The sequence below is a fragment of the Myxocyprinus asiaticus genome, chromosome 32 (assembly GCF_019703515.2).
Source record: "Myxocyprinus asiaticus isolate MX2 ecotype Aquarium Trade chromosome 32, UBuf_Myxa_2, whole genome shotgun sequence".
In the NCBI taxonomy this organism is placed as follows: Eukaryota; Metazoa; Chordata; class Actinopteri; order Cypriniformes; family Catostomidae; genus Myxocyprinus; species Myxocyprinus asiaticus.
In genome coordinates, this window is record NC_059375.1 from 16,817,635 (window position 1) to 16,961,813 (window position 144,179).

Sequence of the window (144,179 nt, forward strand, 5' to 3'; positions counted from 1 at the left end):
TTATATTTTGGTCTGTTCCACACACAAAGCTTTCCTATGTATTCAGAGGACTTGGAATATAGTGCACAAGTCATTTAGACCACTAGTTACTGAAAATTTTGTCCTTTTACCCCAGTACAGTTTGTTTTTGTAATTGCATGGAAAAAAAGACCAATACATTCTTGAAAATATTTCCTAAAAAGAAAGTCATACAGGTTTTGAAGAACATGAGGGTGAGTAAATTTACTAATTAATTGTCTGACATTTGGAATTTAGGGTCATCTGGCTTCTCAAAGGTAGAACTCTGGAGAAAATCTGCCCATTGACCAGGGTTTAAGCCATTTCATTAAATAAAACAAAATCTGGCTTATTACTTAACTTATTTTAGAATGTGAAAAGAATAAGTTGTGGTGACATGATCTGTAAGATCTTTTCAAATTCAAACAGTTTGTTTCACCACGTCCTTTACATTGTGTCTGTTAGAAAAGATCTGTTTCTCAAGGTGTTTGTGATGATTATTGCTGAGTGCTCAGAGGAGCACGGACAGCAGCTGTGTCCAGTATGATAGGAATGACACCCTTTGACCTGCTTTATGTTGTACTGTATGTATTGCAGCAGATTTTCATACGTTCACATACCACACTTCCTTTCAGGATTTACAGATATTAAAGTTTCACATTAGATGTGTACTATTTTTGAAACCCATAAGTTTATGAAAAGAATTGATTCATATTTTAGCTTTGGACATTTGATGTAGAAAAAAGAAGGGCAGTATATGCCACATACTGCTGTACAGGTCACTTTTGTACGTCTTCTAGTGGTGAATAGTAACGGCCAACTCTGTATCTACAGACAATGCAACACAAATAGGGTGAATTCAGGTAAATTGGGCCAATTTTGTCAAAAAAAGGCCCAATTTACCAAAATTTACCCTATAACTTAATTACAGATGACAAGTTCTAGTAAATTCTAAGTAAACAATCATTTTGATCTTGTTTTATAAATTGGTATAAAATGTTAATCAATACACTGAATTAGATTTTTCATTTGAACTTTACCAGCGGTTTTGGGTCAGTTCCTCTTTTAACTTTGATTTTACTGTATCATTATGAAAAAAAAAAACATATTACTGTATGATTATCAATGTAATATCTTACGTTATATGCCACTGCCTTACACTTACAATAGATATGAATTTGTCTTCATCAATCTCACATTTCCTCATCATGGTTTCCATTATAAAAAGTTCTCATTTTAATGGTCATCTAACAAATACTACATGTATGAAGCCATTTGGGCCAATTAGTGAAGGAAGCACTATATATTTTTAACTTGAGGCGCAAACATTTCACACAAACTCAAAGTGCACATTATGAAGAGGCACCCTGAAATGAGATAAATGTTCAGCTGCCTTAAATCAAGTGCCTTTCATCAATGAAATGGCAGTTTATGGGAGTTAATTTGGTCAAAAACTGTAAAAGACCCAAAACAGCATTTGGAAACTTCCCATAAAAACAGAACATTTACAAAATACACACAGAAACAGAAACAACATTACCTTTAATAAATGAAACGATACTCCAATTCAGGTAACATAATTCAAGTTTTTACAGATTTGGTGTACAAAAATGAATCACACATTGAGCAGTAATTTTCCCTATTGAACAACTTTAAAAAAGTGACTTAAATAACAGTACAAAAATAGACTGCTTCATCATGAAACTTAGTCATTGAACAGTGGCACTGTAGTTTATAGAAAAAACAATGTAAAAATAAAAACAGATCCTGAAAAAATTTACATTCACTGGCTTTCTGTGATACTGTGTGAAGGCACTCTTGGCTATTTTAAAGCATAGCAGGTTCACACCAACCCCGCGTCCTTTGCCATTCCAAAAAATATTCCTTTCTGTGCAATAAGGTTTGTCGGTGTATCAAATTCAGCTACCTGTCCCTTGTCCAAAACAAGCACTCTATGACAAGAAAAAAGTCAGATAAAATTTGTGCATATGAATTGACTTAATAAAGAACTGTATTTGAAGTATCCTCTCTCTTCATTCCATTGAATCAGTGTTCATTCATAGACAGTTACTTCAAAAAATTATCAAGTATCAAAGCATTTCAATTGACATTTTTCATCACTATCATGCTCTAATAAATAATAATATTTTCGCTACTAATTTATTTAAATTAAATCATTATTCAAATTTGATTTGCACTGACAAAAATCAATCAAAATTTAAAGTACCTGGTATAGTCCATGATGGTGTTGAGTCTGTGAGCTATAGTGAAAACTGTGCAGTCTTCAAACTGTGTGCGGATTGTAGACTGGATTAGATCATCTGTCTCCAGGTCAACAGCGGCTGTGGCTTCATCAAGGACGAGGATTCGGGTCTTCCTCAGCAAAGCTCGTGCCAGACACACCAGCTGTCTCTGACCCACACTAAACAGATACCAGCAGATGTTATATAACAGTATCAAAAAATGGCCCTAGTAATGTTACATAGGAAATTTGAATGCAACTACATTTGAGTTCTATTCTAAACTCTATGCAATACTCTTTGTACCTTAGGTTTTCCCCTCCTTCTGAGCATTCCAGACTGAGTTTGGAAGTCTGGTTGCAAACAAACTTCTTTAAATGAGACAGCTCCAGAGCTTTCCACACTTCATCATCGGTGTATTTCTCAAAAGGATCGAGGTTCATCCGTAAAGTTCCAGAGAACAGAACAGGCTCCTACAAATGCATATCAAGAACTTTAACAAGTTAAAGTGTGGCATCCATAAAAGCTCAAGATAGCACTGCAATACTCTATGGAAGCCCATTTCTGCCACATAAAAAAAAAACAACAAAAAAAAAACAACAAAAAAAGTCAGAATTATGGTATAAAAAGTCAGAATTATGAGATAAAAAATCAGAATTGAGACAGTCAATTATGAAATAAAGTAAAAATTTACATAAAAACTCAACATTTTGAGATAAAAAGTCATCATTATGATATAAAAAAATCGAAATTATGAGACAAAAGTCCATTATGAAATAGTAAAATTTGAGACAAACACTCAAAATTATGAGATAAAAAGTCATCATTATGAGATAAAAAATGCACAATTTTAGATAAAAAGTCAATTTTGAGATAGTCAGCATTAAAAAGTCAGAATTATGAGATAAAAAATCAATTATGAGATGCTAAATCATAATGAGATTTAAAAATTCAAAGATTTTAGATAAAAAGTCAATTTTGAGATAAAAAGTAAAAATTATGAGATATTAAGTCAAAATTATGATATAATGTCAAAATATTGAGATAAAAACTCAAAATTATGAGATATAAAGTCAAAATTATGAGATAAAAACTCAAAATTATGAGATATAAAGTCAAAATTATGAGATAAAACTCAAAATTATGAGATATAAAGTCACAATTTTTAGGTAAAAAGGTAAAAATTGTTAGATTAAAAGTCATCTCATAATTATGATTGATACAAAGTCAACATTTAGATTTACCAAAGCACAATTTTTTTTTCTGTGGCAGAAATAGGCTTCCATAACTACCAGATAAAGCAAGTATAAAGTTAGGGTACATTTACACGACAACGATGTACTAAAAACGGAAAAGTTTTTCCTTTGCATTTTTGAAAAGTTTCGCGTACAGACGACAACGTTGTCAAAACGATCCCCGTTCATACGGATCCGCGAAAACGCTGTATTATGCATGCCAGGCCAGTAGTTGGCGATGTCACTTTGTAAAGAAACACTACGCGTCTGCGCACATAAGCAATCTTCCACAGAGCGGTGAATACAAACAGTGAAGATGGCGATCGTTGGTCATAGCAGTGATGCAGTAAATCTACACTTTGATGGAGAAGCGTCAATAAACTCAAAATCTTGAGCAGCACAAACACAGTCCTGTAGTCCGCCATTGTAGTTTTGAATGTCTCGCGCGTTGTTTTGAAGTACTCGCGCGCATGCCCATAGACTGAACACGTAATACGCGTGCGCATGACGTCATCGTTTTCACAAATTCGCATTTTTGTATGTTTACACGGAGACGATAACGGCATCGTTTTCAAAAACTTGCACTTTGAAACACGTTTTCAAAAGTTAGCATTTTCAGGCCCCAAAACGCCGTTGTCGTGTAAACGAACAGCCAAAATGCATAAAAAAATTTCAGTTTTAGTTGAAAACGTTGTCGTGTAAACGGCCCCTAAGTGAGGTGTGCCTGCCTTCCTGAAAAACAAACAAACAAACATCCATCTTTAACCAAACTAAGACTGTTTGCTGGTCTTAGTTGGTCAGCCTGGTCTGGTTTGCTGGTGTTAGAGGGGTTTCATGCACTGTCAGCTGGTCAGGCTGGGACCATCTAAGACCAGGAAATCAGGCTGGAAAAAGGCTGGTTTAAACTGTTTTTTACAGTAAGGTGGGGACAGTTCTACATTAAACGCATTTAAAAACAATCTTTCACAATATTCATTTCATAAACATAAAATATTCAAGGTAAATCGTGAATGGTACTATTCAGAGCAAAGCACATTCAATCACACTGCAGCATACTAGTATTTATTAAAAGGTGAAATTAGGTTAAGAACAAGTTTTACTGGCAAAAACAATCAACAGGAAAAAACAAAAATGTTATGAATCTGGACACAAGCTAACAAACCATTAGCCACAATTGTGTTTTCAGTTGAACAAGCTAATTAGCCACTGTTTTGCAAGCCTAAGTTGCTTTGGCCCTCTTCTACTGCCAAGATGAAAATCACAATGAACTGCTTTATGGCACTGAATGGACAAATTAGCTTTTTCTGCTGACATAGTAAAGGCAACATTAGTGAAATGCTAATATGACAATAAACACCATTTTCAAGCTGTGTTTAAATTAAAACAGATGCCATACCACCAACAAAGCTGAGGAAATTACAAAAGACCAACCTGAGGGATAATGGTGAGTTTGGATCTGAGGTCATGAAGGCCAATCTCAGAGATCTTCACCTTGTCGATTATGATTTCTCCCTCTGTCGCCTCTAGCAGACGGAACAGGCACAGTGTCATAGAGGACTTGCCGGCCCCTGTCCTTCCCACGATACCAATCTGAAGAGAAAACAGGGTTTTCAAATCTCTGTGATGTGTGATTTGTATGACACACTGCAATAGTTTTGTTAAGCACAAACCAATGCAAGCCAGTAAAGCTAGTATGATGGTGAATATTTTGGTTGCGATGTTCCTCACCTTCTCTCCTCCTTTGACCTTTATCGAGAGGTTCCTCAGTACCATGTCGAGTCCCTCTCGATACCTCACACTGTAGTTCATAAACTCTACATTTCCCTCTGGAGGCCAGTCTGGGGGTGGCTGCTTGTCCTTCACTATCCATGGAGCCTTTGGGTATTAAAGGAATAGTTCACTCAAAAATGAAAATTTGTCATTATTTACTCTCCCTATTGTCATTCCAAACATATATGCTATTATTTAAGAGAATTCTGAAGCAGGGGAAGTACTAGGATGTGATCTTTGGGGGAGGCATTTTGATCTTTATGGTGGGTAACTGTTTATCTCTTTGGCAGACCAGGGGGGCTCCTCCTTGAAAATTCTGTTGGAGCTGGGGTCCCCCTTGACCGTGTTTTGGCGTTGGTCTGAGTGGCATCAGATGTTTCAAGGGGGGCACAAGGTAAATCTATAAAATAAAATAAAAAACTGCTTAAACCAGCCTAAGGTGGTTTGCTGGTCTCAGATTTACATTTTATATTTACATTTAGTCATTTAGCAGACGCTTTTATCTAAAGTGACTTACAAATTAGGAACACAGCAAGCAATTTGTCATACAAAAGTCAACAATATATGCAGAATGGCACTGCCAAGTTCTCAAAGTGGCTGGAGTAGTAAAGAAGCTAGCTTAGAAGAAAGAGACAAAGAAGGATTATTTTCATTGTTAAATAGTAAGTGCAGTTAGTGTGGATAGGTTAAGTGCTCACTGAACAGATGTGTTTTCAGCTGGTTCTTGAATGCTGAGATGGTATCAGCAGCAGTGGTCAAGGTTGTCCAAGGTGTTAAAATGAGAAATCTTTTTAAAATTTAGTTTAAAACACTTTTGTGTTCTCAGAAATGTAATTTTGTGTCCAATTTGGTTTCATGCATTTTTGGAAAAGCGTGTTTTACAAAAATATTTAAAACTTTCAAATTGTCATGTGGTGTAACCATCAAGTAAAAAGTATAATAATAATTTCTTTGCACCTTGAATACATTGAGAGTATAAACTTCATCATTAATTTCCAAAAAGTTTTCAAATACATTTTTCAAGGTAATTTATATATATATATATATATATATATATATATATATATATATATATATATATATTTTAATATGAATTTTTGAGTAAAAAATATCAAGTTTTCTCAGCGTTACACCACCACTTGAACAAAATGTGCCTTTTCATAAAAATGTCAAAATAAATCGGACATATTTTTAACAACTTCACGCTCAGTCGTGAGGGTGTTCACTCTGTTTTATGGTTTTTATGGTCAAGATATACAACAAAATGGTTACCCTACATGTTGGTTACACCGCGACTTTGATTTGGTGGACAAAAGCGTTTTTAAATATGAATCATATTTTAAAACACAACTGTTTCACTGCTTATTTTTTTTAGGAAATAACAATAAAAGATTATTCTGCTCTAGTCATGCCAACATTTATTTTTTTCAGGAATTTCAGGTTTTAACGAGATGTAGATTTTTTTTCGGTCTCTGGACACCACATGATATTTTTTACTTTAAGCCCCAGAAAAAAATATCAGTATGACTTTAAACTCAGAAATGTAAAATATGCTCATAATAGAAGAGGTGTATTCAAGTAAATGTTTTGTGTGAATTGCATGTTTTAAAAATTATTATTATTTAATAGATCTGGACAAAAATGAGCGTCACTTCATTGACCCTTAGGACACATGGCCATAATATACACCAGTTACCCACTGTTATTGTATTTTATGATGAATTGTGTGAAAAGAATCCACGTTAATATCATGAAAAAGTAGTTTTTTTCTGGATCGCTCGCCCAATGTCACAGACACACATTTTTTCTACTCCAATAACTGAACTAGTAAAGGAAGTTTGGGCTGTTTCTATGAAGGATGCTTAAAAAAGTTGTTCTATACACAAAAGTGTTTTATAGGCGAAACAATGAACACTTTTTGAGTTAAAAACATTTAAAAAAGTTGTAACTGTACACTTGTCATAGCAATATCTTTCATTCTGTTCTCTTTTTTAAAAGAAAGTTAAAAGATTTCGTTGTACTGTTCTCTTGGCCATTTTTGAAAGTGTGTGAAACTTTTGAAAACTTGCATTATCTTCAGTGGGGTAAGTTTCATGTGAACACTAGGAAGGACAAATCACTAAACTCCATCATACCTGCCAGTGTTTTCTGAAAACCGGCATCTTTTCACAGTGGAGAGAGAACTTGCATGCTCAAGGTTGTCAGACTGCGTGACTAAAACGTCACCCTGGCAGAATATTTCCAAACTGTGCAAGTGTCAGTGTTTGATTGGTTGTTTCATTCAACACAGAGAGCAAGTTGGTACATAGACCTGGAGATGTGAATTGAATTTAGAGGGTGCAGTTCCATTGGCTGTCCTGAAGGTCAGAATCAAAGCCTTGAATATGATGCGGGCAGCAACAGGTGACATGAGCCCTCTTAGGCTGATTAATGATCAGATGTGCTGCTGCGTTCTAGACCATCTGCAGTGGCTTAATCGTGCTAGCTGGGAAGCCGGCCAACAAAGCATTGCAGTAGTCCTGTCTTCATATGACAAGAGGTTGGACCAGGAGCTGTGCAGCATATTCAGACAGGAAAGTTTGATTTTCTTGACGTTGTAAAGTGCGAACCTGTAAGACCAGGTGGTTTATGAGATGTGTGCAGTGAAATTAAGCTGGTCATCAACCACCACTCCCAGGTTCCGGCTGTCCTGGTTGGCGTTATTGTAGTTGAACTAAGATGAATAGCGAGGTTGTGGTCAACAGACAGGTTGGCTGGGAATATGAGGAGTTCTGTCTGGTTGTTGAGCACAAGGTGACATTCCTTCTTCCGGGCCGAGATCTTCGAGAGGCAGGCAGAGATACGAGCTGAGACGGTGAAGTCATCAGGCTGGAACTACAGGTAAAGCTGAGTATCATCTGCGTAGCAGTGGTAAGAAAATGTAATGTGCCTTAATGATCGGTCCAAGTGATGTAGTGTAGATTGCGATGAGGAGGGGTCCAAGCACTGACCCTTGAGGAACCCCAGTGGTTAGCTGGTGTGACTTGGACATCTCTCCTCTCCAGGTGACCTTGAAGGATCTGCCTGTGAGGTACAACTCAAACATCCAAGTGCAGTTTCTGTGATGCCCAGGTCAGAGAGAGTGGACAGGTGAATCTGGTTGTTCACTGTGTCGAAAGACTACAAGTCTTCCAGATGACCAAATCCACTATAGTGGGCAACTGAATATTCTGTGTGGGGAGGAATGTCCTGAATGTTTTCTTTAGATTTTGGGGTCAAATATTACCCGGGCAGTTTTTGACAGTTCATATATTGCATACCTGTGTGTTTGTTCTACTGTACCTCAGTTGGTGTCTCTGAGTACTCCTTCACTCTCTCCACTGCTACTATGTTGCTCTCAAGGTCAGAGGTCATCCTTACCATCCAGTTTAGGGACATCGTGACCTATTCAGTAAAGTAAAAGAAGGAACAAGTGCCGTTACAGAAAACCTGCAGAATACAGGTAAAAAATAATTACATACAGGTCATGACCCAGACTTACAACAATATTTACATAGCGTGTATGTAAATAAAGACTTACATTTCAGTCTGTTCATCGTACAAAGTGATCGTATGCCTTCAGAAGACTCGCAATATGATGCATGAGTCAAATGGAGTACTTTTATCACACTTTTGGGAGCTTTTTTAAGCTTTAAAGAGAGTCACTATCCACTTCTATTGTATGGAAATAAGCAATTGCGACATTGTTTAAAATATCTCCTTTTTCTGCAGAAGTCATTCAGGTTTGCAACGATATGAGGGTGAGTAAATAATGACAGAATTTTCATTTGTGGGTGAACAATTTCTTTAACATTACTCACCTGTAATTTTATAATACACTTCCAGTGTTGAAAAAGCTGCTTTATTTACCTGCAGAGCATATGACACCGACAGCCCAACCAATCCAGGGTTGAGCTTCTCTTTCCCAATGACAGCAAACAGAGCAGCAAACAGCACAATGCAATTCCCAATGAACTCAATGCGAACCCCCAACCACCTGTATTCATTCAAACACAATACTGTTACAACTCACGTGACAGAATAGCCAACTCTTACAAGGGTAATTTGTTCAAAACCTAATTTTCTCAATAAACAGCCAAACAGAAAGGACAGAAATGTCCATTTACCATTTACAAGTAATTGTTTGTATTTTCTGTGTTAAAGGGATAGCTCACCCAAAAAAAAAAGATGTTAGGCAGTATGTTAGCCACAGTCGCCATTTAATTTTATTATATCTTTTTCCATAAAATGTAAGTGAATGGTGACTGAGGCTAACATTCGGCCTAATATCTTCTTTTGTGTTCCAAGAAAGAAAACAAGTAATAAGGGTTTGGAACAACAGGAGGGTGAGAAAATTATGAAGAATTTTCAATTTTGGGAGAACTATCCCTTTAATTGTTCTGCAGATATGCATGCATCCAAATGTGAGTGAGACCAAACCTACCTGTTAGAAACAATACCAGGGTAGTAACTCTTTTGGTTCTCATCCACTTTCATATCACTCATGAGTACAAAGGCACTGTTTCGCCCGTAGGCGCGGATCACACTAGTGCCTGTGATGGTCTCAGAAAAATGAGAATATATTGGAGACCTACTGACAGATTCCAGTCTCTTAAGCTGACGAGACGTGGCAACATAAAATCTCTACAGCGAAAATCAGGGGGAGAGAAACAAACATTCTGTTTAACTGCTATTACAACAATACAGAATACAACAGCAGCAGCAGCAACAACAACAACAACAACAACAACAGCAACAGCAACAGCAACAGCAACAACAACAACATTGTATAAATAACATAACAAAACAGGTATAATGAACATCTACAGTATGCATATAAAAAAGAGGATTCAAATGAATATTCAGGATTTAACACAAGTAAAGCTCAATATACAGCATTTGTGGCATAATATTGATTACCAAAATAAATAAATAAATAAATAGAAAATCCCTCCTTTTCTTTAAAAAAAGCAAAAATCGAGGTTACAGTGAGGCTCATGCAATGGAAGTGAACGGGGCCATTTTTGGAGGGTTTAAAGGAAGAAATTTGATGTGTATTATTTGAGTCATTTTAGGGTTTTATGGTTCATGGCATATGATACTTGATTTTATCACACTTTTACATCTTGTGGCTACACTTTTGAAACTGTACTTTAACTTTTTAAGCTCTGAAGGTGTTTTTACAGATTTCCTGTTTCAGTGATATGCCTAAAATTAAAGGCTTATAACCCTACAAAAGGGTCAAGGGTCAAATAATATTTAAGAAAACTTTTCAACTTTTTTAATGATATAGATTATGATAAATTATGAGAATATCAGCCTAAGAAACTGCTGAAAAATCAGAAAAAACAAAACAAAAACAAAAACTTGAGACAAAAACTAACTTTCTTATTTTTCTAATTTGACATTATATATCTCAGGGTGTAAATAAGGTACGTTTAAAAATCTGTTCACAATAATGTCAACTGTAACTGAGTAAAATTTTGTGTTGATACGACAAAGCAATCAAAACTTATATCATTACAAAAAAAAATTTATCCTAGTGTCCAAAAACATCTCCAAGCGTCCAAAAGCCTCTCCAAACAAATAAAACATAATAATTGTACATAAGAAATAATTACACATACAAACACAATGACTAAAGGTATGCTCTCTCTAAAGCACGCAGGCATGAGTAACGAGATCTCATTCAGTTCCATTCTGTGTCATTTGAGCCATCATTGAGTCAGTGTCATGTACTTGGCACCATCTCCTGGTGGCAATATGTAATTAGAGTGAACAATCCTCTCTGCCCATATTTGGATGACTTCCACCTCTGGTTTCAGTGATCTGAATCCTAATATGATTGGTTTTTCGTTCCATGACGCTGAACAACGTACTATATCATTTCTGATAAAGTAATCTGATCCAGGAAAACTAACGTGTTTTTAGCAAGATAGCACATTATGTGCTGTGTGCACATTGTGGTTCATATGGATTATCTAATGATCTCTGCATCCGATTATGTTGTGTGTGGGCTCGTTTTAACGGTAATGGTAACTAAGTAATGGTATGTGACATTTTATGTTCTGTTTATTTTTCATGAAGTTATAAGAGAAAACGTGGCTTACAAGTAACACCTGTTTACATGTAACATGTACAGTATGTCAAAATGAATGTACTTAACTATTACTCGCTATATTTTGTCTGTAAGTAAAATAGGCTACTTGTATTCTACTCTTTGAAAGTTTTCCAATGACATATGACACAAGGCTATTTGATCAGTTTAATGTTTTTACTATATGTACAATACAACATTTTTAATAAATTATAAAAACTGAACACTTCTGATTTGTCTGCAAATTTCAAAGCACTTGTTTATTTTTGGTCATAATGCTTACATGCATTGTAAAGTACAGCTTCTAAGCTTTAAAACGATACCTATTTTGTGTTGGTCAAGACTGTAGTTATTAATATTTTGATCAGAGAATAAAGGGTTAATGTTTATGAATTGGCCCCTTTCACCTCCATTGTAAGTGCCTCACTGTAACCTGGATTTTTGCTTTTTTTAAAGAAAAGGAGGGAAAAGTCTAAATAATTTTTTGTGGTAATCAACATTATGCCACAAATGCTGTTGATTGAGCTTAACTTGTTTTGAACCCAGAATATTCCTTTAAACTGGCAACATGCAAAATGTTTTGCTCTGCCATTTTTGCTTTGTGTGAGCAAGTCTTTTCAATTAAAGCAAAGTTTTGTCTTTTGTTGTGTCTTTAAAATGAACCACATTTCAATCAAGCACAAAAATCTAATAGTGTATGTTTGTCTCAACTTTGGGAATGTTCAGTCAGTTTACTAATAAATAAGAAGACTAAATAATCTTAAAATTAACAAAAGCTTCTATATAACCAAAGTAAAATCTTTGTAGATCTAAAAAAATTAATTGTTGAAGTTACTGGCTGTTTTATCCTATACATTTTACTGCAAAGTAAAAAATCTTGTTTTTATAAAAGTACTCCATTAATAAGCTGATAAAAAAAAACATTAAAAAAAAAAACATCTCAAAATTCTTCTATTAAATATAGAAAACTGTAATAAATCCTATCGTATGTGTTCCAAATATACAATAGAAATATTCTTACATTGAGACAAACCATACAAAATGATCAATCTTTAATTTGCAATCATTTCTGTTGGTGTAGTTTCTAGAGCCACTCATTTTAATCAAACAATATTAAACAATACATTATGTGAACTATACTCAACGTTCAACATATTTAACATATTTGATTTACAAATCTGATTCATATTAAGGGATCAAATATCAATGGAATCAAACACTAACATAATGTTGTAGTGTTTGGTTTGACTTTGAGCATTGACTCAGTGACTCAATGACTCAAGAGTTTGGCCTTTTTCAGCAAGAATGTGTATAAAATAACATCAATGAAAGTAAAAAAAAAAAAAAATAGCTTGGATATTTTGGGTACATGCAGTAAGCAGTTGCATCACATCATTCAGTCATTGCACAGTGCATTAAAGTGCATTTAAGAGAGAGAGAGAGAGAGAGAGAGAGAGAGAGAGAGAGAGAGAGAAAAGAGAGTCTGTACCATGCAAAGCCTAAGCCATTTCCAATATGTGCAATTGTAAGACAATCAGGAAGGATGCAATGAGAGATTTGAAGGTTTAGCACCTAGGTGTTTTACGAGAGGCACATGTGAGAAATCACAGAAGAATGATTCGAGACCAAAACAGGTCTTTAAAACACCCTCTTTAAAGCCTATTTTAACAGTATGAGATGTTACAAGCTAGTTTTGTTAGCACCATTATGTCTTTGTCTTTGGCCTACTGTATTAACGTAATTAGGATGAACTGGTTAAGCGGAATTTAACACTACATTGTTAATTGCCTAACAATTAGTAGCAAATTAGCGGAGCCTCAATTAAAGGTGCTGTAAGTGATTTTTTCATAGAAAAGTATGAAAAAAATTGTCCTACTCCCTGAAAGATATTACTGAAATAAGTGTCGTGAGATATCTGACCGGTCTCTGTGACAGCTCTTGACTCTGTAAACAGCAAACAAAAATGTGACCGTGGGCCACAGTCTCTGATGCTATCGATCTGTCAATCATTTTGCACATTCTCATTATATTGTAGTTTCAGCACATTATTGAGGCTTCCTTGCATTTTTATGCCATGTTGTTCATAACAGTAGTCAGTTGAGGGCGATATTTTGCTGCTGATTTTTTTAACAACTGTTTCTGCATGATGTTGGCCTCAATAAAGCTCATTTGTTATCTTTGGAGTGCAGGGTTTTGGAAAGAGGGGGCGTGGCTAATTCAACGACTCAGTCTCATGGAAGTAGAACAGCTAAAATCGCTTTCAGCACCTTTAACAGTGGAAACACAATCAAATCCACAGCATAACTAGATTTACTTATTTGAATAGTCGGACAGATATATTGGCCAGGCCGATATTTGACAACTGACACTGCCAATTTGGAAGTGTTAGCTCTCCCTTGTGTCAGTTCCAACATCTCCAACATCCTTGTTTATGGATAATGCATTTTAGTGAATTTTAACAAAGTACTGTGTTTTTGTTGAATTACAGCGTATATGTGTTCATATCAACTGATATAATAAAATTGTATTAGCCTATTTTACAAATTGACATTATATTGGCCACTCTGCCCTATAGTTATTAATACTGGCATTGGCCATTAAAAAACTATATCGGTCAACCACTACTTAATGGTCTTATATTTTGCCCTCACATCCCCAGTTCTTCCATTTAAAAAAAACTACATGCCAGATACAAGGGAAAAGTCCACTTTTCCCTTAACCAGTGTCTGTTAAATGTGCGCTAGCATTAGTATTGACAGCTAAATGCTATTCTGTTAGTGTTAAAGGAGCCTAGGAATGCGGATGTAATGTGCTTGGAGGTTAAACTGATGAAATGATCAGATACATCACAGCCGACCACTTCAAAACCATATTTACCATATTTTAAGGAACAAATTTACCCTCAACTACTGCAAAACTAACTCTACAGTGAAAAGCTGATCTTTACAGACCTTCTCTACTTGTCAAGGGTTTCACAACTCATTGCATGAAAAGCATGCTATATGTAGAAAAACTTACTGTACAACAAACATTTACGCTCAAATGAAAGAACTTTAATGTTTATATACAGTGGGTCCAAAAGAAAATCTAATTTAAATTTGAAAATAAACAGAAGATTTTAGTGTTTTGAAAATGTTAAACAAAAGGTGCGTCCCAAACCGCACATTTCTGCACTATTCTACATAATTTTGTAGTGCAAGTAGTGTGAGTAGTTTCTTAACACTGAAAATGCAACAAAAAGAAGTCAACTATGAGTACCCGGATGATGCAATTCTTCAACCGTCAAAACAGAGTGTGGAATGTCAGACACCATGCACTCAGTCAGAGACTATTTAGCAGAGACGGGCCCCTATTATTAAAATAAATCGGAGAAATTGGAACGCCCAACGGTCAATGGATGTTGGATAAAGGAAATCCCGCCTTACAGTTAAAAGAGCCAATCACCTTTTAGATACAGACATCACCTGTCAATCAACTCGAGAACGCGCATGCGCATTTGCTATGCAAGCCAGGAATTTTTTTTTTTTTTTGCATTATCTGAGGTAAAGAAGCACAGTTTATGATTCCAGTGTTGTCAGATTTGACTGCTGATTTGAAATATTCTTGACCAAACGTTTGGAGATTTCGGTCTTTCCCCATTCAAGTAGATAGGAGCTGCACTTGCCACTTGTTTACATAAAAAATAGCTGCCCAAGAGCGTTCCAAAGATGGCCGCCAGTGGACTGACTTGCTAGAAAGACTTAGGTGTTGAAATGAGCTTGGCTAACATGCTAAAGCTAGTGGCAACACATCGCATGCGTTTGAAACGTCACTTCCGTCAGCTCTTAAACAGCGAATGCTTCCAGGTAGTAAAAAAACGTTAAGTGTTCCATTTGGACAATACTACACTTTAAAAATTCATACACTACATGGCTGAGAACATAGTATATATAGTAAGTGCACAGTGTATAGTGCGTCATTTGGGACACAGCTTCTTTTAACTTTTCACTTAAATTGTTATGCTGCTAATATAATTTGTAATAAACAAGAATGCAAAACAGAAGCATTTTCACTAGTGGTTTTTTTGGACCCTACAATATTTACCAATTATTAATGTTATAAAGGGTGCTTTAAGTACGGTACTGTACTGTGACAGTACAGTCTTGGAAATTTCTTAAAACTCAAGAAGGTGCCTTAGTAAATAACAGCTAGCCTATTAGCTAACAGTCCTGAGAGTCAAGCCTCAATGTTTACCACAGTCTCGACTCCCTGACTGAACTAAAACCAAATGACCAAACCACATGGTGTAAACTACAAAACTAAGATAGTGAAAATGCAGCTAGAACATAAAAAAACAACCCATGATGCATGCTGTATTAATGAGTTAGCAGACTTGTTCTTATTTATCTGGACCCACCAACAGAACAGCATTAACGGCACTACGACTATGAGGAACATAGGGGTGAGGGCAGAGCATACGATCAGCACATTTACTGTGTACCAGAAAGTGCGCATCCAGATATTAATATTGTCTGGAATGAGAGAGTCTATTGTATCCACGTCTTTGCTGAAGCGGTTCAAGACCTGACCCGAGGGTGTAGCCTCGAAAAAGGCCTGAGGAGCCCTCAAAATGGAGCATGTTGAAGTGGGTAGTGTAGGCTGCCTTGAGCATGCTGTAAGCCCGGCACAGTAAACAGTTGGCCAGAATCAGCGCACCTGTTGAGGGGGGCAGCACAATGAGAGACAATGAGGTGGAGGAGGGTTAGTCGGTTGGGCCCTCGCTCGCTCATGTCTCATATATCATTTAATTTTTGTATTTGGCAGATGCTTTTCTCCAAAGCAACTTTCAGTCGAGGTACATTTTATATGTTTGTGTGTTCCCTGGAATTCGAACCCATGACCTTGCCGTTGCTAGCGCCATTCTCTACCAGGTGATACACAGTTGCTATGTGACCACTTGAATTGGATAAATACTGAAAGAATTTGGCCTACAAGATGGCTGTTCTTATGCAACCACTCTGCACACATCTAAAAGAGAAAAATACTTCTTGGAAAGTCAGTAGAGAACAGGTTTCCTGCTTGTCTCGTGTTGATTGGCCTCACACAGTTTTGAAAGAGAGGTAAAGAGGGGGAATCTCTTTATTTAATCTCATTGCTGTCTATTAACAACTGAAATATTAAAAAGATCTCATTTGTGAATTTTCTTTACTGCAGGCTGTACACATGAACCATAGATGTTTGTGAAAGACAATATAACTAGGTAATACTAAGGTCACTAAACAACTATGGAGAGCATGCATGTACAATTCACAAAGAAATATTGGAAAAACTGCCATATGGCTCACTCTCTGCTACAACATCACTAGAGGGCGCCAATATACTATTGCTGGCCATTCCTATCAGTGAGGTTCGTAGCTCTTGGGAGGAGGGCTCTAAAACGCAAACAAAGAGGCAGTGACCATATGTAAATAGAAACAAATCCCAGGGGATGTGATAGAGCTCCATGTAAGTGTAGGTGTGTGTGTGTGTGTGTGTGTGTGTGTGTGTGTGTGTGTGTGTGTGTGTGTGTGTGTGTGTGTGTGTGTGTGTGTGTGTGTGTGTGTGTGTGTCTGTGTGATGGCCTGTGCTAATGAAAGAGTGTGAAAGCAAACCAGCAGCAAAGCCAGAACAGGAAGTGGGCAGGCAGGCTGCTGCTTGGAGAAACAGGAAGTCAGCACTCGGTTAGGGTGGGAAACACAGGATACAGAGACTGTGGGCAAATTCACTAAACAGTTGTGCCACATTAGCATGTGGTATTTACAGTTTAACCAGGGACTAAATGTGCTGAAATAGCGCTGAAATAGTATTTACATTAAGTCAATGTCATTCTTTTTAATGCAAACGTGCCTCTTTAATATGCAAATTAGGAACATTATAGATTGCGCCTTATTCACAAAACTCACCGCTATTTGCCTGCCGCAATTAATACCCACGCAAAGCAGGTAGGAAATTGAATTTCATTTAAAAGAGGTGTTTGTGTAAATTTTTTATTGATCAAATAATAATCAAATGATGGAGAATTTTAAAGAGACAGTTCAGGTGCCTGGATCACAGTGGTGGAACTGTAGAGTCGCAGAAAAGTATGTCAGATTACCGACCCCCAAGTTTCGGAATTCCAGTGTGCAAATGAATTTTTTTATGGAGTGTTAACACTCATACCTGACTTTCGTGAATCAGGGGCTAAAACAACGGCAGAAAGCGCATGCAAATAAACAGCGCTATCAGTTGCCGCAAGTCTTTCTTAGTGAATTCCCCCCAACAGACAGACCAATGAAAGAGAAGGAAGAAATCAAAAAGGGTGAGACAGAATCGCTTCGATATCTTTGTACCAGATCCGGGAAAGCACATGCTCTGACAATACTTAAAAAGGTTCTGAAATATTACGATTATCCAGGTTACATCCAGCTGCAAAAAAACGAAGAAATACCTGCACAAAGATGTAAATCAAAGCCAGGGGGCCAATGACCACGGCGAAAATGGGTGTACTGCAAATTATAACAATCATGGTGGACAAAGAGGCAAAGAAGGTGCCCAGGAACATGAGGATTGTGGATGAAAGAACCTCATCTATCACATAAATATCCTTGGAGAAGCGATTGATGATCCGTCCTATAGGAGTGGTATCAAAGAAAGACTGGGGTGTGTGAAATTTGTTGTCCAGCAGGGTCTCATGCAGCTTGCGTGCTGCCTGGATTTTCCCCAAGGCCAGAGTAAAGCAAGAGAACATAACCAGGATGCCTGTGTTAAAGAGACCAAAGGAGGGGGAGAGGGTCACTAAATACTAAATCCTACACAGACCTGCAGGGGAAAGAGGTTTGGGGTAGGGACGAAGTGTGGTGTTGTTTGAGGGAGTGTTAAAATCCAAAGATTGGAGGAGTACATTCCTCACAACAAATACACACATCTGCAACATGGTACTAAACATGATGAAATGTAATTTGACAAAGTTCTAATTTGATGCACACACATGTCAGTCGATGTTTCATGTAAAAATAAAAAAATAAAAACGTATTAAGCTTAATCATTTCTTTTGTCTTGCTTTCCAGTAAAAACATTATATATTTTTTTTAAACAAGATAAATATTCTTGAGAAGCAAGATAAAGATCCTTTTAAAATAAAAGATAAAATTAGAGAATATATCTTGAATTAAGTTTACTATTCTTACCCCATTGCCAAATAGTAACCCCCCCCCGCCCGCCCCACACACACATTTTAAGCATAAACCTCTAGATGTTAGAGTTTGGTTTTCAATTAAATTTATATTGTTTAAAGGGATAGTTCACCCAAAATTGAAAATTCTCTCATTATTTACTCACCCTCATGCCATCCCAGATGTGTATGACTTTCTTCTTCTGCAGAACATAAATGAAGATTTTTACAAGAATACTTCAGCTCTGTAGGTCCATACAATGCAAGTGAATGGTGACCAGAACTTTGAAGGTCCAAAAAGCATATAAAGGTAGCATGAAAGTAACCCAGTGGTTTAATCATTTTAGGTGGCAATATGCACAAATAATCTGAATTGCAAAAAAAAAAAAAAAAAAAAGAAGAAGAAGAAGAATGTGAAAGTGAAGTGTGGAGATTGATAGTAAAAAAGGTAAATATTGATCTGTTTCTCACCCACACCTATCATATCTCTTCTGAAGTTATGGATTTAACCACTGGAGTCAAATGGATTATTTTTATGCTGCTTTTATGTGCTTTTGGAGGACCTACAGAGCTGAGATACTCTTCTAAAAATCTTCGTTTGTGTTCAGCAGAAGAAAGTCATACGCATCTAGGATAGCATGAGGGTGAGAAAATGGGTCATTTTTGGGTGAACTGTCCCTTTAAAACGTGCAAATGGAGTAAGAAAAACATTTAAAGCACAAACCTAAGGAATTATATGGATTAATATATTAACACAAACTTAATTCAAGAAATATTCTCTGAAAACTTTATGTAAATGTATGTTGTTTTTGGAATGTTTAGAAATGATTCTTACCACACTGGCAAACTGTTTTTTTCTTGTAAAGGGTAAAGCATAGAACTTCAGGAAATTTTGTTGGATTTGTTTTCATTTTTGCCAGTTTTATCTTGCTTTAAGAAATTTCATTATTAAAACAACAAAAAAGTATTTGCCAATCTACTTAACAAAGAAAATAAACTGTTTAAATTATTCAAGATAAATCCTTTGCAAAACAAGTCTTAATATCTTAGACAATTTTGCATCTCAAGTAAACTTACAGTATCTTTTTTTAAGGATGTAGGAGGGAAAAAAAAATACAGATTAACACAATGATTTTTTGCAGAGTTGTCCTTGGACTCAGGCTATCACTATGTAATCTTATTAGACGAGACTCCATTAGATTTAACAGGCCAGCATTCACTCTATCTAACTCAGATAATATCCGCATTACATTTTGCAAATGGAAGAGAGCATGGCTGTGCCGTACCTTGCGAAATGCCCAGTGCTGCGTACACCCCCACCCTCATTTGAACATTTTCTTGTGTCCTGTTGTGCTGTGCATCATTAGTCCATTCGCTGAGCCAGAAATTGGCTCCGATGGCGGCTGCGCTCTGACAGCCGTACAGGAAGCAGATGAAAAGGGACAAAAAGGGCCCCACCGCTTTTGCATACTCCCAGTAAACCTTAAACTTCACCTAAAAGAGGAAGAAAGCAGAGCCATAATGGAAAAATGCAGTTTACTATGAAGCTGAAAGTGTTCTTGTCAGATACCATAGAGGGTCTGGAGTGAGCTACATTTGACATGTAGGTAGTTGACATGAAATACTTTCGAGAAGTTGACATGTCCTGCCGTGTGACATGCATTCTGTACTCCATCTAAAACTTATTTAAACAGCATTTTGCTAATTCTTTTATAATTAATATGCATGCCATTTTATGGCCTTTTATTAACTGAGACTACTTGAAATATTTATACTACTAAAAATTCATTTGTCACACCACAGTACCATTTAAATTAACTAGGCAAAAAGGTGACTTTGTCTTATACATTCATATAAATCTTAAGCTAAAATCTTTATGTGAATAAAAATAAAGTTTATGGATCTGTTATCTGTCAAATACCCAAGTACTGGATCCTTAGGTACTTTAGGTTGAGATACAAAGGTAATTTACTATTGGTACTTTACTGCACATTTATACTAAACCAACCTGGACCAGCATGAAAATGTATGCTGATTTATGTTATGTGATTTAAGCAGGGATGTGTTTCTTCATTATTTCATTGTCAGGCATTAATTTGGCTTTTTGATGAGTTTTTTGCAGTATGGCATGGTTCCTGTCCTCCAGATGAGGGCAGTCATGAGTCGCTCACCTGCCCGGTCTCAGCTGTTTCTGCTTGGATGAGCTTCTCCACCTTTTTATCCTTCTCTGTCAGAGGCTCTGCAAGTTTCTTAGTGCTGCAGCGGCGGTGACGGATGGACTTGCTCTTTGGATTCTCCAGGTCATTTGACATTATGCTGATCTGTCTAAAGGGGCAGAAGACAAGAGGGTCTGAGAAAGAGGCTTGATGGGATGTCTTGGGTATTTTTGAACCCATGCAGATTGAGATCAACATCTTAAAGCATAGCCTACTTGTTGGTTTGATGTTAACTATGATGAATATTTTGGTTTGTCTAGTAAGACAACTCTATGGGTAGCATAGATATACTGATACGTCTTTTGTTTTAAATAAAATAGCATGTGACTGAGTTGTTTGGGAATGTATTTCTAGTTAGCTTGTCTAACATATTGTGTCCTAGATATATGCTTAATCTTGCCTTTTGAAATAAGCTATTACTGTTAGCTACACAGTAAAAAGTGGTAAGCAATTGTTACCTGGAGAAGCTATTTGTACTTGATTTCACCTTTTAAATTAGTTTTGTTGGTGTAACCTAAAATGTATTCAGGTTGATTTTACCATGTTACCACATAAAGAACATTGTTTACGTTAAGTCTTGTGTGTGTGTGTGTGTGTGTGTAAGCATCTGGCTCTCTCTGCTCTCTCACACCTGGTGATATGGAACTAGGGTGACCAGATGTCCTAGTTTAAAGCTGATTACCATACATGGAGTCCAAGACAAATGTAATAGAAGGCAAGATGACCAACTTTTTTCCAATATGTAGCAGCAGTGAATGGATGGTATATCCATTGCTGTATATCTGTGCAGTAATTTGCAATATACTACAAAGTATATTACTTTAACATGCATGTACACACCTCTTTAGACTGCTTAATGTTACAACTTTCGTATATACAGCAGTCCACTAACAGCCACTTTTTCTACTTAACTTTCTATGCTCCCTTTATTTGATTTTTGGACATTCAAAGTTCTGGCCACCATTCCCTTGCATTGTATTGACCTACAGAGCTGAGATATTCTTTTAAAAATCGTTGTTTGTGTTCAGCAGAAGAAAGTCGCATCTGGGATGGCATGAAGGTGAGTTAATAATGAATTTTCATTTTTTAGTAAACTATTCCTTTAAAGGTGCAGTATCTAAGATTCAGAAACCCTTCTTATTAATAACACCTGTGGCCGTTAAGTGAACTGCAGCCAGCTACCTGATGCTCCTACTCGCGTTCGTGCACACACTCCATAGGGACGTGAGCGAGCGAGCATCTGCCAAAACAATGATGTAACATACAAAGAGACTGAACATGATTCACCGACATCATGCTGACAGATGAGGTAGCATAATTAAAATTACACAGTTATGATTGTTTTACTACAAACTTTGAGACTGTATATTATATTTGACTCTCCAGTGCTGGAACAGGACTAAAACAAAGTGTGGATATAGGTCTGACTATGCAAGACTGTAGTTTGAAGTAATCACTTTTCTTTGCATGATAAATTGACTGCATTTATACGATAGCCTATGTCGGTGTTAGCTAGCCAGCTTTATCAGTAGCTGTTAGCTAAATTTGGTGGATGATGACAGTAGCTGTTTATAAAATAGACTGTTCATTATAAATATGTTGACAGAATTCAGTATTGATGTGATTCCATCACAACTGTCATTTTGATATATCGATGCGCTATTGTTTTATAATAATAGATTGAATATATTTTCTGTATAACCAAGTTACGTTACACTAATGAATGGAGCTTTTTGCATTATCTTGAACATTGTCTAGCATTCATTTCATGTGTTATTGTAGTTTACCTTGCTGAATAATAACAGATTAACATTGATTATGACAGTTACTGTGCAGGCAAGATCAAGTTAGCTAAAATTACACAGATCAATCCTTATGGCACTATATTTCACAAGCTTTGCAGTTACGTAAGCTTTCCTCTCCAATTAGAAGAACGCCAATTCAGGGTCGGTTTTGATCCCCAAAACCGAATGAAGGTCCCTCCAGGAATCAAATGCCCTGCCGACGTTCACTCTAATTTTCGCTTTCCCACGATCACGTTCCCGCTTAGCCAGATGGGATTCAGTAGATAAATGTTTTTTTGTTTGTTTTTTTGGCTTACTCTGAGTTTGTGTAGGAGTCGGTGTTGTGCTGGGAGCCGGATGTTTGCAGGATTTAATCTCTAAGATAACGTTACCTAGTGTTGCAGACTGTCTGTTGATGCGGAAGAGAAGCTATTACTGAGGCAAAGCTCTCTGGAGCACGCATAAACATCACATCCTTTGGATTTTCCCGGTAAAAGCGACCCGCTCCCTTCGCATGAAAATTAGTCTACAGACTTTAATAGGCAACCTAGGAAGTCCGGGAAGGGCTAATTTTTTAAGTTGCGTTACAAGCCATTCACACATTGGCAATTACATATAGCACCTTTAAGTGGTTTAGATTACATAGATAAAATGTAAAGTGTATTGTATAACAGTAAGTCATACAAATATAAAAGCAGACAAAGTGGTTGCCAAGAGCCATGTTTCTGTCATTGACAAAGGTGCTCGTAAAGGCAAAAGTCACAAAGCCAATGCAACTGGCACAGCAAAAGGCATTAATAATGCATGTGTACCTCATGAATTTTCTGCGGGCCTCATTGACAACAGGTTCATTATCCACCATATCAGTGTGGTTACTAAGTGCATCGTCAGGAAAATCCTCTTCTTCGTCGTCAACCAGGGCAACTGTGAAAATGGGGGGGGAATCAGGAGTCAAGATGATAAGAATATATGTAAGAGCAACAGGAAAACAAGCAAAAAAAATACAAATTAACAAATAAAAAGCCAATCTTATAGAAATAATTATAAAATGCATAGGATGCTGATTTGTCAGTAACACAGTAACAATTCAGTGTTAAAAGACTACGAGCATTTTCTTTCTCAGTGCCTATTCTCTTTTCCAATTTATGAGTAACACTGTTATTCACCTGTGACTTCATCTTCTTCGATGATATCCTCAAGAGAGTAGTTCCTGAGGAACTCCGCAAAAGCCCCATTTTGTTTGAGCAGGTCCTGGTAGGAGCCCATCTCCGACACCCTACCATCCACCAGCACAAGAATGTTATCCACCTGAGGCAGGAAGCTGATACCGTGGGTCACCAATATCCGTGTCTGTAGTGGGAACAGCACACTGATTTACCCATGGCCTGCTAATTCAGATGACTATAACAGATTGTGAGGGCATGCTATATCAGGGTCATTGTGAAGGGTTTGTGAACTGATAACATCTCTAATGTATATAGAAGACTGGTACCATTTATGCTTATTCTAGGCTTTTTTAAAACATTTTGATTTAAAGAGGTTACTGTTGAACTTTCAAGAGACCATATTTTCCCACCTCAGACCTAATAACAATATTAGGCAAGTGGTTTTAATGTTGTGGCTGATCGGTGTATTTTCTATTCTGTATAACGTATGAAAATGTAAACTAGTGATGAATGAGGACATGCAAATTGGCTGATGTTCCGATTAGACTTCTGTATTATATAATAAACAGAGTCAAATTTCTTAAATATTGTGAGAAATGAAGTTCAGTATCCTATTAATTATATCAGTTACATAGTACATAAATGGCACCATTTCCTGAGAAGGACCATCTATCAATTCTCAGAAAGGTTTGGTATCCAAACATAATGTGTCACAACACAATCAAATGTAATTAGCTGATTTCCTGATACATGTCTACTTGTGAACAATATGAAAGCACTGTGGTTTTATTTGTTGCTGTGCATTACCCACCCAAATTATTCTCAGACAATAGGCTATAGAGGTGTGAATGACTCATGCAAATACCTTGCCCTTGAGGACTCCCTCAGGCCCAACAACCTTGTCAAAAATATGTTTGGCAACGTGAGCATCCACAGCAGACAGAGGGTCATCCAGGAGGTAGACGTCTGTTTCACTGTAAATTGCTCTGGCTAAACTCACTCTTTGTCTCTGGCCACCAGACAGATTAATTCCCTGCAAAAAGTCACAGATAGACATAATCCAACAACTACACTAAAATAGCACTATTTTATAAAAGCAATGTAAAAAGTGTTCAAAAATCATATAGGGGAGACCAGGGCTAATTGTCACACTTTTTACTTCTGTGAATATTTCTCAAGGTTGGCTGATTTTTGAACACATAACTTAAGGTCTTGGCTACAAAAACGCTATTAAACATTTCCATCATTATTGCCCAGGAAAAAAGATACAGTTCACCGAATGCACATTGTCACACTGTATGTGGTGAGTTGTCACAATGGAACCTGCCTTTAAACAGCCTGGGGTTTTCAGCTAAATTTAAACAGTAAAATAAATATGAAACACAACAATTAATGAAACATTAAAAATGTAAAATGTCATGTACAAAAATATCAAACCATTGTTTTAGCCTACACATATTAACTTGAGACCTGAGTGTGACTAGTGTGTACTGTTTCCATTTCCCTTTTTAATTTGTAATTAGTGGCACCTAATAAACATGCGGAAAAAATAAATTCTAGAGCAAATAGATTTTCTAAAAATTGATGTCCACATATGTGCCTTGTGCTATTGTGCACATTAGTGTACATTGTGTTTAACAGGCGTTTTGCGATAAATCGTTCAAATTTTAAAATTGGCATATCGGATGAAAATAGACTCTAAACTTTTGACTCAAACAGGTTTCAGTGTAAAAACTTTATTAGGTTTCTTACCAGATGTAGTTTTGTTAGTGTTTCTCCCAAAGACAAACTCCACTGTGATTGGTGCCATGTTGTTTTGTCACATGACTCTGTGCGTCAAAAGTCTAACCCTTTGCTGACAGTGCAGAGTGTCCTGAGCTGAGATCAGTTGGTTTAAATGAAATTAAATTATGCGTTGCTTATAGCAAAGCCAAAATACAATGTCCACGCATGTGGACACGGGGTCAAACAAGGGTAAAATTAGACCTTTCGAAATTTTATAGTTACTAAGATCTAGTTACTGGTGACAACTAGTCTTGGGCTCCCCTATTTTAAATTAATGGTACCTTCTCCCCTATCTCTGTTTGGTCACCACCAGGAAGCATTTCCAGGTCAGGGGTGAGGGCACAGGCCTCCAGCACACAGCGGTACTTATGCTCCACGTAGGGTTTGCCAAAAAGGATGTTATCTCTTAAAGTGGCATTCTGGATCCAAGCTTGCTGTGGTACATAAGCCACAGAGCCCTAAAGCAAGAGAGAAACAATGTGCTATGAGTGTACTCTTGATGAATCATTAAAAATAAACAAAAGTCATCTGGGTGATGCTACACACCCGTATGGAGATCTGCCCCTCAAGCTTCTCCATTTCTCCAAGCAGTGCTGACACAAGAGAGGTCTTCCCACAGCCCACATGACCCACCACTGCCAGCAAAGTTCCCTGGGGCACCATCACATTAATGCTGCCAACAGATGCCAAGTTATTATCACTGCATAATCTCTGTCCATAATTTACAGTATTTATTGACAGCTGATCAATAGTAGTCCTGAGGAGTAACTAAATAAAAGTAGTAATGCACAGTGGTGTAATTTTATTTGTTTATTTATTTTGCTAAACTTTTAAACAGAAATAATTAGTAATAGTAGAATAGCTCAGCTGTTTAACAGTAACAAGTTACTTTTTCCAACGAGTAGTGGTGTAGCATGACAAACTGCAACATTGCCATTTTTACGTCATCTTGTTTGCATACGCAGATTTAAATCTGAATCAACCGAAGTAAAAATTAAACACACTGTCCTATAATGTCCCCTCCTTCCTATGAAGCATTGGGAAGTCTAATTCATTTTTATTCCATTCAATTTTATTTGTATAGCACATTTTCATTCTTAGCAATAGCAATGGCAATAGTAATAACAATAGCTATAATAAATCAGTTTGTTCGTTCGATCGACAATTCATGTAGATGAACTGGTTCTGATTCATCGATTAATTCGATTCCACAGAAATCCCTGCACAACATGTCACATCTTCTTTTTTATGGCTGAATATTTAGGTAGATGTTGCTGTTCATCACTCTGTTTTCACTATATATTTAAAAAAGTATCGCCCCCATAAATAGCTTCAATGTGGTTACAGTAGCTACTTTTTGTAAGTAACTTGTAGGGTAGTAAACCAATTTTTTAAAAGCTTGACCATAGTTTAACTTTAAATTATGACTATCTTGTAGCTTGACAAACTACAGTTTCAAAAGTAGCTTCCCCAGCACTGATCAAGAGAACATTTTTGTTATAAGGGCATCTATGTTTGTGATATTTTCTTTATTTAATACACATGACAGTGTTGTGTGAATGTTCTTACTTCTCAAGAGTGGCTTGGTCTTGCTTGGCCCATGCGAATTTCCCATTCACTACTGTCACCGCATATTCTGAAGAGAGAGAAACAATGAGTCAGTTAAAGCAGGAGTAAAGTCATGACTCATTGTGAAACAAAAGAAACTTGCAGACAGCAGTCGCTGCAAACAGATGCACAATGATTCAGCACAAAAATCACTCCTACAAGAACAGGAAGTTAAACCAGTCAGGCAGCTTGCTTTAGCATGTTAGTGTAGAAAGATGAATGAGCCCTCTGTCAAACCTGAAGCATTGTTTCTTCTGTCGACACTCTCTGGATCCAGTTCATCGTGACCCAGGAAATCCTGGATGCGCTTCACAGACACGCTGGTCTGTGCATTGAGCAGATGAATGATTAGGGAAAAAACAATGCAACATTAAGTGGGAGGACACGTAACACATTGTATTCTAGGAAATTAATGTGGTAAATATTACATAATCATTTAAACCTAACCTGTATGAATCCCCCACATAGACAAACTTTCTCAAAGTATATTGTTTCTTAATATTAGAGACGAATGATGATCTTGCATTTGAACAAAAGGTTTTGTGTAAGAAGCATTTTCTTGAGCTCTGAAGGTGTTTTTAAAGATTACCAGTTTAAGTGGCATAACCCAGATTAAATGCTCATAACTCGATAAAAAAAGTGTGGGGGTTGCGGTCAAGTGTTTGGTATCATTGTAAAGAAAACTTTTAAAAAAATGTAATGATATAGATTATGATCAATTCTGAGACTCTCAGCCTAAGAAACTGCTGAAACATCACAGAAAAACTTGAGCCAAAAAAAGTACTTTTTTTCTTATTTCCTGATTTGACATTATATATCTGGGAGTAAATAAGGTAGCTCCGAAAAACTGCTTTTTGTTTTAGTTGAATTTTGAGTTTATACGAAAAAGCAATCAAAAGTTATAGCATTACAAATATAATTTATCCTAGTGTCCAAAAGCCTCTCCAAACAAATAAAACATAACAATTGTACATGAGTACAGGGCTATCAAAGGGTTAAATAAATAAATGTGAAGCTCAAATGTTTGTTAAATCACAAGAATTATTCATTCAAAGTGTTATTATTTTATGTGTAAAATTGTCTAAATCATAATTTTTTAGGTGGGATTACTGTTCTGGGTTGTGCAAGATACTGAATTGCATTTCTATTACAGTCATTCAATTGTACTGAGGGGCGTAGTATGAGCCAGAGACTAAAAACAGATGAATGGACAAGATTTGAAGCAACAGTGCCTAATATACACTTAATCCTTTCACGCCAACAGGTGTCAGTACATTGTTCAAGAACACTTGGATGAATAAGAGCCAGCGAGCTGAAAATATAATATAATAATCCTCTCAGCAGTCCGAACTGTCTTTTGTAGTCTTCTGATGTCTGATTTCGTAGCTGAACCAAACCAGACAGTTATTGAAGTGCAGAGGACAGACTCAATGACTGCTGAGTAGAACTGTATCAGCAGAGCCTATGGCAGGTTGAATTTCCTCAGCTGGCGAAGGAAGTACAACCTCTGCTGGGCCTTTTTCACAGTGGAGTCAATGTGGGTCTCCCACTTCAGGTCCTGTGAGATGGTAGTGCCCAGGAACCTGAATGACTCCACTGCTGCCACAGTGCTGTTTAGAATGGTGAGGGGGGACAGTGTTGGGGTGTTTCTCCTAAAGTCCACAATGATCTCCACCGTTTTGAGCGTGTTCAGCTCAAGGTAGTTTTGACTGCACCAGACAGACAGCTGTTAAACCTCCCTTCTGTATGCAGACTCGTCGTCATCTCGGATGAGGCCGATGACAGTGGTGTCATCTGCAAACTTCAGGAGCTTGACAGAGGGGTCCTTGGTGATGCTGTCATTGGTGTAGAGGGAGAAGAGTAGTGGGGAGAGCACACATCCCTGGGGGGCACCAGTACTGATTGTACAGGTGCTGGAAGTGAGTTTCCCCTGTCTCACAAGCTGCTGCCTGTCCGTCAGAAAGCTGGTAATCCACTGACAGATAGACAAGGGAACAGAGAGTTGGTGTAATTTATTCTGGAGTATAGCTGGGATGATGGTGTTGAAAGCCGAACTGAAGTCCACAAAAAGGATCCTTGCATATGTCCCTGGTCTGTTCAGGTGTTGCAGGATATGATGCAATCCCATGTTGACTGCATCATCCACAGACCTGTTCGCTCAATAAGCAAATCGAAGGGGATCTAGAAAGGGTCCAGTGATGTTCTTCAGGTGGGCCAACACCAGTCTCTGACGTCAGGGCGACAGGTCTGTAGTCATTAAGTCCTGTGATTTATGGTTTCTTTGGGATGGGGATGATAGTGGAACATTTGAAGCAGCATGGGACTTCACACTCCTCCAGTGATCTACTGAAGATCTGTGTGAAGATGGGGGCCAGCTGGTTAGCACAGGATCTAAGACATGCAGGTGAAACGCCATCTGAGCCCTGTGCTTTCCTTATCCTTTGTTGTCGAAAGACGCGGCTCACATCATCTTCACAGATCTTAAGTGCAGGTTGAGTAGCAGTGGGGGGGGGGGGGTTGCAGAAGGTGTTGGTGTTTGTGTGAAGTGAAGGTCAGAGTGGGTGTGGGGTGTGAGATTGGGCCTTTCAAATCTACAGTAGAACACATTCAGGTCATCAGCCAGTTGTTAGTCCACCACAGGGTTGGGGGCAGGAGTCCTGTAATTCGTAAGTTGTTTCATGCCACTCCACACTGATGCAGTCATTAGCTGAAAACTTTTCAGCTTCTCAGAATGTCTTCTTTTAGCCACTCTGATTCCCTTATTCAGTGTGTTCCTGGCCTGATTGTACAAGACTTTATCCCCAACTCTGTAAGCATCCTCTTTGGCCTGACGAAGCTGCCTGTGTTCCGCTGTAAACCATGGTTTGTCGTTGTTAAATGTTAAATAAGTCCTAGTAGGAATGCACATATCCTCACAGAAACTGATATATGATGTAACGGTATCTGTGAACTCGTCCAGATTGGTGTCTGCAGCCTCAAAAACACTCCAATCAGTGCAGTCAAAGCAGGCTTGTAGTTCCTGCTCTGCTTCGTTGGTCCATCTCTTTGCAGTCCTAAAAACAGGTTTAGCAGATTTTAATTTCTGCCTGTAGGTTGGAAGAAGATGAACCAGACAGTGATCCCAAAGAGAGTCCCAAAGCTGTTCTAGGGACAGAGCGATATGCATCCTTTATTGTTGTGTAGCAACGATCCAGTATGTTCCTGTCTCTGGTGGGGCATGTAATGTGCTGTTTGTATTTGGGCAGTTCACGTGTGAGGTTTGCTTTGTTAAAATCCCCAAGAATAATAATAACTGAGTCCAGGTATTGTTGTTCTGTGTCTGTGATTTGATCAGCCAGCTGTTGCAGCGCTGTGTTCAAACACGCGTTTGGCGCAATATACACACTCACCAGAATAAACGAGGAAAACTCCCACGGCGAGTAGAAAGGCTTACAGTTAATAAAGAACACTTCCAAATTAGGACAGCACATCCTCTTTAACATTGTTACATCTGTACACCAACTTTCATTGATGTAAAAGCATGTTCCACCGCCTCTTGTTTTCCCATTAACTCCGCTCGGAAGCCTGGCAGATGTAACGCGCTGTCTGTAATGGCTTCACTCAGCCAGGTTTCTGTGAAGCACAAGGCAGCAGAGTTTGAAAAGTCCTTGTTTGTGCGGGTGAGGAGATGTAGTTCATCAGTTTTGTTAGGGAGAGAGCGGAGATTTGCTAGATGATTGCTCAGCAGTGTTGTTCGAAAGCCGCACCGACGGAGCCTGACCAGCGCGCCTGCTCGTCTCCCTCGCCTGCGTTTCCTAGCGCGTTTAAACAACACAGCCGCGCCTCCGACTAGAATGTCAAACAAAACGTCCGAATACTCAAAATCCGGGAAAATATTGACTGGTGTATGCTGTCGAATGTTCAGCAGTTCGTCTCTGGTAAAACTGACTGAAAAAAGATTACTAAACACAGGACAAACAAACAAAAATAACAAAACAATAGAAGCACTTCACACCAAGGCGGCCATCCGTGGTGCCATCATGATGTTATATGGAATATTCTTTTTGAGTTACTCAGAATGTTAATAAAGAAAAAGAGGACACGAATGCTCACTTGTACAATGCTGCTTATGACTTGTGGGAGCATATTCAGGGGGAATCTTAAGATGTTGAACAAAGACAAAGACACGAAGGCCTTCTCTGCATCCAAGATGTTCTCTTTATCCACATTCACATATACAGCAAACGTTGTCATGGCTACCTGCAGACACATCAAAGAGAAAGAACCCTTAAGAATCCTTTTTCCGTGTAATACAAAAGAAGAATTTTGAAAAATCTGACACAATTATTTTCCATTCAACAACAACGTCTGTAAAGTTGCAAAAAGTACCATAAAAGTAGGTAATCCATATGGCTTGTGTGCTACATTCAAAGTCTTCTGAAGCCAAACGACAGTTTTGTGTGAAAATCTTCCCCTCCGCCAAAGCTCTTAAATCAAATATGGCCACTATGGTGCAGGTTGGACATCAGTGGCATCAAACGTCATTGGTTGTCTTGTCTTGTCATTAATGTAAATGTAAGATCCCATGCAACACATCTTACGGCACCATATTTGATTGGAGAGCTTCAGTGAATAACGACTAAAATTTTGGTTTCTAAAAATATCTATCGAATGGCTTCAGAAGACAAGGAATATAGTATTTTATATTTTTTACATTTTTGGAGCTAGACAGACGTGGTTAATATACTACTGTCGTTGTATGAAAAAGCCGCAAAATGTTTTTTTTTTGGTGTGTGTGTGTGTGTGTGTGTGTGTGTGTGTGTGTGTCTGTGTGTTTAAGGAAAAAACAAAAACAAGATACAAGCTTGGAGCAACATGATGGTGAGTAAATATTTTTGAGTGAACTATTCATTTAATAAAAACTAACATAACTCCCACTTAAAAACAAGAAGTCTTTCGGCGAAAACAGTTTTAACTTCCTGTTACTCATCTGTCGGATATACGTGACTAATTCATTTTAAAACATGAGCTGCCAACATGAGGCCAATTAGATAAGGATCTACCACAACATTTGGCATATCAAAGATAACCATTTAGCATTTTATTCAAACACATAAACTCACACAGTAAGAGATAAGAGAATGGAAAGATGCATTACCAGGAATGGAGCACTGGTCCAGGCCATGGTGGAGAGCGCGCTGAGGTAAGCAGTCTTGCGCAGCACGTTGAGTTCTTTCTGGCGGATCTGAAGGATCTTCTCTTTGAAAGAGATCTCCCAGGCATAGAGCTTCAACACTTTTATGCCATTGAGAATCTCATTCATCAGCTTGATACGGTCATCTTTATGTTTCATTTGCTCCTCCTGTGCAGAGTACAGACAGATTATGACATCAGATGATGACCTTTAGTGAATGTCAAGTCCAAAACCTGCAAAATGTTGCCTTTGCAGGCAGTATATGGAGGTTTGAGGGCATCAAGGTGGCTCTGTATCCAATGTTTACATCACATCCTGTCTACTTTTCTTCCAATAAACAAGCATTGTCGTCATTAGTTATATTCCTGGATATCTCTAAAGCTTACTTGAATTTGTGCTAGAACATTAGACATGATGTTATTGTGCCTGGGAAGCCAGCCTTAATCCAGGAAGAACCTACGCCTGTTGAGCTGCATGTTAAGTCATTGACTGGCTAGGCAGCAAGGCCTTTGGTTTCGGACACAGCCCATGTCTATTTTTTCTACCACTGCTACTTGATGGTCCACATAACTGCTAAACAGAGTTTGGGTAGTTTAGCATTGCTCACAATTTATATGAATTTTATATTCTTCTTTATTCTTTAGGCAAATTAAGCAGAAAATTGTGGTTTGCTAGAAGCTACACAAAAATATGCTAGACTGTTTAGTTCCTTAAACTGCTTCTGAAACAGAGTTGTGAAAACCACAGACCAGAAGGAAATATTGAGAAGATTGACAGCATAACACATCTGTGTGTTGGCCTAAGAGACAGACACAGGTGAAAATATGCGTAAGAGAGGAGAGTTGACCTGGTAAGTTCTGGTCTTCATGGCAATAAAAGCATTGAATGGAATCAGCAGAACCATCACAGCTACACCAGCCAGCACTGATGGACCCAGATTCTGAAGACAAGAGATAAAACAAGCAACAGAATAAGAAACAAGCTTTCACAGCTACTTGTCTCTTAAACAGATATAGCTGCGACACGGGCTGAATATTAAAATTCTCAATTTTGATTTCAGAACGTCAGAATTTTGATGTTTCCTGCTCTCTTGGCGACCAATAGTACAAAACAGATATTGTAGTTGGCACAAACTATGTTTATCCTTGCCTCATTTAATGTAATATTGGTTTGTTTTTTATCTTGCGTAGTTTGTTCATGGATTTTTGATGAAGAGGGCATGTCACACAATCTGTCCTTGTTGGCATTTGCCTGATTTGGCTAGCTTCCACCAAGTGAGTGAGGAATTTGAGTTTGATTGGACGCAAATCCTTTGTCAACAATAAAAGATATGGAAAGTATTTTCTCCTAACTATGCACAATTGCATGAGTAGTTCCATTCAGCCTTGTTTTTCCCATTTTTGTTTCGTGATCCACCAGTTGAGAACCACTGCTTTAAAAGAAAGTGATTGTGAAAATTATGAGTGAATGAATATCTTTACAACAAAAATATATTTTGTCAAATATATGACAGTTTACCTGCCAGAGGAAGAAGAGAGCTAGAATGATCTGTAGTGGAGCAGACCACAGCATGTTCAGGAAGGTGGTGAGATCCATAAAGCACTGAGCATCCACAGACATCAGATTGACCACTTCTCCCACCGTAGAGGAGCGTTTGGCCTCATTTGTGATCACTAGTGACTGCAGACATTGATTAAAAGCATCAAGCATGTTGTTTTCCATGATCCAACATAGTATTCAGCATACGATTTAGCATTTTATATAGCAATGCAAATCCCCACATGCCCCTTTATAAGTTACAGTAAATAAACTGTAAAAAATAAAACAATTGCAGTATTACTGCATTTCTGCCACTTGCACCAATTAAAACTGTGCTACCATGTTTTGCTGGACATGTAACGTTTTTTTTTTCAAGTACCACACACTGTAATACTAATAGTTATCTCATATAAACTATCATTATTATAATGTGAGTCAACTATTATTATTATAAAAAAATAATAATAGTTGACTCAACTTAAGCTTAATTTTTTACTATTCTTACTAGTTTAAGTTACCGTTACTCTCTAAACCCTAACGTTTTCATTAATAAAAACATTTAAGTGGTACTAATTAGACAGTACTTGAAATGTCACATTTTGGAATCATAACTCAAATACTGTATATTCATTCTTTAAAATTTGCTTCGAGTACTACTAACTCAAAATTATCAAGTACAAAATTGCAGTTGTGTACCAACAAGCACTTGCGCTTTAATAAATTATGTACTGTATGTTTGGTCAAAACAAGGGAACTAAAAAAATAAGAAGTGTTATTTAAAAATGTATATAGTTTGAATTCTTATGACTATTGTTGTTGTTTTGTTGTGACTGGCTGATAGTTGTGATTTGTGTGAAGTCACCATGTGATTAGTGTTACCTCTGGTGAACTTGGAGCCTGTTAAATTTAAGTAATTTGTCTTTACTCAACTGTACTTTTAAAAAAATGCAGATTTACATGGACTAAAAAGCATTGAGGAGAATCCAATCTGTCATATGGCTAACCGAGATTCCAGTAATTTCCCTTATACTGTAACTAGTTAAATTTACATTCAAAAGTTTAGTTCAGTTTACCTGAGCCAAATAAGTACAGTATATTTACTTAGAAAAAGCATGCAAACTGATTGCCATAAAAAGTAAACTCAACGAATTAGATTTTACAGTGTGGAAAGCCCATCTAAAGACCATGTTACACAAGTCTAGTGATCATTCAGGATGGTACATAATGTATCAAAATTCCATGGTAGTACCATCATGGTACAATACCGTGGTTCCACCATTTTTGTACCGGTCATATGGAGTTAAATAGGGTGACAACTCATTTGATATTGATATATTATAATGTTTGGTAACAATTTACATTTAGGTTCCATTTGTTAACATTAGTTAATGTATTAGGTATCATGAACTATCATTTTTTTTTTTACAGTATTTATTCATCTTTGTTAATGTTGGTTAATAAATTGTTCATTGTTAATTCATAGTTAGTTCACTAATGCTAGCATATTCAACTTTTTTTAATTTTTTTATATTACTATATGATGAAATTAACATTAACTAAGAATAATAAACACTGTAAAAGTATTGTTCATTGTTAGTTAATGTTAACTAATGTTGTTAACTAATGTAAACAAATTGAACCTTATTGTAAAGTGCTTCCCAATGTTTTTTTGCAATGTAATATCCTGTGACACAACAGATTGAATTGTGTGCATATACTTAAATGAGTATACACCAATGAGTGAACACTGAAGCAGAATTCAAGTATTGCACAGTTCTGGGTAAAAGTGCACGGCGTGTGTGAACAGGCCGACACACCTACAGTACCACACCTAAAACAACACAAATCTCTACTACCTTTACCTTTCTGAATTCATTTAGAATAAAGGCCACACGGCACCCGATGGCTGAAGTTATTTATTAAATCAATGGCCACCTGTACCTGTGACTCATGCAGTTTAACTTCTATAAAACAAAAAGTCATGCTGACGACTGTTAATAGCTATAGCTCATGGGTTCATGTGGCTGTTTTCTTACCTTAGACTATATAGTCATTAAAAGAGACAAACACAGAATGAGCATCTTTTTAAGCATTGTAGGTCCAAAATAGGGCCTGAAACTTTTATTATTATTTTTTTATTCTCTTTCAACAAATGGTCAGTGAAATGATGTCAAATGTAATTAATAATTAAATATTTGTATTTACTACAATTAATTATGAAATAATCAATTCAACAGATTATGTCAGAACTATGGCGTTATCTGTATTTAATTGTTGGATACAGTCGAGAGGGTCAAGACCTCTGAAGTGGGCAGGCCAAAATTAATAATTTATAGAGGGGTATATTTAATGTGTTTAAAACTAGCTACTCCCCTTTTATGTTTATCTAACAAATCTTATATGTAGTTCTTACATCAAAAATGTTTATTTTTACCTCTAATAGTTTAATAAAAAGTAATGGGATACTAAAGTGTACCATATTCATGAAAAGTGGCACACTGCAAAAAAAAACAAAAAAACATTATAGTTCAGTATTTTTGTCTTGTTTTCTATCAAACATATCTAAACATTCATAAAATAATACATTTGAGCACAATTGTGTAAGATAAAAAGATAACCATGAATTACCAGTAAGTTTGTTTTTCTTATCCCATTGGCAAATAGATTTAAGCATAAACCTCACCTCTTCAAGTTCTTTTTGTTAGATTTCTCTGAAAACAAGACTTAATATATTGTCATTTTGCTTCTCAAGTAAACGTATCTTACTTTTTACTTTATTTTTACTTTAAAAACAAAAACTGCTTCCAAGAACCATCTTTGCAGTGTATTTAATTTGAAGTAGTACTGCCTTAATATATTATTGAGGAATATTTTTTCCTTCTTACAACATTCAGCAAAAGGTTTAATGTTTATATTGTAAACGTAACTCTTGTTTCTTACAGCCACAACAATATAGCCATAACAGTAATAACAAAATCAAGTGTAAGGTAACGTGATGTATGCTCAAGTATCAGTATTTAGCTTCTCTTTTTTTTTATGTTGAAATAACCAGCATAGCTGATCACCAGCATATATAGTATTTTGGTATCACTTTATATTAGGTTTATTTAACTACTATGTACTTAAGCATTTGATGCAATGTACTTATTATGTACATATGTGTTGTTGCATTGTACATACATTTAAACCTGCATTTAATACATCTGTAGTTACACTGTTAACCTTAACCCTAAACCTAACCCAACCCCAACCCAGACCCTTACCCTAACCTAACCTAACCTAACCTAACCCCTAACCCTAATCTAAACCCTAACTGGTCTCACTTTATATGAGGTGTCTTTAACTACTATGCACTAACATTAAAATACATACAACACAATGAACTTATTGCATAACTACATGTTGTACTGTAAAATTATTACAAGATTCACATTTGCTGCTACTGAGGTTGAGGTGCGGGTAGGTATAACACCTACCCGCGGGTAGATATTTTCCACCAATGTAAAAGATGTTTCAGGAGGCACGAGTCACGGCAGATGTTCCCTTTAACTGACAGTTTGATTTTAATTGTGCACATCACTTTATTTAGCAAGGGTCAGATTATTTTTTAACTAGCTTAAAAAGAAAAACTTTTGGTCAACCAGTTCACCAAAAAGACTATGCTGATATGAACTAGATGAATTTGCTTTTCCTCAAGCAAGATCACCACTAACCAGCATAAACCAGCCAGGAAACTGGTCAAGTCCACAGGTCTTCTCAACAATGTATAGAGTTTATTACGTCTATTTGAGTATGTACCTTCCTGTAGATGGCCCCTACAATTCCAGTGCGCAGTCTCATGCCTGTGACAAAGCAGTACTGAAAGTGCTGATGCAAAATGAGGGTCTGCAGGAGGGAACTGCCAAACATCAGGAAGGCCAGTGCGTAACCCCACCACGATGGAACGTCCGGCTGTTTGGTGAAGCCAATCAACATCCTGCAAAAGAGATTTCAATTTTTTGACAGAACTGTTACGTGCATTTTGATGATACTCTATTAGTGCATTCAAAATATTGTTTTTTAATGCAATGTGGTTTATATTTACATGTAGCATCTTTATAAGACATTCAAAATGCATCTACATTTGAAATGGTGACAAAGCACTACCGAGCAACATATTTGCATAAATCAATTTGCCTTGTAAAACTTGGGTAAGGATAAATGGAGTCCGAAGGGTGACTATAGCAAAACTCATGCAAACGATTTAGCAGCTTTCTATGGAAAACATAATTCTACATAATTCCGATAATGGAATGAGAGGACATTTTCCTCCAACATCCAGTTATGTTTGCTCTGCCTGCTATAATTGAACAAAATAAACCCATGTGGGTAATAAAAACAAGTAAATTATCAGAACAGGATGAACAACACTAATATTAGAAGCTACTGTGCCTTTCATTATCAGACTGTGTCCACTCTGAGCTACATATAGCACACAATTACATCTGTTGTCTTAACACAATCCATAATGAATTACAATATCAAGCCTTTCCAAAGGACATTTCAGTTGGTTACATACTGAAGATATTAACATTTTTTAAATGTAATGACACCAGCCTATTAACAGTACTGTAGTCTTTAATAGTCATTAATAGTCATGCATTTAATAGTCAAGAGTCATTCACATTAATCAAAGAACAATACTGAAAAGAAAAAGAGAAAATCATTCGCTGCTCTATATTTTATTTTGTTCTTTATATTTACCTGAATAATTACTTGAAAATGTTTAATGAATTGAGAAATGTTTGAAGGCAACAAGCCATTGTTTTCGCTAAATTTGTTAACATTTAATTAATATTTAACTTTAATAATTCAGTAAATGCTACATTCTACCAAAAAAAAGTCAGCTCAACGTAGCCCTCATACTGTTATAAATCCCTGAACCAGTAGATAAGAGTAATTAAATGTCACCCGTTATTTCCTGGCTGCTTTCCTGGCAATTACGACACATTGCCATTCCACATACATTATTGCAAACTTCCCTATCATAAAATTATAACTGAGCTATAATGTTCCTCCCTGTCAGTGAGTAATAAAGCTTTAGGCCTCACCTAAGCAGCTGAGGATTAACAAAGGTAATGAGATCCTGCAGCAGTTTGAAAGCGGAGCCGATGAGGAAGTAGGGTCCAAAGGCTCTAAGCAGGGCCCACAGAAAGGAGGGCTTCTGGGACTCTTTTCGTTTGGACAGGAGAACTTCCACCTCCTCAGGACTGCCGCCCACATGGTTGGTCTCAGCACCTGCGCCTGCTTTTGTATACGTAGCCTGCACCTTCATGCTCTGTTCGCTGTACAGAGATAAATTCAGGAAGAAATTATGGTCACATTTTATATTAGGTCTTTAACTAGTATTTGCTAACATTAAAATACATACAATACAATGTACTTATTGTGTAACTACATGTTGTTCTACAAAATTCTCAAAAGATTCACATTTGATGCTACTGAAGTTGAGATACAGACAGGTTTAGGGTTAGGGGTTAGGGTAGGGTTAGGTTTAGGGTTCGGGGTAAGGTTAACAGTATAACTACAGATATTTTTAAATGCAGGTACTTAAAATGTAAGTACAAATCAACAACACGTATGTACATAATAATTACATTGTAACAAATGCTTAAGTACATAGTAGTTAAAGACACCTGATATAAAGTGGGTCCGAAATAATTATATTCTGAGGTTACAAATGACATTTCCCTGTTGGAAATAACAGCTTAAACCTGGTGGTTAGCTGAAAAACACGAGTGCCACTGTGTCAAAGAACTAGCCAAACAACTAACTCGGCTGAGAAAGGTTTCACAAAGAGTTCATTTTTCACCTGTGCATCTTGTGGCAACACTTGCAGTGTTGGATAACCTTAAAAATGAATGTGATAAAGATCAAAGTGAGTGAGATATGAAGGGAGAGCATGTTCTTCAGTGCTTTTACTTTCTTGATGCTCAGCACTCTACCTCATTGAGAATTCAAGAGCAGAATAAGTGGTGAAATTTGGCTAAATCGAGACTTGACTTAAAACCCTTCCACTTTTTGAATGACCAGAGACTGCATATTACTTGAAACTCTATCTCTTTTTTAAACCTTACCCAAACTGATATTTTGAAAAAAGAAAGAAAAAAGAAAAATAAACAAAGTTACCTACATTAAAATCATTTTAGTCAAAAATACCCTCAAGAGCAACCCGACATATTCCAATGGTACCGCTTTTTCAAATCATTTGTTATTTGCTATTATTGCTGTAACCTTTCCTACATTAACTGGCATTAAAATGTGTGTGTTAAATATGGCAACATTACCTACAACTGTATCAAATACAATTCATAAATAGCTTTATGACTATTGGTTAACATTAATTTCCCCACCCATGCAGTCTAGATGCCATCAGTCAAAAAGGAAAGTTGTTTCAAAGGCGTTGTTTTAAGTTATTACATTTGGTCCAGCTAAAGTCCAGTTCAATAAATCCAGAAACATGTATTAAAAGGTAAATATGAGTAAAATTGGATTTCATGTTAACTGTAACAATTACCTCAGCAAAAAAAACAACAAAAAAAACATTTTTATTGTAAATGTAAATGAAACAAAGGCCTGGTTTACTCACATGCAGGGCCTGGAGCTTGAGAACTTGAGAACTAATATGAGAACTTAATATGCAGCATATACTGTACATTAATATGCAGTTTGTATTAGCGCATACCTCTGTGCTTTGGATTTTTCCACATCCCATTCATTGAGCAGACTGGGGACCACCATCTCTGAACTGTCATGCTTGTTAAGGGACCACAGGTCTTTATTCTCTAGTGGGGATTTGTAGCCTTTGATAGCCAAGCTGTAGAACACAAACAAAATATCTGTCTCAGATATTAGCAACGATATTAATGAGGCATCTTATAGTCCAGTGCTTTACAAAAATGGAGATGTTAGTCAGAATGACAGCCTCAGTCACCATTCACTTTCATTGCAGCTTTGTTCCATACAATGAAAGTGAGTGGTGACTGAGGCTGTCATTCTGCCTAACATCTCCTTTTGTGTTCCATGCCTCCTTCTGTGATCTACAGAAGAAAGAAAGTCACATGAGTTGGGAACAACATGAGCATGAGTAAATAATAACAGAATTTCCATTATTGGGAATACTATTCCTTTAAATGTCTTGTTTAGGTGTCGAATGGACAATTTAAAATCCCCAAATTTAACGTGCTATTTTTTTTTTTGATATTTTCTAACTGAAGAAAAACATTGTTTTTGACTGCCCAAAAGCAATATAAAGCATCCAGTAGAGTTGTGGTACTCGAGTTCGGACTCAGACTCGAGTCCAAGTCACGAGTCCAATTTTAATGGACTTGGACTAGTCACGGACTCGGATACATTTTTACTCGGACTTGACTCGGACTCGAGCCTTTGGGACTCCATGGCATTTGATTTGTGATGCAATGAACAAAATAAATAAATAAAAATAACGAAACAGAAATAAATGGACACTGTCTGCAAGCTGTTGTAGCACCCCCTGATGACGTAGACGTAGCCAGAGTTTGTTTCACCGTGTTGAGCAAACACACCTGCAGAGCGGCACTCTCAGTCAACCAATACACTTGAATGTAACTACGACTGCTGTATAACATCGATTACCGAGGTGGCTGGCACCATGAACACATAAAGACGGGTATGTAGCCAATGTACTAGAAACTACAAGGCAGTTTCGCACGGCACGGGACTTGACAACTGGTAAAATCGCACGCGCCGTTTGTGCAGCCAGGACGGTGCTCGCATCGCAGTTTCGTTGTGGTTAAGAACTTCATTAAGTCAAGTTACCCAAATCATGTCTCTCACAGTTTACTAAAAACTTCATATCAAAATAAAAATTCAAAAGAATATTATTAATATTGGGCTATTAAGTCTTTTTAGGCATAACGTCTCCACACATGTAGTCTCTTGTGGTCCACAGAGTGTTGTCAACTTAAACTGGTCCTTGATGAATTAACTGCGTAACTTGTTAAATACTCGGGGAGAAAAATGGTTATTGCTAAAGCAGACAGCAACTCTAAACAGATAAACAGCACCTATTTATTGTTTTTCTATTTTAAAAGCATTGACGAGCTGCTTAAAATAAGTTATTTGACAGTTTTTTCCACAATAAAATGCACAATGAAATATTAAGTTATTTTGGGCTGCGAAATGTTTTGTTTATACTTTAATTATAGACTGGGTGACCAGACTTCCCGGTTTATTACACAGGACAGTCCTGGTTTTTAGGGTCACTGATTTTTTTCTTCTTAAATTATATCTCCTCATTGTCCTTCTCTGGTATAGTTTGCAGAGAAGAAAATCAATTTTGTTGTGTCGCACGTTGATTTGACGATACATTCATTCTAGTCTTCAGCAAATCAGCTGAAATGTATCTGGTTACCATGGCAATGACGTCATGCGCTTAGCGCTCGCGCTCTATGTCGTCCTGTCAGTCGTGCAACTTCTCAGTGAGTGCCAATTCCTACTGTGTTGACTCATTATTTCCCCAAACCAGTCGGCAGATAGAGACAAAAAAGAAATCTCAGTATATATTATTTCTTTAGATAGGGATCATTATAGATAAAAGTAAACTAAATTGAAAGGACAAATTGAAAATTAAGTAGAAATAAGAAACTAAATTAAAATTTGAAACAATAATAACTCTGGTTGTAATAACTAACGCAGCTTTCACTTTCTTTAGTCTATGTTTGAGTGGAGGGGAAAAAGCAACAAATAATTGAAATGTCAACAGAACGCAATAAAAATTGTGTTGAAGGACAGTTTTGTCTTCATACACCTAAAGCATATGCTTTCATTCTGAAACCACTTTGAAGTCTGTTCAGCAGGATGCTAATCATAAAATGTATATACGAAATGCAACAGAGGTGTTTTTGTAACATTTTTATTGACTATTGTGTTTTCTTAGTTGTGAAAGTTAAAATATTGATGTTGAGTTTACGGTTACAATTTTAGTTCAGATTCATGACAGATTAATTCAGACTCAACTCGGACTCGGCCTGTTATGGATTCGGTCTTGAGTCCGACTTGGCCCCTTTTGGACTTGGACTCGATTTTTTAAAGACTCGGACTTGACTCAGACTCGATTGTTTAAAGACTCGGACTTGACTCAGACTCGACTAAGGTGGAATCGAACCCAACACTAACACCCAGTGTGACACCCACCTTGTAAACCACCAAAAGGTCATTTTTGAGAGGAATCCAGCAGTTGCTTCTGGACATGCATTCTGAAAAACCAATAAAAATACCAGTAAAAACACCACAGGCACTTCAGTTTGCTGTTATGACCTTTCAATAACCTTTGAAGTGTTCTAGGAAATCAATGATCAAATAAAGTTTATGGCTATTAAATCTTTGATAACTTGCTGGCCTGTCTTGTAATTTTGTTGGCCTTTGAGTCTTTGTACATAGGGCACTGCACAAACATGCACACTTACAGGATCTGTAATCACACTGGAGAAAAGAGGTGGCTTTTCATTGAAGCTTGACAGGATGAGTTCGAGCAGGGTGAGTCCGAAATAAATGTAGAACGTTGTAAACCTCAGCTTGTCTTTGACCCCATTCTGAAAAACAGAGAATGCTGCTTTATCAACTAATAATAACATCTCTACACAGCACATGAAAAAACCTTTGAGCCCTGAAAAAGTCATTATTCAGCTGAATCCTGTTATGTAAAAGATCCTAGATATCAGTGGCGTTTTCTCCGAGGAGGCAAGAGAGGCAGTGCCTCCTCAAAAATTCGGGTAAGAAAAATAAACGACTGTGTATAAATTAAACAAATAAAATATTACGAGATGTGACCACAAATATTGTGTATAACGTCATATTTCTAAAGTAATTCTGTCAAACAGCAACACCAGCGGATACAATTTCAGAGGGAGACAGTGTCTCTCACGCCTCCCTTGTGTTCATTACGGTCTCATTAAACTCCGGCGTGGCGGGAATGTGAGGGCGGATAACCGCATAATACCAGCAAAAAGTCACGTGAGCGGAGACAATGCCTCACTGTAAACCTTAATGCTCAAAGTCACTCATTGTATTGAGTAGGGGAAAGATTAGTTCAAATAAATGAACCTTTATGAGTATTTAGAACCTTCTCTTGACACCTTTTAAGTAACATTAATTGTTTTATTGTTTTGAGTTTAATGAACTTGTCTCTTTAAATGTACAGAAACTTAAATCCAAATGAACTTAAAGAAATTAGCAATGGGAGTGTAGATGCAGAGACTTCTCCAAAAAGCTTTAGTTTGCTATAAAAGTGATGTAAGCTATTGGACATTCCTTGTTCCTCTTTTTTTCAAGCTTTACTTAATCTATTTGTTTTGGATCAACATGAATATTTTTTGTTTGATTAACTGAAACTAGGCAGGGGATTTCTAGTTCCCAGCATGGTTTGTATGGCACTCGAAAGAGAGACTAAATGTTAAAATTAAGTGTTATATAATGAGTCTTTGTGCAAGATGAATGTAAAGGGGGAAGACTTGTTAGTTTTTAATGTTTTGTTGTGTTATTTAGAAGAGTTTCTGTTATGTCTGAGGTTTGGGGGTTACCATTATGGTGAATAGTGGAGTTTGAGGTTAGGTTGAGGACAGGTACAAGATAACAATGTTCTATATTGCCTTATTCATTGAGCAATTGCTTTGCTAAACAAAGCATACTGTTTCCAATTAGCATGCATTCAGCAAGCTAGCATTCAGTGTCCTAGCTTATTTAAAAAAGAAAGAGATTAATTTAAGGTAAAACTGATGTAACCTTAAGTAAGCCATTCATAGGTTAATTTCCCCGAAAACTGTAAACACTGTCTCTGTGGTGCTTGAAAAATTCCAGATTTTTTTAGAGACCCGTTTAGACCCGCCCCAACAATGTTACTCAACCAGTTGCGTGAGGACTATCTGATTGCAGGCGAGGGGCGTATTCAGAAAGGTGTTTTGAAAACATTGTTTTTTTTTGCAATACCGTTCGGTGGCGCTAGTGTCGTAGAAATTACATACTTCAGCTTTAACGTGTAATTTAGTTGAAGTATTTAAAGGGGTCATGACATGCCTTTTTTATTATTTGAATATGTTCCTTGAGGTACACTTATGATTTTAGTCAGTTTTTTTTTGCGCGAAAAACATATATTTGCAAAACATGATCATTTTCCACCCTCATTCTGACCCTCGGTCAGAAACACTCAGTTTTGGTGCTGCTTCTCCTTTAAGACTTGACCGTAAATGCCCACTGTTCTGATTGGCTATCAGCTCTTGACTGATCTGCTCTCTTCTCGCCATCTCACTGCGCACCACTACTGGGTGGGCTATGGAAGTGATTAAAGGTAAAGTAGTTGTTGATGTATTGTTCTGGAGACAGTCAAATTCAGTCAAAAAGTAAATTCCTCCACACTGTGACATCACAATGTGGAGGAAGTAGAGAACGAGTCGTTTTGGCAGTTTGGTTTCAACAAATGCTCTTTTTGCAGTGAGGAGAAAGTTTTGAGTTCTGAAACTTACAGTATGTTTTTATAGTACAATGACCTTTTACTGTATATGTCAAAAGGTCAAGTAAAATTTGATTCCTCATGTCAAGACCTTTAAGTTGAGAAAACATGGTAATTTTTAGTTCAGCCAAAGAATTAAATTTAAAGTGCCATCTAAATGTAAGATTTAGCTGTATGAGTGTAAATAACATGCATATATAGTATAAAATCAAAATCTGAAAGTTCTACTAACTAAAACTTGAAGTTTATTAACTTATAAAATTCGATGTAACTGATTACCTAAAATCTTTTGAGTTCTGCTAACTTATTAGGGTTTACAGTACTCTTGATTGGCTCTTGCACTCGCAGCGGGTCTCCGCAGATTGCTATGAATGAGACGAGCTAATGTAATGGGAGAGATTATTTACTGTACAAAGTAAACAACTAGCTAACACAGACACCATTTTGTCACATCCAAATCAAAATGAACTTAAAATGACTTGGAATGTCAGCAATGTTTGCAATGTTAAATGAGGAGTAGATGGCTAATGATCCGAAAATAAGGTGACTATAAAAATAGGTGAACAGTTGCAATGTACATGAAACATGCTTGTTGCAGTATTATTGTTGGTATTATTTTGGAGGCAATGTAAAATATAATTATAATTTTAAACGTTTAGAGTCTTTGATTTGATTTCATAAATAGTCTGTTAATACGAACATAGCTGTATGCTTATTAACAGTGTAAGATAAAAGGTATGTGCCTTTCCATAAGAAATCTGATATATGGCAATGAACAAACTGTATATATGAAAGTATGTAGTTCATATATGTGGGCTACATACTGTAGCTTATTTACATTCCACTATGATTCAGGAAAATATATGTTACATATATGAAAATATATGTTGTTGCATATATGTGCAAGTGACTTTTTTATATCATATATTTTTATATAGGCCTACTTTTTTATATAATTTGTTGTGATGTATCAGATTTCAGATTTGTATAGATTTAACCTGAAAGCTATGTAAATGTCAAATGAAACTATTTGCACTGAAAAAAAAACAAAAAAAAAAACATGAAATGGCACTCATTTCAAAAGTCCACCACATGCTGCTAGATGTCTCGTTTTTATTTGATCTCAAAATTTCAGAAGCTCGTAAGCATCGTCTAAACTCCTAAAGGAATACCTGACCCAAAAATGGAAATTCTGTCATTGTTTAGTCACCCTTACTTTGTTTCCAACCTGTATGACTTCCTTTCTTCTGCAGAATACAAAAGATTTTAGATTGTATTTTCAATGTCATACAGTTCTGAACAACGTGAGGGCGAGTAATTTTGGGTGAACTATCACTTTAAATTCCAAATGTTACATCAATAGTACTTTTCTAAATTTGTGTACATAATTTAGTTTTTTTTCCTTCAGACTGAAAATCAGATGTTGAAGGAATTTCTGAGACCAGTAGTTACAATCTGACACAGTTATTTCAGTGTTCAGTCCTTGAGTTGTGTTTGTGGCTCTGTGAGTTAGATAAGCTCTCTTGAAGCTTGTTTAAGAAACAACAGAATCACTATTCTCTCCAAACAGTCCTGCCCTAAACTAAACTCCTCCTGTAGTCTCTGCCCTGAAAGCTGAACAAGTAGGTCAAAAGATGCACATGAAAAATCAAAGATTCCAAACTAGGACTGTCAATCTATAAAAAATACTGAATCAACATGATATGCTGATTAATTTATCAAATAAATCGCAACTAATCACATAGAAATGTTCACTGAGAAAAGTCCCTAAATGAAGATAATTAAAATATATTACATTATTGTGGCAGACAAGTAATAGACAAAAGTATTTGAAAAAGAGCCTATCACTGGCCTATCAATCCAAAGCAATCTGTTTTACAATTGAGTTTGTCAGTCTGTTGGAGTTAGACTTGGGGGCTGTTCAAAAAGAACACTTTCTCTGCGTCTTGCTGTTTTTTCAGTGTCTCCCACCATGAATGTCACGTTGTAAGATAGTGTGTGAAGTTACAAAATGTCTAGAGATTCTTTTCCATTCAGTTGCACTCCATCTAGTAGTTTTTGAATACAAGAGCTCTTCCTGTGTGAACGGCTCCTTACTTATTTTGTTCTAACAAAAAAATCATAGGAATATTCCTTACTATCAAATTTACATCCAAGTAATTTTAAGATTAATTATACTACATCAACACATTAAATTGACAGCCCTACTACGATCATTATTTCCTTAACTTTAGTTTACTTTCCTTTAATCATTGACTGAGTTAGTGAAAGAATGTGCTAATGGGGTTGGCGTGGGTGGCTTGGCACAGACCTCTTGATTGGCGTGCATGATTTTGGAGCGAAATGGCACAATGGCACACAGCACTGAGATTGTCCAAAATATGAAGAGCACACCAGATGACTGCACTCCTCTCAGCCTCTCAAACTGGATCAGGAAGGTGGCTAACAACTGGAAAAAATAAGAGACAGAGAGACAGAGAGAGAGAGAGAGAGAGAGAGAGAGAGAGAAAGCACTGTTTAAAAAATGAAAAAAGCATAGACATCTACAATCCTTCTGGGCACAGATAGCGCACAATGAATGTCAAAAAAAAAAAAAAAAGGGACTGCAATTGCATTACTAGGAGCACTTACAGTGACAACGAAGTTATTCGATACTATGATAAAGTATTTATCAAGAATTATGGTCCATCTGTATTCTTGTCAAACACTATAAAAGGGGTCATATCATACATATGTATGATTATTTTTTCCCTGAGGTCTACTAAAGTTGCTTTGCAATGCATGCATAACACTGTGACAGATTCATGAAACAATCCGCCCAGAAATCACAAAGTTGCGGAAGTACAAAATGAGTCGTTTTTTTGCAGCTTGGTTTCAATAAATGCTCTTTTTGGACAATTTGATTTCTCATAATAAAAACCTTAGAGACAGAGACATTCAAACACACACACACACACACACACACACACACACACACACACAAAAACACATGCTGATGCAAATCTCACTTACCATTGTCATGCCAACTATTAAAGGAGTTACAAAATATACTGGGGGTTTAGGGTGACCCTGGTTCATCTCATGAAACGCAGAAAAAAGATCTGTCCAGCAAACTATCCACAATATCAAGCCCAGAACCTGCACACAGACATAAACAAACATTAAAAGAGATGACAAGGGAGTTTAACCATGAAGACACCCCTGCAAAGGAGACTTTCACTACTTAAAATCTCTTACCGTTTTGATTCTGTTTAATACAGACATCATGATGTAGCCTCTGCTGTTCTTCTTGAGGTAGAGGATATAGAAAGGGGAAGTCACCCACAGGTAGATACAGGGAACCCATGGCAATATTGACAGCTGAAAGCATTCTGGGAGGTCAGGCAGGTCTGTGTACAGGGTGAGATTGGGCTCCTGGGGAAGAGAAGTAAACAGAACAAAATTTCATTTTTGAGTAAACTATCCCTTTCATCGCAGCTGAATGCTAGATTTGTCAGTATTTACTATATGACAGTACACATTATATACACTCACTGAGCACTTTATTAGGAACACTTGTACACCTACTTATTCATGTGATTCTCTAATCAGCCAATCGTGTGGCTGCTGTGCAATGCATAAAATCAAGCAGATACAGCTCAGCAGCTTCAGATAATGTTTACATCAACCATCTGAATGGGGAAAATTGTGATCTCAGCGATTTGGACCGTGGCATGATTGTTGGTGCCAGATGGGCTGGTTTGAGTATTTCTGTAACTGCTGATCTCCTGGGATTTTCACGCACAACAGTCTCTAGAGTTTACTCAGAATAATGCCAAAAACAAAAAACATCCAGTGAGCGGCAGTTCTGCGGACGGAAACACCTTGTTGATGTGAGAGGTCAGTGGAGATTGGTCAGACTGGCTGGAGCTAACAGAAAGGCTGCGGTAACTCGGATAACCACTCTGTACAATTGTAGTGAGTAGAATAGCATCTCAGAATGCACAACACGTCAAACCTTGAGACGGATGGGCTACATCAGCAGAAGACCATGTCGGGCCCTTTATTAAATTGCATATATCAATATTTGATGAAAAAGGCCCCCATATAAAGGTCATTCAATATATAATAATTCCTGCTGTCAGTCAATTAAAAATGTTTTTATTGGGATTAATCACATTGGGGTTTTTGTAGTCAAGCACGATTAATCAGATTTTGAAAGTGCTGAAATTTGACACTATATAAACTCCTTTTTCTGTAAAAATGCATTTATTTCCTTCTTAGGAACAACACAAAATGTAACCATTTTCCAAACAAAGCCTTCCACGGTATAAAGATAGAAATGCACTAAAATATCGCCAATTCAAATAACATACTAAATGTTTCACAAAGTCTAATTGGGAGGTTGACTAATTAAAAGAACTAGTCTCCCCATAGGTTGAGTATTCATTGCAATGGGCATTAAATCTCTTAAACTCTCATCCTCCACAACATTAATCTGTCAATAGACTGTGGCTATCTGCTTTGCTACAGCAATCGTAACGCCGTGTTCATGTTTCGCATCAGGGCGTCAACGCAAGCATCAAGCGCTACTTTGAACTCCAAATGAAAAGCGCTTGCAGACAAAAACGTTTCATTCTGCGTTTTGGTGATAGTTAAGACTTGTCGTGCTTCTGTGGTAATTAAAAAGCACCTTACTTAGGCTGAAAAATACTTGATTTCTAATTTTTATTTCTTACCATTTTTGACAAAACGGAAGGAGATGTTGCACCCAAACATAGGTGAATAAATATAATGTATTATATGATGCCTTACATAATAAGACTTCATCAAACAACAGTTCTTTGATGTATAACTTTTGTCATGACAGAGGCTCCAGAGTGAACCATCACTATAAAAGTGCAGTAAATGACATCTCTAGAGAGGTGCCTTATTCTCTTATCAACCACAAACAAAGGAAAGGGGAACGCAGAGGTGCATTTGTGTACCCTTCTCTCGTTTCTAATTGCTGTGATTCTTTAGAGTCTCTCTGTGTGCGAGATTTGGCCAGATCACCTAAACAACTCATCCTGTTTGAGCTTATGGAAACCATTATCCATTATCCAAAAATGCATTTAGTTCAATACAGAACTTGCTACATATTTTACCACTGGTTTTACCAGTGGTAAAATATGCTGGCTACCACCCCTGGAGTTCGCTAGCTCGCTAGTTCGAATCCCAGGGTGTGCTGAGTGACTCTAGCCAGGTCTCCTAAGCAACCAAATTGGCCCGGTTGCTAGGGAGGGTAGAGTCACATGGGGTAACCTCCTCGTGGTCACTATAATGCAGTTCGTTCTCGGTGGGGCACGTGGTGAGTTGAGCGTGGTTGCCACTGGGTGGATGGTGTGAAGCCTCCACACGCGCTATGTCTCTGTGGCAGCGCGCTCAACAAGCCACATGATAAGATGCGCAGATTGACAGTCTCAGACACAGAGGCAGCTGGGATTCGTCCTCCACCACCCGGACTGAGGCGAATCACTATGCGACCACGAGGACTTGGGCGTTCTAAATTGGGAGAAAAAGGGGAAAAAACTAAAAAATAAAATACAGAGCTTTAGAGCTCTTTACTTTAATAAGATAATGGAGACGATGATACATGTTGTGTGTAACATCACATTGTGGCCACTTCTCAATTCTAATTTCTATACTGTTTGTAGGCTGTTTTACATATCCTTTAAAGGGATAGTACACCCAAAAATCATAATTTACTCACTGTCATGAGGTTCCAAACCCATATACACTTGCATTTTATGGAAATATGCAATGAAAGTAAATTGTGACTGAGGACAATCTGTCTAACATCTCCTTGTGTGTTCCACAGCAGAAAGAAAGTAATGGGTTTAAAACAACATGAGGGTGAGTAAATGATGAGAGAATGTTTATTTTTGGGTGAACTATCCTTTTAAATCTGAAGATAACACTGTCTGTTGTATAGGTTTTTTTCCATCTGTTTAATGTGTTGTCAAGCCAAATACCCATGAGACAGCACAGTCGAGTGGTCTTACAGGATGTGGTCTGTGGTTAAAAGGGAAGACACCCTTCTCTGTGCCAACTTAGTCATGGTTATGAGGTCAGTCTGATGATCACATGCACAAATCCGCGAGACAAAAGGTAATTACTGAGCGTTGCTCCATTTCGGTCAGTACTACCAAGATGAGCGTTAAAAAAACAGTTATATAACAATGCCATCTCACTGATGAGCTTCGGATATAATTATGCCAGCTCTACTGAAACATGTCTAGCTTCAGTGGTTTAATACAGTTGTGTTAATTGGTATAAGATCCTTTAAAATAATTCTTCTCCCTCAAGCATTCTCTTGTTAAAACCCCTCTTATACCCACAGAAGGGTAAGGGTAATTTTCGGTCTCTCTAGGACTATAGCAACCCAGTTCTTTATAGCAGCCTAAGTCTATTGGATGAGGTATATTTAGCTGCTGAATAATGTAGTACAGAGTTAACCGTGGACTGCTGATTGTGATTGTTAGTTTAAACATGAAAAGTTTTATTGGGTCACATAGCCAAGAAAAGCATGAGAATTAAACAAAATGTTTTCTCATTTTTCCTGGTGTCTCTCTTTCAAGTATGTTCTGGGTTTAATATAAGATAAGCTCTATCAACAGCATTTGAGACAAAATGTCGATGACCACAGAAAATCTTCCCGTAGTAAACTGAAATCGAAGTAAACTGGGAATCACAGAACTGTGAAGCTTGTATTTTTGTTAAAGTAAATTAAACAGTGAGTAAAATCCTGTTTATTATTTGAGCTGAAAGTTGTCTGAATCTTGGGACTACTTTTTGTATCAACTATGTTGATGAAATTCTGGTTATGCACTGCCAATATAATTTCTGTGGGAAGTGAATGGGGGCCAATGTTAAAATATATAGCCACAAGACATAAACAATATGTTACAAGTTCAAAGTTAAGCTCAATCGACAGCATTTGTGGCATAATGCTGATTACCATAAAAAATTATTTAGACTCATCCGTCTTTTTCTTTCAAAAAAAATAAAAGTCGAAGTTACAGTGAGGCACTTACAATGGAAGTGAATGTGGCCAATTTATGGAGGGTTTAAGGGCAGTTATGTGAAGCTTATAATTTTATAAAAGCACTTACATTAATTTGAGCTGTAAAGTTGTTTACATTGTCATTTTTACAGTCATTTTAGGGTTTGTTGACATTATATTGTCATGGCAACAACGTTGTAAAATTTGTCAGTAAGCGATGTTATCACACTAAAATCATGTTAAAACACATATTGTTTATTTCTCATGGCTATACTTTTGAAAGTGAGTATTTTAATGTTTTTGGATTGGCCCCCATTCACTTACACTGTAAGACTCCGTTTTCACCTGGTATTAAGATGCATTTCGGGTGATCCGATCACATGTGGTCAGCCCTAAATACAGGTCTAAACGGGGTCTAAAACGTTTTGTGATCGGATCACGGAAACCACATACGAATGTGGTCAAAACTGCATGACCACATCACATTTGTAACGATGCTGCTGGCGCTGGCAATGACAAAGATGATGACGATGGAGTGAAGAACCCAAGTGCAATTTTATTAACAAAAGTGATATCCACAAAACCCTAACTACAAACATGAAAAATAAACATAAACATGAACTTGACTAGACTTAAACTTGACTAGACATAAACTTGACCAGACATAAACTTGACCAGACATAAACTTGACTTGACATGAACAACGTTACCAAACACAATACCTGACCAAGCACAATGGGAAAACATGAGGGCTTAAATACATGGACATGGGAGAACATAAACCAATGAACAAACAGAACTCTAAACAAGATAATCAAACAATGAAAACAAGACATATGAACATGGAGGGAAAACAGGACATCACATGACTTGGGAACACATGACATGAAACAGGAACTAAACTTTTCAAAATCAAAGACATGAAACACATGAATCAACAAAATACACATGACAACATTTGAGGTGTAAACGCTAATCCATCCTGTGTGCGTCCCGGCAGCAGTGAAGCTCCACCCCTCACCTATCAATCAACTGCTGCGCTAAAACAAGAGTTACATTTTTGCCGTTTAATAGTGGCTTTTTAAAAGAAATAACCGTCCAATCGGAAAATTGAAAAAAAGTGGATACATACACAATCACGAGAGCTTCATGGATTTTCTTTAGTGTGTCTGAAATTAACACAGATGACAAGCTCCTTTAATACAGGTAATCCACTAAAATGACAGATGATTCTGCTTGAAATGTTGCGTTTGTGCTTAGATTAAATTTCAGCCACATCTGTGAGAAACAACGCACCATTTTTTTCTCTCGCACTTTCTTTGTCTTTTCTGACTTTGTTGCGCTTTAATATCATGCAGTAACACACTGACATAGTGATTGATGTCATCATGAAACAGAGACCCTCCCCCCCAAATATGAACACAAGTGGTCACAGAAGACACATTAAGCAACCAGGTGTAGACAGCAATGTGTCTCATCTGAACACGTGATCGGATCACCCGAAACGCATCTTCATACCAGGTGGAAATGGAGCCTAAGTGCCTCACAGTAACCCAGATTTTTGCTTTCTTTAAACAAAAGGAGGGACATGTCGAAATAATTTTTTTTGGTAGTCAATATTATACCACAAATTCTGTCAATTGAGCTTAATTTGTATTAAACCCACAATATTCCTTTAACTAATGTTGAACGTTTATTTCCAAAATCAGCACATACTGTTGATCGCATGTTATTAAGCAGAACTTAAAAAGTGGAGTGGGGCTTTCGTTAATTTACAAAAGTTTTTATGTGCTACTTAAATAACTATGATTTGGGAAATGCGGGGAAGAGATTAAGTACTTACTTATTGGGAAACCCAGCCAAGGTCAGAAAACGATTCTATCACACTAACAAATATAGAATGTTTAGGTATTTTAGCTATACTTTTGATACAGTGTGTATTTTTATATTTATTGTCTAACCCCAAGTACATCCATTGTAAACGCCTTTCTAAAACCATGATTTTTGCTTAAAAAAACAAACAAACTGAGGGACGATTCGAAATTATTTTGTGTGGATACTGACATCATTTCACAAATGCTATAGACAGAGCTTAACTTGTATTGAATTGTATGGAACTGTATGGAACATTCCCTAAACTCTATCTCTCTCACTCTCTATCTTTCTATGTTTACACTCTTGTTTAATGGGGCACATCCTCATTTAACTTGGAAGAAGTCCTTGTGTGCCGGGCTCTTGGCCAGCTCTAGTTGTCCTGCCCCTCTTATCTAAACCATGTCAAGGCCACACTGTCTTTCTATCTCTATCTACACCTTATTCAAGTCATTCAAGTTAATTTCATGCATATTAGTTTATAATAGCTTTAATATTTTATTCATGGTTTCCAGGCAAAAATGACGCCCATCTGTCCATGTCTAAACATTCCTCTGTCCTCATCCCTCAGTGTTGAAACAGATGGTGTGAGCACAGCAGACCCACTTTTTTCAGTTCCACACGACACACCTTTTAGTGATTCATTTTCACCTCAATTAAACTGTCAAAGAAAAACTAACCTTCAACTCTGATCCTTTTCTACAAACACATTTTTCACTAAACAACACTGCTGAATTAATGTGCTTTTTAAATGTAACCAATGATCTTAACTTGTCTCTGCCACATTGTCACAAAGTCACAATGTCTCATGTGAAATGAAATGAATACTCATGAAAAAACTGTTTTATTCTATTATTTTAAAATTCAATATCATAACTGATAACATCATAAGCCTAATAACAATTTATGCCCAAATTATGTTGTGACTGAATGTTTTAAATTGCAGAAATATTGCGAAATGTTTAAAGTTGCGGTTCTTTACAGTAGGCAGGCTGATAAACACCTGTATGCCGAACAGGTTTCATTTTGATCCCATGAAACGAACAGGGAGCGCAAGTTCTGTACCATGCAGCTTCTCACGCACAGCTAACTTTTTCCATTATTTTCCTGTGTTTCTGTGCAATTGCTCACATAGACTGTCATTATACAAATATTTCTTTCCCCATGTCAGTCTTTTATTATGGTATGATACATCTCCGATAACCCCACCCCTAAACGGCACGTAATGAAAACAACGACTGTGATTGATCGATTCGATCGATACATGTCAGATAGAGGGCTTTTTGCTGTCTACGTGGTTGGTTCTTCCCAACTGAAGCTGTTATAGATCCCAGACCTATGCCACAGTCATAGAGTATTTGTGACATTGACCATATTAACTCTTTTGTGCAAAAGGTCAGTATTCCTTGCTTTTATTGAAGCACATCCATTTGGAACATTCTCAAATCGATGATGAGAAACATTTGATTGGTAGTGTGTTTCTAATAAAATTAATTCACACAAATGCACATATACACCCTTATCATAAAATCTTGAAATCGTTTAACCATCCACTGAAAGCCGTGTTGACAGGAAAAGGTGTGTCAGAGAATGACAAATGCTTTTCTGAAATAAAAGCCACAAAGCGCTATAGAACCGAGCATAAAACCTTGTCTTAACCATCTGATTGTATATAATACATTAATTCTGTACTCTCACAAGAAGCACATTAATGTAAACTAATACACCACTGACTGGTGAGCTTAAGTATGTACAATTAAATGACAAAACCTTTTTAATTTGCTGAGAGTCAGTACTCGTCCCAGTCCTTAAATGTGTAGTGTAACCAAAACATAAATTAAAATGTAAGGAAGAAATGTGTAAGGTTGGTTATATTGGTGCAATATGGTTACATTTTGTCTTGCAGACAAGTATTTAAAGGAAAAGAAAAAGTGCCAATGAACACAGATGCTCCATATCTTTGTGTTTGGAGTAATTAAGTGAAACATTTTAGCAGTCCTTAAAAATCCTTGTGAATATTAAAGGTGGAAGATATGTTCTGAACTGTATTGATGCACTGCAGAGAGATAAAAAGCACTTTTTAAACACTAGAGGTGCTACTAAAATTGCTTTTATTAAAAAACAGCAGATTGGGGGCCTGGGTAGCTCAGCAAGTAAAGACGCTGACTGCCACACCTGGAGTCATAAGGGCATGCTGAGTGACTAAGCAAACAATTGGCCCGGTTGCTAGGGAGGGTAGAGTCACGTTGGGTTAACCTCCTCGTGGTCGCTATAATGTGGCTCTCGCTCTCGGTGGGGCGCGTGGAGAGTTGTGCGTGGATGCCGCAGAAAATAGCGTGAGCCTCCACACGCGCTACGTCTCCACGGTAATGTGCTTAACAAGCCATGTGATAAGATACGTGGATTGACTGTCTCAGACGCGGAGGCAACTGAGATTCGTCCTCCGCCACCCGGATTGAGGCGAGTCACTATGCCACCACGAGGACTCAGAGCGCATTGGAAATTGGGCATGCGAAATTGGGGAGAAAAGGGGAGAAAATCCCCCCCCCCAAAAAATTAACAGTCTTACACAGTGCTATCTTATGACATATTTTACTAACTATAACGCATGATTTAAAAACAAAATATTTTAACGCTTGCATTACATAACCAACTACATTTACAAGCTTTTTGAGGCATGATAAAGTATTGCGGTACTTCATCTGATAGAGCGTTGAACTTTGAAGACACGGCAGACAGGGGTACGAGTCCAGCAAATCATGCAAGTTAACACGTGAGCCGAAAGTGTCCTAGAAGCTGTCCAAATGTCTGAGACAACATTGAAAATGTGGGATTTTTACAATTTAAAACCTTGCAATAAACGTTTTTTGGAACATTTTAAATATGTAAAGACAGAAACATTCAAGTTAAGTGAACAAAGATGTTGATGCATTCTAAAATGTGTCATACCGAAATTCATCACACGTCTCAAGAACGCATTGCATACTCAACATTGCCACATGGGTGCTATAGTGGATATTAGCGTGAATTATAAGCTTTCATGATGAGTTTTCGCTTTCAAGCCAACTACTGTCTTGGCAGAGCAATTTTGAAGAGAAATTTAAAGAAAATATTGTTGAGAAAGTATTGTATACTTCAATATAGTTCATTTTCGAGGTCAACGGATAGTGGATTTGCCGATCCAAATAACCAAGGTGGTGGAAAATAGACTAGTTTTTTTTTATCGATTTATAGAGTGATAAAACATATCTTAGGATGTTTTCACAATTGGTTTGTTTGCGTGGACCGAACCCGAGTTCGTTTCCTCACCCTCCTGCTGCCCCCGCTGGTCTGTGTTCACGTCATATTATTTGGGTTCGAACCGCGGTTCAATTACGTCATCAACATGAGTACAAGCAGCTGCTGTTTAGCACTGTAACACAGTAACAACCTGAGAAGACATCACTGTATTAAGTGAAGTATTAAAGATTTTCTCTGGATTTACCACGAAAACTTGTCATTCACAAAACAACACTTCTGTTTGTCTTCCGCAAATGCATTGAAATGATGTGATGAATGTTAGTATTTTTCTGCCGTGAGCCAACGGATGCATTGCAAGAGATGTGAAGAATGTGAGCTGCTCTTTGAAGGGGATTTATTTGGACACAAGCAGGTATGAGGAATGCATTATACCACAATAATTGCGATCGCAAGCCTGCAAAGACACGAATTACTACGTCATCACAAACGGTTCACTTCTGTGATTTGGTACAATTGCATTCATATCAGCAGTGAACCGTACCAGAGTTCACATGAACTGTACCCCAGACCACCTTTTCAAGCGGACCCAGGTGCAGTTCACGGTTGCACAACTGAGTTTGGAAAACAGCATTCACATTATCCAAACGAACTGAACTTTGTGGTCATTCGACCCAGGGTGCACACCAAAAGTGCTAGTGTGAAAGCAAGTCTTTCCTTACTACGACAGGCACAGACATTGAGGCTACAAGAATCCAAAATAAATAAAATCTCAAAAGCAGTTTATTGTGCTACCAAAATCCCAACAATAACCAGTACAATTACAATTTGTTGCATAACGCAGGACCTGAAATATACGGGTGACTTGGCTCCTGTTCCAATGCTCTATAAACAAGTATTTGTCAAATGAAGATTTTTAAAGCCAACTTATTCACCAGATGAGGTTCATTGATGAGGAATTTCTTGCCGATAACCGATAGTCTCAAAAAGCAACTATCCACACAGATTAATCTGTAAAACCAATATGCGGTCAAGTCAAAATCAAATAAATTATTAATGAACTGGCCAAAGAATTTAAGGGGGCTGCATTAAATTAAAAAACGTATATTTTAACATTAGACGTTAAATTTAGATTTTAAATTCACTATTGTTTTATATAGAATTGTTCTATAGTCTATACAGTATTTAACACAATTACATCAGAAGTAACTGTAATTAAATTACTTAAAAATTAAGAGTAATCCCTTACTTTTTCAATGAAAAGTAATTTAATTACAGTAATTAATTACTTAATAATGCATTACACCCAACACTGGTTGTTACCACCACAGTAACGCAAGACTGCAAGTAAAGCATGTTCAGCTGGAGCGTGCACAGGCAACATCCTGGCCAAGTGATCTCATCTGCATACGTGTTTTGAATGAATGCAATATGAATCATAGGGGCTCTCACGCAGCCTAAAGTTCTGTTTCTTCGGCTGGAACATGAACAGATATACGCACAGAACAAGTTTAAAATGACCGGCATCATTAATTTACTAAGAAATCTATTTAATAAGTCATATTTCTATTGTCATTATAGTTATGCTTATACAAATACACCAATATATCGTTATACTGTATTATGTGTCAGGTAAATTTAGACCTATCATTCACATCACGTGCGCAGACTGCGGAGACTGTCTACTGATTTCAATGCAATTTTTTCCACACTTTTTTTAGCCTCTGAAATAGTTTACAATGGCTTTCCAATGATCAAAATATATTAATGCAATTTATTAAATGTCACTTTGTCTCTGATAAACTGTGAAAGATGCGAGAAAGATACATTTAAGATGCACATAATGGACTTAAGAGCGGTTCAAAGCTCTTTTTAAATTACAAACGGTTTTACGTGCTACTTAGATAAGGATGCTTTTGAGAAACGCGCCGTAGAGATTAAGTACTACTTAAGTGCTACTAACGTTCTATTTAGTTTTTTGGGAAAATCAGCCTTGATTTGTTTGTAAAAAAATAAATAAATAAATAAATTCTAATAAATTAGAAAGAATGCAAAATAGAAGCATTTTTACTAGTGGTCTCTAGAACTTTGGAACCCACTGTACATTGTGTGAGCACATTCAGGCTAAGAAGATGAGAGCTTTTTGATGGCACTTCAAAGGGACTCTTTGTTGCTGGAGAATACCACTCTTATTATGTCCCTGGGTTTAATCTGCAGTGCAAGAGAGAATTTTTTTTTGAAAGGTAGGATAATAATTCTCTTGTATATTACGCATTAAGGTTTATTCATCTTAAAAGTGGCACAGTCAGGATCTATTCAGTTCTTGGTATAGTTCAAGCTTTTTTGTTTTTAGTCTTTTCTGTTTTAATAAGTAAACAAGTAAAAAAAAATAAGCAGTGGTAAAGTATGAATACACATCACCGATCAGCAGCCCCCACCCTGCAGAGTCTCAGCAGGTACAGGTCTCAGCGAGCTGTTCACAGACGTTTTGTTTGAAAAATACTGGCTGACAACCACAAACTGTTCCCACTAAGTAACGTCAACTCGAACGAAGCCCACAGCAGGGAAAGGAGGGGAAAGGTGGCCTGTGCTTCCACAGTGTAAAGTAATACAGACTAGTAGCCGGATGAAGGCACAACCTAAGTGGGCAGTATCAGATACGTTTGATGGCACTAATAAGGATTTTCAAGGCACAGCACGGCAGTGGAAGAGCGAGACCCTAGTCTTACTACCTTAGGACTAATACATTCAAATTAATTTCACATACAATCTTTTAACATCTTGCTTTCCATTTCTGAGAAGTTTAAGAAGGGTTGAATATTGACATATCATGCAAAACGTGATTTTCCTTGTTCCCTAAAGTTTTCTGGGGCTGCTGACTAATCCTGTGAAAGCTTGTCCTGCAGTAAGACAGTCTGTTGTCTAACTTGAGATTGTACAGTGGTGCCATGCTGAGACAGCAAGCTTATCACAAGTTGGTTTGACACACAAACAACACCCTTGTGTACTTGGAAAAAAAAAAATGTGTTTGAATATCACAATACTGTAGGCTGTTTTCAAAAGACTCAAACCACAGCAATAGAAAAAGAATGGTTAATAATTAGCCTAAGAATTATCTACTTCATCATGCTGTCAACACGTATGGTATACACCAGTGTTGGACAGTCGATGAAGGGCAAGATGGCTGTAATAACAGACACTTTATATTCTAGTGATATATACTAATATACTGGACAGTACTCAGAAATCACAGGCAGTGGCTGATACTGTAACTGTGTTGATTGGCCGATTAACAGAAGTGGTAATTCTATTGCCAATGTATCAGTTCCAAAATCTACCAAATAGATATTGTGAATGGATAGTGCATATTTTATGCTTTCCAATGTTTGTCGGTGAATTTTGAGTAAACTTTATAAAGAAAACTACAGTAAAATAAGTGTTCAATTAAATTCAGTAATTCTGTGTACATCTTATCAATTGTATTATACTGTATATGGGTAGATGATGCATAACATGTCAATGGATATTTTTGCATCAACATCAAGATTTTAGGTTAAAATACACATGAATATATAAGGGAAAGTGTATATCTTAAGTCACCATTTCACCATTTTTAATCACCTTTTTCCCTTCAATGGCTCTTTGTACGAGGTCCTGCAGTATGACAAATTATTTTTTTAAGTACAAATATTCTATGTAGTCTCTCAATTAGTATGAGGTCATAAAGCATTCATAATAATTGTAGAAATAGCAAAATATTGTTTAATCTCATGTGACCCCGCATACACATGTGTGGATGTTGTTTTTGGCTTCGCTCTATGCAGCGCATAATTTAAATTCATTTAAACCGACTGATCTCAGTTCAGAAGACTCTGGGCTGTCAGTAAAGGGTTAAACTTTCAACACACATAGTCATGTGACAAAACAACATGGTGCCAATCACAGCAGAGTTTGTCTTTGGGAGAAACAGCAACAAAACTACATCTGGTAAGAAACCTAATAAAGTTTTTACATTGAAACCTGTTTGAGTCAAAAGATTAGAGTCTCTAGTTTCATCCGATATGCCATTTTTAACATTTGAGTGATATATCACGAAATGTCACACTGCTAAACACAATGTACACTAATGTGTACTTTAAAGCATTTTTTTCCCCTTAGAAATCTTATATTTACTGTGCATTATCACAATGAGAATCAATGGGTTCATCCAAAAGCTGAACAATTTTACTTTCAGAGACTTTATATGGAGTAAGGATGAAAATATGGTGCATTTTGAACTGTTCTGAGACCAGTGCAGACAGACAGCACACTGGAGGTTAAGTCATTCACTATATAGGGAGCAAGGGAGCATCCTATAGCTCTCTATGCAGTGTATTCAATCCAAACTTCCAATAAAAAGATCAGTTTCAGGCTGCAGATGATGTTTGGACCACTCAACATGTTTGGCAGACATGGGACAATGATAATCAGTATATAGATTCATAATGATTTTATTTTAACATGGTTGGCAGTGATTGGATGATGCTGGCCATTATTTGAATCAGAATTAATTATGCTAATTTCTGATGTAATGTCTGTATCATCTCAAAAACATGAATAATCAACACTCCTGGAAACATAATATAATTAAAAACAATTGATTAAAATCTGACTTTTTATAGCTTGGTATTATAAAAACTTAGTCATGCTGTCTGCATATTTGCTTTAGAGTGTTTATTAGGTGCTACTAGTTACAAATCAAAAAGGGAAATGGAAACTGCACACAGTAGTCACGCTCGGGTGTCAGGAGGTTAAAATAGTGTGAAATGAAGTACAGCTTGCCACATTTCAGGACATGTCAACTTACCAAATATATTTCATGTCAACAAGTATCTGCATTATATCAGCCATCATCCACCCTGCTCTCTAGATATCAGTTTCGGAATTGACCATTAAAAAACCCATATCAGTCGACACCAATATATTCTTTGTGTTTAGATCACCCACAGTGATTATCGTGATATCTACAGTGTTTTCGTGAGATTATCGTGAGATCTACAGCATTATATTACTGCACAAGGGGAAGTAATGCTTTCATGCCATTAACGATGCAATCAGCATGATCGTCACTTGTATTATTTAGAATGAGTTGTTTAAAATATGGCCTCAGTCATTGACTATATTTGATACAGGGATATCAAATTCTCTTGAGGAAATCAAACATGCACTCAGTAGAAACCCAAGAAGCAGGTTTTGACTAGTCTAAACATGCATTCAGATTGAGAGAATGACTAGAAAACTGACTACAACAGGAAGTGTGGCACAAGGACCAACTTTTGCTTTCCAAACAGTATTCAGCAGCATATTTCCTCCTCAAATAATCATAAGACTCTGCATCAGCACTGCTGAGCTATTGCCTGCATCAGGGGGAATTCTGAAGGCTTTCATGAAGAAGTGAAACTGCGAGAATTTTCCTATCTTCATTTGTACTGTTAGGGACTATTTTTATCCACTATCTTGTAATATGTGTTTTTATTCTAGGCCTACACTAGAATTTATTTTCTCACCCTCATGTCATTCAAACCCCTATGACCCATTAGAACATTGGAATTTCTGGATGCTCAACCAAACTGTACAGTGTTTTGATTGCTCTGCTTTAAAGCCACAGCATTTTTCAGGGAAATCAACTCACAAATGACTTTTTAAAGTTACTTAAAGTTGTCTCTGCACATTATGCTGGGATGGAAAAATAATTTTGCTATAAAAAATGTATACACAACACCTTTAAATCTTTATTATGTTAAATATTTGTTCATGTAGCTAATTTGAGTTGTGTGAGTAATGATCTGTTTATCTCATTTAGTAACACACTAGCATGCACCGCTTGCTCAACCAAAACCATTTGACATGTTGCTCAACTACATGGGTTAGTAAATACATTTTTACTCAATGTTGTTAACTCTATGAAGTAAATTTAGATAGCTTGCGAGTTTGGGTCAAGCGACTGCAAGCATAAACGCTTGCACAGCCCCTAATGATTATATATGAATTTAGAAGTTTCTCTGTTTTGAAAAATATTTGTGCACAGACAGACTTGTAACTTCTTAGAAAGTATGAAACAGAAAAATGAACAAGTCAGAAAGAGAAATTTTTATATAATCCCCGCATCAGGTCCGAGTCTTAGAGCTATTGGCAGTGCTGCCAAACTATATAATATAATATAATATTATTAGAGCTGTCAAAATGAATACGTTAACGCATTCCATGAATTAAAAAGTTTAACGCATTAATTTTTCTTAAACGCAATTAACGCATTTACCGTTAATAAAGCATAAACCAGCAAAAAAACTGGTGGGACTAGGGTGGAACCTTTGCGATGAACCCAGAGTCATTACACTGACCTTCTGACGCACCTACCACAACACACACACACAACAGCGATGGGAAAGGGCCTCTTAAAACTATTTATATGTACAAAACAAGCCCAGATGGGACAGAAAGCAAGTACTTTAAAGCAAGTAGCCTCTGTAAGGCACAATTTAATTACCACAGAAACAGGTTGAGTCTTAACTATCACGAAAAAGCAGAATGAGATGTTATCTGCAGCGCTTTTCATGTGGAGATCAAAGTGGCACTTGACACTGACATTTGCTGTAGCAAAGTGTATAGCCATAGCCTGCCCGGTGATTAATATTGTGGAGGACGAGAGTTCAAGAGATTTAATGCCCATTGCAATGAATATGCAACCTATGGGGAGACTAGTTCTTTCAAACTCCCACTTAGACTTTGGGAAACATTTAATGTTACTTGAATTGGTGCTATTTTAGTGCATTTCTATTTTTATTCTGTGGAAGGCTTTGTTTGGAATATGTTAATAAAGCATTATTGTAACATATTATTTTGTTTTATTTCCTAAAAAGGAAATAAATGCATTTTGACAAGAAAATAAATATATATAGAGGTCAAATTTTAGCACTTTCAATATCTGCAATTAATCGTGGTTAACTATGAAAAATTATGCGATTAATTGCGATTAAAAATATAATATAACATAATATAATATAATATCCATCCATTTCTATAGCCGCTTGTCCTATGCAGGGTCACGGGTAGTGCTGGAGCCTATCCCAGCTGTCTCGGGCAGAAGGCAGGGAAACACCCTGGACAGGTTGCCAGTCCATGACAGGACGACACAGACAGACAAACACATTCACACTCTCACTCAGACCTACGGGCAATGTAGAGTCCCCAGTTCACTTAACCTTCATGTCTTTGGGCTGTGGGGGAACAGAAAGGCCCAGTTGAGCCAGGACTCAAACCTTCTTGCTGTGAGGCAAAAGTGTTACCCACTGAGCCACCGTGCCACCCTTATAATGTAATGTAATGTAATGTAATGTAATGTAATATAATATATGACTGCTGAAAACATCATGTCAAGTCAAATACTGTATATACTATTGTTATTACAAAACCTACACTACACAATATTAGAAAATTAATAAGACAACTATATTGCAGTATTAATAAATTTTTTCTGCAGTTAAGGTAATAAGTAAAATTTATTGTGTTAGAATGACTGCAAAGTAACCACATGTATGCATGAAAGACAAACAAAAGGCACCCAAGGGAGACTAACTGACAATTATTTTACAAAGAGTTTAAAGAAATGAAGTTTGGTTAGCATGAAGCAGCAACTGAGTCCGGGTATTGTTGTTCCATGTCTGTGATATGATCAGCCAGCTGTTGCAGCGCTGCGCTCACACACACTTGTGGAGGAATATAAACACTCACCAGAATAAATGAGGAAAACTCCCATGGCGAGTAGAAAGGCTTACAGTTGATAAAGAGCGCTTCCAAATTAGGACAGCACATCTTCTTTAATGTTGTTACATCTGTACATCACTTTCATTGATGTAAAAGTTGCTGTACAGATGTAACAATGTAAAATACAGGGTAGGATGAAATAGACATAAGTTCTTGGGAAACATATTGTTAAAAATCATCAAAATGACACTGGAACAATGCAATAAAACATCTGAATCTGATAATAAAAAAAAATTTTTTTGCTTACATCATTTTCTTTAAATATAAATAGAGCAGTGCGGCTGTACTCCTTTTATCGGCAATATGAAAGAAGACATTTAAGGACACGGGCAGCATGTGCTACATAGAGGAGGGGTGGATGTAGAGCAAGCGAGCAATATCAGAGAGAAATAAAGAAAAAAGAGTGGGAGAGAAATTTATTTCACTGTGTCTCATGAAAAAGAACAACATCCTCTACTGCAGTCAGAGAGAGAGAGCTGCCAGTTACCTTACATGCCCCTGTGGCTTTTGAGCAAGCTAATCTAAATCTGAGTGTGCAGAATAAAATGAGCTGAATGCAGCCAGACAGCGGCGTCTGAACTTTTTCACTCCTCCAACTGGAAGTAGGGCTGCACATGTTTTGAGAGAACATAATGAGTTTGACCACAACTTAGCTTTGGCCTACATCAGGGGTTATCAACCATTTCTGACTTAGGGAGGGACCCCCACTTTGACTCCAAATCAACCCAGGGACTTCTTTTTTTCTTCTTTCGAAAAGCTGTGAAAACGTAACAGTGATTTTTTTTACATTTTATTTGCTGTTGGAGCAAATGGGTAAGAAGAATTTATATTTGCTTTGGTCTCCCATCCACCATTATACAAGTTTACCCTGCTATCATTTACTTCCACATTCCAAACCTAGATATGTGAAAAGGGTTCACTGCAGTGTCAATGTGCTCAATTTGCTGGCTTAGGAACTATACAATGCTCAAAGCATGAAATAGGATATCTGATCTAGTATAAAACCAGACTGGTCTCATGAACATTATGTGGCCATTACAATATTTTTGCAAAATGAAATTACGTGCCTTATTACACATTTGGCTGCAGTTTCCCAGTGAAATGCCCAGCGGGGGGCAACAAAAGCGAGTGAAATGGTGTCATAATCAAACGAGCTTAAAGGTGAATATTAGATGGAGATTTTAATGAGTAAAAGGTACCTCCCCAACCTAAAACTTTCACCTAAACCTAACCAATATTGATCTAAAATGGAATGAGAGATAGACACAAAACAGCCATCCTTACCCTTAATCAACACACAAACCAAACCGATAGTGTCCAAAAACAAAATGAGAAATGAAGAACACATTTTCTGAAGCAAACACTTCACCTCGTGTCGCTTCTATGACACTTTTGTCACACGTGTCAGCTTGCGTGTTTGATTGGCCTCGGGCCGCGTTCTTCCAAGTCCAACGCTCTATCAGGTGAGCTACCGTGGAAGCTAATCTCATTGGATTACATGTGTAACTGTAGGTGATTCTGTAATACAAGCGTTAAAATTGATAGTTTTTCGAATGATGCGTTACAGTAAAAGTGTTTCGATATCATAAGTGTGTGAGTTATTGTGCGAAAAATAAGTGTTTATAAAGTCATAATCAGCCACTGTAGTCGTGATTTGTGTGAAAGTAAATAAAATGCACAGTTGTTGTAGTGCCTCAAGTGTTCATTTCACCTGGAAACTGCATTTAAACGTAGAATTTAGCAAATAAAAGTCAGTTTGCAAAAATGTAGTTATAGTAACGTTCATTCTATGAGACTAGGTTGTTTAAAACTGATTGTTCCGGTCACAGATTCGCAATGGTCAATGCAGCATTCCAGCCGTGATCAAATATATAATATAATAACAGCTTTGTATGGAGCTAAATTCATGACTAAATTCTTTGAAGCCTAAAAGCATGTTGAATTGCTCTAATCGAAAAAATAAATGCATTGTATTATCAGTGCTTGCATTTAAATGCTTTGAATTTACAGTGCTTGCATTTTGGGAGGCTGAAATTTAACATGGATGTATTTTTAAGCATTAAATATTTCATTTGGAAACATTTCACAACTAATTTCATTTTTAAAAATTGAAAAATAAATATTCACCTTCCAAAGTTAATTTCCAAAATATTCAGTTCATTTGAAAATACCATCTAGATTTTTCGACAGGTAAAATTCAGCCTGTTCTATTTCGCTTAACAAAATTCGCTTCCTCAAATTCAGTGGTTCAAATTCCACATCCAGGAACTGCAGGAAAAGCAGCAGAGTACCGAGGCACAATCTCAACCTGGTGCTATCCGTTCTCACCAGTAGGTGGTGCAATACGATCAGGACCACTGAAGACCAAAGCACAGGTAGAGAGAACAGCCGATTACGTTTTGAGTTTGTTTTTCCAATTTGAAAAGCAATGAGCAGAAACAAGAAAACGAGAAAATAAAATAAAATAATATTTTACAATAAAAATAATAAATGAATGAATGAAAAATGTATTAGGCCTAAATCAATAAACAATAGGCCTACCTTTATGCACGAGTTGGAAGTGGCCGCATGATATTAAATTCAGAAGGAATGATGATGATGATGTTATACTGTATCTACGGGGAAATTGTCTATCTTGGCACATCTTCCCACATTCATTCTCTTTACAAACTCTCGTCTTCCTCTCTGACACCGAAGGGCGCTGTCACACGCACATTATTCTGCATTGATGATCAGCTTGGGCGCAAAGCGCAGATTCTCCGCTTAATCAGTTAATGTTTGTACATTTACCTCATGTTAGTGCTTCCACCGCCCTATTGTGCACACGAAATAGGCCTGCCAACATATTAACTTCATGTTAAGTGCAGGTTTGGGAAACGCACGAGAAAAAAGAAAACATTTTGCCTACGAGAAAACCTGATGCAAATTTATCGCAGCATTTCTTTTTATTTGTTATCATTTCATTAGGATTAATTGAAATATTTTTGGGTATGGTTTATGATTAGCATTGACGACATGTCACCCATTGAAATCAGTTAATTTTAAAATTAGGTTTCATTTTGCAGTTTATTTTAACCTGGCAAATTTACTTGTGCACTCATTTGCTTCCAAGCCCTGGCTTTCAAATAATCTCTTTATGAGATTTTCAAAGGATCATGTAGTTCAAGAATTTTAATGACATGCATCTTTTCTTCCATGTTTTCAGCAATCTGATATGAGCTCAGTAAATTGTTGTATGATTGGCTTTGAATAATAAGCCTTTCAATGACTGCTGCAGAGGCTTAGAAAAAAGATAATATAATTTACCTCTCGCGGCGCCAGTCACGAAGAGCCGTGCATGTGAAAGCGGCAGGATATTGGGTGCACGAGCACCGCTTGCTTGCCGCCTCCATGTCGCTAGCAAAACCGCCCGCGATTTGCCGCTTTCCACGTGCCTCTCATTGAAAACGAACTAGAAACTTGTACATTCTAAAGGCTTGCTAGTGTGTCAAGGCCTTTAGAACGTTCGCTTTGACCATATCAATTTTCTTATTTGAAATAAAAACAATTGTCTAACTAAATTTTTTAACAGGAATATGATTATCATGTGAGATATTTTGCGAAAATTCTGTTTATTTTTATTTGCAAACTATTAGTATATTGATTGGGTGGACCAGTGCTGCTCATCATAGTAACATCATTATATTTGTGCATAACTTTATAAACATTTGTAATTTACCTCCCTGAAAATGTTTAAAGATATATTCATCCTAATTAACTGCATAATTACATTTTGTTTTACAATAGTTTTGTGCAGAACGATTGTGTATTTACACAATCAATGCTTCGTTCATCAGGTGTGCATTTGTAATGTTTAGTTTTCACTAATTGCTCTGTGGGTCGAGATGAAAGCTTCCAGGATCAATGAACACAGTGGAGGCAATACAGGTATAGTCCTGTCAATGACATTACTTTAATATAACTCACCTTGTTATTGCAGAGTGCCTAACAAGGAGACATGTGGAACCTGCGCTTTAGGGACATTCACCAATCGAGAGGTCTGCTCTTTACTCCTAGAGGTGATAACGGTTACAGAAATGTGGTGCTGCACAACGCATGGTGCGGGCAAGAGCACCCTTGGGTGTCAGAAAGGAAGAGGAGACGATAAGAAAAGTCATTGACATTTTTCTGCTCTCTCTGATTTTATTTTATCTATTCATCCGTTTATATATCTATTTTATGCATTATTATTATTATTAACCTTGGCTGGGTTTCCCGAAACACTAAGTAGGACGTTAGTAGCACTTAAGTAGTACTTAATCTCTAAATCACGTTTCCATAAAGCATTGTTATCTAAGTAGTTCATAAAAACGTTCGTAAATTAATGCTCTAGAAGTCCATTAAGTGCAACTTAAACATATCTTCCTGGCATCTTTCACAGTTTATCAAAGTCAATGGGACATTTAATACATTTTATTATTTTGATAATTGGAAAGCCATTGTAAACTATTACAAGGATAAAAAAAAAAATCAATGGGCATTCTCCGCAGTCTGCACATGCAATGTGATAGGTCTAAATTTACAAGACATGTAATACAGTACAACATTATATTAGCCTTTACTGATAATGGCATAATTGTAATGGCAATAGAAAGACGATACAGTGCATCTGGAAAGTATTCACAGCGCTTCACTTTTTCCACATTTTATGTTACAGCCTTACTCCAAAATGGATTAAATTCATTATTTTCCTCAAAATTCTACAAACAATACCCCATAATGACAACATGAAATAAGTTTGTTTGAAATCTTTGCAAATTTATTAAAAATAAAAAACAAAAAAAAAATCACATGTACATAAGGATTCACAGCCTTTGCCATGACACTCAAAACTGAGCTCAGGTGCATCCTGTTTCCACTGATCATCCTTGAGATGTTTCTACAACTTGATTGGAATCCACCTGTGGTAAATTCAGTTGATTGGACATGATTTGGAAAGGCACACACCTGTCTATATAAGGTCCCACAGTTAACAGTGCATGTCAGAGCACAAACCAAGCCATGAAGTCCAAGGAATTGTCTGTAAATCTCCGAGAAAGGATTGTATCGAGGCACAGATCTGGGGAAGGGTACAGAAACATTTCTGCAGCATTGAAGGTCCCAATGAGCACAGTGGCCTCCATCATCCGTAAATGGAAGAAGTTTGGAACTACCAGGACTCTTCCTAGAGCTGGCCGCCTGGCCAAACTGAGCGATCGGGGGAGAAGGGCCTTAGTCAGGGAGGTGACCAAGAACCCGATGGTCACTCTGACAGAGCTCCAGCATTTCTCTGTGGAGAGAGAAGAACCTTCCAGCGAACAACCATCTCTGCAGCACTCCACCAATCAGGCCTGTATGGTAGAGTGTCAAGACGGAAGCCACTCCTCGTAAAGGCACATGACAGCCTGCCAGGAGTTTGCCAAAAGGCACCTGAAGGACTCTCAGACCATGAGAAACAAAGATTGAACTCTTTGGCCTGAATGGCAAGCATCATGTCTGGAGGAAACCAGGCACCGCTCATCACCTGGCCAATACCATCCCTACAGTGAAGCATGGTGGTGGCAGCATCATGCTGTGGGGATGTTTTTCAGCGGCTGGAACTGGGAGACTAGTCAGGATCAAGGAAAAGATGAATGCAGCAATGTACAGAGACATCCTTGATGAAAACCTGCTCCAGAGCGCTCTGGACCTCAGACTGGGGCGAAGGTTCATCTTCCAACAGGACACCGACACTAAGCACACAGCCAAGATAACAAAGGAGTGGCTCTGGGACAACTCTGTGAATGTCCTTGAGTGGCCCAGCCAGAGCCCAGACTTGAACTCGATTGAACATCTCTGGAGAGATCTGAAAATGGCTGTGCACCGACGCTCCCCTGATGGAGCTTGAGAGGTCCTGCAAAGAAGAATGGGAGAAACTGCCCAAAAATAGGTGTGCCAAGCTTGTAGCATCATACTCAAAAAGACTTGAGGCTGTAATTGGTGCCAAAGGTGCTTCAACAAAGTACTGAGCAAAGGCTGTGAATACTTATGTACATGTGTTTTTTTTTCTTCGTTTTTTATTTTTAATACATTTGCAAAGATTTCAAACAAACTTCTTTCACATTGTCATTATGAGGTATTGTTTGTAGAATTTTGAGGAAAATAATTAATTTAATCCATTTTGGAATAAGGCTGTAACATAACAAAATGTGGAAAAAGTGAAGCGCTATGAATACTTTCCGGATGCACTGTATGTTCTTATTAAACATATTATTTAAGAAGACATGTAAGTAATGTGACCACGCAGTTTAAAAATTAAATAAATATGCCTTAATAAATAATTAAAATATGGTTAACAAAGGAGATTAGAGCGAGAGTGTGCAATGATGATTCTCTCTTTCTCCTCCTCCTCTTCTTCCTTCCTCCAATGGCTGGTTCAAATCTGCTCGCCTATAGTTTTTTACAAGGCAGAAACAAACTGCATGACACATAATGCCTACTTTCTTTAATTAAATTCTGTAATGGTTAGGTAATACATTTTGGCGACTCGGCAAGGTTACAAACAACGTCCATGTTTGTCAGTATTTCCACATTATTTTCATGTTGAGAAGACAAACTCCTGGACATATTTACCAAAGTGATCAGCACCTTTGGACTGGACAGCTCACATAACGAAGCACTTAAGTTCAACTTTATAATGAGCGATATACGTGCTGGTTTGGGAAACAGGCGTTACTCTATTGTAAAATAACGAGTGACACTAGTTAAGATGATCACTAAACCTTAAGTTGCAACGTTATCGGGAAACCCATCCCTTGTCTACTAAGATGCTCTTAGCTCTGTAGGATTACTCCAGAGCACTCGTAAATCTACGAGCATTTTCAAGTACTACTCAAGTTATGATGGCTTTGGGAAACCTAAAAACTAAAATGAATCATAAGATGTATTCTACGATCTAGGCTTATGATGCTTTTGTGAAACGAGGTCCAGAGCTGCACAGTGCGCTCACATCTGCAATTAAAAACTTACAAATTTGAACCCATTCACATGTAAGCGATAAGCTTTGTGTCTATCTTGGAAAATCCACAAATGAAGCACACTGACAGCGTTGCAACATAAAAAGTTGTAAAATGCATCTGATGTCTACTTTGCTGTCGCAAATGTCTTCTGGGTGGAGGTAATGTTCCCTCTGCGCTGTATCACGCAGCTGCGCTCAAGAGACGCAATCCATAATTTAATGAACTTTACGCAAAAACAAGAGCAGGAGAAATTGAGAGGTGATCAAATAAAATGCAAAATATTATTCTGTTTGCCCAACAAGTCATGCATGTGAGTCATTTAACTAGATGCATGACTTGAAGAGAACAAGCTTAAAGATGTTGAATTTTGACACAGTCAACATGTTTCTTGTAGGAACACCATGCCATGTGTTCCTCTAATAGACTATTCATATTAGTAGCTGACAGATAATGCATAATTAATATAATAAAATTATAATGAATAGAATGTATAATGAATGTTAAAAATATTTATTAAAATGGTTGTATTTATTCTTGTAGTGTTTACTACAAAGCAGGAAACTGGAAAATGCATAGTCTTGGTGTGTTGGAGTTTCAGAAATTGCTCGAATTTATCTGAACATGAATATTAATAGTAATACAAGTATGTCATTATTATTTCGAAACGTGGTATGGATATGGGATTGATTATTCTGCACTCTCTATATTTTAGTTTCTGTACTTGTAAAACACTAAACAATTAAGTCAAGAATGTTGGAAGGTGAATTTAATTTGGTCAATGTTAAGGGTTAGTCTCAGTCTCATGATGTAAACTGCAGCATAAATTGCAAGAGATGTCAGAAAATCCATTCTGATTGGCTGGCAGCTCTTATGAGGTGCACAGGTTTTTAACACTTTATCAGATAGCAAAGTGTTGTTTAGAAGTTTCCAGGCTACAACAATGAGTACCTCTGTGGAAGAACTATAGTCGAAAACTACTTGACTTTTGATTAGATTTGCCAAAGCTTGCAAAAAAAAGCAGTTAAGAGTACTGCTTTAAACAGATTGTTAAAGTGATTCTTTGAATGAGCTACCACTTTGTTGTATGTCATGCCACATTAAATAATAAAAATAAGTAAAAATAAAAAATAAAAAAAAACATTCGGGGTGCCTCCAAATGAAATTGCCTAGGGCCTCTCAATGTCTAGAACAAGCCCTGTATCACTGATTGCTGTGTAGGTAGACATAGGCATAATGAAGTAGGGTGACCACAGTTTATTAAATTAATATGTAAGATGAAATTATTACATTAATATGATTTCCTGGAACATATATTTTTTTTTAACATTGTACCATGGTGAAAACTGAGCCTTATATATTTATTTATTTATTTATTTATTTGCGTTTCCGAAACTATGTCAATATCTGCGTATTAATGTTCGGTGCTGAAGTAATTAATTCCAAAAAACCAAGTACTTCTACACAGTAGAGGATTTTTAAAATCAGAAATGTAATTGACAGACATAACATTTTTCATAAAAATTCAAATAATCTTATCTAGGCTTCATTTCTAGCAGAGACATATCTGCCTATATTCATTTGTAAACGTCAAAGCTCAGTTCTCAGCTTTTCTAATGTTAGATAAAAAAAAAATAAAAATAAAAAACATGTTCCTGGGATAGGCTCCAGTACCTTCGCAACCTTACATAGGATAAGTGGGAATAAATGAATGTGAAATAATTAAATAATGATGACATAGGTAAAACTGGGTTTCAGATTGATGCTCACCTTTATAGAGATTAATGATATAAACGCATGCAATGTGAATCATAATAATGGTCTCTAATGTTGCCAAAAGTTTCTTTCTTTTGCTGGAAACTGAATGCACACGGTATTGTCATTTTTCTATTTCATAAATGCAAGTTTTTGAATCAGTGAATGTAAAACCTGGTGTAGTACTTTTTGTCAGTTAGTGCAAATTGTCCCTTCATTTATCTGTGCATTTGTCTTCTGGATTTTGGAAAATAATTATGTAACATTCTAAAATAATCACATTTTATGACTAAATATTAAGCCTAATATTTGGATATATTAACAGGCCTACCAGCTCCATTGATAAAAGTGTCATTGTAACAGGGTTCAATGGAAAGGAGGAGGCGGAAACCGGACGAAGCATCTAAGTAATGTTTAATGAGAAATTAAAACATAAAGACAAAACATAAACACAAACGCATACAGGGCAGCTGCCTGTAGCTCTCTCTCCCAAACTGCCGCGTTCCGCCGCATTTATCCCTCTCCTCGGCTGATTAGCCCGATTAGGGGCCGGGCGTGCATAGTCACGGCCTGGCCCCACCCTACTCCTTGTCACAGTCATTAATTTGTTTAGGCTAATAAATTCATTATAATGTAATACAGGGCTAAATAGAAAATACATTTAGTGCTAAAAATGGTTACATTTGTGAATGGCAATTGTTATTAAAGTTACAAAACAAATGTCACTTTCCTGTGCTTCAGTCCTTGAACACAGTTTTTTCTTGGCACACCTGGATATGGCTTTCCAATGAACAAAATATATCAATACAAGTTATTAAATGTTCCTTATTCTCTGATAAACTGTGAAAATGCAAGAAAGATAAGTTGCACTTATGACTTTAGAGCGGTTCAAAGCCCTCGTTCATTTACGTAGTTTTTACTTTGCTAATTTGATGCTTTTGGGGAAACGCGCCAAAGAGATTAAGAACTACTTTAGTGATACTAACGTTCTACTTAGTGCCTTGGGAAACCCATCCATGGACAAATAAGTGAAATGAGACAAAACATTTTCCAATTCGGGACTGGTCACCCTACTACATTATACGTAATGCCTACCTACACAGCAATCAGCGCTTCAAACATCTGAGTTATGTAATAACCTGGACAATGTATCAGCAATATTTTTATAAACATTTTAAAAAGCCAATGCATTCCACATACCGGTCGCGCTTCACTACAATGTAAATTCATCCACTCCGTCGGTCCAGTGGATCGTGCTGTGCACAGCTTTGCCACACCTTTCAAATAGAGATTTTGATAGCTGACTGCTAAATAAAACAGGCTGTGTTTCTAAGAGGTAGGCTAAGAAATTTTACATGCAGATGCGAGGGACATCAATAGGCTATTTCTAAAACAGACAACTAATAATTCTCTGGCACACATAGGTTGCAGAACCCATGCCTACGCAGAAAATGCCCTGTCTATAGACCCTTCCCTGACTAGTACAGTTTGTGTCACAGGCATTCCTTAGTCCGGTTGCTTACTGAGAGAGAGCTAATATGTAGTTGCATTAAAAATTGAGCAGCGGTGGATAAATATTCTGTTACACGGCATTGAGGAACTGATGATGACGCGGGTTGACCAATCAGTGGAAAGGTGTGTTTTATGTCCACCCACATGTGCAAATCAAATATGTATCTATTTTCTACCCATGAACAATTTTGAAAAACAAACTATCAAAACATACCTGGGTGTTCTCTCTACCTGTAGCTTTGGTCTTCAGCACTCAACACCCGATCGTATTGCACCACCTACTGGTGAGAACGAATAGCACCAGGTTGAGATTGTGCATCGGTTCTCAGCTGCTTTTCCTGCAGTTCCCAGATGTGGAAGGATTAATTTCCAACCGAATTTGAACCACTGAGTTTGAGGAAGTGAATTTTGTTAAGCGAAATAAAACGGCCTGAATTTTACTTGTCGAAAAATCTAGATGGTATTTTCAAATGAACTGAATATTTTGGAAACAAACTTTGGAAGGTGAATATGTATTTTTCAATTTTTAATAATGAAATTAGTTGTGAAATGTTTCCAAATGAAATATTCCATGCTTAAAAATACAACCATGTTAAATTTCAGCCTCCCAAAATGCAAGCACTGTAAATTCAACGCATTTAAATGCAAGCACTGTAAATTCAATGCATTTAAATGCAAGCACTGATAATACAATGCATTTATTTTTTCGATTAGAGCAAATCGACATGCCTTTATGCTTCAGAGTCTTTAGTCATGAATTTAGCTCCATAGCTTTGATGCAGAACATGTTTACCAAGCTATTTTATCACTGCACAGCGCCCCTTTCAGCCTCAAGTACCTTATTGCCCTTACATCCTTCAGGTGATTATGTACAGATGCATAAATGCTGGATTGTATAAAAAAAAGCAATTTGTAGGACACGATTGTTCCTCTGATTTGGATTCAAAGCAATACGAGCAGTCCAACGCAGTGAGCTCTAAGGACTATAGACATTTTAAAAAGTAAGAATAACAAAAAAATAGGAAGATTAGTCACATAAATGGAAAGCATGGAACTATTGTAATATCGGTGGTTCAGTAGTGCAGACTTCAATGCATCTATCATCATCTGCTTAAAAAGGCTGCATGGGTCTAGAAAATCAAGAGCTTCAAGATTAGTTCAAGTTTTAATTAGACTTAATAATTATGACTTAATAAGGATGTTAAATCTGAGTACTGAAGGAGTTTGAGGATATAATTCTGTAGCACTGAAAAACTGACGAGTAATTACAAAATTATTATTTCGCAAGTTTTTCTAACTGCATTTTAATGGTATAAAATTAAGTGAAATCTACTTTATTTTGTGACATAATATTGATAGAAGTAAGAGAGTAAATTGAACTTAAATAGGGGATAGTTCACCCATTCTCTCATCATACTCATCCTTATGCCATCCCGGATGTGTGACTTTTTTCTTCAACAGAACACAAATTAAGTTTTTTAAGTTAAGTTAATGGGTGCCAAAATTTTGAAGCTCCAAAAATCATTCAAATCAGCATAAAAGTAATCTATACGACTCCAGTGGTTAAATCTATATCTTCAGAAGCAATTTGTTAGGTGTGGGTGAGAAACAGATCCACATTTAAGTCCATTTTTACTATAAATTCTCCTCCCTGCTCAGTCAATCTTCACTTTTAACTTTCACTTTCACATTATTCTCATTGCGTTTTTGGTAATTCACATTCTTCATGCATATCGACCCCTACTGGGCAGGGAGAAGAATTTCTAGCAAAAATGTACTTAAATATTGGTCTGTTTCTATCATCTATTGATCTGTTACCCACACCTATCATATAACTTCTTGAAATATGGATTTAACCACTGGAGTTTTATGAATTACTTTTATGCTGCCTTTATTTGCTTTTTGGAGCATCAAAGTTCTGGTCACCATTCACTTGCATTGTGAGGACCTACAGAGCTGAAATATTCTTCTAAAAATCTTTGTTTGTGTTCAGCAGAAGAAAGATAATCTGGGTGAGTAAATGATGAGATAATTTTCATTTTGGGTGAACTATCCCTTTAAACATTTCAGTAACTTTTACTCACAAATCTGATGTACATGGTATTTCAATAACATTACTAAAATTTAAATGAACATTTTACTAGAACATTCCACAAACGGGTTAAATAATGTACCACATGACAAATAGAAGCCTTCCACAGGAAAGCTCCATGCATGCTATGAAGTCTATTAGACAACATCTCCTTGCATTACTGGCAATGGGATCACAGTATGAAGTTGCACACGCAGACCTGAACACTTGATGCACAAAACACGACAATGGTAAAATTAACAGCTCATTTTTTTATTTATTTTTTTATCATATATGGGTAATTTTGAGTAGAAAATGAACTTCATACTTCACAAAACAAGAAGTTAATATGCATAACAACAAAATCAACAATAAAAACTGTGTAAATAAACTTGAAACCATGCAAGCTCATTAATTATTCAAGTCCAGTGCATTCTGGAAACAACAGCTTTGAGAAGTTAAGTCAAATGTAATTATTTTATTTACCACTGAAATTTACTCAAATTAGCAAATAAATATGACAAGGTTTTCTACTTTAGGACTGAAACATGTTGATGCATAGTAAAAATAAAAAAATAATCATAAAAAAATATTTACTTATAAGCTAAACCATTAATTTTACATGTCTGAATTAAAACCACATGTAGTATTAACTTAATATTTTCAAGTTCACTATTAAACTAACTTATTTAATGTAGAAAGTACTTAAAGGAATATTCCAGGTTCAATACAAGTTAAGATCAATCGACAGCATTTGTGGCATAATGTTGATTACCACAAAAATACATTTTGACTTACCCCTCCTTTTCATTCACTTCCATTGTAAGTGCCTCACTGAAACCTCGATTTTGCTTTTTTGAAGGAAAAGTAGACAACGGTAAGTTATTTTATGTGGTAATCAACATTATGCCACATATGCTGTCAATTGAGCTTAACTTGTATAGAACCCGGAATATTCCTTTAATCATTTGTGCAATATTTACTTTGATCAACAATGTTTCAGTCATTGCAGAATAGGCCTAATTTCACAACATGACTCTTATGAAACTATAATCAAGCTTCCTGTGTGTCTGTCCAGTTGTTATAGCAGCAGACACTGAGCTGATTCATGGGACATGATGGTGACAATTCAATATGCAACTGAAAAACACTTTGAAACCAGCCTGTATCTTTAATTCGGTTTAACTTCAATGAATGCTAGATTTGTACAAGTTTAAAAGAAATATTTAATGACAGTGTTTTCTTTTTTGTATCTGCTGGTGTGGATTACATCTGTTTAGCAACCGACTGGTGTCAAGCAGGTAACAAAGCAGGAAATTTCCATCCCATGGCATTTCTTCTTAACCTACATAATGTAAAGCTGAGCGACTGTACGGGTTCCTCGGAGAGTGTAATGACCACAAGAATAAGCCCTCGCTGTGTCTGTCATAATAACTAGGCCACGCACAAGGATGGCATCACCGTGAATAACCTCGTCCACAACAGAAATACCACATTAGAACCTGTTACGTGGACCGAATAACTGAATAAACCTATATCAACTAAGAGGTGAACACGAAAATGTCACACCATTTGGAAAATGTGATTTGAAGTGGGATGTTATTTGAAGTTGCTCGTGAAACGCTACAATGGAAGGTGCCGTTCACTCCGAACGTGTTATGGACCCATCATGCTCTGTCTTCCCATTCTTTTTAGCTATCTAAATCGCGTCTTGCTGTTTTATTCGGGTTTAAAAGAACGTCAACTTTTAAAAACACTTCTCGTTCTGTTACATTCGTGGCGCTGCTTTATTATGTTTTGGCGCAAGGACAAGTTCGGTGTGATCGGCCCCTAAGTGAATAAATCTACAGTATATCAACAGAGAGGTGAACCTGAAAATGTCTCTGTATTTAGACATGAGAAAGCGGGTTATTAATATGTGAATGGATGTAACAAATGTGAATTACAACAATACTATGTACAGTAGTAGATGCCTATTCAGTACACTAGCTGTCATCATATTTAGATGTCATGTCAACCGATGACAACTTGCATGTTTCATCTGCAACATGGCAAAGCAGTGTATCCATTTTTCAGAGATGTTCATGTTCAATAATTGCAGGAAAGCACTTACAATCATTAATTCCAAGAGGGTAAGATGGGGCAAGATGCCCCCCTTAAGAACAATGTTCATTTACTTTTAAATTGTCATATATAGAAATAAACTTTTAGCATGTACAGGATGATGATGCATCATCCAACATATGGGGGGGGGGGGTCATCTTACCCCAAGGGTCTAACTTTACCTTGTCATTTCAAAATAAAAGCAATAACGAAATACTTTACTGTGTCCACAGATCCCCCATTAAAAAATAGACGTAAAAACTTTTAATATCCGACATAACAGAATGTAACATATCATTATTTTCCAATGACAAAACATTAGATCATTTAACCTCAAAACTGTTTGGATGGAATAAATCTCACAAATGTTGATGTTCAGATGAAATATCAAGATTAAAAGGAGCACAGTTTAGGTGCTGAGATTTAGTGCCAAGAGAAAGGTCAAGAGAAAAAGTTAAGGGGAGGGGGGGGTTCTTCCCCCATCTTACCCTACTAAGTCATACTATTATGTCTAAGAGTTAAAGTCAGAATTGTTTAGCATTATTTATTAAAGGCTGCATAAGCGTAACACCACCAATCGCTTAATGAGGTGTCAAGGAAACCGTGCAAGTTAAAGCTGAAACATTCTATTCTAGCTAAACCTATCAAAACCTACTATACAATATCAAGGGTGCCATGCAAGACTCATGTTACAGGTCTTTTTAATACGCGAGAGTTGATCTAAACTTACCCAGAATGGAAGTTTGGACCCACATAAGGGCTCCATCTGTGCGGCAGTGCTCTTTAATGGACCTCTTCTTCCTTATGCCGAGAGGATGTGGCTGATTTTCTTTGCTGCTCTTTTGTTCTTGCATACAACTCAAGCACACGATCACACGCTCATACATGAACGGAATAAAATGCAACAACGGACAGACCGATAATCTGTTACTAGTTGAGTGCCCGTTTCCTAACCCTCCTCTTCCCCGGGTGAGCGGATGACGTTCAAAACTACTAACCCCTTGATACAGCAGACACAAGTCGCTCTGAGGTTCTCATTGCACGAGAGGCCGCCCATTTCTGCTTGCGTATCTCGCGCGCGCATGAGGACATACCACACTGCTATTGTTTTTATTTTATTTACAAACTAATTTATTCATGCATTTTTATATAAAGATAATTATAATCAATATATACTAACATACCCTAAAGGAACCCCTTTTTGAATTGTATTTAATAATAATAATAAAAAAATATTATTATTAATAATAATAATAATATAGAAAAACAGATGAATATTTATTTTGATTATAAACTATTGTTTCCAAATGCCCTCAAAATGTCCCAAAAGCAAGGTTTTTTCATATTTATCTAACTTGTGCAAACAAATGTGTCACACACACACACACACACACACACACACACACACACACACACACAGAGAGACAGACAACAACCAATAGTTTTATTTTTTAAATTTTATTACAGTATATTATAGTGGCATTATATTATATTGTATTGTACTTAAGTTTAGTTCGTTTTGTTCATACAGGTCTTGAAACTTCTGAAATTAATCACTATTAATTATTTGATATATTTACATGCAGTTAATTTGTATTATTATGCCCCCAGGGACATAGCCATACTTCTTTGCCCAAATTACAGCTTAATTTTCATTTATGCAAATTGTCATCACATAGGCTACATGTAGTCATACTATAGGATCCATTTTGGTTGCTACCACAATTCTGCAAATACTGAACAACATTTTACAACCAGGCAGGAAATATTTGTGCACATGTGCATAGTTTTTAATGGAAATAATAAGAGTTATTATTATTGTTTACTGTAACGGAGCAGTCAATAAACAGTGAAATTCATGAAAAAAAAAATGGAGAGCTGCTAAGCCAGTGAAGGGCCTTGGCCGTAAACAGTGTAACCAAAGGATTGATCCTGTTGAAGGAGATCTCATTACATGCATTAAAATCTGTTCCTCTTCCTGGAACAGCTCATCTGCACCAGAACCAAAAGAAAATGTCTACAGACCTACACACATCAACGCAAGCCTGACCCATTCGTTGCACATTTTTAATACATTTTCTAATTTGTTCTCAATGGATCCTATTTTCATTGCCTCTATAATTCTTCCTTTATGCCTTTTCCACTGTTGTATGTCTTTTGCTAAATTAAATTCTATGTGAAATCCACTTACTGTAAAGGGAAATTATGATACTTGCTGTTATATGACACAAAAATAAGTATTGTTGCATTTTATCTGGTTTAAAGTGATTTACAGACTGGCTGAGTTAGAGGAAGTTGTGAATATGCAACTCTTGAAACCCTTTATATCAAGTTGCAAAATTAATTTAACACACTAAAGCAAACACTACATTTGTTCCAATGACAGATGCCAAAATAATCTAGAGAGACTTTGACTCAGTTGAAAGAATACAAAATGCCATTTTCGTTGACTTTTCAAGCACAACACAAATATCAATTTATTAACAGCTTTTCAATTGCCTACATGCTTTTTCGGTAAACCGTGATGAAAGCTTTTTAGGTTTGAGCGCCATCTAAAGGCTGAAAGAACTCTCTGAAGCAGCTTGTGAAAAGTTGTGTTACAAGTTCATTGAACAGATAACTTTTCATTTATATATTATTATTATTATTCCATAGTTTTTGAATATGTATGGGTTAAACAGACAAAATAGTGGCCTTACAGTTTCTGTGTGAATAAAATGAGAAGTCGGTTAAATTTTTTTTTCTGGAAAGGTCTATCTGTTTACATAAGAATGATTGTGATTTCATTAATAAAAGCCTAAAAAATAGGCTAAAGAATATATTCTTGAAGTTAAAGTTTAAACATCTCAATGGCTGCTCCAGCTGTATGTGCTCTTTGACCACCATAAAATCTGACAACACTGGCATCCTTAATTGTGATTCTTAACCTCATATTATGCTAAAATACACAATTTTCCCCAGTTTGTATAACTAATGCGCATGCGCGTTCTAGAGTTGATTGACAGTTGTTGACTGTATCTAAAAGGTGATTGGCTCTTTTAACTGTAAGGCGGGACGTTGACCGATTGGTGCTCAGAGATCCTTGGTTGAGCGTTCCAATTTTTCCCCTTCATTTTAATAGAAGTGGCCCATCTCTGCTAAATATTCTCTGGTACAATACAGTTGAGGTTTGGGGTCTTTTGATTTTGGTTATGGGCCACAGGCAGAAGTAAAAAGGCATGTAAAAAGATTTTGAGATGAGGAATTAAGTACTGTGATTGATAGACAGACAGACAGACAAACAGACGGGTGGGTGGGTGGATGGATGGATGGAGGGACGGACGGGGACAGGCAGACAGACAGATGGACGGATGGAGGGATGGGTGAGGACAAATAGACAGACAGACGGGTGGGTGTATAGATGGATAAATGGATGTATAACCAGACAGACAGACAGATGGTTGGGTGGATGGATAGACAGACGGACAGACAGACAGATAGATAGATAGATAGATAGATAGATAGATAGATAGATAGATGGGCGGGCGGGCGGGCGGGCGGACGGACAGACAGACAGACAGACAGACAGACAGGTGGGTGGGTGGATGGATAGACAGATGGACGGAAAGACAGACAGACAGACAGGTAAGTGGATGGATGGATGGAGGGACAGACAGACATATAGATAGATAGATAGATAGATAGATAGATAGATAGATAGATAGATAGATAGATAGATAGATGAGTGAGTGGATGGATGGATGGATGGATGGACGGATGGGGACAGACAGACAGACAGGTGGATGGATGGATGGATGGATGGATGGACAGACAGATTGGTGGGTGGGTAGATGGATAGATGGATGGAGGGACAGACAAACAGACAGACAGTTAGACAGATAGATAGATACTGTAGATAGATAGACAGACAGACAGACGGGAGGGTGTAGGGATGGATAGATGGATGGACAGACAGACAGACAGATTGGTGGGTGGATAGATAGATGGATGGATGTGTAAACAGACAGACAGACAGGTGGGTGGATGGATGGATAGATGGGTGGATGGAGGGACAGACAGACAGACAGACAGACATCTGGGTGTATGGATGGATGGATGGATGGATGGAAAGATGGATGGGGAAAGACAGACAGACAGACAGGTAGATAGACAGACAGACAGACATCTGGGTGTATGGATGGATGGATGGATGGATGGAAAGATGGATGGGGAAAGACAGACAGACAGACAGGTAGATAGACAGACAGACAGACGGGTGGGTTGATAAATGGATATATGGACGGATGGACGGACGGGCAGACAGACAGACAGGTGGGTAGATGGATAGATGGATAGAGTGACAGACAGACAGAAAGACGGGTGGGTAGATGGATGGATGGAGGGACGGAAGAATGGACGGTGCGAGACAGACAGACATGTAGGTAGATAAATTGATGGATTGAGGGACAGACAGAAAGATGGATGGATGGATGGGTGGACAGATGGACAGACAGAAAACAGACAGACAGGTGAGTGGATGGATGGAGGGACGGAAGAACGGATGGTATCTGTCTATCTATCTGTCTGTCTGTCTGTCTGTCCATCCGTCGGAAGACAGACAGACAGGTAGGTAGATAAATTAATGGATTGAGGGACGGACGGACAGACAGACAGACAGACAGAAAGATGGATGGATGGATGGACAGACAGACAGAAAGACAGATTGGCAGACAGACAGATGGGTGAGTGGATGTATGGATAGATGGATGGATGAATGGACAGAGATAGACAGACAGACAGACAGATGAACAGACAGACAGACAGATTGGTGGGTGGATAGACAGATGGATGGATGGATGAATGGATGGATGTGTAAACAGACAGACAGACAGGTGGGTGGATGGATGGTAGATGGGTGGATGGAGGGACAGATGGACAGACAGACGTCTGGGAGTATTGATGGATGGATGGATGGACAGATGTATGGGAAAGACAGCCAGACTGGTAGGTAGATAGATAGACAGACAGACAGACAGACAGACAGGTGGGTGGGTGGTAAATGGATGTATGGACTGATGGACAGACGGACAGACAGACAGATGGGTGGGTGGACAGATGGATGGATGGATGGATGGATGTATAAACATATAGGTGGGTGGGTGGATGGATGGATGATGGATGGAGGGACAGATGGATGGGGACAGACAGACAGACAGGTGGGTGGATGGATAGATGGATAGAGTGACAGACAGACAGACAGAAAGACGGTGGGTAGATGGATGGATGGAGGGACGGAAGAACGGACGGTGCAAGACAGACAGACAGACATGTAGGTAGATAAACTGATGGACTGAGGGACAGGAGAAAGATGGATGGATGGGTGGACAGACGGATGGATGGACAGACAGACAGAAAACAGACAGACAGGTGGGTGGATGGATGGATGGATGTGTAAACAGACAGACAGGTGGGCGGGTGGATGAATGGATGTATGGACGGATGGACGGACGGACAGACAGACAGATGGGTGGGTGGACAGATGGATGGATGAATGTATAAACATATAGGTGGGTGGGTGGATGGATAGATGGACTGAGGGACAGACAGACAGACAGAAAGACGGGTGGGTAGATGGATGGATGGATGGACAGAAGAATGGATGGTGTGACACAGACAGACAGACAGGAAGATAAATTGATGGACTGAGGGACAGACAGACAGAAAGATGGATGGATGGATGGATGGATGGATGGACGGACGGATGAACAGACAGACAGACATGTGGTTGGATGGATAGATGATTGAGGGGCAGACAGATAGACAGACAGACAGAAAGACTTGTGGGTAAATGGATGGATGGATGGATGGATGAATGAATGGATGATGGAGGGACGGAAGAATGGATGGTGCGAGACAGACAGACAGACAGGTAGGTAGATAAATAGATGGATTAACGGACAGACTGACAGTAAGATGGATGGACGGACGGACGGACGGACAGACAGACAGGTGGGTGGCTAGATAGAGGGATTGAGGGACAGACAGACAGATTGACAGAAAGATGGGTGGGTAGATGGATGGATGGATGGATGGATGGACAGACAGACGGACATGGACAGATAGACAGAAAGTCAGACAGGTGGTTGGATGGATAGATGGACTGAGGGACAGACAGACAGACTGACAGACTGACAGAAAGATGGGTGGGTAGATGGATGGATGGACAGTGGACAGGGACAGACAGACAGAATGTCAGACAGGTGGGTGGATGGATAGATGGATTGAGGGACAGACACACACACACAGACAGACTAACAGAAATACGGGTGGATAGATGGATGGATGAATGGATGGATGGATGGACGGACGGACGGGGACAGACAGACAGAAAGTCAGACAGGTGGGTGGATTGACAGATGGAGTGAGGGACAGATAGACTGACAGAAAGATGGTGGGTAGATGGACTGAGGGACCAACAGACGAACGGACAGTGCAAGACAGACAGACAGACAGACGGGTGGGTGGGTTGATGGATGGATGGATGTATAAACAGACAGACAGACAGACATATGGATGGACAGACAGATAGATAGATAGATAGATAGATAGATAGATAGATAGATAGATTGATAGATAGACAGACAGACATATGGATGGACAGACAGACAGATAGATAGATAGATAGATAGATAGATAGATAGATAGATAGATAGATAGATTTGGTGGAGACATACAGGTGAGTGGATGGATGGATGGATGGATGGAGGGACAGACAGACAGATAGATAGATAGACAGACAGACAGACAGAAAGACAGACAGTCGGGTGGATGGATGATTGATGACAGATGGATGGGGACAGACAGACAGGTAGATTAATAGATAGAAAGACAGACAGACAGATGGACGGACGTACAGACAGATAGATGGATGAACAGATGGGGACAGACGGACAGACAGACAGAGAGACACATTGGTGGGTGGATAGATGGATGATGAATGGATGTGTAAACAGTGAGACAGACGGGTAGGTGGATAAATAGATGGATTGTGGGACAGACAGACAGAAAAACGGGTGGGTTGATGGATGGATGGATGGATGGATGGAAGAACAGATGGTGCGAGACAGACAGACAGACATGTAGGTAGATAAACTGATGGATTGAGGGACAGACAGAAAGATGGATGGATGGAAGGATGGGAGGACTGATGGTCAGACATACGGGTAAGTGATGGATGGATGGATGGATGGATGGATGGATGTATAAACAGACAGACAGATAGACATGTGGATGGATGGATGGATGGATGGATGGACGGACGGAGATAGATAGATAGATAGATACTTAATTATATTAATATTCCATGACATTTAAATGTTTTTGTTTATTTATTTTTACATGAATAGCTAATGGGAAAAAATTCTGATTGGCACGTCTGTCATTAATTCAATCCAGCGTGTCTCAAAACCGCGTCATATGCATATGCGCGCGCTGCATTTTTGGCTATCCTTGGCACGTGCAATTTTTTTTCAGATGCACACACTCTGGACCGCGCGCCCATGCCCACAACCGCTGCGCGCACCGATGATTCCACAAAATACTGCTTACGTAGACAGCTAACTAAGTTTGGAGCCACAGCCCATATCAATGGACACACATAGCAGAAAAGTTCGTCTTGGAGACCAGTCAGTTCACAGAGGTGATTAAAAGAGTTCATGATGCTGGCAGGTTTCCTACAGCTGTGGATTACAAAATTTAATCGGTGTGCATGGTTTGCCTCGAGCAAATCGTTCTAACGGACCCGCTTCTTGTCTGACCAGCTGGAAAACTTTTGGGAACGATGATAGCGAACGAGGGGAGCTCTCAGACATCCAAACCTCCTCCAGCCTCACCAGCGGGATTACCAGTCAGCGCATCCAAGAGAAGAATCTCCAGGGTCGGGAGGAAACAGAGCAATGGATCAGTGCAGTAAGTTCACTTGTTAAGTCGACCTTAAACAGCATAGTGTATAAATTACAACTTTTGTCATTTCTATGTATAAATTGACATTTATAAGGTATCAGTTTTATATTAAGCCTATAAATACACGTTAATTACACGTTAATTACATGCCTTTGTACTGTATACATAAACTACTGTCCATTCACAAAAGTGTTTTTTATGATGCGTGTTTAGAGTGAAAGGATTTTTAGTCCCCTCTCACAAACTTGCAGCATTATATGGTACTGTCGCAACAGCGAGGGCTTTAAAAGAGTTTTTATTCTGAAATAAGCAGAGTTTTATGAGATACTAATTCATAATTATGAGATGACTTTTAATGTCATAATTATGACATTTATCTAAAAATTGTGACTTTTTATCTCATAAGATTACTTTTATCTCAAAATAATGACTTTGTTACTCATAATTTTACATTTTTATTTCAACAATTACTTTTTAATTTCATAATTATAATTTTGTATCTCATAATTCATAATTATGACTTAGTATCATAAACAGGACTTTTTTCTCATCATTTTGATAATATCATTTTCTCATCATTTTTCTCATCATCTCATAATAATAACTTTTTAATCTCACAATTATGACTTTTAATCTCAAAATGATGACTTTGTATCTCATAATTTAGATTTATCAAAGCACAATTTTTTATGCATTATTTATTTATTTTTTTTATGTGGCGGAAATTGCCCTCCATAGATGACATTTTTAGACATAGCTAAAATATTTATGTTTCACGTGCAGGACCTCTTTGTTCATTTTATGCTCATCACTTTTCATTTATGAAGAACAACCATCCACAAGTATTCCGAAAGTATTCCGAGAAACATTGGTCTGAAGAGTCAGACTTTAACTGCTGCATCTAAAGTCACTCCACCCAGCAGGGCAACAGATCAATCCTGTGTCCTCTTCCCAGGTCTAGTTCATCCAGTGGTACGACCAGATCAGCAGAGAGTGTGGGCATCCGGCAACCGGCGAAGAACAAGATCCGCCGTCACCAGCATCGGCTGTCCGCTGTGTTCGGCCGCGGTTCTCGGAGAGGCTCTGGGGAGATGGCTGCTTCAGGAGAGGAGATGGTGGTGACAGAGGATCCTTCTGAGCTGTCAAATCATATCACGGCTCCAGGCATTCTGAAGATATTTGGCACTGAGATTTGTGAAGGAGCCAACTACAAGAGTGTACTGGCCACAACACACTCCTGTGCCAAAGAGCTGGTTAAAGAGGCGTTAGCCAGGTGAGGCCAAATATATTGAGGCGAATATGAGCACATAATGCATTTGATTTTGCTGTTGTTGTGTAACATTATCTTAAATACACCACTTTATCTTCAACAGCTTCTTTAGATTTAAATGAATTTCATGGCATAGGCTAAAAGACTTATCAGTAAATGTAAATAAACAGTGTTTCATGTACAGTAGCCACAAAAACTATTCAGACACTTCAGCAGCACTTTAAAAAATGTATAAATGTCATTGCATTTCTTTTAAAGAAATGACATCACAAACACTTCTCAAGCTTAACACTTTACAGAAATACGTTTTTTAGGTTTTAAATTGTAAAATGATATTCTGTTTAAAATTAAGACATTTGGACATTGTCTGAATGTCAAACGTAGTGTTACATGTCCATCAATAATGTGATGAACTACACCTGTGGTTTCTCTGCTAGGACACCCATGTGAATTTTAGGGGAAATGACTTCATACATTCACTACAAGTCACCTTGAGACCAGTTGGTTAAAAGTAATTGAAAAAATGAAAAGTGAAGCTGCCATAAGTGTGACTTAACTGTCCAAATACTATTTGGGGCCACTGTATATTCAGTATTGGGTTACAGTAAATGAAATATGAATAACAAGGGTTTGGTAGTGTTTAAATTCATAATGCTATTGCCCTGTTACTGCTATGAAAAACTGGTAACACTTAGAAGGTTCCATTAGTTAACATTAGGGATCATGAAAGAACAATATATTTTTTACAGCTTTTATTTATCTTTGTTACTGCTAGTTCATATAAATAAAATTGTTCATTGTCAGTTTATGTTAGTTCATAGTGCATTAACTAATGTAAACATACACAATTTAAAAAATGTATGACTTCATTAATGGTGCTGTAAGCGACTTTAGCCGTTCTAAAATTTCCACAGAATGAACCATTGGATTAGCCACGCCCCATCTTTCCAAACCCCCGCACTCAAAATATACCAAATGAGCTTTATTAAAGCCGATATCGAGCAGGAGCAGTTGTCAAAAATCAACAGCAGTAAAATAGCGCCCTCCACTGACAACTGTTAAGAGCAACATGGCATAAAATTGGCAATAAGCCTCAAGAATTCGCTGCAACTTCAAAATTATGAGAACGTGCAAAATGATTGACAGGTAGAAAGCGTCAGAGACCATGGCCTGCGGACACTATTTTGTTCGCTGTTTACAAAGTCTACAGCTGTCACATAGACCAGTGAGATATCTCACAACACTTATTTCATGATTATCTCTTAGGGAGTAGGAACATTTTTGCATAACTTTCCATAAAAACAATTCGCTTACAGCACCTTTAACCAAGATTAATAAATGTTGTAAAAGTATTGTTCATTGTTAGTTCATGTTAACTAATGTTGATCAATGGAACTTTATTGTAAAATGTTACCGAAAAGCACAAAACATTGTGCCATTGTGCTCATGGATTAAAGTCCCTTGTAACAGCTTTTAATGTTTTCATACCAAATGCCTCGATTGGTTTGTGGGAAATTGTAGTCTAAATGAATTCCTTGCTGAATGCAAGCTGCTTTGAATAGAATGTTGAGTCAGCACTCAAGTACCAAATTCCAGAATTTCTCTTATGTGTGCATGAGTGACTGTTGTTTATGTGGTTAAAAATAAAAATGGCACCTTTCATTTCAGGTTTAAGGAACAGAGATTTTTATGTAGTTTTATTATTTTATATTGAAACTCATTTTGCATGACAAAGTTTTTTTCTTTTTTTTCTTTTTTTATTGTTTTTACAGTAGTGAGTTGAGTGAGTTAAATATTAAGCCCAGGTATAGAAAGAAGAAAGAAGGTGTATTCTACTTTCTGTTGACTCATACAGGATTCCTACAGTCATGGAAAACCTGGAAATATCACTGAATTTTAAATTGAGCTTCCCAGGCCTGGAAAAGTCATTGGAATGAATAAAATCGTAAAAAGTCATGGAACAATCTATAGTGAACATATATATTTTTCTTTATATATTTTCTTTATTTTTATGCTCTCTGCTGTAAAATATGTTATTGGCTATAAATACAGTAGCTTTATGATTGCAGTCTCTATGAATTGATTTTTAAAAATCCTTATCCAGTAATCACAAATGAGTGGAAATATTATAGAATAGTCATGGAAATTGTTTTGGTCAAAAAGTGTGAGAACCCTGAATATAGAAGTGCAACACCATAAAATACTAGTGTAACAGACAGCACATCTGTTTCTGGTGTTTGTTTTTGTTATTATTTTAGATACTCCCTAAGCAAAGAACATGCTGATGACTATGTGTTATGTGATGTGATTGGGTGTATTGGAGATCACCCCTGGAGGACAGAATGTGTTCGTGTGGTTGGGGACAACGAGAAGCCCCTCCTGCTGCAGTCCCTCTGGAAGCCCAGAGAGGGCTATGCCCGCCGATTTGAGATCCAGCACAAGGCCTCTGTGGAGGAAAATATCTCTAAAGATAGGGACACCGTGACAGCAGGTATACCTCACTCATAATTGCTGTCCATTGCACAACATTGCATTGAAGATGTTTTTGTAATGTCTGCTGAACTGCAATCAAGCTGTCATTCCTGGCAACCAAAATTGAGCCACCAAATTGACTTTTTTTATTTGTCCTTGTAAGTTGTGCTTCCTTCCTGCCAACAAACCACTTCATGTTTACACTGACCTTGGCATACTTACACAATGCTAGTTTGAAGGCATTGCCTTGATGAAATCAAACAACAGACATGTCTGTAATTGGTTACAGTGCTCCACTGCTGGGGAAAACAATTGTAAAGAAAATAGACCTAAATGGTTTTCTTAATTTAAGTTACTCAAGGAACTGGACATCGCCACTTGATGTCAACATTCAATACTTAATATTCTTATTCTCTAGGCATAAACGCACAGGCACGAAAGTTGCAGAAGACGCGCTCTAGAGGTAAATCTGTTCCGCTGGACTTGGGTATAAGTGATGGTGCAGTGGACAGCAGACACAATCTTTTTAGGAGTCTAAGCGAGATGAACTTGCCAGCTGAGGCTCAAAGCACCTGCGGACACTCCTGTACAGAGGTCCACAAAAACTGCAAGAACCAATCACAGGGGGAGGAGCCAGAAGCTGAGGCCTACAAAGCAACACACTGTCATGCCAATGAAAGGGAGGAGACGGAGAGTAGCAATGACAACACTACACAGTATTCCATTCACCCACCCCTCGAATTCCCGTACTTCCTTCTTCTGCATGGGTTCAGTTACAGACAGGTAGGACAGACTCCCACTATATCTCTGCCTCCTCCTCCCCACCAAAGCTCCCTCGCATCCACCCAACTCTCCCACTTCCTTGCTCCCTTTTCTTTCCTATGCCCCATCAAACACTAGAGTTACTGTTTTTGGAATGTTCTGGTGTGATGAGATTTATCAGTGAAGCATATTTTGTGGCCAGCCTTCTCCATTTTTTCTTTGTTGCTTGCTGGAAGTCAGATCAACTTTTTATGGAATATTGTCTTATTTGATTTCAGATTTACTGTCACCCTTTTGGTTAAAGGTAAAGTGTGAAATTTCTGCTACCACTAGAAGCACCATCATTTTTAAACAGGTTTCTTTAGCACTCAGCTTATGAATGTCTTATTTATAGTTGTCCATCCACATTGAGCTGGGATAGGAGAAATTATTTTAACTTTTTATTTAAAAATGACACATTCAACTTTTTTTACACTCTAGGTCTAGGACATTTACTTCATGTGCACTTACTATATGCATCACAATGTCAACATGTGTAACAAAATGAAATTTCAACATTTTGTTTAACCAGTTGTTACTAAATGTATCTAAATCTATGATGTTAAAGGGATAGTTCCCCAAAAATGAAAATTCTCTCATTTATTCACTCTCATGCCATCCTAGATATGAATTACTGTCTTTCTGCTGGGAAAAAAAAAGAAGTGTTTTTAGGAGAATATCTCAGCTCTGTAGGTCCGTACAATGCAAGTGAATGGTGGAAAGAAATTCGAAGATCCAAAAAGCACATAAAGGAAGCATGAAAGTAAAACATATGACTCCAGTGGTTAAATCCATATCTTCTGAAGTGATATGATAGGTGTGAGTGAGAAACAGAACAATATGTAAGTATTTTTTACTACAAATCTCCACTTTCACTTCCACATTCTTCTTTTGTTTTTGGCGATTCGTAGGTGGGGATGTGCACATCTGTTTCCAGTGGCGTGCGTTGCATTAACCAGGTAACCCTTCAATCAATCAAATCTGATGCATAAACTTGCGCCTTGATTGCTCAATTGGACTCGTTTACTTCATAATGCGACGTCAATTGTGAAACGACATACCGGCATATGGATCTTTGATATTTACTTTGGTCACTGTCACTATGTTTTCAGGTGTTAGAATCCGGTTGTGACGTTGGTTGTATACTCACGGTTGTCAATCCCAAACATTGACTGTTTGAACGTGGCCTTGTTCTGTTGTGTTTCTTACATACCTTTTTATTCGGAAGCAGCACTCAACGGAGCCTGTTGGCGATCGTGAGAGTTTGTTTGACTGAGCATTTACAATCGCACACATCACAAGAAAGTTGCCAATGAGTCAGTTCATTTGAAGAAAAAAAATGTCATGCTGATTTTACCCTGTAAAATCAGCCATTGATTTTAAGACTGCTTGCTCTCTGCCTGTAGCACTGTTCATCGTCAATCTCTAACGTGGCTGAAGGAAAAACGTTTCTTGTTTTACGTTCATTCAGTGCATAACCCCTTCTCCCGAGATCTGTGAAGGGGGCAAAGAGCTGAAGGCCAACCCGCTAATACAATTGAATCACAGAACCCTTAAAAAATCATCTGAAGAAGGCACGTTGTGACTTAGCTCTACAGCGTAATTTGATTGGCTGTCACAGAACGCTGACACTCCGTCTGAAGAAACAATGCAAAGATATTTGAGGTAGTCTACATTAAATTTAAGTTGTTTTTGAAGTTGTATAGTATTTCTGTATTTTAAAGCATTTATTGCGGTATGCATTTAGTGCATATACTGTACATAGTTAAATAAACGTGGGGAAGAGCGTTTCATAATTTTTAAATAACGTTTGTCTCAATTCCTGTCACCCCTTCTCTGAAGGGTTTGAAGGGGCTGACTGCACACCACTGTCTGTTACTCATCCACACCTATCATATTGCTTCTGAAGATATGGATTTAACCACTGGAGTCATATGGATTACTTTTATGCTACCTTTATATGCTTTTTGGACCTTCAAAGTCAAAGTTCTGGTCACCATTCACTTGCTCTGTGAGGACCTGCAGAGCTGAGATATTCTTCTAAAAATCTTCATTTGTGTTCAGCAGAAGAAAGATAATCATACACATCTGAGATGGCATGAGGGTGAGTAAATAATCAGAGTAGTTTCATTGTTGGGTGCACTATACCTTTAAAGTACAGAATTACAGGGATAATCACTACTTTATACAACACTTAGGGAAATGATTCCATCACTGATTAGAATTAAACTCATGCTCTATTCACAATCACAATGTTTCGCACCCTTGGATAATACAACACGTGTGACGTCATGCACCATGGAAAAATATGATCCCACATCCCTTCAATTCCATTGGAAAATAACAGAATGTGCCAACAGAGGAAAGATGGCATGAAAAATGACCATGTATGCAAAAACAGCCTGAGTGTTCACACTAATCAGGAAGTGGTGTGTCCAAAGCAGTGTGTCAAAAGGGTGGACACATTTCCTGACAGATTAATGTTTCCCACAGAATGATTAGTACCCACAAATTAACACACACGTGCACACATGTACAAACATAGTGTTATATATACAGTACTGTATATGAAAGACTAGCTGAAATGAAAGAATCACAAGTAAATGTTGCAAATAAAGACAAATGTGAGAGAAAATGTGCTATTGTTACTTTAAATGGGTCATGACATGAGGAATAAAATTTTCCTTGATCTTTTGACCTATAAGAGGTCATTGTACAATAAAAACATATTGTACTTTTCAGAACTCAAAACTTCTTCCTCTCTGCAAAAAGATAATTTGTTGAAGCTGCCAAAACGACTCGTTCTCTACTTCCTCTACATTGTGATGTCACACTGTGGTAGACATTTGCATCTGACTGCCACCACAACATCACATCAACGACTGCTTTGCCTTTAATTACTTCCGTAGCCCACATTCCTATATTTCTGTATTCTTTTTTCATTTTTTTTTTTCATTTTAATAATTTTTACTTTTTTACATTTATCTTATTACTTTTTATTCTTATTTCTTGTTCTTAATTGATTTAAAAAAAAAATTTATGTATCTTATATTTTTTAAAATAATTTTTATGTAAAGCACTTTGAATTGCCATTATGTATGAAATGTGCTATATAAATAAACTTGCCTGGCCTAGTAGTGGTGAGCAGTGAGATGGCAAGGAGAGAGCAGGTCAGTCAAGAGCAGTCAGCCAATCATAAAAGTGGGCGTTTACTGACAAATCTTAAAGGAGAAGCAGTCATAGGTTCAGAATGAGGGTGGAAAATTAGTGCTTGTAATGGGCGGGTACTCACCGGTATGCAGGGGCGGTGCCAGGATTTTTTCAAAGGGGGGGCCGGGCAGGGTACCATAATTAGTCTGTGGTGGCACTGAAATTCTGTCTGACTGGGGGGGGGCGTGCAACGACCAAAATGACCAAATCATATATAACTCTGTGTATTTTATTTTTATTTAAATTCAACATCAATGCACAGAATTCACAGAGTACAGTACCTCACCAATATCTGACTTTATTATATCCTCAGGATTTTATCATCTATGCACTGATAGGCAGCAAGACAGTATTTGGGCGCCAGATTGAACAAACTTGCACTGAGACTGAAGGCGATACAGAAAACTTGCATCTCTGGGCCCCTGATATCCTCCAACAGCACTGCTGTGTCCAGCGCTTGGATATCCATCCAGCTCCTGACCAAACCCCAGGAAGGGTTACACTTCTAAAGCCACTGAACAGAGCTAAAATGAAGAGGAACGGAGTCACTATCACCCAGGAAGTTGAGTTGCAATCTGGAGACATCATCAGCTTGGGCGAACATTACCTCTTCATGTATAAAGACCCAACCTCTCCTGTGGTCACAACCCCTCCAACAGTTACCCTGCCCTGGCAGGCTGAGATGTCCCATACATGCAAGCTGCCCCCTCTGTGTAAAACGTGTGTACTGTCAGAGAGAGAGAGAAAGTATAATGGCTTGCCATGCTTTAGAGACTCTGACGGAGCAGAGCTGGTTCTGGCTTATGATGTGGAACATGAGACCAGAATCCTGAAGGAGATATTTGCCACAATTGACCAGAATGAGAATGCACACAAACTGACCGCATCTTTCCTGCTGTGCTTATGTCTCCAGCAGTCTGCCACTCATTTCTCAATGCCTGCCCTTCGCAGGCTACTGTTACAGATAGCCAATGGAGTTCAAATAGTCGTATGGGTAGGTTTATTGAGTGATATTTTTTATACTTGAAATCTGTCTGTCTATCTGTATTTCTTACTGTATAAGAGTAGTTGACATGCCCTGCAGTATGACATGCTGTATTCTATATAAAACGTATTCATTCTTTTTATAATAAAGTGCAACAGTCTGGTTCCGGAAGTAAAGATCACATTGATTTTCTAACAATATCTTAAAAACCTTTAAAGACCTACCATGAGCTTACTTATATGCAACAATGCTATATACACTCTTATCAATTTTAAATGAAAGCCTTATGTGTCAGCTACCCATAATAAGCTTTTTTATGCTTCAATACAGGAAAAGGCAAAGGAACTTGCAGCTTTGCAACCTGAAATGTAAGAGCAAGAACTGGTTTCTTATCATTTAAATTCATAACCAGAGGGATTCAATTCCATTTCTCTGGTAAAGCTTACATTTAAACCATATTTTCCTTGCTCTGCTGACATTAACAATAGTGACTCAGACCCAGAAGACTTGCCTCCAAACACTGACAAGCTGTTCCAGGCTCTGGAGCCTCTGGTCCTGTGGATGGCCAACTCCATCCAGCTCCTTCATTTCATCCAGCAGGAAGTGCCTCGTCTACTGCATGGAATCTCTCAAGAGGAGGAAGACGAGGAAGAAGATTGTATTGGTAAAGCTGAAACAGCTTGTTGACTGTATCTTTTTATGTTGACTGTTGACTGTTTATAGGGGCAGTGGTAGCTCAGCGGTTAAGGCTCTGCGTTACTGATCAGAAGGTTGGGGGTTCAAGCCCCAGCACCACCAAGATGTCACTGTTGGGCCCTTGAACAAGGCCCTTGACCCTATCTGCTCCAGGGGCACTGTATCATGGCTGACCCTGCACTTTGACCCCAGTCTAGCTGGGATATGTGAAAAAGAAGAATTTCACTGTATATGTGCAAATGTGTGATAAATAAAGAAAATTATTATTAGAAACAGGAAAACCCTCTTAGTATCTTTATAATGTTATAAAGCCATTCAGATTCATTCATTATCCTTCCATCTCTGTCCTTTAATTTCTAGCGGTGCTGCAGTTGCGTCTGTCCTCCGTGCGGTCTGCCAGTGAGGAGGCCATGACGGTCCTGGAGGAGGTCATCATGTTCACCTTCCAGCAATGTGTCTATTATCTCACTAAGGTCAGGCTCACCAGCATCTTCCTGCTTAAAGAAATACATCATCCAAAAATGAAATTTCTGTCATCATTTACTCACCAAACCCATTTGACTTGCTCTCTTCTGTGGAACACAAAAGGTGATTTTTTTGAAGATTATCTTTTCCATAAAATGAAAATGAAAGGGAAATAGGTCTGTCAAGCTTCAAAATGACAAAAAGCATGATAAAAGTATCATAAAAGTAATCCATATGACCTGTACAGTATATTTACAAGCCATACGTTAGTTAGTTCACCCAAAAATGAAAATTCTCTCATTGTTTACTCACCCTCATGCCATCTATGATGTGTAAGACATTCTTCCTTCTGCTGAACACAAATTAAGATTTTTCTTTTAAGATCTAAAAGAAAATCTCACCTCTGTAGGTCCATACAATGCAAGTGAATGGTGACCAGAACTTTGAAGGTCCAAAAAAACATAAAGTCAGCATAAAAGTAATCAATAAGACTCCAGTGGTTTAATCAATGTTTTCTGAAGTGATCCAGTTGGTTTTGGGTGAGAACAGACCAAAATGTAACTCCTTTTCCATTGTATGTTGCCATTACAGTCTCTAGGCACGATCATGTTTTCAAGCTTGATTACACTTCCTAGTGCTTGATGCATGCGCAGAGCGCTAGATGGCGCTATAGGAAGTGTAATCGAGCTTGAAATCATGATTGCCAATGAGACTGCTGTCAAGATTTATAGTGAATAGTTAGTTTTATTTTGGTCTGTTCTCACCCAAAACCGATTGGATCACTTCAGAAGGCATGGATTAAACAGATGAGGTTTTATGGATTACTTTTTATGTTGACTGTATCTCCTTTTTCGACCTTCAAATTTCTGGTCACCATTCACTTAACTATGGACCTAAAGAGCTGAGATATTCTTTAAAAAATCATTGTGTTCAGCAGAAGAAAGAAAGTCATACACATCTGGGAGGGCATGAGGGTGAGTAAATGATGAGAGAATTCTCATTTTTGTGTGGACTATCCCTTTAAATTCACAGAAGCTCTAAAAACGGACTACAGAAGTCGTATGGACTACAAAAGTAGCTCATCAATGTTTGATGCCAAACTACATTGGTTCTTGTGTTTCTCGTGACCAAATGTCAGGTGCCATATTTGATTTGAGAACTACAGTGGAGGGGAAGATTTTCAGTGAATAACAACTTACATTTGGGTCTGTTCCTCACACAAAACTATCATATGGCTTCAGTAGGCTTGGAATATAGAACACGAGTCATTTTGACTTCTTTAATTATGCTTGACAGTCCCAGTCCCCATTCACTTTCATTATTTGGAACAGAGTAACCAGGATATTTTTATAATTCACCCTTTGTGTTCAATGTAAGAAAGTCATACAAGTTTGGAACAAAATAAGGTTGAAAGCATATGATTTTCAGTTTTCACTATGTTGGTATGGTCTTAACTGCAAAACGCACTATATATCAGCCAGTAGAAAGACTCATTTCCAATGCATTGAAATGGGGTCAACATCTCTTTTTAAACCACAAAGTGAGACCTGCAGCATTGATCTAAAATGCTTCCAGATGTCTCTTACATGTGACCTTGATAGACCTTTTTGATTTGTGGATATGAATGAATCTAGTGTATCATACTGGTTGACTAATGTAGTATGGGATACTAGAATTTTCTGAAGCAGCTATAGCAACAAGTACTTAGTTCCATGATACAAAGAAAGACAATCTGTTTCTATATTGGCAGTTCTTTAGTCAAATATAGAAAATTCTGTAGGGAAAATCTAGAGTGTTTCATTGGTAGTTGTTCTATGTGATGAACCACATACTGAAATGGACTGAGATCCATTCAGACCGAGATATTCCATTGAGTCAGAGTCAGTTCTTATAAAATTTCTCTTCCCTTTTAGCACAGGAGCAAGGCAAGTGATGTCTACTTAAGTAACTTCCTTTGAGTGATTTAGATTTTAGCTTTAAAGCCACCAAGAGTTTAACATCTTCTCTTAAGTTTATGCTGCTATTTTTGTTGTGTCTGCGGATTCAAGTGTTAGCAGGATACGTACGCATTTCTCTAAACATGAAATTATACTATGTGTGTATACAGTCTGTGGCAGACCTCTACCTTTCCTAAAGAGGAAGTTGGAGCCAGTTGAACAAACCACGTGAGACATTTATTGCAGATACACTTTTCAACGTTACACAATATGACTTCAGCCATAACATTCAACACACAGACAGGTCCGGGTTGCTTTCCAGCGGTTCCCGACCAGTGTTGGGTGTAATTGTGACGAGGCAGGAGGATCTAAACGCAGATTTAATAAAAAGAAACAAAAAGTAACTCAGAATATAAGGAAACAAAACACAGGGAACCAAGCACAGAGCATCAAAACAACACATGCGAAGACTGACCAAGAAACTAGGGGAAACAAGGGAATGAGGAACACCTGGAGAAGACAATCAGGGGAAAACCAATCATGAAAGAAAACTACAAAAGGACTACAAAACTAACAGGAAACAGGAATGAGGAACTAATCAAGAATTTCAACATAAGTCAAGGCAAAAAAACAGGGAATATGTGACAGAGCCCCCCCCCCCTTTAAGGAGCGGATTCCAGACACAACAAAAATAACTGTCCATGGTGTGTGGGGGGAAGGGAGAAACAGGCAGTTCAAGGGGGCACAAGGGGCAAGGGGAGCAGAGGAACAAGGCAAAGTCAGGGAGGCTTGAGACCAAGGCGAAGCCAGAGGGGTGGAGAGCCAGGGTGATGCTGCAGGCTCGGAGGACCAAGCTGGAGTCAGTGGTTCAGAGGGCTGAGGTGGAGCTGGGGGCTCTGAAGAATGAGGCAGAGCCAGTGGGAGTGTGGACCCAGGTGGAGCTGGAGACCAAAGAGGCCAGAGCAGATCAGGCAGATGGCCAGGAGACCAAGGATACCAGAGCAGATCAGGCGAACGGCCAGGAGACCAAAGCAGATCTGAGCAGGGCTGAGACAGGGTCAGGAGGCCTGGGAGGTGGCCGCAGGGCCGAGACAGGGTCAGGAGGCCTGGGAGGAGCTGGAGGAGGGATGGACAGAGCCGTTGTAAGAGGAGTCTCTGGTAAGGCAGATGGAACCACTGAAGGAGGAGTCTCTGGAGGAGCGGGCTGAGCCGTTGAAGATGGAGCCGTGGAAGACTCTGTGGGCAGAGCTGTGGAAGACTCCGTGGGCGGAGCTGGGAGAGGCTCAAGGGGCGGTCCATGGAAGGTGGAGCCGTGGGAGGCTCGAGGGGCGAAGCCGTGGGAGGCTTGAGGCTAAGAGTCCTGGATGACTGGGAAAATACCTCTGTGGTCGTGAGCACGGGCAGCGACTCGGGATAAGGTGTCCATTTCCTTTTCTGGACAGCTGGGAGTGTAGTCACGGGACACTGGCTCGTCGGTGCTGGCTTGTTGGCCGTGGCGGGCTTGGGCGCTGGCTCGTTGGCCGTGGCGGGCTTGGGCGCTGGCTCGTTGGCCGTGGCGGGCTTGGGGCAAGGAGCCGTGGCAGCAGAAGATGTAGGTTTTGGCCCGGGGTTCCCACCATAATCCACTGTGTAAAGTGATCCGCAAAGTTCCAGGGCCTTCTCCACATATTCGCAGAGTGTCCAGTGAGGATCAGCCGGAGGCATCAGTTCCTTCAGTGCACTATTCAGACCCGTCCGGAAGAAAACCACCAGAGCGGTCTGGATAGTGCACTAAATTCGCTATGCTCTAAAAACTCACAGACGTGATCCTCAACTGGACGGTCCCCTTGCTTCAGAAGCAGAATTCTGACAGCCGCTAGATCCATTTTTGGTCAGTCTTTCTGTGATGAGGCAGGCGAGGAATGAAGATCTAAATGCAGCTTTAATAAAACAAAGATAAACAAAGTAACTCAGAATATAAGGAAACAAATCACAGAGCATCAAACAATACATGCAAAGACTGACCGAGAAATCAGGGGAAACAAGGGCTTAAAACAAGGGCAAACAAGGGAATGAGGAACACCTGGGGAAAACAATCAGGGGAAAACCAATCATGAAAGAAAACTACAAAGGACTACAAAACAAATAGGAAACAGGAACGGGGAACTAAACAATAATTTCAACATAAAAGTCAAGGCAAAAAAACAGGGAATACGTGACAGTAATGCATTATTAAGTAATTCATTACTGTAATCAAATAACTTTTTCATAAACATTTTTTTAGTAATTTACAGTTACTTCTGATGTAATTGCATTAAATTCTGTATAGACTATAGAACAATTCTATATAAAACAATAGTGAATTTAAAATCGAAATTTAACGTCTAATGTTAAAATATACACTGGCGGCCAAAAGTTTGGAATAATGTACAGATTTTGCTGTTTTTGCAAGGAAATTGGTACTTTAATTCACCAAAGTGGCATTCAACTGATCACAAAGTATAGTCAGGACATTACTGATGTAAAAAAAACAGCACCATCACTATTTGAAAAAAGTCATTTTTGATCAAATCTAGACAGGCCCCATTTCCAGCAGCTATCACTCCAACACCTTATCCTTGAGTAATCATGCTAAATTGCTTATTTGGTACTAGAAAATCACTTGCCATTACATCAAACACAGTTGAAAGCTATTTGGTTCATTAAATGAAGCTTAACATTGTGTTTGAGTTTTTGAGTTGCCACGGTATGCAATAGACTGGCATGTCTTTAGGTCAATATTAGGTCAAAAATGGCAACAAAAAAAAAGAAACAGCTTTCTCTAGAAACTCATCAGTCAATCATTGTTTTGAGGAATGAAGGCTATACAATGCTTGAAACTGCCAAAAAACTGAAGGTTTCATACAGAGGTGTACACTACAGTCTTCAAAGACAAAGGACAACTAGCTCTAACAAGGACAGAAAGAGATGTGGAAGGCCAGATGTACAACTAAACAAGAGGATAAGTACATCAGAGTCTCTAGTTTGAGAAATAGACGCCTCACATGTCCTCAGCTGACAGCTTCATTGAATTCTACCCACTCAACACCAGTTTCATGTACAACAGTAAAGAGAAGACTCAGGGGTGCAGGCCTTATGGGAAGAATTACAAAGAAAAAGCCACTTTTGAAACAGAAAAACAAAAAGAAAAGGTTAGAGTGAGCAAAGAACACAGACATTGGACAACAGATAATTGGAAAAGAGTGTTATGGATCTTAACCCCATTGAGCTTTTGTGGGATCAGCTAGACTGTAAGGTGTGTGAGAAGTGCCCGACAAGACAGCCACATCTATGGCAAGTGCTACAGGAAGTGTGGGGTGAAATGTCACCTGAGTATCTGGACAAACTGACAGCTAGAATGCCAAGGATCTGCAAAGCTGTCATTGCTGCACATGGAGGATTTTTTGATGAGAACTCTTTGAAGTTGTTTTTTTCAAATTGTAATAGTAATTTTTCATGTTATTAATGTCCTGACTATACATTGTGATCAGTTGAATGCCACTTTGGTGAATAAAAGTACCAATTTCTTTCCATAAGAGCAAAATCTGTACATTATTCCAAACTTTTGGCCACCAGTGTATGTTTTCTAATTAAATGCAGCACCCTTAAATTCTTTGGCCAGTTCATTAATAATTTATTTGATTTTGTGATTTAATTGAAAGAATTAAAAGAACAATTTCATGTCTATTTTTGTATTTTTCATCTGGTCGAGGTTGATAAGGGTTTTAGAAAATAATTAGTAATAAGTAATGCAATTACTTTTCAGACAGAGTAATTTGTACAGTAATCTAATTACACTGTAGAAGATGTAATTAGTAGTTAGTAATTAATTACTTTTTTAGAGTAACTTACCCAACACTGTTCCCGACGCACACAACCACATTGACGCGCGCACACAGCTCCGTGCGTCTCTCCCCGTCTGCCGATGTCTCCTCTCCTTAAGTACTCCCGCTGCTCCTCACTGGAACGTGAGACCAGTGTGGCACACAGGTGGAAATTGTTCACCACTTATCTCTCCAGCTTCACTCTGCCCAGACACTGATTGGCCACGCCCTACTCGCTCCCTGCTCGCCACGCAGTCACAGCAGACTTTCTTTATTTCATTTTTGGTGCAGTCTGTTGTGTGTTTGTGGCAAATGTCACATCTTACTCCAAAGATGTTGCATAACTCATTTTTAAAAGTATTTTATTTTCCATGATCACTTTGTCTGCCATTTATCTCTTTTTAGAAATGAATCGCTCTCTTGGAAAAAAAAAAAAAAAAAGAAAAAACTGAAACAGTCAAACTGTTTAAAACTTCATAAAGTATTTTGTTGTTACATCATGACTCTAACCCCCCAGTCCAGTCTGAGTTAAAAAGGATGAGTTAAAGGGATAGTTCCCCCCAAAATTAAAATTCTGTCTTCATTAACTCACCCTTATGTTGTTTCTAACCCATATGACTATCTTTCCATGAAACACAAAAGATGTTGAGCAGTATGTTAGATTCTGTCACCATTCGCTTTCATTGCATCTTTTTTCCTACATACAATGAAAGTGAATTGTGATTGAGGATGTCATTATGCCTAACAACTTCTTTTGTGTTTCACAGAAGAAAGAAATTCATACAGCTTTGGAACAACATGAGGATGAGTAAATGATGACAGAATTTTACATTTTTGGGTGAACTGTCCAAACCTGCTAACACTCCCGATTTTACCGTGTTTCTCCCATTTTTCCACCCCTCCTCCCGCTGTACTCCCGATTTACAATTTCTCCCGATAAACTCAAGATTTTCCGCATCCACACTTCGCTCATGGGAATGTATTAGACCTCCAGGTAGGGTTGCCACCCGTCCCGTAAAATACTGGATCGACCCATATTTAAGTATGAAGTGATGCGCCCCGATTTGTCCCATAAAGCTGGTCAGATGGTGTCACCACTAAATTGTTTCAGATCGTTAATTTAACATTGATATAAGTTGGAAATGTTTTATACGGTGGGTAAGGGGTCATCTGAAAAGTCCACACATTGTGTTGAAATGTGCTAATACTGTGAAGGGTGTTGTAAGGGACCGTCTGAAATGTCCACACATTGTGCTAAAACTGTGAATATTTTTATTGAAAAACAGGTTAAATGTTCAATAAGATGTACAAAATTACACACATCCAACAATGTATAAATAATTTACAATCACTGAGTCATAAAGACAAGAAGTATAGGTGAAGATTTTTTTTTTTTAAATAAAGTAAATAAAAAAAAAACATAAAAATACATATAAACCAACAAAGATTTATACATAAATAAGATAAAGAAGATAAATAATCAAAGAAATAAAAATTAATTTATTTTTTATAAGTCATGGATCAGAAAAGTTCTCAGCTTTTAAGAAAAGATATACACATTTTATTATTAATAACTTAAAAAGCATTTATTGCTAAAACTGTGAAGGATGTGGTAAGGGACCATCTGAATACATTTCTTGGTATTATTCATCTTCAATGTGGTATTACTGACTGGTACTGCCGCTCCCTATATGCATATTACGCAGTACTCCCTACGGGGGCACCATCTTACCCTAGGGGGGCACCAGAAACTCCACCGGCTGCCGTTCCTCGCACATCATTTCACAATCCTATGTTGGCAGGTATGACTGTCCGTTTAAGAAAGGTTTCTGTAGATATCATTAAGAGCTTTTCTCTCAGAAATGGACTCTTTCTTAACCCACCCTTCTGTCTCCTTTAATTTTCAGACATAATTTATAAAACCAGGATTTGGGTTTGATCCGTATTCTGCATGGGAAAGTCCTCAAATCTCTGCTCCCTCTTGGAAATTATAATTCATCTTTGTTGTAAGGGATAATTTGTCATGGAAAGAGATAATGTTTACATAGGTGTGATTTGATTAAGTTGAATTTAAAGTTCAAATTTTAGATTTAGAAGTTTTTCTGTGGAAACAAATAGGTCACCATGTAAACCGACATGGTGAGATGAGTTTCTGGCAAACATTAAGTTTAAACCTTGAGGTATTTGAGACTCTTCCTCTAATGCAAATGCATTCTGGTTGTTTTTTCACACTTTAATGTTTCACACAGAAATATTTGTGTTTGAATAGGTAGACATTTGCGAATTAAATTAAGTGTTAACCATGGGACATTGTTAAAATTGGTTGTTTAAAAGGCTGAAATGATTATTTATATCTATAATTATATTCTTATTAAATTTGGCCCTTGAACATATGTTAGTCCTTGTTAGAGTAATCTTATGAAAACGTGCAAAAAGTAAATTATAAAGTACTTTATAAAGTATTTATTCCCTTTTCCTTTTACAAAAAGAACTGTAAGCTGCACTTGTGAGAAATACCCTTGAAAACAAAATTGTCAAGTGCTGTGAGCATGTCCATCCTAAAAGAGCATTTTTTGATCTTAGCAGTTCAATTCTGAGAAACTAGACATTTTATTGTAAGAGGAAATGATTAAGCCACTAGTGGCACAAACTATCCGCTCCGCCATAAATGCAATTTTATACTTTAAAAGCTTGGCAAAATGTCTCTTTTTATGTTTATGCAGTGCCATTGCTCCATTATGAGGTCAATATTTTAATAGGAAAATTGAATAAAAAACAAACACGACTGGTTGGAAAGCAAACTGAGATTTTACAAGTACAATAACAGGTTCTGTTTTCTCTGTTAACATTTTTGGCCGCTTGTGTGATTCTATCTTGCTGAGGAGGAAACAGCTGGTGGTGGGCTTAGACAAAAAAATGCATGTTTTGTTGGTGATTCCCTGTGTTGGACATTGACTTGCAGAGATTATTGAGAACTCTCAGTGATTTTGGTACTTTTAAAGGGGATTTAAAGGGGCCCTTACAGCTCTTGAATGTGGGTCCTCAAAGGAGTATTTTCCCCAAAACATAAATATGTCATTATTTACTCACCTCATGTTGTTCCAAACCTGTATAACTTTCTTTCCTCCATGGAACACATATGGAGATGTCAGGCAGAATGACAGCCTCAGTCACCATTCACTTTCATTGTATGGAAGAAAAAAAAAAAAGATGCAATGGAAGTGAATGATGAATGAGGCTAACATTCTAAATAACAACTCCAGCATGAGGGTGAGTAAATTATAGAATTTTCATTTTTGGGTGAACTATTCTTCTAAACTAATAAACTATCACAACTGAACACTCTTCAAGATAACTCTTATGACTCTTTTAGTTCTCAGTTTAAAAAGGGGGAGTCTTTTGGTTTTATACCTCACTTTTTCCTCTGACCATGGTTTATGGTTTTGGGTGGATACTGTCTATGTCAGTTGCATTGAGAACAAACTGCCAAAGCGGACAGCGGTTGCCAAGATGGTGTCAACGCGTGAGACGTGTCTCTTCAAGAATCTATACATACGATGGTCAGGGCTGCTGGTGCCAAATGTAGACTGGATACAGCTGTCTGCACACAATTATACTGAACAAAGCCAGCATTGTGATATTCTGATGTGTGGCACATAAAGGAGCGTTGAGATGGAGAGAGTGGGGGCTGCGCCGTGGCAGGCACATCTCCTACAACTGACATGCTCCATTTTCTACACAATTCTTGTGGGTCCTCTGGAACACGGGCCAACTTAAAAGTGCAATCTGCTGCTCTAAAGGATTTTCCAATTGTGAATACCCACATCTAACTGGAAATTTATTTTGTATGGTAACTACTTGAACATAGAGTGAGTCAATACAGAGAAGTCAATAAAAGGCAAACACATCTTACTCTAGACAATCAGCATCTTTGTTAGAGAATTTTTGGTTCCTTTTTAGGCAATGACAGAATCAGAAAGTGCCAAGGGAAAGGAAGGATGAAAGATGAAAAGAAGACGTCCTATTGTTTTGTGATTTGTTTAAGGGCTCGGGTCAGTGACCCGAAACTCTGGCCAGAGGATGATTAAATAGAGTAATCTTATCGAAGACATTTTTATGAATGAAAGTGAGCTCATGGCCTGTCCAGCATGGAGATGATTGCCAGACATCTGAGCAACCCTTGTATCCTCTTAGGGAGGAGGAAGTTTCTCCTGTTTTGCAGCCCATTTTTTTCTGCGTGGTGATAAGAAGTATAACTATCTTGTCTTTAAAATTGGTCTTGTCTTTGTAAATGGTGCATACAAAAGCAATAAGTTATGTTTGCTATATTTTGAATATAGTCACAGAAAAAGGGTGTTGTGCCTGCAAACCCCTCAGCTGTAAAGTATGTTATTGCTTTAATAAAACTTTAAATAAAACAACTTTAGTAAAACAACATAATTGAAATATTCAGGACACAAACATTCAGTAAAACATGAATTCATTCCATAAGCAAATTCAATTCCTGACATGTAAGACTACTTATCTATGGCTGGCCTTGGTAAAATAGTTGGCCTTTATGGGTGCTGTGCAGTGACAATTATAGCTGGTACATGTAGTTTAATGAAATCTAAATGGGACTTTCTGGCTATTAGTCCATGTCTATTAGTTTTCGATCAGAAAACTAATGTCCTTGTTTTCGATCAGAAAGACGTGGAGAGTTTTGGACGGGTGCTTATCATTTGAATTTCTCCACAATCTTAATGCAATAAGCTCATTGAAACTCAAGAAACTGCATTGCTGTGTGTCTGAATATCGTTATGCATCATTCAGTATCTTGTGCACCATACCACACTGCACCATATTGCACCGTTTTGCACCGTGAAACTATGCAGAAAAAAATAAAACAATAAATAAACAAACTTTAACATAAAACAAGCAAAAATATGAAGCAATCCAAAACAATCCATGTATATGTGTCAAAAAGCATATGAAATTATTACATCTAGGTCCATTTGTAGTGGTGGTAGAGTTGTGGGCAAGGCTGAGCATGTTGAGCAAGGCACAGAACTAGTAAGCAGAAGGTTGCCGGTTCAATCCCTACAGCCACCACCATTGTGTCCTTGAGCAAGGCACTTAACTCCAGGTTGCTCTGGGGGGATTGTCCCTGTAATAAGTGCACTGAAAGTCGCTTTGGATAAAAGCGTCTGCCAAATGCATAAATGTAAGTATTTAAAGGGGTAGTTCACACCAAAATTAAAATTCTGTCAACATTTACCCACTTTTTATGACATCCCAGATGTGTATGACTTTCTTTCTTCTACAGAACACAAATGAAGGTTTTTAGAAGAATATTTCAGCTCTGTAAGTCATACAATGCAAGTGAATGTGACCAGAACTTTGAAGCTCCAAAATCCCATTAAGGCAGTATAAAAGTAATCCATAATACACCAGTGGTTTAATATCTGTCTTCTGAAGCGATACAATCATTTTGGGTGAGAAGCAGATCAATATTTCAGTCCTTTTTTTACTATAAATCTCTACTTTTACTTTCACTTTAGAAAGTGAAAGTGGAGATTTATAGTAAAAAAAAAAAAGACTTAAATATTGATCTGTTTCTCACCCATACCTTTTATATCACTTCTGAAGACATGTGTTAAACCACTGGACACTTATGCATTACTTTTATGCTGCTTTTATGTGATTTTTGGAGCTTCAAAGGTCTGGTCACCATTCACTTGAATTGTAGGGACCTACAGAGTTGAAACATTCTCCTAAAAATATTCGTTTGTGTTCTGTAGAAGGAAGGAAGTCCCATATCTGGGATGGCATGAGGGTGAGTAAATGATGAGAGAATTTACATTTTTGGGTGAACTATCCCTTTAACTATGAGACATTCTCTTACAAGTGTGACCCATGTGCTGTGGTAAAACTATCCGTTTCATAGCAGGCATTTTAGGGGGATTGTTTAACAATATGATTAAATAAAGCTAATCTTTTCGTATTTCCCTGTGTCCTTCAGATGCTGTATCCAGTTCTCCCAGGCTTGTTGGACAGTAATCCATTCTCAGAAAGTGGACATCTGCATATTTCAGAGGACGTCAAAGGAGTCCTTGACATCTGTACCAAAACACTGCAGCTAGTCAGAGTGTTACATGTGCATCCAGAAATCACCTTGCAGCTTTTTGCCTATCTCTTCTTCTTCATCAATGCTTTGCTCTTTAATCTGCTGATGGAGAGAGGTGAGTCAGCACTGCAGACCTGTCAAATGTTCAGCTTCATCATTCGGGAATATTTCTGTTCTATCTTTGAAAACTCATCACATCTGCTAATTTATTGTGTGAAGGATCAGGAGGGATGTTTTACCACTGGTCCTGTGGGGTCAGGATCAGGGCTAATTTGGATCTGCTCATGGACTGGGCTCATGGGGCAGGAATGAGTGATCTGGCACACAGCTACCTTCTCAAACTCTCCTCAGCTGTCAATCTATTGGCCACACCCAAGGAAAACCTTTTACAGGTGCTTTTTATGTTTTAGTATCTCTACATTTGTGATCTTTATTACAGTAGTACAATAAGTCCCTATTGGTTTTCATGAGTGCTCATACTCTGAGATTGTAAAACCAGTACATATTTTCCATGCAATTACAATGAATAGGAACTGGAAGTTTAAATGAATATTTTGGGTTCAATACAAGTTAATCTTAACCACAAACGTTAATTTTGGCTTGTTTCTCCTTTTCTTTAAAAAAGCAAAAATCGAGGTTAGAGTAAGGTATTTACAATGGAAGTGAATGAGGCCAATTTTTTGAGTTTAAACACAGAAATGTGAAGCTTATAATTTTATAAAAGCACTTACATTCATTCTTTTGTTAAAGCTTGTGTATTATTTAAGTTGTAAAGTTGTTTAAATCATCGTTTTACGGTTGTTTTAGGGTTTTTGTGTTTGCTGCGTTATGCAAAGCTTTGCATTAAATAGTGCCATAAGAAAAATTTATTCTTTAAGTAAAACAAAATTAGAACAGCTGTTGTTATGCACCATTATGAGCATTCCCGTCTTATTACAAATGCATTCCTCTTTCATTACAATCTCTTTGGACATCAGGAGTTAGTATGGTCCTCAGAAATAATTAACAGGAAGTATTACTCATTAAAGGATAAAGCTTTGTAAGCTTTCATGGTAATAGATAAAGATGCTGGATAAGCCATGTCTGTATCTGACATGTGGGGGTAACAAATGTTCTAACTGAGGGGACATCCTGCTGAAGGAAATAGTAACTTTAGTGAGTTGCATTGCTGTGAGAGACATTTAAGGCTTATTTGGTTTTTGTTCTTCTTGACTAATCTGGTCTATCATGCCAAAAATATATATTCTCATTTATCAGACATTGCCTGTAGCAGTATTTATGTGAAAACAAAGTAAAAACAAGGACTTAAATTGCTGACAGAACAACCATTCACAAGTATTTTACAGTCATGGATATGATTAAATTAATAATTGCCTCTTGAAAAGATCATAAAATTAGTCTTTTGGATCAAAGGTCAGCATTGGGAGTTTAAAGGTGCAGTAAGCAATTTTAGCGTTCTGAAGCTTTCACATGACTGAGCCGTTGAAATAACCACGACCCCTCATTCCAAAACCCCACCCTCCAAAGATAATTTTGAGACCAAAATCAACCAAAAGAGCAGCATTGTTTGTTCCATTGGCTGTCAAATTTAACAGTGGCACAATAGCGCCCTCAATTGACAAATATTATGAATCATAGCCTCAATGATCTGCTTCAAATACAACACAAATGAGAATTAGCAAAATGATTGACAGGTGAAAAGCATCAATGTCCGCAATACGCAGACACATTTTTGTTTGCTGTTTACAAAGTCTAGAGCTGTTACAGAGACCGGTGAGAAATCTCAGGACACTTATTTCATTAATATCTTTATGGGAGTAGGAATTTGTTTTGTATACTTTTCCATGAAAAAATTGCTTACAGCACCTTCAATATTTATTTCAAGTCTTTGAATTGAAAATAGGGGGATTTTGATATTATGTTGTACACTACCAGTCAAAAGTTTGGACACACCTAGTCTTTCTTTATAATTACTATTTTTCACATTTTAGAATAAGAGTTAAGTCATCTGAAGAATGAAATAACCCAAATGGAAGTTTGGGAATTATGTAGTGACCAAAAAACAAATCCAAACTATCATATATTTTAGCTTCTTCAAAGTAGCCACCATTTGTCTAAATTACAGCTCTTCTCACCCTTGGCATCCCCTCAACTAACTTCATGACGTGCCACCTGGGATGCTTTTGAAACAGTATAGAAGAAATTTCTAATAGTAAAACAAAATGGCCTAATACTATGCCATTAAATATAATGAACAGTAAGTCAAAATTATCGGGAAACTGCTTGTGTCAATGTAGATGTCCTGGAGCACTCTGCGGATGGAGTTTACATCACTGAATCCAGCTCAGCTGCACCATATACTGAGAGAGTACAACCCACGGCGGTCCTGCCCTGCAGCATGGACACCCTCTAGTGATGAGGCCAGCGCTGCACTTAGAACCAGTAATATATTTTCCATTAATATTACAATATAATGGTATTCACATAACAGAGACAACAATATAAATTTTGTTGCCTAAGGTCTATTTCACGCATCTCACATCTGCAGCACATAAAAGACGCATGTTTACAGATTCACTCCCATATAGGCGTTTATCACATTTCCGTGGTCTATTTATAGTATGTACAATTCATTTCAAATACTTCTTCTAAACAGACCTATCTCACCTTCCAATCATTATCCAGGGATAATAAAACAAAGAAAACGGTGTCATGTTATTCGATGCATTTTATGATTTTAAAGGAGAGTATGTACAGTATGTGATTAGACATCACTTTACAGAGTATAATTGACCAAGTTCAGCCATGCAACTCTATGTGGCACAAGCTGATAAGTTCTTTGAATTTGTTGTCTGTTAGCCAATCGGCTTGCTCACATGTGCCAATCGGTTCGCATGGTGTAAGCTGATTGGTCCTTTGACTTGTAATGAGATAGCCAATCAACTTGCGTCTCTCTCTTTGTCTAACATTTAAATGGTTCAGGTTTGCAGATAAGCCGGTTTCACTGCAGCATGCTGTGAGAGTTTTTCTTTAAAAATGCTATTTGCTCAGGTGGTGCTGGAGCTTTTCTTCTAACAGCTTCCATGGTAAGGTCTGCTTTTGGCCATTACACATAGATGCGCGGCTGGCACACATAGCTATCTCAGGTCATTAGATTAAATAAATCCAAACATAGCCAGGCTAAGTAACAAGTTAAATAGGCTCTGGGCTTTCCTGGTCCAGGTACACATTATGAGTCCGGTCACTAGCCGTTTGAGCCATTCGGCCAAGCAGGCCCAGGCACACATAGAAATTTAGTTCATTACATTTGGCCTGTGGCCTAGGCCCACCTAGATAGCAGTGCACATGGCTCTTCGGAGCAGCAGCAGTACATAAGTCTTGGCGATAGATCTGCTTGGTTGGGGGTTTGTGTTTTTGTGTTTACGTGTTATCCGTTTTTTGCAGCTTCCCTGCTTTATTGGGGACGGTTTGTAATGTCTATTTGTGCTACAGCATGTCATACATGCTTGATGCAGCATGTCTTGCATTTTGTCTAATTGTGCAGCAGCATGTCCACATGCTAACTCAGTATGCATGTGTATTTTCTAGCAGAAGCAAGTCTCCTTACTTGCTCTGCAGCAGCAGCAACGTTAGCAGATCTAGTCCACAAAGACAAATTTCCTATCAATATGTCATACCCACATTAACATGCCAAATCTTTCAGAGAGTTATCATGACTGACAACTGTTTTTATTAGAGAAAGGGAAGAATATAGTACAAACATGAGTACATATACACATTAAAGAGCATTAGAACAAGACAGGGGTAAAGCCTATAGTATGCCACAAAACAAATTTACATAACGAGTAAATATTGTAGTCTATTATCAATGATATTGTATTGCTTTCATGTACTTACTTTTTTTTTTGTCATTAAAAGTTTTTATTGATTCCATATATATATATATATATATATAAATATTAAAAAAAAAAATATTAATTAAAAAAATAACAGAATATTTGGAATCACATTATATTATTTACAACCTTTCTTCCTGAACATTAACCACCCCACCCCACCACCCAACACAAACAGATAACCTAGTGGTCAAATACAATTGACAAAGACACACAAACAGACAATAAAACAGAAGAAAATATTTAGAAATACATTTAAAAAAAAGTATATTTTCAAAAACAAGAAGGCTACAACATACACATTTAAAACATCACGTCTCCCTCCACTGCCCCTCCCCGAGAGCCCTCCAGAAAGGCCAAATAGCTGCCCCACCTCCTGATGAACATATCCATGTTGCTTAGCCTTCTATATGACGACTCTTCCCAAGCTGCCACCCTGCCCATCTCCTCGCACCACTCACGAAACGAGGGGGCTCCAGGTGACTTCCATCCTCTAAGGATAACCTGTCTGCCCACCATAACACCGGCCAGGATCCAATTCTTCATGTACTTATCTCCTACATCAATGATGTCATGCAAAATACAGAGACTGGGGCAAATGGAGATCTGAGTATCCAATACGTCGCCCATAAAATTCTGCACCCTCAACCAGAACTCCTGTATCTTACGACACCCCCAAAAAACATGGGTGGTGTCTCCATCTTCTGAATGGCATCGCCAGCAGGTGGCTGTGTCCTTAAGACCAAGCCTATACAATTTAGAAGGGGACCAATAAAATCTATGTAGAATCTTAAATTGCATAAGGTGCACCCTTGCATCTCTAGATGCAGACTTGACGTTTTTAAGAATCCTAGCCCACACTCCCTCCTCCAAAAACAAATTTAAATCTTCCTCCCATAATCTTTTGGGGGAAATTAAAGCTCCGTCCCCCAGACTCTGAATTAGCAGGGAGTAATACACTGATGCCTCATGACCTTTTCCAAAAGCAGTAATCACCACTCCCAGAGTATCTGCCGCACTAGGGGGGTGCGTGCCACTCCCAAAAACAGTGCAGAGTAGGTGGCGCAGCTATAAACACTTATAAAATTGAGATCTGGGAATCCCACAATTTTGAACCAAATTTTCAAAAGGTCTCAATACTCCACTCTCATATAGGTCACCGAGCGTATTAACCCCCCTCACAATCCAATCTGACCAACAGAAAGGGGACTTAGAATGCATAGTTTAGGGTTCTGCCATATGCTCGAGGCTACGTTTAAATAAATATCCGAATTAAACACTCTGGACACTCGAGTGTAAATGCAAAATAACGGGGTGTGACTTAACTTCTCCAATTAATTTGATCGAAAGGCTTTGCAGAGGCAAGATAGGGGCAAGAGCTTCCTTTTCAATACAAAACCAGGGAGGGGCTCTCTCAGGTTGAAGCGACAATGAGCCAAATGTCAAGACCGAATGCATAATAATAAAACAAAATCTTGGGTAGGCCTAGCCCACCTTTGTCAATCGGAGTATGTAACTTATTGAAATTTAACCTGGCACGCTTACCATTCCAAATGAAGGACTTCGCTATGCTATCAAATTGCTTGAAATAAGAGAGAGGGACATCTATAGGGAGAGACTATAACAGGTAGTTGAATTTTGGAATACAATTCATTTTAATTACATTAACCTTCCCAATCATCGATAAGTAATGAAGCCCACCTGTCCACATCATTCAAAAACCTTTTTATTAAGGGATCAAAATTAACTCTGACTAAATCAGACAAATTTGCTGGGAATAAAATTCCCAAATACTTAATGCCCTGTTTGGGCCACTGGAAAGCGCCCGGCTGGAAAGCTGTTACTGGACAGTACACTGTCAGAGCCAAAGCTTCGGATTTAGACCAATTGACTTTGTATCCTGAGAACTTGGAAAATAAATGAATAATTCTGTGGAGGCAAGGCATAGATCTAGTGGGGTCGGAGACAAATAATAAAATATAATCTGCGTAAAGCAGAAACTTATGCGCCACACCTCCCGCAATCACCCCTGGAAAATCATCCTCTTTTCTTATCGTGGCTGCCAATGGTTCCAGGGCAAAACAGAACAATAATGGGGAAAGAGGGCAACCCTGCCGAGTGCCCCTATTCAGAGTAAAATAATCTGAAATTAATCCATTTGTTTATACCGCTGCTACAGGGTGTCTATAAAGCAACTTAATCCAACCAATAAATGTACTCCCGAACCCATACATTTCCAAAATCTTAAAAAGATAATTCCATATCAAAAGTCTTTTCGGCGTCAAGTGAAATGGCCGCGACCGGAGACTGATCATTCGCTACCGAGCACATGATATTGATGAGACGCCTGATGTTATCAGAAGAGCTGCGGCCCCGAATAAACCCCACCTGCTCTATATGCATAAGAGATGTCATAACCTTACTTAATCGGTTAGCCAAAATTTTTGACAACATTTTTACATCTAGTTGGATCAGGGAGATTGGACGGTAACTTTTACACTCGCTTGGATCTTTGTCCTTTTTAAGAATCAGACTGATCCGGGCTTCTGTCATGGTTAGCGGAAGCTTTCCATTCTTTAATGATTCCATATAAACTTCTAACAAAAGTGGAGTCAACTCTGTAGCATAGGATCTAAAAAATTCTGCGGCAAAACCATCTGGCCCCGGAGCCTTGCCAGTAGGTAGGGACTTAATTACCTCATCAAGCGCCTCCAAGGTTATCTCAGAATCAAGAGAGTTTTTTTTGCTCAGTCTTCAGTTTAGGAAGATCTAATGGTTCCACAAAGTTTCTAATATCTTCATCAGTAAATGAAGACGTGGAACTATAAAGATCAAGGTAGAACTCTTTAAAGGCATTATTAATATCAATGGCCGAGGTAAATATTTCACCACCAGCAGATTTCACTGAGGGAATCTCTGCTTTATATATCTAGCCAAAAGCTTCACTGCTTTGTCCCCAACTCAAAGTATGACTGTCTTGCCCTGAATAACCAAAACTCCACTTTCTGTGACAAAATAGTATTATATCTATATTTCAATCAGGTCAATTTTCTGAGGCCGTCAGATGACATACGGCGCTTCAGGTCTGCCTCTGCACTTTTAATATTTCCTTCCAACTCCACGAGTTCTCGTGCCTTGGATTTTTTGATGAATGAGGCATACTGTATGATCCGGACCCTAAGAACCACCTTAAGTGCCTCCCAAGCCACAGAGGATACTGAGGACCAGTTGGTCTCCATATAGACATTGATTTCAGTCTTTAACATTTGTTGGAAATCAGGATTTTGCAAAAGGGATACATTAAGGCGCCAACTATATGATTTCTTTTTCTCTATATGTGGCAACACCTCTAAACTCACCAGGGCGTGATCTGAGACTGATGTTTCCAATTGAGCAGTCCACAACAGATGAAATGAGGGACTTAGATATATATAAAAAAATCTATTCTAGAATAAATCTTATGGACTGATGAAAAAAATGTATAGTCCCTACCAGATGGATTCAGAAGTCTCCAAATATCTGTAAGACCAAGATTTTTACACATCCTGTGAATCGTCAATGTTGCTCTAGGGGCTTACACACTTTTGCTTCACTATGATCAAGTACTGAGTCCATCAAAAGATTAAAGTCTCCTCCCAATATTACATCATGAGGGGTGCCAGCGGCTTGCACCATCCCTTCAAGATCTATAAAAAAGCCCTGATCATCAGCGATAGGTGCATAAATATTAGCCAAAATCAGACTTTGCCCTTGCATTTCTGCTAAAATAATAATGACTCTCCCTAATTTATCTTTAATCTATTTGAGACATTTGAATTGTAAATGTTTATTTACCAATATAATGACTCCCTTGCTCTTACTTGAGCCCGCACTAAAGAAAACATGTCCACCCCATATCTTCCCAAATTTTTCAGCTTCCTGCAGGGAAAGATGCGTTTCTTGAAGAAACACTATATTATATTTTTTACGTTTAAGAAAAGAAATAACCTTCCTTCTTTTTATGGGGTGCCCCAACCCATTTACATTCCATGTGGAGAAAGATAGTACACTCATATTAACATTTGACATTTTGATATAATAGAAAAAATAAATTGTGTGCCAAAAACAAAATTATGAAGACCACATTTCAACATTAATGCAACAATAAAACACCGAACTTCCCCCCGAACAAAACAAACAGAAAAAAGAAAAACGTGCGCATTAACCCCGCGCACGAAAGTGCCAACCAGCGTCAATCCCTTTAAACTCAGAGTCCATGTACGCCTATGAGAGCCCCCGTGACAACTTTGCCATCGGATTGCTCAATTTTGCCTCACAAATTTGTAAGGCAAAATTACATAACATCAAATATTTTGTAAAACAATCCCCAGCAAATAGGAAGAATAAACACAAAGAACGTGTAGACTCATTCACAGAACTTTCTCGAAGGTGTGTTCCTTCACAAAACAAATTCCAGCCGATATTAAGCCGTTCAGTTTCCTCGGTCAGACAAACAAATCTTCAGTAAGCCAGCTGATGAGTGCAGCAGATGACATAATCATTCCAATGTCCCAAGAAAATACTCCACAAATCATACTCCAGCCAACAGGAACTGACAGATTCATCCATAACTGTCCCGAAGTAATGTAATTTAACATAATAAGCTCCAACTGCTAGGCGGAACCAGCACAAAAGGAAACGAAACACTCATCCCGATTCTTCAGATGGTCAAGAATCATTCACTCGGAGGGCGCATAAAAGTATATCCCATGACTTACACAGTCCGCCAACTTTATAAAACTACATTGTGTGAGCACGTAGATATTTTGCGGTCATCCGTAGTGTCTATTTTCAATCTGGCCGGGAACCTCATTGTAAAATTGATCTTCCGTCAATGCAAAAGTTTCTTTAAGAAAAACAAACTCAAGCCGCTCGGTGGAGCCAACGCAAAAAGAAACAAAAATGGCACCCAGCTTCCTCCGAAAGCAAGAGTATGTACAATGAGTCAGTCCACTCACAAGAGAAACACCCAATGGTTACTCGCCCATTGTTTCTATAAAAGACATTGCCTGATTGGGACATGTAAATAACTTGCAGCCATCCTTGGTGTTTATTCTCAGTTTGGCCGGGAACATCAGAGCAAAAGTTATCTTCCGCTGATGTAAGAGTTTCTTGCATTCCTTGAACCGATCGCGTTTCACTCTTGTCTAGTTTGCAAAGTCCGGGAACAAGAAAACACTGTGATTCTTCCAAAAAAGCTTTCCTTTGCTCCTCGCCTGGCGCAACACTAGATCTTTATCGGATGATCTCAAAAATTTGGCCAGGATTGATCGGGGCCTGTCTCCCTCAGTAGACATCTGCGAGCCGGGACTCTGTGAGCTCGCTCGATTTCCAGTTTATGGCCTGTTATGTCGAGCAGACTCGGGAAAAGCTCCTCTAGGAATTTCACCATATCTCTGCACTCCTCATGATCAGGAATTCCCACAATTCGAACGTTATTCCTGCGGCTTCTATTCTCAAAATCTTCAAGCTTTTCAAGAACACGTTCCAAATCAACTTTGGTCACGGGCGGATTAGCGGCTAATTCCCTCTCTGATGACTCTAAATAATTGATTCGTCTCTCAACATCTGTCACTCTTGAGACTAATTCAGAGAATTTTTTTTTCCATCACCGTAATCGATCAGTGTATTACAGCGAGATCCTCCAAGTCCGCAAGTACCTTCGTCAACATCACCGACATGTTGGACAGTTGACGCTGGATTCCTTCTCCCGCCGTGCCATCCAAATCGAGTCCCTGGTCCACAGGCCTGTCTGGGCTTTCATCTTGAACCCATAAGTGTCTTTTAATGTCTCCAGAGCCTGATGATTTTGACTTTTTTGCCATGTTTACCTCAAACAACAAATGTGTAACTGGGTGTATCGAATTTCACCGGATTATACCATGAAAATTATTTTAAAAATTAGCAAAGTGCGCAGAGCTGTCTCTCACACGTCTGCCCTACGCATGGTGTCACCACTCCATGTACTTACTTTTTAATTTAATCTCCATGTATGTTATATGATCCATTTAAAAAATGTTCAAATAAAAGAATATTTCCATCACATAGTCCGATTATAGAAAAGAACTGGTCTAATCGTTGTAAACATGGAGTTATATCCTCTCAGTTTAAATGTGATGATTGGGGAAGTGTTCAATGGGAACCAGTAAAGATAAATTGGAATTGTGAGATTTGAATGCAATGTAAATAAACAAATATGTAAAGAAAATAAATAGGAAAATTTCACGGTGTCTACATCTGCATTATATTTAAAATACAAATGGGAGATTAACATGCTGCAACAGTGAAAACGCTAAAACTATAATCAAGATCTCTTCAGACTTGATTTGAGTACGTTAATCCTGGTTTGATAAAGGTACTTTAAAATCGCCCCTTTTGTGTTCTGCATAAAGAGAATAAAAGAACGTCATATGGGTTTGGAATGACATGAGGGTGAGTAAATGATGACATAATTTACATTTTTATTTGATCTTTAACTACTTTATAATTTATGGCCATTATGAAAGAAAATACTCAATGTAGTAACTCATAAATCACTTTATTTGCTGCATAAAGCTGCAGTTAGCAAGCCTACTGTTGCAGTAACACTGCTGCTGCGTATGTGTGAAACAGGCATTAGTCTAGATTTATTGAATTATCACCTACTTAATTTCTAAAGTAATGCTTCATGTGGAAAGGAACACAGTGAAATGCAGGTTACAAGAATGTGTGCATTTTTTTAAGAGAACATTATCAACACAATGTTTTTTTGTTTGCTGTTCTACACAGTTGACATCCTGGAAGGTTTTGATAACCATCCACCTCTCTTCCTCCCTACTGATGGCTTTGAGCTTGAGTTAAAAAGACCAGTCAGTGAGACAGGTCTTATTAAACAACTGAGTCGATTTCAAAGGCTGATCAAAAACCTCACTGACACAGAATCAAACCCGCATTCACCAGAGCCGCCTCAGGTATATGTTTTTTAAGGGCTATATACAGTGGCTCCAAAAGGGATTGTGACTCACAAGAAACAAATAAAATTGTTTGAATGTCAATGAATTGATTAAATTACAAAATATCACACCAAGTGACATTTATTTTAAAGAACGCATGAGCACTCTTTTCAACCAAAACATTTCACAAAAATCAGTTTGTTATATTTTAAATTATAAAATCAAGAAAGAATATGTCTTATTTGTCTTAAAATTTTTGGCTGTCAAAGTTAGTCAGACATGTCCATAGTGGGACACTTGTGTGAACTTGTGGGAAACTGGCTACATACAGCATCTAATTGACCTTGAGACCATTTGGTTAGTAATTGCATAAATGACTCTCATGTTTTGTTTTGCAAATAAATTAATACATTTTAAAGTATGGCTTGACTTTTTGGGGCCACTGTATTTGATCAATCAAGAGCCTTGCATGTACTTACATTTTGTCCTTATGTAGACTTGTATATTTAAATTTTCTGAACAAACTTTATTATAAGGATGGTTAAAGATTAAACCAGCAACTGTCTTTTGTTTTTGTTGGTCACATTACAGCTTGTCTCTGCAGTGCCAATGGAGGCCAAGCTAACCAAAATGGAAGTTCACCCAAAAGCTCAGCTTGAGATTGGCCATACAGAGATAGTGTTTCCTCATGCTGGAACAAGTGACCTGGGCTCTTGTGAAGCTCTTATAACAAAAAAGCTTCAGAATCTTGAGCTGCAGAATAACAGAGTGAACCACAGCAGTGTGGAGCGATTGACATTGGACCCGTCCTGTTTACTTACCCCACCAAACACGCCACAGAACCTGGAGTTGATGGATTCTGAAACAGACCACCAGGAGGCAGATCAGACCTCCAAATACCTTGGTGCAATCAAACAAGATGAAGGTGACAGGATGTACTTTGTACCTAAATAAATCTTCTCTAATGTGTATAACCATTATGGGACCAGAATGTTTAAAATAGCAACATATGTGTAGTGAATCAAAAGCACTGTTTGACTAAGATTATAACTCTGCAAGGAATTATACTGTAACTTGTGTAAATTTTCAGAGTTAGGCTCCGTCTCAACATCTAGATAGCTGCTTTGCTGTCTACTTTCTTCATAGGCAGGATCTTAACTAAAACAGAATCTCTTTAGGAACCGATTTGGAATGCTCTACATAGGCAGCAACTCTGTGCATCATACAAATAGCGCTCCTCAGGCAAAGTGCATGGAAGACTAGACTAACAATTCCATTAATTACAGCAACACTAAAACTGAGAAAAAGGATACAAAGTCACTTACTTTTAGCATGCATTTTGTTGTTTCTGCTGTTTTCACACTGTTTTCTCTGAAGTTGAGCATTGTTGAGCCAATCCCGCCTGTCACAGGACAAATCATACAGTAACACACTTTTGACAAAATATGTAGAATTATTCCTTTGCATGCCAGAATTGATTTCAATAAGCTAAGCTAAGCTAAACTTATATAGCAATACTCTAATGAGCATAAAGTTTATATATAGCAAACACAAATATTGAGAAAAAAATGTGTTTTATTCTAAGCAAATTGGCTAACCGGTTATCTTGTGAGCTCAATGGAGAACACAGAACAGAGAAATTTTTAGTCTCACCATTTCAAAGCTACCTTTACAAAAATAGAGAGTTCTGGCAAACTCGTTGCAAACTAGCCGCAAATTCGCCACTGATTATTTTCACATGCAAATGAGCTTTGTGGGAAACTCTTCATTGTTGCCAAAGGTTTGCTGCAGGTTCACCTCTACCAGTGAAGAGTTGCAAACTTCTGGCAAACATTTGCGGCGAATCACAAGCTCATTAATGAGTGGGGAAATTTGCGGCAAGTTTGTCAGAATCTAGATTTTATTTGTAAGGGTATTCTTTGTTATATTTACATAGTAAAGACAACATAAATCAAACAGTGATTGCATAGGATTTTAATTGTTAATTTAGCCAACCATTACGAAGACATTTGAGATCTGACAAACTTGCCGCAAATTTCCCACTCATTATTTTCACATGCAAATGAGCTTGCGATTCGCCGCAAATGTTTGCCAGACGTTTGCAGCTCTTCATAGGTAATGGTGAACCTGGCAAGTTTGCCAGAATTCTTGATTTTTTTAAGGGAACAGCTTTATGATCTAAAGGGTCATTATTTGGAGTGGGCGTGTCGTGGGTGTTTCTTGTCGTCTTGCGGGACGCAGACAGAAGTTGAATTCGGAATGCCTTACTACCCATACTACTCTTACTACCTCTGCCATACCTGTCTATGGCAGAAATAATATGACTACAGTAAATGAGAATGCGCAAAATGATTGACAGGCAGAAAATTTCAGAGACCGTGGCCTATGGATATATTTTTGCTTGCTGTTTACAGAGTCTAGAGTTGTCACAGAGGAAGTAGGAAAATGTTTTGCATACCTTTTCATGAAAAAAAAAAATCGCTTACAGCATCTTTAGCATGTACAATGTTTATGCCTTCTGGCTATACTTTTGAAACAGTGTGTATTTCAATGTTTGTGGATTTGCCCTATTCACTTCCAATGTAAGTGCAATTTTTTCTTTCTTTTTTTTTTTAAATAAAAGGGGGACCAGTCAATATTATTATTAGTGGTAATCAACATTATGCCACAAATGCTGTTGATTGAGCTTAACTTGTATGGAACTGGGAACATTCCTTTAATTGGATTTAAACCAAAAAAAAATTTTTTTGCTTTTCTGTATTGTAAATATAAGCTTATTCAAAGTATATTTCTTGATATAACCCCCCAATAATAAAAACAAGCAAGTACAACCCCACCCCCCCATATACCATGATCAATGGAAACAGTGTTCAAGCCAAACCAACGCCCTTGGCTAAAGGAATGTATTATAGAAGGCAGCGTAATCATTCTGCCTACCTTTTGGAACAGTCTTCGGAATAGCCTTTATATCAAGAACACTCCTGTGAGGCCTTAAAATGCTGCTTATGTAGGAAGCTAAGTTTTGGAACTGAACCTTAGTCTCAGGCTGATGGAATGTTTGTGTTTGTAGGCAAGAGTGAAGAGCATGAGATTGGAGAGGAAGACGTGTTTGTGCTTGAGTTGCAGAGAGGTGCATGTGGTTTGGGTCTGGAACTGGTGGATGGAGAGGTAAGTTGATCTGAAGGATCAGTGACTGTTACTGCAGAGGGGTTAGTTGTCTGAAGAATTATATTTTACTTACTTTACCCTTTCAGAAGTTTTGGTGCTAAAGATTATTAGGCTTTGAAAAAATTCAATTGCTATACAAACTTGGAAATTTGGGGGTTTTGCATCTGTTTTCGAAGTCCTTTCCATAAAACAACTTATTGAAACCTAACACTGTAAATGACTCAGTATCTGTAATGAAAATTCAACTTCTCTCTGACTCTATCACATTTAGTGTTGTTTCTTTATAGACCGGCAGCATCTCCAAGTGGTTATAAATGGAATATTTTAGTTTTTAGGAGCTTAGCAACTTCATATGGAACTTATTACAGTAAGAAACAAAGAGTGTTTGGTGTTTTTCATTACTGAGCTGTCTTACAGGATTACAGAAATTGTGGAAAAATAATAATTTTTTATACAGGAAACACCATTTAAAGTCAGTGGGATATACATCAAAACAGTTATCCCAGATTCTCCTGCTGCTTTGTCCCAGAGGCTGAGAGCAGGGGATCGCATTCTAGCATTAAATGGACTCAGCCTGGTAGGGGTGGACTTCCAAATGTAAGTAGAATTAGGTCAAGCCACTGCCTGTGAAAACAGCTCCTTAAACAAAACAAACATTTGTTTGGGGTTTTATAGTTGTCTGTTTATGCATCATGGTAATTCCGAGTCATTCTTAAAGCACTTTTATGTAATTATTATACATGTTATTAAACTACATATTACTTTTTGGTTCAACAAAAACAACAATTTTTATTCTTTCTCCATAGTGGCAAGGAGCTCTTTCAGATGTCAGGAGAAAGGACCCGGTTACTAGTTGCCAGATTTGACAGCACTACAAAAGAAACAAGGACAAATCTTCCTGCATAATCCTCTGCAGCACTTTGAGTTGAAACTCTGCTTTTGGTCCTTGCTTAGAGATACCTGCATAAAAATCGCAACAAAATAAACAACTAGTTTTATATGTACAGATGCCTTATTTTATTGCCATCATGTGATCTTTCCTTTTATAATTGAATATTGTGATTAAAAGTATAATTGTCCTGGAAATTATTCACAATCATTTCTGAGTGTGTTATATGTCGTGAGAGCTGATTACTATTCAATTTAATTTAGACTATTACATAATGTATTAAATCCACCTGCTCAGCATAGACCAACTAAAAGAAACCCTGTTTTGACTTATTTTAGGGGTCTCAAACAATGTATATATTTGGCTCCTTAAAGGAATAGTTCACCCAAAAATGAAAATTCTCTCATCATTTACTCACCCTCATGCCATCCCAGATGTGTATGACTTTATTTCTTCTGCTGAACACAAATGAAGATTTCTTGAAGAATATCTCAGCTCTGTAGGTCCATACAATGCAAGTGAATGGTGACCAGAACTTTGAAGGTCCAAAAAGCACATAAAGGAAGCATAAAAGTAATCCATAAGACTCCAGTGGTTAAATCCATATCTTCAGAAGTGATATGATAGGAGTGGGTGAGAAATAGATCTATATTTAACTCTTTTTTTCATATAAATCTCCACTTTCACTTCCACATTCTTCTTTTGTTTTTGGCGATTCGCATTCTTTGTGCGTATCGCCACCAACTGGGTAGGAAGAGAATTTATAGTGCCAATAACTGTACATAGTTAAAAATAATGGTTTGAAAACATTAATACTGAAGCCACTGCACTGCCATGTTGCTGTGCCCAAACATTCCAGTGTGCATATTTATTGGCCATTTAATCATGGATTATATTTCTAACATCTGCCTGTACATCCCTACAATGCAAACGTCATACACCTGTAATTATTTATTTATTTAAAGTTTCTAGAAAGCCAGAGCGAGTTATGAATATCTATAGCCATAGCCTCCCTAAAACACACAAAACAACATAATAAAGTACAAAATAATAAAAGAACACACTTGGACACTTGGTTTAAAGGTATTTAATGATTTGTCGATTACATTTAATAGATTACCTTTTCATGAAAACATTTGCAGTTGGTTTGTACAAAGTGTCCTTTTGCATGTTTGGGCTGTTTCTCATTGCATTTACCAGGGATGTAAACTCATGAGCGGTGAAAAAGGTGAGAAGGTCATAGCAGGTGTTCCAGATGTATAATCTTATTTGATTAGTTTGTTGTATTTAAAGGTTTTATTAAGAGCTTTTTTAAGGTTTTATTTTAAGCTTAAAGTAACCCTTTCAATTAATTGTAATAAAATTTTACCAAACAATTTGGGCAAATTAGCTTCAGAAAAGGTGACTTTAGCTAAAAGTTGAGGAGGTGTCACCAGCATGTGGTGTTTCGAGCACTTCGAAACAGTGAATCATTTTGCAAAGCATTTGGTTCAGTTGATTTGGAGTTTTGAAAAGCTTTGTTTCTGCCATCACTAGATGTAGGTACTTTCAGATGACTAAGAACTATTTACTGTAGCTAGGACACTACAAATGACCGACATAAATGTTATGGGCAAACAGTAAATAAATGTAATGAAAAACAACAACATTAACCAAGAAAACGTTTATCACAAGCAACTTCTGAAATGGAGTGGAGTAAAATATATGTGCTGGTATGGATTCAGAGGAAGGTCAGGTGTTTCACAAATCTTTCAGAAAAAAAAAGAATCTTCATCCATCCTCAAACTGACAGACCGCAAGACCCGTAGTAATAGTTCCTCTTTTGGCACAGTAACGATCTGTGTTTATAACTGTCCACATTTGGTGAGCTTGTACTCCAGTCTATGCTCTTTTTTCTTGTTATTCTTCACCTCTACAGCGTTCCTGTCAATAATACCTGCACGACAAAGAAAAATCATGTTATTTAGATGAAATTAACAATGTTTAATATCATAAATTACATACACACCTGTCAGTTGTGACCTTAATAACATTATAACAACATATTTACAAAATCTAACCAAAGGCTGGAGGAGTGACTCCATACATTGGTGGTTACACATATTTGAGTCATTTATAACATTTCACTAACTTGATTTGTAGGGATGTGACAGTAATGTTGTTGGCACAGAGTTCATTCCTAATAATTCTGTTATTATTGTCACAGAAGTGTAACATCTAAATGTTCAACTTCTTGACCAACGCTGATTGATTCTGACAGGGCATTTTAATGTTAAGATCTGTTAAGGGGAAAACAACTTTTATTTTTTATACAGTGTCAAAACAAAAATTAAACCCCCATGAGAATAAATAAATAAAACATATTTTAATTGCTAGAGATTAGTATCAGCTATATTTTGACATAATTTGCTAGCCTGTGATAAACTATGTTTGCTGACTAAAATAATAATAATAATTTAATTTGATTATTTTTATCGTCTTTGTTTACTTAACCATTCACTACCTACCCAATTAGCTGCCACATACAAATATGCAAATATACATTGTAAAAAATGACAAAATACACTGCCTGGCCAAAAAAAAGTTGCATTCTCTAATATTTCTTTGGACCACCTTTAGAATTTAGCTGCTGATTACGGTGCACATTCGTCGTGACACTGTTTCGACAACCTTATGCAATGTCACAACATTTATTTCCGTCCAGAGTTGCATTTATTTTTGGCCGAGATCTTGTATTGATGACTGGAGAGTCAAACCAGTCAATAAAGCCTTCTCCAGCACATCCCCATAGACTTTCAACGGGGTTAAGGTCAGGACTCTGTGGTGGCCAATTCATGTGTGAAAATGATTCCTTATGCTCCCTGAACCACTCTTTCACAATTTGAGCCTGATGAATCATGGCATTGTCATCCTAGAATATGCCTGTACCGTCGGGGGGAAAAAAATCCATTGATGGGATAACCTGGTCATTCAGTACATTCAGGTAGTCAGCTGACTTCAATTTATTGCCGCATAATGTTGCTGAGCCAAGACCTGACCAACTGAAGCAACCCCAGATCAAAACACTGCCTCCAGAGGCTTGTACAGTGGGCACTATGCATGATGGGTACATCGCTTCATGCACTTTTCTTCTTACCTGACGCGCCCATCACCAGGTTTGGGGAGTAACGGGATACATGTGACGGGATTACATATTTAAAATACAAAATATAAGTAACTGTATTCCACTACAGTTACAATTTAAATCATTGGTAATTACAATACAGTTACATTCAAAAAGTATTTTGATTACTGAAGAGATTACTTTGCATTTTATTGTCATTTGTTTCATTTAATATTTAGTCCTTTCAGATGGAAAACATTTATACATATAAATGATGCGATCCAAAGTGCATTTGATCAGCGGTGAAACACTTTCTTATGATGTGTTACATTCATACGAGCACACAGAGAAGTAAGTTTGAAGTAAGTTTGGAGCAGAAGAAATAGAAATAAACCTTGTGTAAATTGTCAGCTTTACGTTAAGCTAAAATGCTATTTCTGCCATTTTACATGCACGTGTTACCAGCACGATCATATTTTTTTATCAAGAAAATTCATGTTGGATCATAATTATTTTTTTTCTCTTTGATATTGAATATATTTTATATTAGGGCAAAAATCGTATTCTTGATAATAATTTTTTATTGTTTTCCTGTAAAAATATCTAAAAATCCTTAAAACATGATCAGTTTGATTGATCTTGTTTTAGAAACAACACTGCATAAGATATTTAGGTTTTTCAGAGAATGTATTTTTAACATATGTATTTTGTCTTACTGTACTGGCAGAGTTTTTATAGTCAAAACAAGTGAAAAATCTACCAGTGCTGAAGAAGTAATCCAAAGTATTTATAATACGTTACTGACCTTGAGTAATCTAACGAAATATGTTACAAATTACATTTGACAGCATGTATTCTGTAATCTGTAGTGGAATACATTTCAGAAGTAACCCTCCCAACCCTGCCCATCACTTTAGAATAGGGGAAATTTGGACTCATCAGACCACATGACATTTTTCCATTGCTCCACAGTCCAATCTTTATGCTCCCTAGCAAACTGAAGTAGCTTTTTCCGATTAGCCTCACTAACAAGTGGCTTTCTTGTGGCCACACAGCTGTTTAGTCGCAATCCTGTAAGTTCTCGTCACATTGTGCATGTGGAAATGCTCTTAATTTCACTATTAAACATAGCCTTGATTTCTACTGTCCATTTTTTACGATGTGACTTCAAGTGTTTTAGTGATCTCCCATCACGATAATTCAAGATTTTTTCCGACCACATTTCTTCTGCAAAGCTGACGGTTCACCACTATCCTTCCAGGTTTTAATAATGCGCTGGACATTTCTTAACCCAACTCCAGTGATTTCAGCAATCTCCTTAGTTGTTTTCCTTGTTTGATGCAGGACAACAATTTGCCCCTTCTGAAACACAGTAACATCTTTACCACGACCACGGGATAAGTCTACTGACATGGTTGTTTAAGAAATGAGAAGCTACACACTGAATCAGTTAGGGTTAAAATAATTGTTGCCAGCTGAAACATATTAATCACTGCAATAATGATCCAATCATAGACGCTTAAGTATCTATTTATTTAAATACAAACTGCAATTTATTTTTTTTTTTTTTTTGGCCAGGCAGTGTAGATAGCTACATAATAAATAACTAATACACCGAGGTCTGTGGCGTACTTTCTGTGACTAAACGGCATTAAACCATCTCTTAAATAGTTTATATGTATTTGAGGCACAAAGGGGTAAAGACTTAACTGTCCGACTCGAACTTAACTCGTATCTTTAGATCGTGTTCAAAGGTGATCGCCAGATTCAAGCGGCTTCAGATGGGTCCTCACAGTTCCTCTTTCCACCAATAGCAGAAACCGCACATATCTTTCGACACGCCCCACCTATCGATCTGCAGAGACCAATGCTGAATTCCTTGTGTTTGGCGTTTATTTGTCGCGTGCTTCAGAAAATGACGGAGGCTGAATTGTACACTGTATATAAAGGGCTTTACGTGCCAACAAGTTTACACCCCCAAGAAAGTCTAAAATACTATGAGGACTTCATCTTTCGCCCGGATGACATCTTGATTGTCACTTATCCCAAGTCGGGTAAGTTTGCAGAGTTTCACCTTTTGCCACCACTGGAAATGTGAATTTGCAAAGAAGCAATTGTCTTTTCCTCTACGGGTAGACTATAGTGGACAGTATTTAGCAGAGACGGGCCGCTTCTATTCAAATAAATAGGAGAAACTGGAACGGTCCACGGATGTAGAAAGTCCCGCCTTACAGGTAAAAGAGCCAGTCACCTTTTTGGTACAGACATCGCATGTCCAATATCTCGAGAATGCGCATGCGCATTAGCTATACAAACCAGGAAATTTGCTTTACATTTTTTTTTTTTTAATTTTATTTATTTTTTTTTTTTTTATTTTTTTTTTGCGTAATCTGAGATAAAGAAAAACTATTTATGATACAAGTGTTGTGAGATTTTACTGCTAATTTGAAATATGTTCTTTGATCGTAATCTTGACCAACCGTTTTGGAGATTTTGGTCTTTTCCCATTCATTTAGATTGGAGCTGCACTGTCATGACTGGAAATTACTTACAGGGAGCGTTCCAAAAGATGACCGGCAGTGGATCGGCTTGCTAGGAAGATTTTGACCGTGTGCCCTGTTTTGGATTGGTTAGCGGAGTAGGTGTTTTTGCATTGCATAGGTCAGTGGAAGAAAAAAAAAAGAAGAAAAAACTGACCGCAAGCTGCAGTCGCATTAACATCTATGGTCTGGAACCTTAGTCCTCTAAATTGCTCTGGGCCCCTTTCCTATTAAAAATACATTTTAACATTTGATGTAAGGGGCCCCTCCTAGACCTGTTGGCCCCTGTTATCGTTACCACCTTTCACCCACTAGCTACGGCCCTGTCTGTGGAATTCTGGCTGTAACTTTTTTATTTTATTACCATGGTAATTTTCTTTAAGGGTCGTATCACACATATTTGTGTCACTTGCAGTAAATGCTGCAAGTTAAGATAAGCACTGGTTAAGATATTGGGTTACATATTAGTTTAGTTAATAGTTAAAAACGGCTTAATGTTGTAAAGACTAGATTTTGACATACAGATAAGGTCTGTCTGCAGTCCAACCCCACCCTTATTCAGCATGTAAATGCATGGGCAGTGCATCAGCAGGTTCATGTGAGCTAGTTGTAAATAGAAAGTCATTGACATTGTAACCCTGTTATGCCTATATTTTGGCCCAGGTACAACATGGTTGCAAGAGATAGTGCCGCTCATAGTGAGTGAAGGAGATTTCACAACTGTGCTGACTGTGCCAAACTGGGACAGAACACCATGGCTGGAGGAACATCGGGCGATGTTGCTCAATCTAGAGCAAAGACCGTCTCCCCGCATCTTTGCAACTCACTATCACCACCAAATGATGAATGAGTCTTATTTCAAAGTAAAACCGAGGGTAAATAGTTTGAAAAACTATTGTTTTCACATATACACTTAGACTGCTTATTGACACTTGATGCAAAACATTTAGGATTTAATGAATCCAAAATTTCCATGGCTTAATAAAGTGCTTCTGAAGGTTTTAATATATGATTATTTTATCCTTTGAATTGTGCGTCAGGTTCTTTATGTCATGCGCAACCCAAAAGATGTGTTCACATCTTCATTCCACTACTATGGAATGGCCTCGTACCTGGTGAACCCGGGGACCCAAGATGAGTTCATGGAGAAGTTCCTTGATGGAAGAAGTATGGATTTCAGGACTCTTTTAAATTAAATATAGGATGAATACATGTAAAGTGGGACACTTTCTGATTTGGCATTGGTGTTGATTTAAAATATGATCCACAGGACTACCTAAATGAGTGTCATCACATACTCATTTAGGAATATTTTATTGAATATACTCCTAATGATAGAAAATTTAGCATCCCACTTTACCTGTATTCACCCTATTTACAGTGTGGATGTGTTGAGTATCCTAATCTCCTAAAATTAGGCAGGTTTCAGTGTATCAAATGAACTCCACATTAATGTGAAATTAAAATTCATTATCAGTTCTATTCAGTCTTATTTAAAGGATTAGTTAACATCACCCAAAAATGAAGATTCAGTTATTGTTTACTCCCCTCTGTGTTGTTATAACCCATATGACTCTTTCTTTTTCTCAACTCAAAGGGAGAAATTGTGAGAAAAAAAATTAGTTCTCAGTGATGTCATATGGTGGCAGTTATAGTGACCACCTCTTCAAGCTTCAAAAGAATCCAAAACTGTAATTCAGAAGTCTAATAAATGATTCCATGAGACTCATGATTGTTTTGAAAGCATATGAGAAGGTTTGGTGTGAAACAAACCGAAATCTAATGTATTATTTAGTGGAAATGGTCACTGACCATTAATCTTCTTTGCATATTCATGATAGGGCACGAGAGAAACAGTTCACGCAGCCCCCTCATGACATTGGGGCGTTCAAGCGAAAACTCATTTTGTTTATCTAAAAACAGGCCACCCACAGCGATAGTGACAACAGAACACAACACAGCTGCACACAGAGAACAGAATTTACTAAACATGTCTGAAGAGTTTGTAGTCGAAGAATTGATGCATTTCTATGCCCAGACAGAAACATGGAGGCAGCCACAGTCACACCATGTCCTAACCTGACGGCAAATGACACACAATCAAATGTATCTTTTCTCTGTTAATCAGAGTTTTTGTCCTAACCAGCAGTGACGAGGGACTGTACATTCTATCGATTGCTTGTTTTCTATTTTCGGCATCACATGGGTAACTCCATCCACTGTGAACTGGCACCGGTCCAAAAAAATAAAATAAGGCTGAGCATAGAAATGAATCAATTCTTCAACTACAAACTCTTCAGACATGTTTATTTAAAAAAAAAAAAAAAAAAAAAAATACCTGCAGACTAGTTGGAATATGCAACTTTGGCAACTCTATATTACATACAGTATGGTGAATGAACTGTGTAAGCTTGTAAGTAATCAGCAAACCCCATTTATCCCCCTGTGATGAAATAATTTCTATATATTTCAATTATCATATCGAGATCATATCATCAATTAATTCTGAGACTCAATTTCCTTTTTCCACAGTCATGTTTGGTTCCTGGTTTGATCATGTGAAAGGGTGGCTAAGTGCTGAAGATAAAGAGCACATACTGTACATTTTTTATGAGGAGATGATATCTGTAAGTAGCTTCTTCACACAGTAGGAAACAGATCACAGAGACATATTCAGGTCCAATTACTCAGCTTGTTTTTAACACCTTTCATGGCAACATAGAGAAAACTGAATGAGAATTCAAAATGGATGAGAACGCTTCATGTTTTCTAATCCGAAACAGGACTTGAAAGGATCTGTGGAGAAAATGGCCCTGTTTCTGGGGAAATCTCTGAGCCCAGAAGTGACCGAGAAGATCGCTGACCACTGTGTCTTTAAGAACATGAAGCAAAACAAGATGTCCAATTACTCTCTCGTTCCAAATGAGTTCATGGACCAAAAGAAGTCAGAATTTCTGAGGAAAGGTAAAATATGCAGTGTAGCACAGCCGCCCAAAATTCTATTTAGAAACCCCTAGAGAGGATTGTTTCACTGAAATTATTTGGCTGTATGCAGTAGTGTCACTCAAGTTACTGTTTCTTTGTTTTTTGTTTTTTGTAGGAATGGCTGGTGACTGGAAGAATCATTTTACTGAGGCGCAAGAGCAACGATTTAATGCTGTGTACAAAGACAAAATGAAAGATGTGAAATTCAAATTTGCATGGGAATGATGAAATGCATCTTTTTAATCTTGCTTTTAATAAGCTTTTTTTTACAGTCTCACTATTTTATGTAGTAACAATCTCTAACAGTGGATTTCCTTGCATCACAGGAAATCTTGTTTTGATTTTCTGATCAGTCATTTCCACATCTCAAATTATGTGTTTTATAGCATTCTGTGGAGGAAATAAAATTTTAAATGAAAACATCTAAGTTTATCAAACAACTTTTCCTTGATCATTTTTATAGCATTTTATGTATTCTAAATAAAATTAAACAAATATTTAATGATTTTTGCCCAAAATTTGACAATTACAGCTTTATTGTAAATGATGTACAATAAAAATAATCTTCCCTATAGGGAATATATTTACCTTGAATTGTCTTTGTTTCCTTCTCACATCCCCTGTGTCATATTTCTTCTCAAGTATGCTCTTCACTGACACTTTTTTTTTTTCTCATTGGTTGCCTAGTGGCCTACAATAACTTTTGGAAAAATAATTAAAAAAAACTTATTAGGGGCTAAAATTGTTGGTTGTGATGGAAATTCTGGAACAACTTAGAAGGGCAGTGATAATTTGCTTCAAATTATATGTAAAAATGCAAAACTATTTTGTGCAAGTAAATATTTTCTTATTTAAGATTAAATATTTCAAGATTAAAAGTGAGTGTGGGGTACAATAAAAACTAGAGGCCTACATAAAAGGCATTTAAAAAGTAAAAAGTAGCAAAAATAAATGAAGGCATGGAGAAAGTTTTAATAAAACCACTCTGTCACTCGGAATTAATTGCAACAGTCAAACATCAAAGGGTTAATATAGTTTATTTCCTAAAAGTCCATAAAGTAAAATCTATATGCATTATTTTGAAATTTGTATGAAGCGTGAAGACATATTAATACCCGTTGATTAAATAGATCCATAGGTTGAATGATACCCTTATCTCTAATTGTACATACCCCTACCTTGCACATACATTACCACTTGCACATGTATATACGCCATTCTGTTATATGTCCTAATATTTGTATGTCTATTTACACCCTTACCTTGTTTTATATTCTGTGTCTCACTGTAATGTTCTGTGTGCACTTGTTTCTCCTAACACCAAAAAAACTGTGTACGTGAGAACTCTTCGTTCAAAAAAGTATGGCCATGTTCTCATTGCGAGTGAACCGCCTGGTTACGCTTTGTTTTGCTAACCTTAAAGGTTTAGTTTACCCAAATATGAAAATTCTCTCATCATTTACTGACCCTCGTGCCATCCCAGATGTGTATGACTTTCTTTCTTCAGCAGACAACAAACGAAGATTTTTAGAAGAATATCTCAGCTCTGTAGGTCCATACAATGCAAGTGGATGATGACCGGCACGTTAATGCTCCAAAAAGCACAGACAACTGTAGTAAAAGTAATCCATAAGACCCTAGTGGTTAAATAAAATCTTTGGGTGACAAACAGATTAATATTTAAGTCCTTTTCACTATAACTGTTTATTTCAGGTCACTCACAAAGGTGTGTCCACTAGGGGACTCAGTTCATGCTGCCTCTTGAGTGACGTAAGCACGTTAGCATGTTCGCGTGAGAACTGACGCGATACAACCAAAAGTGCAGCTCGATTTGTTTACAAGATTACACTGTTCATAAGCTTAATTGGTTTTACTTTCATTTGAACATGTCAGCGCGCATACGTCACAGGAGAGGCAGTATGAACCGAGTCCCCTCTTGGACATGCTTTGGAGAGTGACCTTAAGTAAACAATCATAGTAAAAAGGACTTAAATATTGATCTGTTTCTCACCCAAAGCGATCCTATCGCTTTAGAAGACATTATTTTAATCTCTGGATTTATATGGATTACTTTTATTACGATTGTCTGTGCTTATTGGTGATTTAACCTTGGGTTAAGTTTTGATCACCATCCACTTGCATTGTAAGGACCTACAGAGCTGAGATATTCTTCTAAAAATCTTTGTTTGTTTTCTGCAGAAGAAAGTCACACACATATGGGATGGCACGAGGATGAGTAAACGATGAGAGAATATTTATTTATTTTTATATGAGCTATCCCTTTAAATGCTCCCCCTGGGGGAGGGGCTCTGTTGTATGTTCCTGCGAACCGGTTCCAGAACGCTAGGAGGCAGCGAAGCTCTTCTGCTGGACAACTCAACCGGAATGGAATAAACGAAGAACCGCGTTAGAAACAGCTCGGGCTATCGAACGAGTAGATATGAGAGGCTGTGACAGACACGTCAGCGTTCAAATAACAAAATGTTTATGTAGAGCAGGTCATAGCTTAACCACTAGTTTGCATAACTTGCCTTTATAACAAATCTTATGATAATTTCAATGAACAAGCTCAACAGTCCTTGAGGTATTTACTTTAGCTGCTAAACATCATCAAGAAATTTATTTATTTTTATATTAGTTTGCATTCATACAGTACATTTCTGACATTTATACTAATTATATTAATATTGTAAATCTACAACTTAAAAAAGAGATACATCGGGATTTGAAATAGCCCTTAATGCATTTCTGATCCATAAGATCAATAATAGGAAACGCTGTTATTAGATATTCAAACCATAAAGGTGTCACCTGGTCAACAAACTGCTTCATTAGAAAGATAACAATTCCCAGTTGCTTAGTTTTTACTTCAAATATGTCAAGCAGCTTTTATGGGAAACACTGATAGGCTATATTAGACAAATGAACTCAAAAACTTAATCTAAACAGACCTACCTCACCGTACAATCATTACTCAGGGATGATTAAGTGTAGAATAACGATGTCATGTTGTTTTATTATTTTAAACTGAATGTATGTGAGCAGGGAACACTTCACAGAGTGTATATTTTTTTATTTTATTTGTGTAAGATGAATGCAAGAATATATACAAGAGTACCTTTACACATTAAAGAACATTAGAACAAGACAAGGATATACAGTATGCAAAAGAAAAAGAAAAAAAATGATATTGATCACATTGCTTTCATGTACTTTGTTTAATCTCCATGTATGATATAAGATACATAAAAATAAATAAATTAAAAAAAAAATCAAATAAAGAAACAATTCCATCCCATATTCCGATTACAGAAATTAACTGGTTAAATCGTTGTAAACGTGGAGTTATATTATTGTGGTTTGAGTACGATGATTGGGGGAGCGTCCACTCGCGAGTCGCGACCGAATGCAATGTTAATAAAACATTAAGGTGAAACTGTCCCAGTGTCTACAACTGTATTATATTCACAAACGGTAGATGAGCATGCTGTAATAGTGAAAACAACGACATTAAAACACTTAAACGCTGTCTCTTCGGACTTGAGTTGAGCACTTTCATCCTCTGGGAGTGAGCTGAACAGCGCGCGCAGCTCCTTATGAACTGAAAAAAACTTTGTGCTGATAATCGCCTCGCTCAGACACATTAAAGTGACACATATGGTGAAGTGCTGAGTTACTCCAAATAAATGATTAAACGGCTTATGTTTACTGCCAAGTGCATCCAAGTTGGCTAAACTCATTGAAAATACTGCGATCGTCCACAGACGGATGTTTGGTAACGTTACTATTCAGTGCCGGATGTGACGACATGCGGACTGTGTTAAAGGCCGATAGTCAGGTAGCTATCACGAGAATGTTTTAAAAGACAGAGAAAGATCAGAAGACTATGGCAGATAGACGCGGATTGACTAGCGGTCATAAGAGAGATCAAATGACCTTTAGGTCTTTTCACCCCCAGAATGATGCAGAAGAGCCCTCAACATCAGAAACAGATCAAAGTATTGTATATTTCATTTTTGGTGGCCTTTGATATGCCTGGTTTATATTTGCCGCGTTCGCGAGGTTGCCCGCGACAAAAATGACGTCATCGCGGCGTTGGCGGAAGTGCGCTTTGACTTCGCTGGGGGGTGCATCCCATTTTTTGTAACTGAGCGAACAGTGTGCGCGACGCCGCATTAAAAAATGTAAATGCATTACAGTTTTATATTTATAAACATAAAATATAGGAACAGTGCATTCAATCCATTGAATGTTGCAGAGAGAGACTGTAGCATTGCTGTATCCATTTAAAAAAATATTCTGAGGATTTATGTGTTTGAAGGCATACAGCAATCTGTCAGGAGCCTTTTGTGTTCTGAGTAAAATCTACTAGACTGAAGTTTAAAACTTTTATGATAAAACACACACAGGTTAATGAACATGTAGCCAATTGGCTTTTTTCATGACATGAGCATAACACAAGGTTTTATTTTTTTATCATTATTAAAAACTATTCTTGCATAAATGGCCCTGTTCAGTTTAATGGGACAATTTACATAAGTGTATTTACACAAATGTTTTGCTAATGTTTCATAAGTTGTCTCAGTCACTGCATGTTTTATTATAAGAGTATATAAACTCAGCAAAAAAAGAAACATCCTCTTTTTCAACTACTTTTATTTTCAGCCAACTCAACGTGTAAATATTTGTATGAACATAAAAAGATTCAACAACTAAGACATAAACTGAACAAGTTTCACAGACATGTGACTAACAGAAATTTAATAATGTGTCAAAATCAAAAGTAACAGTCAGTATGTGGTGTGGCCACCAGCTGCATTAAGTACTGCAGTGCATCTCCTCCTCATGGACTGCATCAGATTTGCCAGTTCTTGCTGTGAGATGTTACCCCATTCTTCCACCAAGGCACTTGCAAGTTCCTGGACATTTCTGGGGGGGAATGGCCCTAGCCCTCACCCTCCGATCCAACAGGTCCCAGATGTGCTCAATGGGATTGAGATCTGGGCTCTTCGCTGGCCATGGCAGAACACTGACATTCCTGTCTTGCAGGAAATCATGCACAGAACGAGCAGTATGGCTGGTGGCATTGTCATGCTGGAGGTTCATGACAGGATGAGCCTGCAGGAATGGTTCCACATGAGGGAGGAGGATGTCTTCCCTGTAACGCACAGCGTTGAGATTGCCTGCAATGACAACAAGCTCAGTCCGATGATGCTGTGACACACCGCCCCAGACCATGACGGACCCTCCACCTCCAAATCGATTTTGCTCCAGAGTACAGGCCTCGGTGTAACGCTCATTCCATTGACGATAAACGCAAGTCCAACCATCACCCCTGGTGAGACAGAACCGCGACTCGTCAGCGAAGAGCACTTTTTGCCAGTCCTGTCTGGTCCAGCGAAGTTGGGTTTGTGCCCATAGGCGACGTTGTTGCTGGTGATATCTGGTGAGGACCTGCCTTACAACAGGCCTACAAGCCCTAAGTCCAGCCTCCCTCAGCCTATTGCGGACAGTCTGAGCACTGATGGAGGGATTGTGCTTTCCTGGTGCAACTCGGGCAGTTTCTGTTGCCATCTTGTACTTGTCCCGCAGGTGTAATATTTGGATGTACCGATCCTGTGCAGGTGTTGTTACACGTGGTCTGCCACTGCGAGGATGATCAGCTGTCCTTCCTGTCTCCCTGTAGTGCTGTCTTAGGCATCTCACAGTACGGACATTTCAATTTATTGCCCTGGCCACATCTGCAGTCCTCATGCCTCCATGCAGCATGCCTAAGGCATGTTCACGCAGATGAGCAGGGACCTGGGCATCTTTCTTTTGGTGTTTTTCAGAGTCAGTAGTCTCTTTAGTGTCCTAAGTTTTTATAACTGTGACCTTAATTGCCTACCGTCTGTAAGCTGTTAGTGTCTTAAAGACTGTTCCACAGGTGCATGTTTATTAATTGTTTATGGTTCATTGAACAAGCATGGAAAACATTGTTTAAACCCTTTACAATAAAGATCTGTAAAGTTATTTGGATTTTTACAAAATTATCTTTAAAATACAGTGTCCTGAAAAAGGGACGTTTCTTTTTTTGCTGAGTTTATATGGAAGAGGTATTAGGGAGGCCAGCAGGGGGTGCTCACCCTGTGGTCTGTGTGGGTCCTAATGCCCCAGTATAGTGACGGGGACACTATACTGTAAAAAGGCACCGTCCTTTGGATGAGATGTTAAACCGAGGTCCTGACTTTCTGTGGTCATTAAAAATCCCAGGACACTTCTCGAAAAGAGTAGGGGTGTAACCCTGGTGTCCTGGCCAAATAACCCCCCCTTGGCCCTTCTCTATCATGGTCTCCTAATAATCCTCATCCATTAATAGGCTCTATAACTCTACTCTCTCCTCTCCACTAACAGCTGGTGTGTGGTGAGCGTACTGGTGCACTATGGCTGCTGTCGCATCATCCAGGTGGATGCTGCATACTGGTGGTGGTTGAGGAGAGTCCCCTGTTCGCTGTGTAAAGCGCTTTGAGTGTAGTGTCAGAAAAGCACTATATAAATGTAACATTCATTCATACACTGCATGCCCAATTATTAGGAAAATTGTATTCCTCAGGATTAATTTTATTGTTGAAGAAACACAATGCTCTAAGTCAATCCAAAATGTTATTGAACCTCAAACGTGAATGTTTAACAAAGAAAAAGTGAGTTTTGCTTTCTCAGGGGAATATATAAGTGTGCACAATTATTAGGCAACTAAATTACAAAAAAAATTTCTCCCAACTCAATTGTTTATTCTCAATTTTTAGAGTAGGTGCAACAAGTAAGTAACACAAAATGACAATTAAATAAAATTTTTGGCCTTTCAAAAATATTCAGTGACCAATATAGCCACCCTTCTTTTCAATAACTGCCATAAGCCTTCTATCCATGGAGTCTGTCAGTTTCTTGATCTGTTCACGATCAACTTTCGCTGAAGCAGCAACCACATCCTCCCAAATGCTGTTCAAAGAGGTGTATTGTCTTCCCTCACTGTAAATCTCAAGTTTGAGAAGGGCCCACAAGTTCTCCGTTGGATTTAAGTCAGGTGAGGAAGGGGGCCAAGTCATTATTTGGGCATCTTTGAGGCCCTTGCTGGCTAGCCAAGCAGTGGAGTACTTGGATGCATGTGATGGAGGATTGTCCTGCATAAAGATCATGGCCTTCTTGAATGCTGAAGACTTCTTCCTGTACCACTGCTTGAAGTACTTTCCAGAAACTGGCAGTAGGTTTGAGAGTTGAGTTTCAGTCCACCTTCAACTCGAAAAGGTCCAGCTACCTCATTCTTAATGAGCCCATACCAGTACCCCTCCTCCACCTTGCTGGTACCTGACTCGAAGTGGTGCCCTGTGTCAATTAGTGATCCAGCCACGGGCCCATCCATCTGGTCCATCAAGATTCACTCTCATTTCATCTGTCCATAAAACCTTTGAAAAATCTGTCTTCATATATTTCTTTGCCCAATCTTGACACTTCAACTTGTGAATATATTCAGTGGTGGTCGTGTTTCAGCCTTCTTGACCGTGGCCATGTCTCTGAGCACATGACACCTTGTACTTCTGGACACTCCAGTTAGGTTGCAGTTCTGGAATATGGTAGCATTGGAGGATAATGGGTTCCTGGTAGCTTCATGTTTAATTCTTCTCAAGTCTTTTGCAGTTAATTTGCGCCTTTTCTTCTCCATGTGTTTTTTTGCACCCCAGTTGACACTTCGCAACAAAACGTTTGATTGTCCGGTGGTCACGCCTCAGTAGTTTAGCTATTTCAAGAGTGTTACATCCGTCTGAAAGGCATTTTACAATATTTGACTTTTCAGTGTCAGTTAAATCTCTTTTTTGGCCCATTTTACCTGAGGTAATGAAGCTGCCTAATAATTATGCACACTTTGATATAAGGTGTTAGTCACTTTCGCCACACCCTCCCTCATTACACAAATACATCCCACCTGAAAATGATTGAATCCGATAAGCATTCGAGTTTATATGGTTTGGAGTTGGAAAATGTGGATGGAAATAATGATAAGTTCAGAATACTCACTTGCCTAATAATTGGGCACGCAGTGTATATGGGTGCAAGCATTTTAGTGGATATTTTATAAGCAGATTGAAGTTTTATAGTAGCTTGCCTTACCTTGAATGTTGCATTGACTAGCATTGTTCTTTAGTTTTAAATTGTTTTGTATAGTTTGTGACAATGTTTTATATAGTAGCACATCTACAAGTATAATTTTATAGGAGTATAAGACCAAGAAATATCCAATAAGCATTTTATGTTTTATATTGCACCATATCTATATACTTGAGGTAAATAAATATACTATAAGCATGTTAAAGGTATAAAATACAAGTATTTGTCTGGTGCCTTTTATTGGATATTAATTAAAAACAAATGTAGACTTAAGTTTGATGCTTTAATTAAAACAATTTCAAGGTTTTTACAAATGTAAATCAATACTAAATGCTTAAAAGCACAAAAAAAGGACACATAGATAAATGAAAGTCATGATCCACCATCCAAATCAAGCAAATGCACGCGGGACGCCATTGTTTTTGTTTTTCTGGCAAACCACTTCTCACTGTTCTTCCCGCTGATTCAGAATACCTTTTGTCTCGACCGCCCCCTGTCGTTTCATAGAATAGTACAACGCAAAACGCGTCAAGTATTAACGCCTCCAGAATTTGCGGAGGTGCGCGCGCAGTCAGCGGAGGCTCGTGGTGTGGTGCCAGGCGAAAGTATAAACAAGGCTTTACACTTCACTTTACATGCTGGTTAACTTATATCTCACGTACTCTAAAATCCTCATATGTGGCTTGTTATTTTCTTTTCAGCATGATATATTATTGCAATTTTGCATTCCATTATAAATATTTACCATAGTTCTTGCATTGTAACCATAGTCAAACTGTAGTATGACTGTAGTAACCACATGTAAAACTGTGGCTTGTGGCATTTTAAAGACCTGATCAGTGTAACTATGTCTGAAGAAATTGAGACAGTTCTAGCTACCATAGGTGTAGTACAAAAACAATCCATAGTTGCTACTATAGTAAAACCACAGTACATGTTTGTAACAAGCTGAAAGTACTGGTCTGATGTTGTCTTTTCAAAGAGAATTCTCAAGCAAAATGAAGGTGTTGATCATGAAATCTTGCTTTATCAGGCATCTCGCTGCAAACATTAAAAGAGGAGGTTGTCAGCCTTATACAGACCTTCCCAGATGGGGTAGAGGTGTCCAGGTTAACCTATATGTACAGAAGAGTCTATGGCAAGAGGTTCGGACCCTTGAGCAGTTATGGTTTGGCAGGCCTTCAAGAGCTTTTTGAGGAGCTTGGTGACCAATTGCGTGTGGAAAGGATTTACAATAAAAACATGATCAAATCAGTAAACCCAGTTCCGCTGCAGTTTCTCATGGATCAAGGTATGAACGGAAATCCTTCCTTGTTTTATGCTGTTTTATAGATAAGAGATTTGAGATAATGTGCCTGCTAGTCTGATTACCAGTAATAGTAGTTTTCCTTGTGTCCATTCCAAAATCTAGCATGCATCTCAAATCATATTGCACATTTATTGTTTTCAAAATATTTTTCAGTGAATTTAAAATTTCTGTTTGAGTGAATGTTAAGTAAATAATGTGCTGCCATCGTGCTGTCTAGATATTGGCATTGGCCCCTGAAAAACATTGATTGACTACTAACTGGATGATTCTCACAAAACCTGTCAAGAAAATGTCATATTTAACCCAAATATTTATACAGTATATACAAACAGTTGCAATTAAAATTATTCAACCCCCTCGAGACAGTAAGGATTTACAAAGGTAAGCTTTTCTGATGACCCAGAATTTTTAAATTTTACATCTATATCAGTTGAGTGACACATTCAAAGTCATAATGTGAATATATAACCTAATATTTCTAAATAGCAGGATTTTTTCCCTTTTTTTAAATACAGCCATGTCATAATTATTCATCCCCTTTTGCATGTAGCTGTTTCATAAATATGTAAGGCTACACAAGTAATTGTTTTAAAACGAAATTAAGTCATCACTCTACAATGGCACTTAAAATGTAAGTTTAGTGACTTAAGCAAAAATGCAATTAAAAATAAGCTGTCACAAAAGCTAATAGAGGAGATTATTTCATTACACAAGAAAGGTCATGGCTAAAAGTACATTTCCAAGGCACTTCAATTTCCAATAGACAAAGATGGCAGCACCATTCATACATTTTTAAAATATGGTACAACAGCAACCTTCTTGTGGTGTGGAAGAAAGAAAAACTTCACCAAGGGAAATGTTGACTCCAGTTGACTGAATATTCAGTAAGTAATTAGGAAAGACCTGTGGAGTCCTGGAAGGTTTTATAGACGTATGACACTAAACTGAAAATGAGTTTTAGACCTATGGGTCAGCAGTACGTCTGGAGTAAGATGACATGGTGATGACAAGAACGACACCATCCCCACAGTCAAGCATGGAGGTGGGTCAGTCCTGTTATGGGGGTGTTTTGCGGCTGCAGGAAATGGCTATCCTGACTATGTGACTGACGCCATGGATTCCTTCAAATTTTTGCCAAAATGGCCTGATACCTGATACCTTCAATGTGTAAATTGAAGCTCGGTGATCACTGGATTTTCCAGCAAGACAATAACACCAAGGATACATCCAGATTGTCCAAAATCTGGTTCAGGGATAGGTCGTGGAATGTCCTTAAATGGCCCTTTCAGTCCATCATTAAAAACCCATTGAAAAGCTTTGCTGGGATTTCAAGGAAGCAGTGGCAGCACAGAAACCAAAGAATGTCAATGAGCTGGAAGCTTTTGCTCATGAGAAATGTGTAAAAATTCTAATAGAGAGGTGTCCAAAGCCTGAGAACACTTACCTGAAACATTTATTTGATGTCATTAAGGGTAAAGGATGCTCCACAAATGATTGACTTTGGGGGTTAAGTAATTTTGACGTTTGTTATTTTTTTATTTTAAAATTTGGGTAAACTGAACTCTTTGTTCTTAAAATCACTCAAATGTGTATTAAAAACTTGCTTTGTCTGTTTACTGAGGTTTTAGTTGATGTGTTTGAATTCACATCACCAGAATGTATTGCTGGTCAGGGGAGTGGGATAATTTTGATTGCAACTGTGTGTGTATGTGTGTGTGTGTGTGTGTGTGTGTGTGTGTGT

The 144,179-nt window shown here is 37.7% G+C and overlaps 4 protein-coding genes across 5 annotated transcripts in view; 3 read left to right on the forward strand and 1 right to left on the reverse strand.

Annotated features, from left to right (window-relative positions):
• Nucleotides 1-1,520: 1,520 nt before the first annotated feature.
• On the reverse strand, nucleotides 1,521-80,738 carry LOC127423159 (ATP-binding cassette sub-family C member 3-like). The gene is made up of 31 exons (XM_051667274.1): nucleotides 80,441-80,738; nucleotides 48,558-48,734; nucleotides 48,333-48,458; nucleotides 47,632-47,769; nucleotides 43,282-43,407; nucleotides 43,010-43,071; nucleotides 40,521-40,652; nucleotides 38,887-39,120; nucleotides 37,595-37,772; nucleotides 33,776-33,937; nucleotides 33,105-33,197; nucleotides 32,222-32,425; nucleotides 31,177-31,323; nucleotides 27,322-27,409; nucleotides 27,046-27,112; nucleotides 26,023-26,149; nucleotides 25,758-25,934; nucleotides 24,557-24,724; nucleotides 23,692-23,875; nucleotides 23,338-23,449; nucleotides 20,697-20,850; nucleotides 19,812-20,019; nucleotides 17,803-18,113; nucleotides 9,705-9,904; nucleotides 9,131-9,257; nucleotides 8,564-8,665; nucleotides 5,201-5,347; nucleotides 4,904-5,062; nucleotides 2,544-2,710; nucleotides 2,225-2,419; nucleotides 1,521-1,949 (listed from the first exon to the last, which is right to left on the reverse strand). The coding sequence occupies exons 1-31, from the start codon at nucleotides 80,474-80,476 to the stop codon at nucleotides 1,841-1,843; spliced, it is 4,617 nt and encodes a 1,538-aa protein (XP_051523234.1). The 5' UTR covers nucleotides 80,477-80,738; the 3' UTR covers nucleotides 1,521-1,840.
• A 6,519-nt stretch (nucleotides 80,739-87,257) lies between these two features.
• Nucleotides 87,258-124,662, forward strand: radil2b (Ras association and DIL domains 2b). 2 transcript variants are annotated; one of them, XM_051667822.1, is made up of 16 exons: nucleotides 87,258-87,657; nucleotides 88,607-88,924; nucleotides 91,180-91,412; nucleotides 91,812-92,176; nucleotides 95,718-96,398; nucleotides 96,720-96,757; nucleotides 96,878-97,053; nucleotides 97,446-97,558; nucleotides 109,331-109,550; nucleotides 109,655-109,827; nucleotides 111,733-111,877; nucleotides 120,139-120,320; nucleotides 120,894-121,227; nucleotides 123,373-123,470; nucleotides 123,928-124,067; nucleotides 124,277-124,662. In XM_051667822.1, the coding sequence occupies exons 1-16, from the start codon at nucleotides 87,530-87,532 to the stop codon at nucleotides 124,374-124,376; spliced, it is 3,444 nt and encodes a 1,147-aa protein (XP_051523782.1). In that variant the 5' UTR covers nucleotides 87,258-87,529; the 3' UTR covers nucleotides 124,377-124,662. The 2 variants fall into 2 exon arrangements, with proteins under 2 accessions (XP_051523782.1, XP_051523783.1); XM_051667823.1 differs by having other exon boundaries at nucleotides 87,260-87,657; nucleotides 96,318-96,398; nucleotides 124,277-124,659.
• A 4,641-nt stretch (nucleotides 124,663-129,303) lies between these two features.
• On the forward strand, nucleotides 129,304-133,581 carry LOC127423403 (sulfotransferase 2B1-like). The gene is made up of 6 exons (XM_051667663.1): nucleotides 129,304-129,516; nucleotides 130,666-130,877; nucleotides 131,043-131,169; nucleotides 132,535-132,629; nucleotides 132,786-132,966; nucleotides 133,103-133,581. The coding sequence occupies exons 1-6, from the start codon at nucleotides 129,330-129,332 to the stop codon at nucleotides 133,210-133,212; spliced, it is 912 nt and encodes a 303-aa protein (XP_051523623.1). The 5' UTR covers nucleotides 129,304-129,329; the 3' UTR covers nucleotides 133,213-133,581.
• Nucleotides 133,582-136,903: 3,322 nt separating this feature from the next.
• Nucleotides 136,904-144,179, forward strand: part of LOC127422831 (uncharacterized) — a 60,279-nt gene continuing 53,003 nt past the window's right edge. Inside the window, exons 1-2 of the mRNA XM_051666622.1 lie at nucleotides 136,904-136,985; nucleotides 142,163-142,420. Coding sequence (XP_051522582.1) covers nucleotides 136,919-136,985; nucleotides 142,163-142,420 — 325 coding nt within the window. The 5' untranslated portion in view covers nucleotides 136,904-136,918. The remainder of the gene's footprint in view (nucleotides 136,986-142,162; nucleotides 142,421-144,179) is intronic.

Excerpts from the sequence above, each read along its gene's own strand:
- LOC127423159 (XM_051667274.1), bottom strand. The coding sequence starts at position 80,476 with ATGGAGCCCTTATGTGGGTCCAAACTTCCATTCTGG. Across the intron at positions 31,324-32,221 it reads GGACCAGTGCTCCATTCCTG|GTAGCCATGACAACGTTTGC; the intron begins GTAATGCATCTT and ends ATGTGTCTGCAG. Across the intron at positions 2,711-4,903 it reads AACTCACCATTATCCCTCAG|GAGCCTGTTCTGTTCTCTGG; the intron begins GTTGGTCTTTTG and ends ATGCATTTGTAG.
- radil2b (XM_051667822.1), top strand. The coding sequence starts at position 87,530 with ATGATAGCGAACGAGGGGAGCTCTCAGACATCCAAACCTCCTCCAGCC. Across the intron at positions 96,399-96,719 it reads GAGTTCAAATAGTCGTATGG|GAAAAGGCAAAGGAACTTGC; the intron begins GTAGGTTTATTG and ends GCTTCAATACAG. Across the intron at positions 111,878-120,138 it reads CAGCGCTGCACTTAGAACCA|TTGACATCCTGGAAGGTTTT; the intron begins GTAATATATTTT and ends TGTTCTACACAG.
- LOC127423403 (XM_051667663.1), top strand. The coding sequence starts at position 129,330 with ATGCTGAATTCCTTGTGTTTGGCGTTTATTTGTCGCGTGCTTCAGAAA. Across the intron at positions 130,878-131,042 it reads ATTTCAAAGTAAAACCGAGG|GTTCTTTATGTCATGCGCAA; the intron begins GTAAATAGTTTG and ends ATTGTGCGTCAG. Across the intron at positions 132,630-132,785 it reads TTTATGAGGAGATGATATCT|GACTTGAAAGGATCTGTGGA; the intron begins GTAAGTAGCTTC and ends AATCCGAAACAG.